The sequence below is a fragment of the Hyaena hyaena genome, unplaced genomic scaffold, assembly GCF_003009895.1.
Source record: "Hyaena hyaena isolate Hyena2069 unplaced genomic scaffold, ASM300989v1 scaffold_303, whole genome shotgun sequence".
In the NCBI taxonomy this organism is placed as follows: domain Eukaryota; kingdom Metazoa; phylum Chordata; class Mammalia; order Carnivora; family Hyaenidae; genus Hyaena; species Hyaena hyaena.
Window position 1 is genome coordinate 301,908 of NW_024080934.1, and position 132,907 is coordinate 434,814.

General features: G+C 39.1%; 2 protein-coding genes and 2 pseudogenes across 5 annotated transcripts in view; 1 reads left to right on the forward strand and 3 right to left on the reverse strand.

The window, feature by feature from the left end:
* Positions 1–1,511: 1,511 nt before the first annotated feature.
* On the reverse strand, positions 1,512–47,213 carry CAPRIN2 (caprin family member 2). 2 transcript variants are annotated; one of them, XM_039247679.1, is made up of 19 exons: positions 47,026–47,213; positions 45,656–45,921; positions 43,361–43,423; positions 33,644–33,730; positions 29,307–29,545; positions 27,954–28,036; positions 25,642–25,809; positions 24,340–24,383; positions 22,789–23,463; positions 19,718–19,840; positions 18,010–18,091; positions 16,929–16,984; positions 13,722–13,826; positions 11,431–11,577; positions 8,598–8,766; positions 7,036–7,218; positions 6,208–6,308; positions 3,583–3,646; positions 1,512–2,431 (listed from the first exon to the last, which is right to left on the reverse strand). In XM_039247679.1, exons 2-19 carry the CDS (start codon positions 45,905–45,907, stop codon positions 1,863–1,865), a joined length of 3,210 nt encoding a protein of 1,069 aa, XP_039103610.1. In that variant the 5' UTR covers positions 45,908–45,921; positions 47,026–47,213; the 3' UTR covers positions 1,512–1,862. The 2 variants fall into 2 exon arrangements, with proteins under 2 accessions (XP_039103610.1, XP_039103611.1); XM_039247680.1 differs by lacking the exons at positions 43,361–43,423; positions 45,656–45,921; positions 47,026–47,213 and adding an exon at positions 41,932–41,950.
* Positions 47,214–70,748: 23,535 nt separating this feature from the next.
* LOC120242164 lies at positions 70,749–70,972 on the reverse strand (annotated as a pseudogene).
* Positions 70,973–117,682: 46,710 nt separating this feature from the next.
* The window catches only part of LOC120242160 (SIN3-HDAC complex-associated factor), a 33,418-nt gene continuing 18,193 nt past the window's right edge, over positions 117,683–132,907 (reverse strand). For all 3 annotated transcript variants that reach the window (XM_039247697.1, XM_039247699.1, XM_039247696.1), the window contains exons 2-6: positions 132,441–132,588; positions 130,832–130,931; positions 128,736–128,862; positions 122,688–122,838; positions 117,683–119,786 (exon numbers count right to left, since the gene is read on the reverse strand). In XM_039247697.1, coding sequence (XP_039103628.1) covers positions 119,627–119,786; positions 122,688–122,838; positions 128,736–128,862; positions 130,832–130,931; positions 132,441–132,568 — 666 coding nt within the window. In that variant the 5' untranslated portion in view covers positions 132,569–132,588 and the 3' untranslated portion in view covers positions 117,683–119,626. The remainder of the gene's footprint in view (positions 119,787–122,687; positions 122,839–128,735; positions 128,863–130,831; positions 130,932–132,440; positions 132,589–132,907) is intronic.
* LOC120242169 lies at positions 127,290–127,432 on the forward strand (annotated as a pseudogene).

Here is a 132,907-nt window from a genome sequence, read left to right on the forward strand (position 1 = left end):
GGTTTAATTGATAAACCCATGTCCAGATTGAAAATATTGACTCTAGTGGCCCCTGGGTGGCTCAAGTCAGTTAAGCATCTGACTCTTGATTTCGGCTCGCGTCATGATCTCACGGTTCATGATTTCGAGGCCCACAACGACTTGTGGAACCTATGTGGGATTCTCTCCCTCCCTCGCTCTCTCTGCTCCTTCCTTGCTCACACTCTATCTCTCTCACTCTCTTAAATAAATTTAAAAAAATTTTTTCACATTTATTTTTGAGAGAGAGCAAGACAGAGTGTGAGTGGGGGAAGGGCAAAGAGAGAGAGGGGACACAGAATCTGAAGCAGGCTCCAGGCTCTGAGTTGTCAGCATAGAGCCCAACACAGGGCTCAAACTCATGGACCATGAGATCATGACCTGAGCCAAAATCGGACGCTTAACCAACTAAGCCACCCAGGCACCCCTAAATAAATACATTTTTAAAAAAATATTGACTATAATAAATTAATGCTCTTATACCATCTCCCTGAGATTACTTAACACCTCAGAGTGAGACATGTTAGAGAACTTTCAAAAGAAGATCAAAACCAGAAATTTCTGTCTTCGCAAGTAACTTGCCTTGGTTGCAGGTTAACTATGCCCTTCTCTAACCCTTCCTATATTCCCAAATACTGCAGTAAAAATGCTTACTTTTTAAAACTATGCTTTAATTAATAAAATTATTAAGCTCTTATTCACAAGAAATATATATATGCTTAAATTGTGAAGTGTGAGAATATATGTCTAAAATGGATACTAAATTCTGTCAGTGCCTGCTATACTAATACTACATAAGAAAATACACACACACACACACACACAGCCCTATAAGTTTTTGGAAGGGAAAAAAAATCATAGCACCTAACATTTATTAAATACTTATGTGCCAGGCACTGTGTTAAGTAAGTCTTTTAGATATATTCTTAGTTGAACTTCACATTTGCCCTATGAGGTTGTGAAAATGGTCTACTACAAAAAGAGAAAGAAAGAGGTATCTTAGAGGTAAAATAACTTGCCCAAAATCAGTACCTAGGTGGCAAAATCAGGACTCAAACACAGCATTGCCTGACCAAAAATCTTTGCTTTCTGATGAATAAACATTATGCCTTCTCAAATTGAGAATCTACTAGAAAGTACAAGATTTACTGATGGCAGACCAGTAATATTAGTTGTGTATCTACTATTGTATCTTGTATTATTATACAAGTAGTAGGTACTTAAAGATAGCTACGAACAGACAATGACATGTCCTACTGCAAAATAGCTTAAAGGACAAATGCTATTTAGCCAATGGAAAACAGCTGAAATCTTTTGATGATGGCATGTATAATATCAGAGAAAACTCTAAAAAGATCTACTATATAGTCTTACTTTAAAATAATAGTATGAACCCATGAATAAAGACTCATCCAAGTTATCAGTGACACATAGCAAAAAATTAAACATTTTACCTCTCTACTAAATGTTTAATCAAATAAGAACACTGAAGGTGCATATAACTTTTTTATTGAGGCACAACAAGGCATTATAACTTGCCTGAACTTGAGGCAGTCAGTTTAGTAAGCTGAACGTTAATACAGTTAAGGATTAAGTGCAAACAATATACATTCACAGCTTGACTAGCGAGGCTACATCACAATTTATAAAGTGCCAGATTAGTGCTAATTGTCATTCAGCTTGAAATTTTTCACCTTGGGGAGGAAAACAAAAAAAGTAAGGACCTCCACCTTCCTCTAAAAATGAAAACATTTTCCTAAACCAGTCACAAGAGCAAAGACTACTTCTCCTTTAACCCCACTAATTAGAACACCATTCTTTCACTGTTAATTCTGTACTGACTTTCAATCTTGATAAAGAAGATAGCCTGAAAATGTAGAGTATTTCCAACTACTTCCATAAATTGCTCCCCTGTGCAAACGTAACCATATCTGGTCTCCCTGGAAGAGCTGAAGAATTGCATGATTGCTAGCAGTTTCATGGTCTGGAGCACCATCATTGGCATAGGCAGATACCAAGACCTCTTCATTCTTCATGAGGTTGACATACAGTGGCACATTCACTGCCAGCTTTAGCATGTGAAAAATGAAAACATAAGTGCCATTCACCGGGCAATTAAATCTACCAAGCTGAAGATCAAAAGTTTCTCCCAAGTTGTTGAGAAGAAGATCAAACACAATAGGTTGGTCTAAAGTTCCAGGGGCGAGATTAGAGGTTCTGGCTGCTGAGAAGGCAACTCGCATCTGCTGAGGCAGGGGATAGACGTGTACTGGCAGTATGGTGGCTGCTGGATTTGTCACGGGCACATCCACAGGGGTCATGCTACGGGAGTCTCCTTGTCCAGAGTCACCACTGTTAAACGTTTCGTTGTCTCTTTCTGGGCTGCTCACCTGAGAAGAATCACTCCACCCTGCTGTTTTATTAGCAACAGTGAGTTTCTCATAATGAAGCAGTTAGCTTTGAACACAATATTTAACATTAGTCGGCTACTGAAATACAGATAAAAATACATTTTATAGTAAATTCTAAAACAAAAACAACAAAACACAGGTACAGTATACTTTTCTAAAGCTTTCTAGCAATGGGCTTTCATATTACTATTAAGCTAAAAAGGACCTAGATGTTCTTGTCTAGTGGCCTCATTTTTTTTTTTTTTTTTAGAAAATGAGGCTCTAGGAAATGCTAAGTTACTAATTTAGATTAGCAAAGTCTGAAACCCAGGTTTGAACACTCCTTTTATTTCCTGATTTCTCTTCTGTAATTCCCACTCAGTTCTTCATTCCTCAGTGATAAATCTACTCCAAGTATCTAATGTACAAGGACTCAAGACAACTGAGAGTACATAAAAGAACCAACTTTCAGAACTACTAGCCACTCAAAGATACTCTGTTATGATACGAAGCCCCATGATGAATGCTTCCTCTTCATTTCCAAGTTAATGTGATGTCACGAAATCTTAATGTTTTAAGTACTGCACAAAAACACAGCTCAGATACAAGGCCAAGGCAGTGTGAATACTGACTCTTTCTTAAAAGGAAAAGATTCTGTTTTCCTGTGATAAAGTTAGTTAATCTTCAGTAATTCTGGATTTTCTCAGGTATACTGAATCTCTTCTAGTAAAGGTTCTACTAAACCTTCACATTTTAAAAAGTATTATAATTATCTTCTGGAATTTCAAGTCATGGTGTCTTAATTGTTGCTTCTTTCTTTCAATGTGGTGACACGAAACTATCTAAAAAATGCCCATTACTACAAGAACCATCATCCTGAATCATCACATGAAACTATGTGAAGTATGCAAGAAATGTACATATCAAAGGCTGAATTATGCTGTGGTGTCAATCAAAGTGAAAAAGCACACACATACACTTTTAATTTAAATGGACAACTGATCCCCCTGCAGCCATTCCAACAGTCTAGTGTCTCCCTCAGGTCTTCAGTACTAAGCTTAAGCAAAATGAAAACTTTAAAAGCTAAATGGTGAAAACAATGTACTTTGGGGAGAACTTCACAGTAGATAAAGAAAGATCTAGAGGGATGTTTAACCCAGTTAATTATCCTTACCTCTTGAATTTGTCCGAGGACCACCAGATGTCCCTCCTCGCTTGTAACACTGCTGGAAATTATCCTGAAATGAACACATAATATTTAACCATGGCTACAAAAATGCAAGATAATAGTTCTTTCCCAGTGTTATTGGCTGGTAAATTTGTAAGATTAAAGTCCTCTTAACCTTTTCTCTAGCCTTCCCCAGCAGCTACAGAGGTTCAGATGTTTCCAAATACCAAGAAAAGTTAAAAGGGCAACAATAGCAATACTTGCTTCATTTATGAATTAACCTGACCAAGTAGGTATGCTAATTATTGCAAAGACAAGAAGGCATCCAAGAAACACTATGTAAAAGATACAATGTGAGGTAATGAGGGAAATTCAGAAATACAGCCTGGTCCTCTATCCCTTATCTCACGATAAAAGGAAATAGTAAAGCAAAAACATAGACTATTTCAATCTTGCTCTATTTATAAATCAAACTGTGAAGACAATTCTGAACTATGTCAGGATTTTGTTTTGTTTTACAGAGAGGTTGATAAGAATTATACCATATGAATGTATTTTTGCCTGAAAACATAATTTACTATCTTCAAGAAAAAAATGTTCAGGAGGCAACATTTCAAACAGACTCCCAGTTATGTTGAAAGTCAGCCTTCATACAACTTATGGAAAGAAAGATCAGTGGCATGACTAGATTAACATATGCAATAAAAAATTTTAACAGGACAAGAAGGCACACAATAATTAAGTCTGCTACCCCAAACTCCTAATCCTCTTCCCAATAGCAACCATTATAATTATCATATGTTTCCTCAGGAGGAAATATACTTTTCCTTCTTCTTTTTTTTTTTTATTTAATGTAAGCTCTAAGCCTAATGTGGGGTTGACCTCATGACCATGAGGATCAAAAGTCACATGCTCTACTGATTGAGCCAGCCAGGCACCCCAGCAAGAAATTTAAAGCAGCACACAGAAGTCCAGAATATTGGTGTTAAGAACAACTCCATTACAAGCACCTGGATGGCTCAGCAGGTTGAGCGCCCGACTTCAGTTCAGATCATGATCTCATGGTTCCTGAGTTTGAGCCCCACAGCAGGCTGGCTACTGTCAGCTTACCAGTGCAGAGCCTGCTTCAGATCCTCTGTCCTCCTCTCTCTTTGCCCCTTCCCTGCTTACACTCTCTCTTTAAAAAAATAAAACATTTTTACAAATTAAAAAAAAAAGGAGCTGTTCATTACTGTCTGGCATTATGGTGCTAAGCCTTTATGTATATTAATTCACTTAGTCCTCAGGATATCTTGTAGAGTAATCCTCACAATACTTCAGAGTAAGATGACTAACTCACAGCTGAGTCTTCATCTAACAGATAAGGAACCAGAGCTCAGAAAGTTTACTTAACATACCCAAGGTCACACAACAAAGGAAGTGATGAAATCAGGTATCAAACCCAAGTCATTTAGGTGATTTGGTATGTTCTTTGGGTGTGTTCTTAACCCCCTTTTCAATACTGTCTCTGTATAGACATCTACCTTATCTCATGTAACTAACTTTAAGCCTCTCAAAAATACTTTATCTCACCACAGAACTCAGTGGGAAACCACATATATACTTAAAGGCTTGTAAAACTTCAAAACTGAAAATTCTGATGTATACAGTAATATCCATAGATGACCAATGACAAGGAGGTCCCAAGGTTTGTTTAAGTGGAATGTCTAACCTCTTGTCAGTCTTTTATTATATGTAGTAAAGGAAATCTGCTGAGCTATTAAAATAAAAACAAAAATATTAAATTTATAAAAAAGGACTTTCTACACCAAATACATAGAAAAGTTAAATTGAAAGCAAAATAATAAAGCTGGGGTGCCTGGGTGGCTCAGTTCATTAAACGCCCAATTCTTGACTTTGGTTCAGGTCATGATCCTCAGAATCATGGAGGCTGAGCATGGAGCCTATGTGAGATTCTATCTCTCTCCAACTTGTGCGTATGCTCTCTCTCAAAAATAAATAAATAAATAAATAAATAATAAATAAATAAAGCAAAATAAAAAAGTTAAGCTCGTAGGGTCTGGAGTCAGGAAACATGCAATCTCATCTTCATTCTACCATTCAGTTGCTGAGTGACTTTAGATAAGTAATTTAACTTGTTTCTGAACCCTAGTTTCTCTCAAAAGTTGGAGGAGTGAATGAGTTAATGCAAACAACATGATAAGTAAAGTCCTTAAGACCTTCTAAGTTCTGTGTAACAGGCAATTGTCATCTTCTGTGGGTTACTGGAAAAGATTCCAAATCAACTCTCCATAGTACTGACAAGTAGTTCTAAAACAAAGAGTGCCTTGGGGCACCTGGGTGGCTCAGGTCATGGTCTCATGGTTTGTGGGTTCAAGCCCCAGTTAGGCTCTGTGCTGACAGCTAAGAGCCTGAAGCCTGCTTCGGATGTTGTCTCCGTTTCTCTCTGCCTCTCCCCTGCTCATATTCTGTCTCTCTCTCTCTCAAAAATAAACAAACATTTTAAAAAATTAAAAAAAAAAAGAAAACAAAGAGTGCCTTATACAAAATATACTATGACTTGGCTATAGTTTAATCACCAGCTTAACAGCAACAGCTATACTACTATTCAACTATGACAACTATTCTTACCCTTTGGGAATAAGGTGTTCCAGGATACTCTCTAGCTTGGAACTGTAGCTGGCTATAATTTCCATTGGTAATTGAAGGTGGTCCTCTATAAGTATCAAAACCTAATAAATAAACAACTTAAATAAAATTATGGGCAAAATTATACTAAACTTTTAAATAGTCTAATTCCATACCACTTTAAAAGTCAAACCGATCCTAAAATACCATCATTAGATTCATGCCTTTTTAAAACAAACTCTACTAATATTACTTCCATAGGAAAACACATATGGAAAAGTGCTTATAAAATACTGCTAACTTCAAATAAGCCAAGTACAGAGATACTACTGCCGTGATGGAGGTGGGGTTCAGAAAGGCACATGGTCAAGGCCTGTCTACTGCAATTCTACGATACCAAGCCAATACTTGTAACCATATTAAGATTTAAGAGAATAATCACTATAATAGTATCAAAATTTGTATTTTTATCTACAGTATCCTCCGATAGAAAAATAACTAGAAAACAGCCACTGATTATGACATATTTTGAACAGTCAAGTCAATTTTCTAAAAAAGTATTCAAATATGAAAACCCAAATTCATCTCTGGAAAAGCCAGATGCTCAACCTTTTGCTTCAGCAAGTCACAGGATCAATCCGCTTTTCATACAAAAAGTTCCTCTGTTATATAAGCAATAGGTATATTAGAAATACTGTATTTTACAGAAATAGGGACTTTTCTACCACAATATGGAGGGAAACTAAAAATGGAACAAGGTAAAGTAAAAATAGTTTAAGTAAATATATAAACAAAATAATTCAGTATAATTAAATTTTGTTCAGAGCATACCTTTATAACCACCAGGGGACCGATACGAATTGGTTAGTAATCTCCCACCACGAGTACATCCTCTAACAGATCCCCGGCTATTGACAAATGGTTGAGAGGGTCTGGGAAATACATTCGTCTGTGCTGGGTAAAAGGCAAGGCTACCATTGCTTACTTGAATAGTTCCATCAGGATAACTTGCTGCTTAAGGAAACAGTTTTAAGTCCAAGAGTTAAATGGTAACAAATATTTAATATTCTTTATAATTAAAAGTCACTGTATATCAAAACCTTTAATATAATTTTCTCCCTTTGAAAAAGGTGCTATATATATAGAGAGAGAGAGAAATCCTGGTATCTATACATATATAGATTTAGGTAATAGAATATTATTCAGCCTTAAAAAAGGTAAGAAATTCTGGCACATGCTATAACATGGATGAATCTTGAAGACATTATGCTGAATGAAAAGGCCTGTCACGAAAGGACAAATACTGTCTGTTTCCAGTTACTCTAGGTAAGTACCAAGAGTAGTCAAATTCATAGAGTAGAATGGTAGTTGCCATATGGGGCTGGAGGAAGAGAGGGGTGGAGAGTTAGTGTTAAATGGGTACAGAGTTTCAGTTGGGGAAGATGAAAAAGTCCTTAGAGATGAATGGTGGTGATGGCCTCACAACCACCTGGCTGTTCTTAATGCCACAGAACTGTACCCTTAAAAATGGTTAAAATATTAAATTTTGTTATGTATATTTTGCCACAATTAAAGGAAACAGAGGCTAAATACTCCAGATCAAGGAGTAAATGACAATGAATTTTAATTAATACTATACCTAAGAGGGCATAGGACAAACATCGCTTATATAAACCATCTGCAGTATGTTTTCACGGGGTACAGGTGAAAACACAATGAGGTCATTGGTGGCTAGATCCAAGGATTTACATTTAGTACCTCTTGTGAGTAATCAAATACCTAGAATGTTCAATTCATTTGCTCAGGCTTAAGTTTTAGAAAACTCAGTGGGGATCTGAAATACCAACACTAAAAATCTACAGGTGTTTATCAAATTAGGAAATAACTACAAAGTTGCCTATTCTTTCATGTATTAGAATACCATGAAAGAGCAAAACAGTTTCTCATCCCTAAGCAAACAATGGAATAAGCATACTAAGTTTTATCTTGGCATTAATCAATGCTTTATTGTAAGAGGGAAAAAGAGAGAAAAGGCCAGATAGCTATCTTCTGTGTAAAAGATTTAAGAGTCATTTCAAAGCCTTCATACAAACAGCTATATATAGTGCCCTATCTACTTCTATCACTGTCCATGTTAATCAATCAGATTTAAAAATATGAACCCACTTCAAGGTTTAATCAACCACCTAGATTCTTACCTCTACAAAAGTTAAAATTAACAGGTGAACTTAACTAAACAGAAGAAAGGCATTTATGTTTTTCTCAACACTTGAACTTGTGAGGAAATAATGCTTACTAGTCAAGAAAGAACCCTTAAAGCATCACTACTGAATTGCTTTCCATTCTACCAGCTATCATCTAAGTCTTCAAAATATCATATGCAAAGATCTTACCAGTCTCTTGAGAAAGGACAGTCTGTTCTACATGTATAGCTGGCAGTTGGCACTGGGGTGGTGTTTGTGTACTTGCTGTAGTAAAACTTTGATTGTAGCCAGGTGAATAAGGGGATTCTTTTATTTCTTGATCTTTCCGTGGAGGCAGAGGTGCATTAACATTAAATACCTTGAAAGACAAAGGGTACACTGGGTCATAGAAAAAGATTAAGGATGACATCCAACAAAATTCTGCAACATTCAAAAACTTCTATTTGTCAGGCAAAGGACCTGAATGGACATTTCTCCAAAGAAGAGAAATGGCCAATAAGCACATGAAAAGATGATCAACATCACAATCATTAGGGAAATACAAATCAAAAGCACAGTAATATACCACTTCATACTTATTAAGATGGCTGTTACCAAAAAAAAAAAAAAAAAAAAAAAGAGAGAGAGAGAAAATGTAAGTGTTGGCAAGGATGTGGTATAATTTGAGCCTTGTGCATTACTGCTAGGAATGCAAAATGGTGCAACCAACTGTAGAAAATAGTATGGTTGTTCCCCAAAAAGCTGAACATGGAATTACCATGTGATTCAGCAAATCCACTATAACATATACCCAAAATAACTGAAAGCAGAGGCTCAGGAACATCAATGTTCATAGCAGCATTATTCACAATAGGCAATAGGTGGAAACAATCCAAACGTCCAACAGCGGAATGGATAAACAAAATGTGGTGTATGCATACAACAGAATATTATTTAGCCATAAAAAAGAATGAAATTCTGATCCATACTACAACATATATTAACCTTGAAAATATTTTGCTAAATGAAATAAGTTTTACACAAAAGGACAAATATTATGATTTCACTTATATGAGTACTTAGGAGAAGTAATGAGGCAAAAAGTAGAAGATAGGTTACTAGAAGCTGGAGAGAGAGAGGAATAAAAAGCTAGTATTTAATGAGTACAGTTTAATGGTTTGGAATATTAAAAAGGTTTTGGAAACAGTGGAAATGGTTGTACAACACTGTGGATATACTGAATGCCACTGAATCATACACTTAAAAATGGTTAAAATGGTAAATTGGATGTCATGTGTATTTTACTATGGCAAAAATATTATTTGATTTCTAGCAGATATAAACTCAAATATAAAAATTAATCATCCTGCTATTATGATATAATAATGCTTACTGAGCATGAAAGCTACATAGGGCAAGAGGGCACTTTTTCAAAAATTGAAAGATGAATGAGAAAATCTGCCACCTACTAAATTTCTACCACATGGCAGGCAATGACCAATCCAGACTCTGGCCATTGTCTATAAAATAGCACTTCCATTACTCTCCAGCCCCCTTAACCTGCTCCATTTTTCCCCATGACACAGAACACTTGATGTGTGTGTGTGTATGCGTGTATGGTATATACACGTATGTACGTATAGTATATATACATGCATGTACTCATATGTGTATACATATACATGTACATATATGTATATTTTTCTCTCTAGTTCTCCCACCTCCATCATCAAATGTAAGCTTCTTTTTATTTGAAATCTTTTATTTATTTATTTTTTTTTTTACAAATAGTTTATTGTCAAATTAGTTTCCACATAACACTCAGTGCTCATCCCCACAGAAAAGTAAACTTCCTGAGCACAAAGACTTGTCTCTTCTTCACTGCCAAAACCCAACCCCAGTCATTAAGAACAGTATCTGATTTCATCACTACTTGTTTGTTGATTGAATGAATAAGGAACAAATGAGGACCAATTTGTATAGGACAGGATTCAAACAGGTAGAGAATACAAACTGGCATGAGCAAAAAAATCTACTGTGACAATCTACAAGGCAAGCACAGGGGACTAGCCCAGAAGGGTCTACCAAATTTCAAAAGTTATTAAGTGTTAAGCAAAGGACTCTGAATTTCATTCTGTAATGAACCACTGTTTGCTTTTAAATAGAAATGAGAAAAAAGTTAATAAAACCAATTTGGCAATACTGTTTGGGAGAGACTGGCAGGGAAAGAGGGAAAACGAAGAAACTAAGCAATTCTAAGCAGCCAAGCAGGAAGTGATAAAACTAGTGAATTCAGGTGTCTGAATTCACCAGCTTATCTCCCTGCATTGTACCTGCTTTCCATTGTAACTCCACTGGCCCCACCCTACCACCATCACTCAAAAGTATCTAGAATGGGGCATTAAGCTCCATCAGATACTGGCTAAGACTTTTTGGGTTTTTTCTAAAGAACTGTTTTATACTATCCTGTTTTAGAGAACTGTTTTATACTATCCTGTTTTAGAGTTATATTAAAAAATGTTTTAAACTTAAACAATTTGTAGAGGAATATGTAGCTCAGAATACCACACAAATCCAAACAATTATCCAAAAATCAGCATAAGATCAAGATGAAATCAAATGACGGTTTCAAGAATGACAGAACATCCAAGTATGTGTCCTGTATTTCAGGCTACTGATGCTATGGAACATCACTAGTGTGATATTAGTAATGATTAGTATTATTAAGCTGTTCATAGATAATTATGTTTCTCACCCACACATTTTATTTAATTAATATGAATCCTCAGCTTTGCCTGCTACTAATTTTCTGAGTGGGGAAAACGTTCTGATAAAATACCCATTCAAAATTCTCAAGGCTTTGGATTTAATACTCTTTCACCACAAACAATATTTCCATTGGACAAAAGCAAGTATCAACCCAAATAAGAGTAACACAAAAGGCAAAGTTTTTCACATAGTAAGTACCCAATAATAGATGTAAGAGAAACAATGGCTTAACAGGAACAATGAACTGCAATCACCATTCACGTTTCATACTCACTGTCTGCATGGCTTGAAAGGGCGCTGTGTTAATGGTTACTGAGCTACTACTTGCTGGAGGTGACTGGAAGCCCTGTTCAGAGCCCTTTGACATGGAAGGGTTTGAAGAAGCTAGTGAAGATGGTTGCTTGCTTGGGGGAACTGCTGCCTGGGAAGGAGAAATGCAGCATCAGCCAATCACCTGCCATATAACAAGCAGTTAACTTACACTAAACCCCAGACTGGCATAAGTCAGCAAGTTCTATAGGATGACATTTGGACACAGGAATGCAAAAGAATAGCTTTTGCTTACAATTTCAAATCACAACTGCTGAGGATGCACACTAGCATTTGCTTTGTACAGCTTGCTGACTAAGTGAAAGAGTCTTACTATTAATCAGTCTAACAGATGAGGTGCTGAACTTTTTATGAGTACCTAGTCCTTTTCAAACCCTGAAACGGTATTTTCCAGCTAAGAATCTAATATTATTCCAAACCTATACAGAAGAATTAAGAAAAATCTTGGGTTAGTTGCTTAGTCGATGTTAATTTTTCTTGATTTTAAAATCTGATTCCTCGATTTCTAAATCAGTTGCCTAAAAAAGAAAATCAAACCTGATCTAATTTAAATAATCCTTATCTATGGTAATAAGCAAGTCCTTGATATAACAGATTCCAAATCCAAAGATACCAAAAAACCAATCCTGATCAGATTATGGAGCGATCAGATTATGAAGCAGAGAGCTGTGACTCACTTGGTCAATCTTTCCTCTACTTAAAATGAGAAACCAAGTAATTTTAATTTAGACCAAGTATGCACCATAAAAGTCATGTGTATCTATATTTTCTATATCCTATAATGAATATATTCTCTTGTATAATAGTGAACCAAAAATAATAAAATCTAAGAGTTGCTAAATTAATCCAAAACATGTTATCTTGCTATATCTATTTGAAGGATTTGCTCAAACGTAGCAAAAAGTATCACTTTAGATTTCAAAACAAACATAATATAGTTGACCCTTGAAAAATGCAGAGGTTAGGAGTGCTGACCCCCACCCCGTCAAAAATTCACATATAACTTTTGACTCCCCAAAAACTTAACTACTAATAGCCTATAGTGATGGAAAGGAAGCCTTATCAATAATATAAACAGTTGATTAACATATTTTGTAAGGTATATGTACTATATATTGTGTTCTTACAATAAGTAACCTAGAGAAAAGACAATGTTTAGAAAAGCATACGGTCCAGTGTCCATGAATTGATGAATGGATTAAGATGTGATATGTGCATGTGTGTGTATAATGAAGTATTATTCAATGATAAAAAAAAGAACGAAAGCTTGCCATTTGCAACAACATGGATAAGCTAGAGAGTATAATGCTAAGCAAAATAAGTCAGCCAGAGAAAGACAATACCATAAGATTTCATTCATATGTGGAATTTAAGAAACAAAACAAACGAGCAAAGGGGAAAAGAGAGAGAAACCAAGAAACAAGACTCTTAAGTACAGAGAACCAACTGATGGTTACCAGAGGGAAGATGGGTCAAATGCATGATGAAGATTTAAGGAGTACATTTTTTGTGAGGTGATTTAAATCACAGGGGGATTTAAGGAAGTGTTGAATCACAATATTGTACACCTGAAACTAATTTTACACTGCATGTTAACTAAGTGGAATTAAAATTAAAACCTAATTTTATTTTTTTAAAGAAAAAAGGGATTTTATTGTTTACCCATCATATCTCTTAAGTATTTTTTTCTTAGTTTATTGTCAAGTTAAATTAAAACCTAATTTAAAAAAAAGAAAATCATAAGGAAAATAGATGTACATTACTGTAGTTATCAAAAAAAATATGTAAGTGGACCTTCACAGTTCAAGACTGTCAAAACGCTTTTGATAAAATTAGCCAGAAAGAAAACATAATTCATTCTTATGGAGGGAGTGCTAATATTGTCACTATAAATTTACTGACTCTTTAGTTATATAACTAGATTTTTCTGCTAAGAATCCCTTCAATATAATATACATAGTGAGAAACTTGACTTAATCCTACTGAGAACTTTTTGACATCACCAATTCAGACATCTTTATTGCATGTTGATAACGCAATACACTATTAAGTTTACTTATATGAAGTCACAGCAAAGTTACTTGTAATTCCAGGACCACAAAATCTACAGAAAGCAATACATTAGTCAAGTATAAATGTTAAATCATTCAACTGATCATGCCTATAATGCATAAGGTAAGCTGGTTCTGCTCTTCTTTTAGACAGAAAAGAAATTAAGACAATTGGCCTCATTACCTCAGGAGTCTCTGAAGCCATAAACTCTGTTTCAGATCCCGAAGAAGGCTGATCAGTAGTAACCAAGCAAGCATTTGAGCTACAAGTGACTGAAGCAGCAGCAGCCTAGACAGAGGAAGATAAAAAACATGGTAAAAGGCATATTTTGTTTCCTTTGTATTTCTTGAGTCCTGAGCTTCCTAACATGTAACTCTTACCAAGCACTCAGTAGTGCCAAATACTATGCTAAACTCTTTACACATATTCACATATTTAATCCTAACAATAACCCCATAAGGTAGATACAACCATCCCCATGACAACCCTGCCCATGACAATAAGGCATGGGCAAGGAAAAGTTAGGTAACGTACCCAACATAACACAAAAATTAAGTTAGTGCTGAGAGTCAAACCCAAACAGTCAGCTAAATTGCCTTTCTAGGCCTGGTCACCAAAGCTACATATCTAATCCCATCCTCATTTATCAAGATTCTTGGTCGGGAAACCGGGGGCCAGATTTTCCATCTGGCCCTCAACAGCAGTTCACTGGAAGCAGCTCAGGGCACATTGAACACTGTAGGCACAGCTCTGCCAGGGGTCATAGTAACTGTGCTTTGGCTCTCTATGCTCCCAGTGTCTTAAAGAGGTAGCAGAAGTACAAATAGAAATGATAAGCTCAGGGCGCCTGGGTGGCTCAGTCAGTTGAGCGTCCAACTTTGGTTCAGGTCATGATCTCACAACTCATGAGTTCAAGCCCTGCACTGGGCTCTGTGCTGACAGCTCAGAGCCTGGAGCCTGCTTTGGCTCCTGTCTCCCTCTCTCCCTGCCCCTCCCCCACTCATGCTTTGTCTCTCCTTTGAAAATAAATAAACATTAAAAAAAATTTTTTTAAATGATAAGCTCTACATAAATTACAGGGGCACCAAATTCTAACAAAAAGTTAAAGCTAATAACATTTATAAAACAAAAATTGAAAGAAAGCACAGAAGGAACTAAGACTGTGACAACTGTAATAAAAAACTAAGAAAGTAGCTGCAAAAGAATTCTATGGCACAAAGATATTAGAACATAACAGGGAGAAGTCTATAAAAATCTAAAAATCGCAAGGTCTGAAGTGTCCATGAATTTACTCCTTTTATCTCAATCTCACAAGCCCAAGTAATAAAATGGGTAAATTGGAAACTAATGAATGGCAACCAAATATCCAGAACAGTTAAGTTTCAGTGACCTTCTAGAAGGGGGTCATCATAATAGACCGCTTCTTGGGAAGGAGATGGGGACAAAGTTTAAAAATGTCGTAAGAGAAAAATTTTTAAATCCTTTTGAAATTTTATATACCTAAATAAATAGGTATAATTTAGATCCAACTAAAATATTAGAACTGTTACAATACTCTAGTATTTCTTTTTTTTTTTTTTTTTAATGTTTATTTATTTCTAGGAGACAGAGAGAGAGACAGCGTGAGCAGGGGAGGGTCAGAGAGGGAGTCACAGACTGAAACAGGCTCCAGGATCTGAACTGGCAGTCAGCACAGAACCAGAAGCGGGGCTCAAACCCAAGAACCAAGAGATCATGACCTAAGCGAAAGTCGGACGCTTAACCAACTAAGCCACCCAGGCACCCCAATACTATAGCATTTCTAAAACTAGGTCTTTCTTCTGGTCCTCTCCTTTAAAATAACGAGACAACTACCCAAAATAATTCGAACTGGGTATTGTGGGGACATAACTCTCCTGCTGTGGAAAGATTTACAAATGCTAAGATAAGACAACTCAGGACACTGGATACTTAAGCTTTTGAATTTAAGTTCAAAGGTTCACTTAACAACAACAAAAATAAAGAAATTCTTCACACTAGTATTTCTTTAAAAGTTATGACAATTCTTGCTTCCAAATTACTTTAAACAGACCAGCTGAATGTAGTTTTAGGTATTGGTGAGTAAACTGGGACCAGTGGTTCCCAAACAACGCATGTGCAGATTCACCCAGGAAGATTATAAATACAGATGATTAGATAACACCCCTGGAAATTCTGATCCAGTAGGTCTAAGGTGATATCTAGAAATATATATCTTTAGGGGTGCCTGGGTGGCTCAGTCAGTTAAGCCTCTGACTTCGGCTCAGGTTGTAATCTCCTGGTACATGAGTTCAAGAGTCTGCATCGGGCTCTGTGATGATGGTTCAGAGCCCGGAGCCTGCTTCCGTTATCTCCCTCTCTCTCTGCCCCTCCCCCACTTGTGCTCTGTCTCTCTCTCTCTCTCTCAAAAATAAACATTAAAAAAAAACCTTTAAAAAATATATATATTTACTAAAGTGATCCAGTGCTTTGGATGCACCCATCCACAGACCTGCCCCTGAGAACTACTAAACTAGACCATTAGCTTTTCAAAAAACTTTAACTTGTCCATTGAAAGCCTCATGTGGAATCCTAACAGCTAGAACAGATAAAATGAAACCCTTAAAAGTAGTGAGTGGGGTGAGGAACTCAGCTCAACAAATACATTTTGAAAACTGAGCCATACCTTATCAAACTAAATATAAACCACTATAAACAAATGGTATTTACTCAGAAGTTTTTGGACAGGAAAGCAACAACTGTTGAGCCATCTGGTCAAAATATTTAACCTGTTAGAGCTGCTACTGTTAAGAAAATTGCCATATGGAAAGGGGTCCTGAGAATTGTTTTTAAAGGTATCTTTAAACTATCAAATTTTGTACTTTTTTCTTGAACTTACTAGTGATAGAAGTGCAATGTGGCAACAGAGGTCTCAATGATCTGGTCCCTTTTTATCTCTAAGATGTTCTGTGAAAATCAGTTCCTCAGAATGTCAACTCTTATACGTGAAGGGAGGCAATAGATTAGCTCACCATGAGCTAAACAAAATTAGTATCTTTCTTTGGACTCTTGACTATGCTGCTCTACCAAATGACTTACGTAGCTACATGGCAAAGTAAGATTCCCAGACAAGGTATCTCCAAATTCTTCAGGTTTGCTCTTTGTTTATTAAAGTCTGCCAGACATCTATTTTAACAGATGTTTTCCCCATGATCATTAGGTAACCTTTTGAGGACCAGTGGTACTTACTCTAAAAAACTAGATCTCCTTAGAACACTTTCAATAATTTAGGTATATTAGAATCAGCAAGTCTGATCCTTCTTACCAAAGAATTTCTTCCTGGATTTAAAAAGAAAAAACAATCACAAAGAAAGATTACTTTGGAGAAGTTACCTGTAATGGCTCTTGAAGAAAATCACTTTGACTGGATAGATTTTGTTCTGTAGATGCTGCAGAGAGTGAAATCAATGGTAAACTATTGAGGGCGGAGAAAAGTTTATGCAGAGCAACTTGGTGGAAACCAAAAGTTTATACTTTACAAAATAAGCAGTAGCTAGAAAAACTAGGTCTCAAGCCCATCATGAATTTTCTGTTAGAGCTCTAAAGAGTCAGAGAAGATTTGGGAGAATAGGGTACTAGTACCATCTGTGATACATAATGATGTTTTAAGGATAAATGGGCAAAAGCAGCATTTCAAAGCTTCCAAAGAAACTATTACTTTAAAAAATAACTGGTAATAGTAATCTGGAAGATAAAATCTAAGCCATCATGAATAGAAATCAACTGATACACTCAAGTTCCAAGTTTCAAAAGAACTCTTAGCTGAGTCATACATCTTTTTCAGGTTTTCCCCCCCCTTTGGTCATGTATATTAATATACTCTTCAATTATATAGTTTGGTTTCTTCTTGTTAATGTCCATTACATTTGTTAATTGTTCTTTATTCTCCTTATTTCACCCAGGATTTCTATATCCATGTTCTAGTTGGTGTCTGCTCACTACAACTCGACTATGACTTCAATTACCTCATTCCTCCCTGGAGATAAATGAATGTAGAGCAAAAAGCCTAAAGTTTAAAAGTCAGGCCATATTCAATTCTAGGTTCTATCATTAGGCACTGTGTTAATCAATGTACTAAATATTATTGATGTAATTTCACTCATAATTGGGATCAAAAAGCTTCAGTACTAGATTTATAGAGTCAAAAGGACTCCAGTCACTTCAAAATTTGCAAAACCAGCTTGCACTTCTCCATTCAACCATCTGGAGACCTTCTCTAAAAGGCAAGTAGGTCAAGTGAGCATGCTAATGTCTTAATGGTAATTTACCCATATATAACTGATGACACACAGATACATTTAGAATAAACTGACACACGGACACAGTAACCCCTAAGATACCTAGAGTATAATTATTTGTACGAGGAAACAAATGTTAGACCTATGCATGTTTACTCTAGGTTATGATTACATACCTACTGGGCTACCTGGAGTAGTTGAAGGCGGCTGTGACGATGGAATTGCACTTGAAGGTTTGTCAAAATCCAGAATAGATTCCTAAAGACAAGGTTTTAAATCTTGAATAAATCATTAAACCTTAAATAATGAACAATAATTCATTTAAAAGCAATTACCATTGGGGTGCCTGGGTGGCTCAGTCTGTTGAGGGTTTGACTCTTGATATTGGTTCAGGCCATGATCTCACAGTTGGTGAGATCAAGTCCCATGTTGGGCTCTGTGTTGATGGCAAGAAGTTTGCTTGGATTTCTCTCTCATTCTCTCTGCCTTTCCTGTGCTCTCTCTCAAAAATAAATGAATAAACTTAAAAAATAAACTGTTTAAAAGCTATTACCATTGCATTACTCATGACACTGTTTATAGCTATTAGCTATAAGAATCTAGCTAATAACTATCTCAAAATGTTGATAGCTTAGTCTTTTTTTTTTTCCCCCCATGCTATCAGTGGAGCCTGATGCAGGGCTCAATCTCAAACTGTGAGATCATGATCTAAACTGAAATTAAGAATTGAATGCTTAACCAACTGAGCCACCCAGATGCCCCAATAACTTAGTCTTCATAAGAGAAAGAGTTAAGAGTTAAAAAAAAATCTGAAGTAACTGTCAAACCTTAAAATTATATTAAGTAATTCCAAGGCTTAACTCGGTTGGGGGGCAGGACCTCCTGCCTTGAGCTCTTAAACATAAGCATTAATCCTGTAACCTTGCTTTTATTATGCCCAAACAATGAGGGTTTAACAATCTCATCTCAACCACACAACACTAGCTCATTCATGCTCTTTGACCTTTCATAATGAGAAACCATTCTCTCTCCCATCTGCCTATCTTTGTTCTCAAATATTTCCAACATTTTGAATAATTAAGCTAGCCTTATAGTAATCACTTTTCATCTTCAAATAACCTAAAGGGGTAAGGAATTTCCTTATATTACAAGTAGAGAGTTACAGGTTATATAATTTGCCATAGATTTTATAGCTAGTAAATAGCAGAACCAGGATTTAAATGCAAGTCAAAAAAATTTTTTAAAAATAAAAATAAATTTAAAAAAATTTAAAAAAATAAAAAATTAATTAAAAAAAGAAAAAAAGAAAAAAGAAACACAAGTCAAATTCCAAAGCTCCAGATCATTTTACTACACAAAAAGATCTTGTCTACTTTCTTCCCTCAGTAATATCATACTATTCTGAAATTCTGTAAGACTCTGTATGACACAATTTAGCACTTACCTAACTGCCACAACAAAAGTTAAAACCTTTTACAAGTGGAATATAAACTCCCTGAAGGCAATAAATGTCTTATGATTTCCTACACACAATAGCACTTACCAGAATGTCAAGCACAGAGTAGGTTCTCATAGTCTGAGTGGAAACTACCAATGATCTACAGTAGAAAATATATTTGAGCACTTATACTTTTTACATGTTTAATTCATTTCATTACTCACAACAAACTTAGGAATAAGATTATCCTCATTTTTCAAAAAAGAACCAAGGCAAAGAGTGAAGTAAACTTGCCTGAACTGTGAGACCTAGGAAGTGGCAGATCTGGGATTCCCATGCATTCTGAACACCAGAACCTACGCTCTTAACAACTTCATTATAATGCTTCTGATTAGAAGCTAGTAGCCCCACGAATCATTTAAGATTCATTTAAGAATGACTCATACTTGCATAAAGTTACAAGTTCCTTGAATCTGTGTCATCAGATCCTGCAGTTTTTCTTTCCTCAATACTGGATCCTTTGGAAGGGTCGAGGAAGAACCTACAGGCTGATGCATAGGCTTAGGCACCTACAAAATAAACCCACAATGCATAAGAGTGAAATTCACATTCAACAGCCTAATTCAGGAAACTCAGCTTATCACTGCATCTTAATGAATGATGAACCAAAACACATAGCAAAGCCCATTTATCAGATATCTCTAAAGAATTTCCACAACAATACATTTTCTAAATAAGCAACTACTAAACACGTATTCCCTTTCACAACACCTTTAGTGGGTATCTTTCTAATACATCCTCTTTTTAAAGGGAAGACCCAGAGTAACAAAACTTCCTTGACAAGTTTTTTCATTACAATCAGCTTATGATATTCTTTATAAGATGCCACTAACTATAAGACACACAAATGATTTTTTCCCCCAGAGAAAAAATTACTATCACCACATTCCATTTTTAAATATATGCTTTCAGAAACATTAAGATGTAAAAATGTATACAAATACATCCTAGGATTGAAGAAATATACTACTGTATTTTGTTATCAAGTTAAGTATACTTTGGGGGACTAATGATGTTTATAAAGTGGTTAGTCCTCATGTTAAATTGCTTATGAATGCTGTATACCCTGAATTAGACCTAATGCTGATTTGGTTAACTTCTTACAGCTGTCAGTTTGTCTGTCTCTACCAGCTCCTCTTCTCCACCTTCTAATTCACTGGAAAGTCAACACATATAAGCTTGTTAAAAGTGCCACATAAAATAAGAGTTAATAAATCTTAAGTGAATATATAAAAGACTCTTTCAGGAGAAAAGTATGAGCTTTAGTGATTAATTTCATGTTATCTAGTCATTTAGCTTTGAACTCTATTTTGCCCTTGACTGTACTTAGTCATGTTCTAGACAGCTGAGACTGCAAGAGAGACAGTATACTGTACAGAGAAGTGTCCTCTCAGTCACTGAAAGGCCCTGCAAATTCAATATAATGCAGTCTGTACCATAAAGACAAATTAAATGAGTTTTGGTCTTTCCAACTAATTTTAAATACTATTGAACAAATAGCACAATATTCTGGTATGGTAGGGGCTAGGTACTGCTATACTCAATGGAATTTTAAATTGGGTTTCTTAAAACAGCTTTAGTGAAATATTAAATTGGTTTTTTTTTAACTTTTTAAAAATGTTTTATTTATTTCTGAGAGAAAGAGAGAGAGAGAGAGAGAGAGAGAGAAACAGTGTGAGCAGGGGAGGGTCAGAGAGAGAGGGAGATACAGAATCTTAAACTGGCTCCAGGCTCTGAGCTGGCTGTCAGCACAGAGCCTGACACGGGGCTTGAACCCACGAACTGTGAGATCATGACCTGAGCCAAAGTCAGACGCTTAACCGACTGAGCCACCCAGGTGCCCCTAAATTGGATTTTTTAAATAAGTTTCTCAAAATAGTTGTCATGTTACAATTATTGTTGTGCGATATCTGGTTAATGAAATAAGGCTATCAATCTTCAACAGGGTCAGAAGCTAAAATTGATATTAGCACTTGAAAAGAGGAAGAAAGGCAAGCAAAAGGAGACAAGTAACTTTAAAGTTCTCTTCCCATAAGGCAAAACTGAGGTAGGGGCAGTTTATTTATAAAAAGCAAAGCTTTGATTTCTCCAAGCAAATGTTTTTCACACTGTTAGGGGACCAAAGATTTGTCAGAGAGCCTCTAGCTAAAATAGAAGTACAGGGAACAGTACTAGACAGAGACGAAAAACACTGGGAAGATAGGTTCACATTTATTAGCAAACGAGGTAGTAACAAGTTTGTATTTAAATAGGAGTAGATAACTTGTAATTTAATAAACTTAATAGGAGTGTATCCAAGCTATATTCATTATAAGCCTTTCTATCTTCCTGAAATAGGTTATCATTAACAGAATGAGGTCTTCTATTTGCACTAAATCTCACACTCCAAACCTAGTTACAGAATATTTAAAGTCTATAGTTTCCACCTCCAGAAAATTCTCATTCTGAAACAGAAATAGAGAACTAATTCAGATCCTACCCCACCTCCTGGAATATCTGCAACCACCATATACCTTCTTCAAGGAAAACAGGCTAATCTGAGTGATTACAAAGAGCTAAAGAAACTCAAGAGAATAAGGAAAATGTAACTTCTGTCAGAAAAAGTCATCCATGTGCCAGAGGGAAGATGATAAATGACACAGAGTAAAACAAGCCCCTCATCTTGTGACATGCATTTACATTTCTCACATGTTCATACTATGGCCTTGTCTGAGCTATTCATTACTTTCGTGTCATATCATTAAAATTTTGGCATTCAAAGAATATTTTCTTTTTTTTTTTTAAATGTTTTATTTATTTCTAGGAGAGAGAGAGAGAGAGACAGCGTGAGCAGGGGAGGGTCAGAGAGAGAGGGAGATACAGACTCTGAAATAGGTCTGGCAGTCAGCACAGAGCCCGACACGGGGCTCGAACCCACCAACCGCGAGATCATGACCTAAGCGAAAGTCGGACGCTTAACCGACTAAGCCACCCAGGCGCCCCTCAAACAATATTTTCTAGCTGGAAATTTCACCTCAGCTTAGGCTTAAAGCACAGACTACGTCTACTTCCAATTTCAAGGGGAAAACCAACTATGTATTAAAGAGTTCACATACTTTATGCATAAATATAACATGGATTTCAGAGATTCTTTTTTTTTTTTTAATGTTTTCTTTTTTTATTTATTTCTAGGAGAGAGAATCAGCGTGAGCAGGGGAGGGTCAGAGAGAGAGGGAGTCACAGACTGAAACAGGCTCCAGGCTCTGAGCTGGCAGTCAGCACAGAGCCCGACGCGGGGCTCGAACCCACGAACCGCGAGATCATGACCCGAGCGAAAGTCGGAAAGTTGGACGCTTAACCGACTAAGCCACCCAGGCGCCCCCAGAGATTCTTTTTAAGAGGACTAAAAAGTTATGGTTACCACCAGTCCTTACTTATGCCTACGGTGACTAGAGCAGACTGATAAAAACAAACTCACATCTTTGGGTTCAGTATTAAACTTCCTGGGCGGTAGCTGGTCATTTGGTATGAGGCTTGCTGGGGCCATCCCCCAAGACTTTGGAGCCATCTGTGATTGTGGTGTTAAAGGGCGTTTTTGACTCTCAACATTATTTTCCCAGGATTTTGGAGTCTCTGGTTGTCTTGAATCCTGGTCTTCACACATGGGAGTGGTCCATGACTTGGTGATGTCCTGTTCATTCTGCACAGAAGGTGTCCAAGACTTTGGAGATTGCTTCTTTGGATCCTGTTCTTTCTGCAGCTGAACTGGCCAAGGCTTTGGTGTCTCCTGCTTCTTCTGTTCTTCTTGAGTATATCCTGCTTTGGATTTAGGAGTTTCTTGCTTCCACTGGCTAGGAGCTGGCTTAGGTTTAGAGACATCCTGCTTCTTCTGCTCTTCCTGCAGAGTAGACCTGAGTTTTGGATCTTGTTTCCTCTGCTCTAAGGAAATTGCAGGTTTTGATACCTCCTGGTGCTTAACAGAAGGCTCCCAGGACTTGAAGGATTCCTGTTTCTTCTCCTGACCATCGGGTTCAGTAAGCATATCCCAACATTTAGGGAGATTTGGTTTTCTAGCATAACCTGCTTCCCAAGATTGCTCTTCATCTTGTTTGCTTGAATAATCTACTTCTGTCATGTAACGTCTGTTAAGAAACTAGACCAGAGGAAAATATGTGCTTGAGTCACAAGATTTATAAAAGACCTTGAGAGACCTTGAGGGGAACACTGAACTCTATTAGTATTCCTATGTCCATTGGTCTGAGTCACTGTACTAACAGGAAATTTCTTATCCTACTTGAAAAGGCCATCCTATTTTTTATCCATTCCTTTTCCCTAAATTAACAGAAATACAACCTTTGATACCTCAGTGTATCCTTGACCCACCTAAAACTGGTAAGAACTGCACATCACTCTGCCACATTTGCTTGATTCAGGATCTTTGACCAAGGTTATTCTGCCTCTGCCAGCCTAAGGCTACTCTACCACCCGACTCCCTAAAATGCTAATGCAGAGGATATAGTTCAACTACACACATTTACACTATTTAACCTTAAGCCTTATGTTTCCTGAATTAGCAGCCTTTTCTTTATTTCTGTTATCAATCATACTGTGACTTTGACTCTTCCATTTTTTTCAGCTTCCATGAATTTCAATGTCACTTCAAAGAGAGAATACTCTATTACCAACATGAGTAAATTCTAATGACAGCAAAATCCTACCCATCTTTAAAGGCCCAAGCACAGTAGCTAACACTTGAGCAGTTATTGTGCACCAGGTGATTTAGAATTTAACTCCTTTCACCTTTTATCCTCACAAGAACATAAGGCAGGCATTACTATTATCCCCATTTTATACAGGAGGAGAGCAGACACAGCTGGGCTAGACATTGTAACCAAAGTCATTAAGCTCATAAGCTGCAAAACTAGGATTCAAGTTTATGAAATCTAGTTCCAAAGGGTCAGCTCCTAAATGCAACACTATACAGAAGTCTCAAAAAACAAAATCAAAAAATTACCTTTCAGAAACTCACCTCTTGTGGTTGTATCTCTGGCTGTGCAAGTTCCATAAGAGACTCTGAAAAGATAAAAGGAGTTTAAAAAAAATACATTTTTAGACTGATTTCAACTATAATTCATTCTAGTAACATATTTGAGGAAAAAAAAGAAAAGGGACAGTACAATGAAATATATTCATGGCAGGAGTAATTCTCACTATTCCTTGTTGGTCAAAAGCATGTGGCTTGAGACTAGCTGAAGCTACTAGTTATCCTTATATGACACATTTCTAAAATCAAGTTGCAGTTAAAAACTGCTGAAAATAAGGCTATCTCCTCTTATGCACAAATACAGCTTCTTTCAAGTTGAAATTATACCTCCAGTCCCATGGGGTAAAAATTAGTCATGTCAGCTTGAAACAAAGGCCTTAAAGGCCTCCTATAAGCCAGTTTAAGGTTGGAAGGTGGTAAGGGAAAGGAAACACTAAAGCATTAGACTAAGTGTTAAGAACTAATAGAAAGTAGACATAAGAAATGACTTGAATCATGTTAGTAGTGGCTACTGGAACTCTGCCTACTCTACCCCCATAGAAGTGATATTTTTTTAATAAATTGAGCCTCAACAGACAGGAGCAAAAGTGCCATTCACTCAAAATACTTCTTCCCTTAAGAAAGGTGGAATTTTGATAAGTATATTTACTGATTTTGGCAAATATTTTCCAAATGTTAACCTTAGATTATTGACATTCTCCTCCTACTACCATATTGGGTTCTACTATAAACATTTTAAGCAACCATTTAAAATGGAATTATCCTACTATCAATTTAGCAAAGAGGTTCATTCAAATTCCGTAAAGGCCTCATTTGAGCAATGTATTCTCTTGTGACAAAGAATAACCTTATGCTTCTGTTAAGGTTCCCTCTGTAAATCACAGTAATACAGCCCAGAGACATACTCTAAACCTAAGCTTATCCTGCCGCAAATAAAGATTTCATGCATGTAGAAATTAATAATTTTTTTTTTAATTTTTAATGTTTTATTTATTTCTGAGAGAGAAAGGCAGCATGAGCAGGGGAGGGTCAGAGAGAGAGGGAGATACAGAATCAGAAGCAGACTCCAGGCTCTGAGCTAGCTGTCAACACAGAGCCCGACGCAGGGCTCGAACCCACGAACCGTGAGATCATGACCTGAGCCGAAGTCGGACGCTTAACCGACTGAGCCACCCAGGCGCCCCAAAATTAACAAATTAAAATAAGGCAATCCTTTTACAATGAGTTTACTCATTTTGTGTATTAAAAATGCAACCACTGTAAAGAATTTCTGAGATCACAACAAACCTGACTCTTTGACAGATTCAGTTTTCAAAAATTGTTTTTTCTTCTCTGATTTTATTAGCATTTCTTCCTCCAATGGGACTTCTTTCTCCTTAGCATTTTTTGGGACTGGGATACTTTCAAAATAGCCTGAGTTCAGCAATTTAGACAGCAGATCTTTCATGTGTTTGTCTAAGAAAGAGTAAGACTTAGTTATCACATAACCTAACAGTTCATGGAAAATTATTTGGAATAAAAATCCTAATATGATTTTATCCTAGTTACAGTATGTCAATATCCCACCTTGGGGGGATTCAAAGAACTGGTCAGTACCATGAACAGTAAATGTGCAAGCCATCTTTCTGTCATGCTGAATCAATATAAATTTTAAAGATGAGAATCACATCTCTGGGCCTCCATTTCCACCATTTGAAAAATGGCTAAAATCAGAGGCCCTAATCAAAGGCTATATGTTACAAAAGCACACATCTGTTCCCTGAACTGACAGAAAAGCCATTTCTTCCATCTGTCCCAAAGACATCACAACTAGCAATTACTCTACCTTCCAAGTAATTAAGGCTTTATAGAAGTAAAAGTTTCTCAAACACAACCATTAAAAAACCCTATCTTGGACAACCTCTAAAGGGTTTTTAAACTCCAAAATCTCACGATAAAGATTTTACTCGTGAATTATGCTGTGACTCCTAGCACATCACTATTTGATGAACAAGAAAAATCTTAAAATGATGTTAAAGTAGCTGCACCATAAACAGAGCTAAAGTCCATTTCATTTTTAATTTCCCTTAAAAACATAATTCCCAAATTATGTTTGGGTGCCCATACTTAATCTGGGTCTATTATTCTTTTCATAGGAGTACTAGGACAGATTTTTAATTTTTTTTTAATGTTTACTTATTTTTGAGAGAGGCAGAGCACAAGTGGGGGAAGGGCAGAGAGAGAGGGAGACACAGAAACTGAAGGAGGCTCGGTTGCAGGCCTCGAACTTACAAGCCGTGAGATCATGACCTAAGATGAAGTCAGACACTTAACCAATTGAGCCAACCATCTGCCCTGTTTTGTTTCTTCAAATAAACTTTGAAGTATAATTTACAAACAACAAAGTTCAGTCATTTCAAGTGTACAGTTTTAGCAGATACACTGTCATGTTACTTCTACCAGGACCATAACATAAAACATTTTCATCAAAAGTTCTCTCATATCCCTTTTATATCAATCCCCTCTCCCCACTCCCTGGCAACCACTGACCTGCTATCATTCTAGTTATGTCTTTTCTAAAATTCCATACAAATGGGATCATACAGTAAGTATCCATTTTTTGGTCTGGCTTCTTTCACTCAGCATAATTATTTTGAGATTCATCCATGTTGTTGCATTTATCAACAGTTCATTCCTTTTTTATTCCTGAGTAGATTCTATTGTATGGACATATCACATTTTGTTTATCAATTATCAGTTGATGTACATCTAGATTGTTTTCAGTTTGGGGCTATCATGAATGAAGCTGGTATGAACATTCATGTCAAGTACTTATGTGACTGTATGTTTACAATTCTCTTGGGTACTGGCAGTGCAATTGCTTGGTCATTTAGTAAGTGTACACGTGTAAGAAACTGCCAAACTATATCCCAAAGTTATTTGTATCATTTTGTATTCTAACCAAGAAAAAACTTCTATAATTTAAACTTGAAAGGACTTAGAAAGTTTGAGATTGTTATACTACATACTTAGATATTTTTAAAAAGGAAGAATCACCAGTAACAAAAGTGTTTACCAGCTTCTAGTGTTTTCATTATCCTAAGGTATTACACAAAACTATGCACTTCATGTTCATCAGTACCTGGTCATTTGGCCAAAGTCTATTTAGAAAGTCAAAAAGACTCTTTCTCTTTCTCTCCATATCATTTCCAGATTGATAGACAACAATGCTTTGATAGACTACGTAGCCAAGCCATTCATATTTTCTTAGATCCGATAAATAACAATTGTGTGAACAGAACAGGTATGGTACTACTATGCAGAGAACTGAACCCCAAAATGGTCAAGCCAGTGTTGAAGCCAGCACCAGTCTTTAGCTCTTATTCCTAAATCATCGTGACTTGCCACTTAAAAACTCCCTAGATTCCATCCAGTGAGTACAATTATACAGTAGCTGCTTTTAACCGAACTAAACAGAGATCATTCTCCCAATGAATATAGTATTGCCAGACATGTAAGTTCTAATGAACTGACTCAGTTTTGGCCCTCAATATCATACTAAACTTCTAAACATAAAGTCTAGTATTTACTGCATTAAGTCCAGAGTAGAGAAAACTCACATGTTGTTCCTACCACTGCTTTTTCACTACCTTCCAAAAGGTCCCAAAAGTACAAGGATGACTGCTCCATCTGGTCTTCAACACTGACAAGGAAAAGCAGCAGCAGAACAAAATAGCTTTAGAGGTACATACATATATCCACAGGGAGCAGCACAACTTATACAGCAGAACTGGTCAGCAGGACATTCAATGTTAATCTTGTCTTTTTACTCTCTCAAAAAGTTAAAATTTCATAAAAGATGACTAAATGCCCATTTATGCATTTCAAATATAAGCATTTTCTCTTAAAACAACTAAAATATTGTACCAAACAGAACTATTAAGAAATCGACCAAAAAGAGTTTAAGGCTGTCAATGCAGTGTCATCAATTATCAAGTATATGTCCTAGAAGAAACAGCAGTGGAATGGCAATATTAAAAGCTGCATTTGACTGTAAAGAGAGCAGCTTATTTTTCAAATCATGTTTCACTTACACATATTAAAGTAAGGTACATACATTCCTTAAATCCATCAAAGTGAAGAGAAGGAAACAACCAAATAGGTGATGATGATGGACTACACTATCAGAATGGGAATCAAAGAAAAAATACATATGGCTATATAGAGGTAATTAAGAGTATTATTAGTTTTTTTCCTGATACAGGGCAGATTTCCGGTAACAGTTGAAATCTGACTCTGCTTTAGCACGGCCAAAGACACAACATTGGAAGGACTTGTATCTAACAAAGCAGAAGCACAGAGACCTTTTCATTTGCTGATGTCCTCCATCAAAGCAAAAACAGCAAACAGATAACTATTGGGGGAAAAACTGGGTAGCCTCAATTTGCTGGTTTTGTATTTTAAATCATCAGATTTGTTTCTCAGTATTTATTCACAGTATAAGAAGAGCACCAAATAATTCTCAGGTTGAAAGTTTAATGATGCTGTTCAAGTTAAATTTTATTAACCTCCATTTAAGTGTAGCAGTAGTAAGAAGACAAAGACTCTCAGGTAATACAATAGCCTGAGACAATGACAAAAAAAACCCCTTTAAGTATATACATAAAATTAATACTTATATAGGGGCAAAACTTGATGAGACATCATTTTGAAAATCAACGTTACAATAAAAAAAAGCACATTAATGAAATCATTTAAATTGATTTTCCTTCTAGACAGCCTATCAACTCTATCACAGTCTGGTCTGGCCAACATTTCCCATGGTGAATCACATTAATATTTTCTTAATTATTATATATGTATATTTGTGTGTGTGTGTGTGTGTGTGTGTAAATACTACAAATATATAAAACTAAAAAACTAGGCTAAAATGTTATATGTTCTCTTTCAGGAAAATATTTTCTTTGGCTTACCTCAGACTTTCATTTCTTTCAGGGCAGGTCAGTTTTGAAAATTTAATGAGGTAGTCAAGTTCTTTTAAAGGCAAATACACTGCACCATTCAAGCCCCCTTTGAAATCCTTCTGTACGTGTTCCTGTGTCAAGTTCTGTAATACATACTGAACTTGAAGTATAGTACGAAGTTTTTTCTTCTCAGCCTCGAGCTTTAGCATGTGCTCCCTTCTCTGGGCCTTCTTCTGCGCTTTAAGTAGCTGTTAAAAAAAAATGCTAATTAAAGTTGACAACTCTCTACCACCTCATATTAGGAATTCATAGTGCACAAAAATCTAAAGCCAAAAAGTTGAGATTAGATGATAAATCTTATATATGTATTTGTGTGTACATATATGATAAACCATATATATTTATATATATACACACACACATATATAAACACTATGAAATTGACAGGTTCATTTAACCCCTTTTCTTTTTCAGTTGAGGAAGGGACTGAGTAATAAACTAGTATGTCTCAGGTAACCAAAGCTGAGAAAGTCAAAATATAGGACTCTCAACTCCAGGCTATATCTAGTACCTTGGATATCACCATGATTAGAAATAAGTACCTATCACTGAAGCACACATTAGTCCCAAATTTTAACTTTTCCATATTTATGTATATAAGCCTTTTCAGGACAAAGATTTTAAGAAAATGCTCCAGTTAAGGTTTGAAGTTTTTCTTTTTTTAAAGTTTTTATTCCAGGGGAAGAATATTTAAACTAAAAAGGTCCATTTTCAACCAACCAAAGAATACTGGCTAAAGCACAAGGAATTGAAAACCAAACAGAAATAAAATGTCTTATAAATGTAATGCTAAAAGACATACACAGCAAATAGTTGTGAGGTTTTTTTAAGTAAAACTAAGAGATATTTTCCTAATAGTTTGTCAGTCTGGATGGAGCTGCATTTTTCAATATTTAGCTGACAAAATATACAGATAGTTAGCAAAACATAAATTTCCCCTAAATAACATGTGTGTAGATTGAGCAGCCTGAGTCTACTCTAGAGCTCAGAACTATAATACCTTAAAGTCTGATGTAACACATGGGTCCCAGAAGTGGATTCCCATTTATAAAATACCAATCAATAAAAACACCATCTACTTCCAGTAAGAAACCTAAAAGGTCTTTTCTCCCCATAGTTGTTTTCCTGATTGCAATGTTTCCATCACACTGGACATTTTCCAAGTATGAAGATTAAGAGAACAAAACAAAAACTTAAAAGATTTTTCCTACATGCAAATGAAAGCACTTTGATATACCATCATATTGAAGACTCTGCAAAAGACATGTTCATAAATCCTAATAGATTGAGATGGGAGGGAATCTCCAGTAAAGATTCATTATGGCACTATGAACTCCTTTCTAGGAGGTATGAAGGTCACTTAACAAATTTAATTTGTGCTACTATCAGGGACAAGAGACCATAGGTGAAGGTAAAATTTTGAGAATGAGAAATGGACTGCTTGGAGCTTATGGGGACAAGGATATTTTCAGGACGGCAAAGGCTCAGAATAACTTTTACCAAGACCTCAGTATGGACTTACACCAGTAACATTTACCAAAACTACAGTATTCTCAGTTTGAAGAGGAAGGAGAATAGAGGTGGCAATTCTAGCTCTCCAAGACAGTGGGATTCTCTTGGACAGTTTCATGATGGTACAGGGAAAAGCAACCAACACTGAGGGCATCTTCAAGTTTATATCCCAGGATTACCTCAGATCTCTCTTTAGCTATTCCCAAGGCTGGATTGAGTGTTCTTATGGACTTAAGACACACTGAACTTCCCCTATCAAAGTACCTACCACATTAAAAGATTATCTTTTTATTTATCTGCATCCCCATAGGTTTCAGCTTTGTGATGACTGTATCTCTGTTGTTTACTAACATATCACTAATGACCAGAATAAAGCCTGACATATGACTAGACCTCAAATATTTGTTGAATCAATCAAGTATCAAGTAAGAAAGTACACTGTCTCTAGATCAAAATCAGAAAATTATTTCTCCTTATTTATATAGAAACTAAGAAATCAGGTTACATTTTCTTCTGTTCTTCCAGTTGAGGACTGGTTTGTAAACCAGCAGAAGATATAGGTACCTGGGTGGCTCAGTCAGTTAAACATCTGACTTCAGCTCAGGTCATGATCTCACAGTTCATGAATTCAAGCCCTGCTTTGGGTAAGTTCAAGCCCCACTTCTCTCTCTCTCCCTCTCTCTCTGTGTATCACTCACTTGCACCCACTCTCTCTCTCTCTCTCTCAAAAAAAAACAAAAACAAAACAAAAAAAAAAAAAAACAGGCAGAAGACATGAAGTCAACCACTATCTACAAATCACATTGAATAATAAAATTTTCTGATCCCTGTGTTAGAATGATAAATCCCCACCAAGGGACAGAGCTTATGTCAGGAAGACAAAGAGAGGTATAACTGGGATGAACAGAAAGGCTTCCAATTTTAGTTTGAAAGGAAAGAAAATGCTACACACTATAAAACTGACTCTTATAAAACAGGTTTGACAAAAGAAAGGCTTTAGTAAAAGGAAAGTCAAGAAATCACTAGGCTGGAAGGTATTTGGCAAGCACCTTCAGGGTCTTTATTCATTAAGGCATGTTCCAAACTATCTTAACATCTCACCTAAAATGAAAGTAAATCCACAGTACAAATTAGAAAAAATAACCTCGTGGATAGCAACAAAATGTGGTGAACTGGTAACTACCTCCCGGCAACAGCAGTGGAAGAGCACGTAAAACTGACAGATACTATATCCTTGTATAAAGAACAGTTTTTAGAGGCAAAGAGTAATTAGGATCCTACCCTCACTCTACCTCTTACTGGCTATATGATTTTGAACAAGTTCCTCTTGTTCTGAGCATCGGATTCCTTATCTGTAAAATGGGGCATATACATCTATTTCCCAGATTGCTATAAAAATCAAGTGGACTTACAGAAGTAGCTGGCACATAGAAGGGGTTTTAAAAAAGATTTCAATCTAAAAAGAATAAAAAAATAAAACATACTTTGAAAAAATAAACACCTGAATGAAAAAACAAACTATCAAATAACTTTGAGTAAATAGGGTTAATAGAAAATTTTAAGTATTATAGAAGTGTACTTCCAAACAGCCAACCAGAAAGACATGAACTATCTTTTTATAGTAAAGTGAGTCAAAACTAAATAAATGTAACAAATGGGGGAGTGATTAATCATAAGAAAAAAATCAATTTAGAAGTATCTAAAATAGCCTAGAAATACTTAATAACTGTGGAATTCACAGAAAGTACTAAAATTAAGTGATAAATGAGTAACCATGAGTTAAAATATGCTATGGTTGACAAAAAGAGCTAATATCATCTTAGAGTTGTATCAACAGAATTATCTAGAAAGCAGAAGGTAATGGCTCTATAGTAGGTTATCTTAGATTTACACACTACCTTTTAAGAGTTAATTAAGTCAAACATCCAGAGAGAGCAACGATGTTATAAAAAGATGCTGGATGTCTTCAGCCTAGAAATGATGTGTTGGGTTTGTTTGTTGTTTGTTTGTTTTTTGGAAGTTTTTGATGCCAGAAAATGGAGAAGAGAATTTCAGTTCACCACACAAGAAGAAAATATCCAAAAAGTTGAAGAGACTATTTTATGAAGCATGCTCCCCATCCCAGAAATGAATTTACAAAAATATTTCTTAATTGTTAAAAGATGATCTTTAAAGGGCCTTCTAATACAATTCTAAAACAGAGAAGAATATATTAGTGAAGGCTTAAGGCTGCATATTAATTACTGACTAAATCTGTCAGAAACAAAAGTTTGGATTGCCAACAGAGACCCTAACAAGCTGTGATACCAGATTTAACTCTATTTAACATGAATCACAAATCTTCCTGGTAATAACTGTCATGGTCTCAAGAACAAGAATCTACCAATTCTGTCCCTTTATATGTTAAATAATGCTAACCTTACAAACCTGTGTTATACACATTTACAAGCCTATATTCTAAAATCTCTTTTGTAAAATGTATCCATCAAAATAGCTTTTATTCCCCTTCTCAATAATTTCTAAAACTCCACAGTGAATACACATCGGACAATGCTTTCTTCACAGTGTCTCATATTCAGATGCCATTTGTGCTCTCTTGAGACTCCGGAAATCTGAAAACACTAGTTCTTCAATAGTTATTGTCAACCCCTTACCCTCAATAAAATATCAGCAGGAATAAGATGGAGGTAACTGAAAACCATTAATGAACGCTAATATTTTCTTCAAAATCCACGGTTAAGTGTTTTCAGGAATAACAAAGAAAAGATACTCACATCTTGGCTCAGTCCAGAAAAGGTTTTCTGAAGTTCCTTGGCAAATTCTAAGTTATGTAATACTTCTTCATATTTCTCCACCGCTTCCTACCAAATAGGATAAGAAAACATCAATTCTGTTAACTACTTAATACAAATATGTCAAAAATAAGTGATCCTATGAAAAGAGTAGAGAAGACTTAAGACTTTATGAACTAGCCATATTCAAAAAAGTAGGGAGAGAGCATTTTTAGACATTATATAAAGTTAAATTTTAAGATTCCATTTTTATGCTACAACTCTGAGCCATAATAACAGACCTAACTATAAAGTGTAAGGTCAGAGAGACCTGTGGTGTTTGTTTTTTTTTAATGTTTATTTTTGAGAGAGAGAGAGAATGAGAGCAGGAAAGGGTCAGAGAGGGAGAAACAGAATCAGAAGCAGGCTCCAGGCTCTGAGCTGTCATCACAGAGTCTGACGCAGGGCTTAATGCCATGAGATCATGACCTGAGCTAAAGCTGGATGCTTAACCAACTAAGCCACCCAGGCACCCCAGACCTGTAGTTTTTAAGAGCAATGAGCCAATAGGATTCCTCTGTCAATATCCATTCACTACTCAAATATAGTATACAAGTAACAGAATGAGGATCACACAGATAAATAAGCAACTTTAGGAAATTTGTACTATGGTAGAAGAGACTTGTAAACAATTACCTATAACAGACAAAATAAAGTATAACAAAAATATTGTAACTTTTTTTAATGTTTATTTATTTTTGAGGGGGGAGCAGAGGGAGGGAGGAAGGGACAGAGAGAGAGGAAGACACAGAATCCAAAGCAGTCTCCAGGCTCTGATCTGTCAGCACAGAGCCCGATGTGGGACTCAAACCCAAGAGCAGCAAGTTCATAACCTGAGCCAAAGTGACTCTCAACAGCCTAAGCCACCCAGGTTCTCCCATATTGTAACTTTTTTTAAGTAGGTTCCATGCCCAACACAGGGCTTGAACTCATGACCCTAAGATCAAGACCTGAATTGATTGAGCCACCCAGGAACTCCCAAAATACTGTAAATTTAAGGGGCAAATTTTCTTAAGATTTCATAGATAAACAAAGTTTATCTAGGAAAGGCATAGATTTTTTTAATGAGACTTTAAATGGAAAAACAAAGGACTAATATGAAACAGAACAAGATGGGAAACTTGTCCAACCACATAAAGATATACAGTATTTTAAAGTCTCCATATTTAAAGTAATACAGGGGCGCCTGGGTGACTCAGTCGGTTAAGCATCCGACTTCAGCTCAGGTCATGATCTCACGGTTCGTGGATTCAAGACCCGCATCGGGCTCTGTGCTGACAACTAGCTCAGAGCCTGGAGCCTCCTTCAGATTCTATGTCTCCCTCTCTCTCTGACCCTCCCCTGCTCATGCTGTCTCTCTCTCTCTCTAAAAAATAAATATTTAAAAAAAAAACATAATACAGTATCCCACTTCTAGGTATCTACCCAAAAGAAATGAAAACATATATCCCTATAAGGACTTACATGCAAATTTGTATAGCAGCATATTCATTATGGCCCCAAATAAAAACAATCCAAATATCCAGCAACTGCTAAATAGATATACAAAATGTGGTATAACCATTCAAAGTAATACTCATCAGCAATAAAAAGGAATGAGTTAATGATATACACCACACCAAGGATGAACCTCAAAAACATAAATCATTACACAAATAAACCATATGGGAAAGACTATCTTATGTGACTTATCCAGAAAAGACAAACTTATAGAGATAGAAAGCAAATAAGCACACAAAAAGGAAGTTGGAAGGGTTACAGAAATGTTGGAAAACTAGATCGTCAAGGAAGCTGCATAACTCTACAAATTTACTATAAAGCATTGTCTTATATACTTAGAACGGGTTAATTTTATGATCTGAATATGGTACTTAAACTGTTTTAAAACAGTCTGATACGCTAAGTCTTTACAAAGGTATAGAGTATACCTATATACTATCATGTAACTACATATTACCAGTATTAGCATAAATTAGTACAATAATTTTGGAAAAGTTTGGCATTTTTACCTACGAAGTTAACTATGGGCATACTCTACAGTCCCTGACAGATAATTCTTCAGGTATACCCTGAAAAATTTCATACTTGTGTCTCAATAACACATATAAGATTGTTCAGAGTAGAACATCATCTACTTACAAACTACTACTAAGTAGAGAAAAGCAAATAAAATATAACTACTTTCATTAATATAAAAATCCTAAACATAGTGAGTGAAAAAGACAAACTGCAGAACACACAGTATGAAAACATTATAAGGTACAAAAAAGCAACTCTAACAGATTTAAGGGCAACAAACAAGTGCTATTAAAATAAAACAAAGAAATGGCAGTGGGGAGTTCAGAGTCAGGTTATAGTAAACAGAAAGTACTGGAAAGGAGCCTTGGTGGTGTTGGTAATGTATTATTAGAGTTGAGTGGTGGATTCTGATGCTTGCTTTATTATACAATATAACCGAGAAGCGACACTTTGTGGAACCATATTATTTCATAATAAAAAAAAGCAAATAGGTTTTCAAACCTTGCACAGATAACATAATGATAGTATACAGCCCTCAGAGGTATATACAACCAGAAGGGAATAACCCCTCACATTTACTCCCAAATGGTATTAACTTTAATTCAAGAAAAGCAGCATCAAATGGTAACTACCTTAACTTCCCATCATCCAATGTGATTCCATCCTTTCTTCCTCCCTCCCTTTTTTTGCTTCCTGGAGGAAATCTCCTTCTACCTGTGCCCTAGACCCTTTTCAATTATGCCTTCATAACAAATCTTACTCAATGATTCCCTTTTAAAAATCTCGAATTTCTCTCTCTCTGTTGACTCTAAAACCAATACTTAAAAAGTTCAAGTCTTGGAAGCCTGGGTGGCTCAGTTGTTAAGCATATGCCGCCTTTGGTTCAGGTCATGATCTCACAGTTCCTGAGTTCAAGTCCCACACTGGGTGAGCTCAAGCCCTGCTTCAGGTGAACACAGACCCTGCGTCAGGTAAAATACGAGCCCCAGGTGAACTCCACTTCTCTTTCTCACTCTCAGTCTCTTGTGGGATTCTCTGTCCCTCACTCACTCACACCCTCTCAAAAACATAAGTAAGTACAAGTAAATAAATAAATAAATAAATAAATAAATAAATAAATAAATAAAAGTTCAAGTCTTCTCCAACCTAAATAAGAAAAATAAAAAGTGCTTTTCTGGCAACCACCTCCTTTCAGTCTCAGACAAAATTTTAAAAATGTCTACACAGTCTCCATTTCCTCTTCAGCCCTTATCAACCTGGATTCTGTTTCCACCATTCCACCAGAATGATCCTGGCTAAAGTCAGCAATGTCAATACCGCCTTTTAAACCCATGGATCTTTTCTAATTCTCATTCTGGTTTACTTCTCTGAAGACTTCCACGTGAAGGCACCCTCTGGCTCTACAAACATGTTTTTAATAACACTAAACTTCCATTTTTCTCTCATTTCTCCAGCTTTTTATTTGCCAGTAATTTTTCCATAAACTTCTCTCACCCCGGTTTTTAGCACTTGCGAAATAAAAAGGACCTACATCACAGAGATGCTGGCCAATTCAAATCACTCAAAATGATACCAGACCCTAAAGTAACTTCACTATAAATATTTTTAGCCTTATTAATCAAACATTAAATGTCAAAGTTCCTCAGTACTCTGTCCTAGGCTTTTCTCGTTTCTATATTCTCACCCAAGATATGCTCATCTTTTCTTATGGTTTCAATTAGCAACCATGAAGTTATCTGTAGACTAAACTTCTTTGTGCTCCAGGTCTATAACTCAAATACTTATTAGATATTACCCACCCCTTAATATTTCACATTAATGTGAACATTAATATGAATTAATGTTTTAATTCACATTAAAAATCAATGGTCCTGGGGTACCTAGGTAGCTCAGTTAAGCGTCTGACTTCAGCTCAGGTCATGATTCCATGGCTCATGAGTTCAAGCCCCACATTGGACTCTGTGCTGACAGCCCTGAGCCCGGAGCCTGCTTCAGATTCTCTGTCTTCCTCTCTACCTGCCCCTCTCCCGCTCATGCTCTCACATGCTCTCTCTCAAAAATAAACATTAAAAAAAATTTTTTTAATCAATGGTTCAAAATTGAGCTTTTTATCCTCTCCTCCCAAAACCATCTTCTCCTCCAGAGTTTCCAAGCCTAATAAATGGTTCCGCCATCTATCCAAGTGTTCAAGCCAGAAACCTAGAACCCATTCTTGGCTCTTCCTTATACTACATCCCATCACCAAGCTATGTTGATTCTATCTCTTGAATCTACTTTACCCAAACTCCTTTGCTGCTACTTTAGTACCAGCAAGGTACCTATAACCTTTGATCTAGACTACAGCCAATCATTATCTAGTCTTCTTACACCCACACTTACCACCTCCAAACCATTATTCACCCTAAAAGGTGATTTTATTCATTACAAGTCTGGTTATTTTCTGCTTAAAACCTATCTGTATCATTTCTGATGACCCTAAGAAAAAACACAGTCTTTAAATGGGAAATAAAGATGTACCTGGGGCTTTCCCATTCCAACTACATCACTCCATCCATACTGGCTTTCTTTCCAGTTTCCTAGAAAGGCTCTTTGTAAAAACATTCTTTCCCTACTCAGGACTTTTACACATGCTAGCATCTTCCTAGCCTGCTCTTCTTTCTCCTTCCCCATTTTAACTTGCTAAGTCCTGCTCATTTTTTAGGTCTTAACTAAAGCACTTCTTTCTCAAGGAAGCTGTCCTCAATTCTCCAAACTAGGTTAAATTCCTCATTACAATCCATTATCACTCTGTACCTCACACCCTAACACCATTACATTTTTATTTACTTATTTCCTACCTCTCTTTCCCATCACACTATATCTGTGAGGGCAAGGATCATATTTTCCCTTACATTATAACCCTAGATTTTAAGCACAGACTCTCCCAGTGTAAGTACTTAATATATTATGGTTGGATTAATAAAACACAGTTTGCAACATAATTTTAGCCTCAAAAATGCTAAAGATTCTTGGGGTGCCTAGGTGGCTTAGTCAGTTAAGTGTCTGACTCTTGATTTTGGCTCAGGTCATGATCTCAAGTGAGATCAAGCCCCAAGTCAGGGTCTGTGCTGACAGTACTCTCTCCTGCTCTCTGGGCCCTCCCCTACTGGCATGCACATGCACATGCTCTTTCTCTCTCAAAATAAATACGGTTTTAGGGGCGCCTGGGTGGCTTAGTCGGTTAAGCGTCCGACTTTCGCTTAGGTCATGATCTCGCGGTTCGTGGGTTCGAGCCCCGCGTCGGGCTCTGTGTTGACTGCCAGCTCAGAGCCTGGAGCCTGTTTCAGTCTGTGACTCCCTCTCTCTCTGACCCTCCCCTGCTCACGCTGTCTCTCTCTCTGTCTCCTAGAAATAAATAAAAAAATAAAAAAAAATAAAAAATAAAAAAAAACAAAAAACAAAATAAATACGGTTTTAAAAAAAAAGTCTTAGGGAGTGCCTGGGTGGCTCAGTCAGTTAAGCGTCCGATTTCAGCTCAGGTCATGATCTCACAGTTTGTGAGTTTGAGCCTCGCGTCAGGCTCTGTGCTGACAGCTCAGAGCCTGGAGCCTGCTTCACATTGTGTCTCTCTCTCTTTGCCCCTCACCCACTTGTACTCTGTCTCTCTTAAAACTAAACATTAAAAAAATTTTTTTTAAGTTTTAAGAAAATATGCTAAAATTCTCAATAGAATTTTTAAACTTTTGAATAGAATCATATACTGAGATTTGTTTTAAAGAAAAGGGGGGGACTGGAGGGAGTAGGCTTGGTGGAGTGAAAAGGAAGGTCCCAAGACAAGGATATTAATTAGGAAGCCCGTGTAACATTTGAGTGGTTTGCCTTGACAAGGCCAAGTGCTGTAGGACTACAAAGCAGAAAAGATTTCATATTATTTAATGATTGTGCATTATGCATTAAATATAACATAGGGTCAGAGTTTAGCCACTAGAGATGGACACCAAATCTTAATTTTTTAAATAAAAATTTTACTGAAGCTCAAAGCTCAAACCCCTTTGCGTTTTGCTCAAGCACTCACTTGAATCACAGTTCTCCATTTTAAATCCAGATCTGAACCAAAATAAATATTAAAGTTATAAATGGGACTCTAAAAAACTTCACTAAACAATCTTCTTACTGTTTCAAAGGAAAAAAAATCTAGGTTTATGTTAGAAATCTCAATGAAATATCATTAGTCTTTAACTTAGTCTTGACAGGTTACTTTAGGTTACTATTAAAAGGATTACAATAGCCATGCAGATCATAGAAAGCTTTATTTACAATATTAAGAATATCTCTTGGGTTAAAGAAGATATACAAACTGAAATTACAAAATTTTTAACCAACAATATTGAAAATACAGTATCAAACTTATAGCTAAAGCAGTACTTGAAGGAAAATTCACAGCCTTAAATGCAAACCAATGGGAAAAAAAAGGAAACAAATTAAACACTTAATTCAAAGTTAGAAAGTGAAGCAAATAAAACAAAGGAAAGCAAAAAAAAGAGAAAAACTAAAATAAACCCAGAAGTTAACTTTAAAAAAAAACAAAACACTAGCTAACTTAATTAAAAGTAAACTGGGAAAATACAACCACACATAATTAAAAATAAACAGAAAGTGGGGCGCCTGGGTGGTTCAGTGGGTTGAGCATCCAACTCGTGATTTCAGCTCAGGTCATAATCTCAGCGTCTTACTTTGTAAGATAAGAATTGAACAGAGGAAGGACAAGGTGAAAGAAACACTGTGTCTTTTAAACAATTTCCTAATTTCTTAACTGTGTTAATTATTACCAACTTTAAAAACTAAACTTAGAACTTCTTAATTAAATACTACACTACTGATGACGGTTCTCAGAAGGATCAGATTACAGATTTTTTTTCTTCCAATTCATCTACATTTTCTAAATTTCTACCTTAAATACCTATTGCTTATATGAGGAGATGTTAGTTCCCAAAAGTAACAAACTAAGGGCACCTGTGTGGCTCAGTCAGTTAAGCATCCAACTCTTGATTTTGGCTCAGGTCATGATCTCACACTCATGTGACAGTACCCCGTATCAGGCTCTGTGCCGACAGTGCAGAGCCTGCTTGGGCTTTACTCTCTCTCTCTCTCTGGCCCTACCCTGCCTGTACTCTCTCTCTCTAAAATAAATTTTAAAGAACAAAAAAAAGTAGGGCACCTGCATGGCTCAGTCGGTTAAACATCCAACTTTAGCTCAGGTCATGATCTTGCGGTCCATGTGTTAGAACCCTGCATCGGGTTCTGTGCTGACGGCTCAGTCTGGAGCCTGTTTCAGATTCTGTGTCTCCCTCTCTCTTTACCCCTCCCCCACTCACACTTTGTCTGTCAAAAATGAATAAATGTTTTAAAAAAAAGTACAAAAAAATGTACCACAAACTTTACGCTTAATTTTACCTAAAATATAACATTCATTTTATACTTAGTAAATCCTTTCGTAATAAATATTTTACAGGTGTACTATATTCTCTCAACTATCCTAAGTACTAGGAAAACAGCAATGAACAGACAGAATCTCTACTTTAATGAAACTTACCTTTTAAGAGAAAGAGAAAAACTTTATAGTCTGTCAGAGAAGCACTACTAGTTTAAAAATTGAAGCAAGACAAAGAGCTAAGGAGTGTAGATGGAGAAATGGAGGTATAGTGTTGTCAGGACAAGCCTTACTGAGATGACCTTCAAATAAAAAGCTGAGGGAAGTGGGAAACTGAGCCATTTAGACACCTGGGGAAAAAGCATCCCAGGCAGGAGGAACAGCACAAAGTGCAAAAAGCCCCAAAGCAGAAGCGTGCCTGGGATGTTTGAGTAACAGCAAGAACAATGTAGCCAGAATGAAGTTGGAAAGGGATAAAAGAAGTGCAGGAAATGAAATAAAGATGTGAAAGGAAGTAGTGAGAATATTTTGTAGGACTGTGTAGGCCACAGTGAAGACATTCTGCCACAAGATGGGAACCAATGGAGAGTTGAACAGAGGAATGACCAACTGACTTGCATCCGAACAGGATGACTGAGGCTACCATGCTGAGAACAGGCTTGGGGACAGAGCAGAAATACAAAAACCTGTGAGGAAGCTCTCACAGTAATGTATATGAAAGATGATGTGGCTTAGACCCGGATGGCAGAGGCAGATTTGAGAAATGGCCAGTTTCCGGATTTACTTTGAAGGTAGAACTGACCTTGCTAATGGGCTAGATGTGTGGTATCAGGAAATAGATGAGAAAGTCTCCAAGGTTTTTGGCAACTCCATCCTTTTAGTTCCCCACGCCATTAACTGACATCACTAAGATTAGAGCAGGAACAGGTTTTGGGGGTGTGGAGATGCGAAATAAGCAAATGAACACAGACATCTCGAGTTCCAAGGGCTTATCTATTGGCAACATAAATTTGGCAGTAGTCAGCATTTAACTCGAGAAACAAAGTTAATACTACAGAAGCAACATGCAGTTATGAAAACAGCAATGAAATACTTAGACCACAGTTTACTGGCCAGATCTCTGAAATACATGTCCTTGACCTTTTCTAGAGAGCTACCATGAGAACCACCAACCTCCCTCCCCCTCACACCCATATTTCCCCAAAATCAAGAATACTACCATATCAGAACACTTCCTTCAAGGATATTTACACACACAAATACCATCACTTTAAAAGTTACTGAACATGCCACGACTACTTTGAGAACAAAGCTATGTTGAAATGCTGGATGCCCAGCTAAGTCCTCTCATCAGCTATGTGAGCACATCATTCTCAGAGCTCACACAATTCAAATCTGTGCCTCAGCAAAATTATATTTACTACATCACAAAAATTCTAGGTCAGTGAAGAGGAATCAACGTGGCAAGGGAAAAGATCTCAAATGGCAGTATCTATGACACACAACCAAAACTCTTAGTTGAAAAAGATGAGGATGATAGGCCTGCAGACTAGGTCAAATAACTTTTAATTCTGTCCCTTCTTAGCCAAGAGATACGATTAGACAAACGTGAAGCATTTTTTAATTTTCATATTCCAAAAACTTTCACATTTGATAAAACTTGCAGGTAACAGGTATACTACAGACAAGTTAAATGATATTTACAAGTTGCAAATACTCTTTCATACTAAGGTTAAAAAAAAAAAGAAAAAGGACAGGTATCAAGTCTGAGAGGTGACATGGCAATCTAGGATAGAAAAGTAGGGAGAAAACACAAAAGGATTAAGGAGAAGCAAAAGGAGAAAACCTAGGCAAGCTAGAATAAATACTCTTTTACATTTCAGAGCAGAAAGATGTCACATTTATATATACCAGTGAACAGTGGAAAGCTAGTCTTCCCTCCACCTCTTCAGTTCACCCTAAGAGAAGTTTAATTTAAATCCATATGTTTAGCGATAGTCTACATTTTCCCTCTTATGTAGCAACCCATACCTCCATCCATACCATCTGCTAGTGCAAAAGAAGTCTGTAAGACCTCATAAGTGAAGAAACCAAAGTCTTCTGAAAAATGCAGTGGATTCACTCTTCTTTATTGGCCTTATCAAATCTTTGCTCTCACCAAACCCATCTAGAGTTTTATTAAGAAAAAACAAAAAAACACAAGTGTGACCAAAGGATTATACACCACTCACCAACTGGTCTGGATTAAGTTGCTCTCCATTTTTCAGGCGATCCTTGTAGTCTTCCAGTTTGAGCTGCAAAAGAGAAACTTGTATCTACTGTAGTCTCATATAAAATTCTGAAAAACATAGGGGCGCCTGGGTGGCTCAGTCGGTTAAGGGTCCGACTTTGGCTCAGGTCACGATCTTGCGGTTCGTCGGTTCGAGCCACGCGTCGGACTCTGTGCTGACTGCCAACTCGGAGCCTGGAGCCTGTTTCAGTCTGTGACTCCCTCTCTCTCTGACCCTCCCCTGCTCGCTCACTCTCTCTCTCTCTCTCCCTCTCTCTCAGAAATAAATGAAGCATTTAAAAAAATAATAATAAATAAAAAATAAAAAATTCTGGAAAACATAAACTAAATACCGGACTGTTTCTTATGAACAAAATTCTTGAAGTGAGCTTTCAATCTGTAAGAATACCAGTTTACTACAAGGCAAGTAGCAACTATAAGAGAAGGTCCAGCCAGGGAAAAAAATATCACCATCAACATCAGTCTGGAATTAGAAAAATTAGGCAGTAATAAAAGTCTCTTCTCTTCACAGACTCTACTTATAATCAGACTACTTAATACACAGAGACTACTTAATCGTATGCCCCTACCCCAGTGGTGCTCAATCAGGGATAATTTTGAACCCCAGGGATCTTCTGGCAGTATATGAAGATATTCTTGGTTGTCACTACTTGGAGGATGGGAAGGAGATGGAGAGTGCTACAGGCATCTTATGAGTAGAACCCAAGGATGCTGCAATCATCCTACAATCCACAGGATAGCTCCCCATACACACACACCCTGTCTGCAACAAAGAATTATCTGGCACAAAAATGTCAATAGTGTTGAGGCTAAGAAATCCTGTTCTACCCTCATGCTTAAACTACTAGTTACCTGTTGAGTTATGTGGCGTTTGTCCAATAGCAAACTGCACGGAAGTGTAGAAATATGATATATTCCCTAGCTTTATAATAGCCTTATCTCAAAATTTTTCATATTGTTTCATATTTCAATAAATACGTGAGAAATTGCATTTATTGTCCCCAGAATAGTGACATGACCCACTACACTATTCTAAAAGCAACATTTAGGCTCCTTCCATATTGGCTTTATAGCTTTAAATTGCTTTTCCAGAAGCTTGAAACAAAAGCATTGGTACTGACCAGATAAGCATTCAAAATTAAAAAGGTACTATAGTTCAACTAGAGCGTAGAAGTATACACACATATGTAGTTCCTCCACCTGGGAAGAAGACATTAATGAGGCTACACCAATAGATCCTGCTTTGAATAGATCCTGCTTTGACCAGTTTCCCATAGTGGCAGGGAATTTGTGCTGACCCAGGCACACTCACCTTATCACACTTGTGATCAACTGCATGTATTCAAAAAACAACTGATGAAAGCTAGGGTTACAGAGAAGCTACTAGTAACTGGTCTTTCTTCCCTACCTTTGCTACCTTGGCAAGGGGGTGGAGGTGGGGGGGGGGGGGGGGGAGAGACAGAGTCAACCAGACTCTTCAAAATCTCTTCAAACTCCTCCATTAAAATCAACTTTCCAATGGTTGAACTAGATCCTGGAATAAAAATACGTTAAGTGTTCCCAGGTCCAGACAGTCAATCACTCACCTTACTATCACAAGCAAAAGAGAATCATGACACAACAAAGCAACGTGCAGCACTGTTTCACAGGCTACATGACTCAGGAAATAATGATTTGGATCTTTACATCAGCATTTACTGTAACGTGAGACTGATTATAACTTGTGTCTCTTTATAAGGCTTTCTACGATGTTCACCTACCAACCTTAAACTATCACCTAGCAACACAAAAATTAGTGCTAAAACATTTTCTGGCTCTCCTATCGCTGAAGCTTCCAATGACTGCAGCAGCTTTACTGCAATATCAACTGCTGCAGAAAGTCACAAGGAAAACAAGCTAAAAAAAAAAAATCAGGCTATTACTCATCTATGAAAAGAAACATTAATACTACACTCAAAGAATTAATCTGAGAGTTGCTGGCTCCTCAAGTATTTCAACAGCAGCACGCATAATCATTTTACTATGAAGAATATTTTTATTATGTTGAGAAATCAAACAGAAAATGCTTAATATACCCAATATTTAACCTGCTTGTATGTTTTGAGCCAGTTAAATCCCTAAGTTAGGTAAATCTTTTAGGAAAGAATACCTCTGAGCCCGAACAGAAAGCGAAAATGCCAGTTCCCAGCCCTTATTCAAGATGGTACATACACAGGATGGGAGGGGAAAAAGTTACCTTCTTTTTCTCGATGTTTCTAATTTTGTGTTTAAGGCATATGAGTCCATTATCAATATATGTCTCATATGCTTGGGAAGGAGAGGCAGCAGAACTGAGAGCAGACTGCAAAGGGCTCATGGCCCGCTGGCTTTCCCCATGCTGACTGTGGTTCACTTGGGGCTTGGCTGACTTCATATTCCCCTCTCTTCCCTCCTCTGAATGGCCTGAAGGTGACTGGTAACCAAAAGGAGATGAAGAGAGTTGCACCATTGAAACAGATGAAGCTGAAGGAAGGAAGAAAGGAAAAAAAAAGTTAAGTGTAAAAGTAAATTAAGACTATAGAGGGACATATGGAGACTTGAACTTCCCTGAAAACTCTAGACCCACTCCCTCAAAATTATCTTCCAAAGAAGTGAGCTCAAAACCCAGTGATGCTAGGTACTGTGTTTCCATCTTACTACTTTTAAGGAGATTAGTGCCAAGCACTAGCGCTTTTACATAGGCAAAATCTAACAATATGGGGGATGTTTCCAGAAACTCAACTTTCCACATAGGAAGAAGAACTACTAAATCAAGCAACGGCTTCGGAGCTCCTCTCTTCTTGTAAGGGCAATCCACATTCTGAATGATTTCTATGGTCACATGATGACACACAAAAAATAAGCTCTCCCCAATTAGGACCTTAAGGCAGCCTTTGGAACCTCTTTAAGTTACCCTCACCACTAGCCCCAAACCCAACCATAAGCAAAGCTATTTCAAAGAAAAATCCCGAACACACAATTCTTTTAGAGCCTCATTCACTAACTGAGAAGTAGCTTCTTGAACAAGACCCCTAACTTCCCTTTGATTGCTCTGGGGCCTACAGGGCAAGTCCGTCACCGCTGGACATTCGTAGCGAGGTACTTGCGAGCGCCCCGACTGATTTTCCGTTCTGTTTAGACTAACCCATAACCACTCACACCGCACCGCTGGAAAGGCTCATCCCCGCGAGCCTTAACACCGCCCTGGTCAGAGGTCCTCGCAACCCGCAACCTTCACCCCGGCGCATCCCCTTACAGAGCACCCCACAGCAAGGGCAGAACAGGCCCCGTGCACGCCAGCGCTGACCCTCAGTCCCCGCAGGGGCCCGCGCCAGAGTCGCCTCTATTGGGTGGTCACTTACGCGCCCCGAGGGCACCGACCCCCGCCCTTCCCGCAGCCTCCGGACGCCCAGGCACCAGGCTGCGGCCCCTTCTGCAGGTGCCTCTGAGGAGGCCGACCTGGAGGAAAACGCACGGGCCACCTGCCCTCGGCTGCCCCGCCCCGGGGATGCCAGGCTGCCCTTCCACCTCACCGCGGCGGGAGCCGCCCAGCCCTGCCCTCCCCACGCCGCCGCAGCTCGGCTTCACCTCCGCTGGCCGCCAAGGCCGCTGCCGCTGCCGCAGCCCGGGCCCGCCTTCGAAAGCAGGCGGGAGCCAGGAGAGCTGCGGAGGTGGACCGGCGCCACCCCGCACTTGCGTCTCCTCCTCCCGCCTCCCCCCGCTCCCCTCCCTGTCCTCGCGGGCGGCGTCTGCGGCGCCGGGCGCTCCGCCGACTCCGCCGCTCTCGCCCAGGCCCGCCCTTTCCGCTGCACGGGGCTTATATAGGCGCGCCCCGCCCCCATCCCCCCGCGCGCGCAGCCTCGGGCCGCCCGGCACCGCCTCCTTCCGGGGCCCCAGCCCCGCCGTCGCCGCCGCCGCCGCAGGTCGCCGGCCCCGGAGGGCGTTTGTTCCAGGCCGGGCTGCGGCGGGAAGTCGGTCGCGAGAGGGCGCGTTCTACCCGCGGTTGCGCAGATTGCAGGGTACCAGGTGGGCCCGGTGTGTCGCCGGAGCCAACGGGCGGTAGACCCAGCGGCCCTGCCTAACCCTGCTGATTGCATGCGGTAACTAGAGGATGTGCGACCTTGAGCAGGTGATTTCGATCTTCCGAATAGGGCGGCGCGCCCTTTGTGGAATTGCCGGTGAAATGAGCTTGAGTTTCTCTGGTCGTTTAGGTGGGCACTCTTGAAACGCTGGCGTGCTTTTGCCCGCCAGATCCCATCCTTCGTGGTAGGATGGGGAAAATCACTGTTCTTCCGAAAGGACTCAGCCTTTGAGAGCAGAATGTCCCGAATCAGCATTGCCATAAACACGGAGTGAGTGATTCCGCAGCCCTCAATGTAAGATTGTTTATTTAGGCTGTGTCATTTGTTGCTTTGAAGCAGATGGATTTGTTGGCACTCCGAGAAAAGGCTGATAAAAATCTAGGTAAGGTTGCATAAAATCAAGAGAAGAGGCTGGGAACCCATCAGTGTTTCTGAAGGAAGGCAAGGTGTTTAACAAACAAGAGAGGGGGGAAAAACACCCAGCAACGTCTGGGCCCCAACATGTGTGCAGCTATTACACGACATAGAATTGGTTTAGCTCCTGTCCCTGAGGCTCTGATACGATGTATTTAGACTGGCAAGAAAAGAATAGAGAAAACCCAGAAGTATAATCAAGGAAACAAAGGTCCAGTTTAAAAAGTGTTAGCCAAACCCACACCAAAATTATGATTTTTAACATGTCTTGATACAGTATTTTGCTACTATTATCTGTGTTCTTTTCAGTCCCTCCTGAAGTAATGTACCTTAATGTTGCATTTTAGCTTTGAATCTCTGAATCCCAGGTGTGACCTTGACGGTCAGACAAATATTACATTGTCCATTTGTTTCATTGTTTATAACTGGAGAGAACAGAAGCTGTTGAACATGAAGGGAAACAAAAAACTGGACACAGTTATAAAAAAAAAAAGTGAAGGACACACTTTTAGATCAATGAGAAGGCACAAAGTTACACCAGAGATTATGACTGGTGTAGCAACCATTGTAGCCTGAACTAATTAATACCTAAGAGTTTTATTTCAGTCATATTAATCATGAAATATTTGCCTTCTCACTGACCAGGAAAAAAACTAGCTCCTGGGTCAGATGGATCTGGCCATCGGCCCTAAATTAAATGGAATAATTTTGAATAAACCTGTTTGGATTTATTTCCCAAAATGGCTTCAGAAAGTGAACTGAAAAAGAATACAAAAACAAAAATAATTAAACTTCAAGTCCAGTAAGGTACAGTCTATAAAAGCATAACATAACATTTGTAGGAGATTGTATCTCAGTAGACAATGCTGCAGTAATGTCTTCTGAAAAAATTTAAAAAGTGATTCAGAAAAAAAAGCCTTTCCTGCTAGAGAAGATCTTTTAAGCCAATAAATCTGGCTTATTTTAGAAGGACATGCCCAGGGGCACCTGGGTGGCTCAGTCGGTTAAGTGTCTGACTCTTGATTTCAGCTCAGGTCATGATCTCATGGTTTGTGAGTTTTAGCCCCATATCAGGTTCTGTGCACTGATCATGTGGGTCTACTTGGGATTCTCTCTATGCCTCTCTCTCTATGCTCTTCCCCTTCTCTCTCTCAAACTGATAAAATTTTTCAAAAAAAAAGGACGTGCCCAAAGCACAAATTTATCATCTGTTTTCCTCTCCCCCACTCCCTGTTTTCTACAGCACCTTGATTTGTCTTGCCAGCTATGAAGCAGTATTTGTGGTAAGTCCCTCCAAGCTTAGCAAAAAAAATACCGTATTTAAAATGTGATAAAAAAAAAAAAGTGTTTCAAATCAATAGAGGAAGAACACATAGATTTATTCATTCAACAAGTATTTATCATTATATATCAGTTATATCTCAATAAGTAGGGGGTAGACAGAGGACATATTTATTGGGCATCTGCTATGTTTTGGGTGATAGAGATATAATGGTGAACAAGACAAATACAGCCCACACTCTCCTGGCACTAAGCAGGAATGCAGTAAAAGCTACAGGAATAAATAGCAAAAACAACTAAGTCAAGAAAATAGACAAAAATACTAAAGACTTATGATGGACAGTTTGATTTCTGTAAAAATAGCCAAATTTTACAACCCTTGAAAATGTAAAGGTTTTAAAGACTGTCTGGCAAATGTATGTTTCCTCCAGGGATGCTTACATTGTAGTCACTTAAAGTTAATGTAGCCTCATGTTTTTGAGACTGGAAAGATTCATTCACCAAAGGATGCTGAAGGTGCTGGCATGTGAGGGGAGATACAAGAAATGATCTTAGAAGTAATCTTAGATGTTTTGTTATAGGTGATAGAAATCTGCTTCCTAGTGGCTCTACAGGGCTTTGTAAAGTGTTAACGTGGAGGAAAAAAGGGAACCAAGAAAAATAATAAGAAGACTGAGAAAGATTCTCAAGGAACAGTTAACATAGTAAAATTGTTTCAAATATCACACATTTGGAGTGCCTGGGTGGCTCCATCGGTTGAGTGTCTGACTTACGATCTCAGTTCAGGGTCATGAATGCAAGCCCTGTGTTGGGCTCTGCGCTAGGCATGAGGCCTACTTAAAATAAGTAAAATGAAATAAATAAAATTAAATGAAAAATAAAAATTGCACCTTCACATGCTTGCAGATTCAGTAGGCGTCTTTTCAAGTATTTGAGGAGACAAACTTATAAAGGACTGGCCGATATAGACTTCAGGTAGGACAAAGAGTTGCCATAGTTTGAGGCATTTTTTGAGAGAATTCCTGCACCTTCTAAGGTGAATATTCTTGTGGGCTTTTTCTTTTTTACCCATAAAGTTATAGTACCGCATTCCCAGTGGTTTTGTTTATACTGTTTTTCTGGTATTGGAATTCATGCATGAGTAGTGCTTCACCATTAAGTCCCTTTGAAATAAAAATTCTCTGGGAGCCTGGTTGGCCCAGTCAGAGGAACACACAACAGCATGAAGCTACATTAACCTAACGTGACTAGCATAACCATCCCTAGAAGAACCATGAGTTCGAGCCTCACGCAGGGTGTAGAGATTGCTAAATAAATAAATAAATAAATAAATAAATTCTTAGGAAAGAAATGATTGGTGTAGAGTTTGTGAATGTGTGTGTGGTCAATAATATCAAGCCCATAAATATACAATTTCTGTCCAACTTCCAGATATTGTAAAGTGGTAACAGCCAAGACTTTGGAGCCACACAGAATTGGAGCTCATTCTAACATCTGCCAGGAGTGACCTAGTTGAGTGATCTTGGGCAAGTTACCCAAATTCTCTGGGCCTCCGATCCTTGAGCTGTAAGACAGAGATAATAATACTTGCTTAACAGTGTTTTTAAGGACTTTAGTTCATCTGTGAAAAAGCATATCTTGGGGCACCTGGCTGGCTCAGTTAGTGGAGCATGCAACTCTTGATCTCGGGGTTGTGGGTTCAAGCCCCATGATATAGGGATAGCTTAAAAATAAAATCTTTAGGGGCGCCTGGGTGCCTTAGTTGGTTAAGCGTCCGACTTTTGCTTGGGTCATGATCTCGTGTTTCGTGGGTTCAAGCCCCATGTCAGGCTCGAACTGACTGCCAGCTCAGAGCCTGGAGCCTGTTTCAGTCTGTGATTCCCTCTCTCTCTGACCCTCCCCTGCTCACGCTCTCTCTTTCTCTCTCTCTCCTAGAAATAAATAAAATATTTTTAAAAAGTAAATAAATAAAATCTTTAAGAAAAAGAAAAAGCATCTCTCTTGGTAAGGGACCATGAAAACATATCCTCCACTGAGATATCTTCATTTTGCTGACAGTACAGAGCCCCACATCTCCTGAGGGAGACATGACGTGGCCTGTCTGAGGAGCCTGAGGAGAACTAGAGAATTTTAGGGCTGTGAACCCCCTCCTTTATCTTAAAGATAAGGTAAGTAAAGCTTCTAGGCATTTGAGAGTTTTCTGAGAACCTAAAGAATCTAAGTCTCCTGCCTATGAGAGCAACAGTCATTCCAAGTCTTTCACCCCTTTCCCTTGCTACTTCCATAGAAAATACAGAAATTTTAGGCAATTACACTAGCATAATTGAAGCTAAAAAGAATAAATAATTCAATATTACTATGTCTTCAAAGGCATTCAATCCTGTGAATAAAACATCTTAAAACAGTCATGTCTTTTGACCCAATAGTCCTTATTTTAAGAACTTCACCTATGGAAATAATCAAGGATATAGACAAAAATTTAGTGATAAAAATGCTGATTACAGCATTTTTTTTAAGTTATTCATTTTTCTGTGTGTGAGAGAGAGCGTGGGGGAGGGGCAGACAGAGGAGAGAGAATCCCAAATAGGCTCCAAGCTGTCAGCACAGGGCCTGCTGTGGGGCTTGATCTTAAACCGTGAGATCATGACCTGAGCTGAATCAAGAGTCATAAGCTCAACTGAGTGAGTCACGCAGATGCCCCGTAAGTGATGAAAAATTGTAAACAGCAAATCAGGCATTCAGTGATAGAATATTAGCTAAACAAGTTGACTCTGATCCATGAATTATAATTCAGGCAGTACCAATAATCTTTTTTTTTAATTTAAAAAAAATTTTTTGAGAGTAAGAACAGGAGTAGGGGAGAGGCAGAGAGAGAGGGGGACAGAGAATTTGAAGCCAGCTCTGCTGACAGCAGAGAGCCCAATGTGGGACTCAAACCCATGAACCATGAGATCATGACCTGAGCTGAAGTCAGATGCTTAACCAACTGAGTCACCCACATGCCCCCAAATAATCTTTTTTTGGGAATATTCAAATAACATATTATGTGAAGTTTTATTTTTTAATGTTTTATTATTATTTTTGAGAGAGAGAGGCAGAGCATGAGTGGGAGAGAACAGAGAGAGAGGGAGACACAGAATCTGAAGCAGCTCCAGGCTTGGAGCTGTCAGCATAGAACCCAATGCTGAGCTTGAACGCACGAACCACAAGATCATGACCTGAGCTGAAGTCAGATGCTTAACCAACTGAGCCACCCAGGTGCCTCTGAAGTTTTTAAAAAGGCAGAATAATAACATGATATAAACATTATTTAGTACAATAGTGATTTTACAAAATGTTTAATTAAATATTCATAGAAAAAGCTAGAGGAGATTTCCCTCTCTTGTTTATAGCATGTATTTATTCTGTATAGCAAGTGAGATAGAAAGTTTCCCCAGACCTGAAAACTACTCTCTCTAAAGACAACCACTACTGGGGTGCCTGAGTGGCTCAGTCGGTTAAGCATCCGATTTCAGCTCAGGTCATGATCACATGATTTGTGGGTGTGAGGCCCACTTCCTTCTCTGTGCTGACAGCTAGCTCAGAGCCTGGAGGCTGCTTCAGATTCTGTATCTCCCCCTCTCTCTGACCCTTCCCTGCTCACACTGTCTCTCTCCCTCTCTCTTTCAGAAAAAAACTAAAAAAGAAAACTGTTAACAGTCAGGATCACAAGATCGTGACCTGAGCTGAAGTCGGATGCCTAACCGACTGAGACACCGAGGCACCCCCTAAATTGTAAGCTTTAAATGGGCGAATTGTATGGTGTTATAGGTTGATTTGTGTCCACACAAAGATCTGTTGAAGTCCTAACCCCTAATACCTGAGAGTGTGACTTTACGTGGAAATAAGGTCTTTGCAGATGTAATCAAGTTAAGTTAAGGTCATACTGGATGAAGTGAGCCCTAAATCCAATGATTGGTGCCCTTGTTAGAAGAGAGACATTTGAAGACACAGAGGATAAAGGGGGAAAGAAGGCCATATGAAGACAGACAGATTGAAACCCTGCAACTGCAACGCAAAGAACACCAAGGATTACCGACAGCCACCAGAACCTAGGAAGAGACTAGGAGGGATTCTTCCCCTGAACCTGTAGCGGGATCTTGGCCCTGCTGACACCATGGTTTTGGACTGTTAGACTCTGGAACTGTGAGAGAATACATTTCTGTTGATTGAAGCTACTTCGTTTGTGGGAATTGGTTATAGCAGCCCTAAAAAACTGACACATACAGTGTGTGGATTTTAGCCTAATAAAGTTGTTTGGGTTTATTTATTTATTTTTGAGAGAGAGTGCATGTGAGCGGGGGAGGGACAGAGAGAGAGAGAGAGAGAGAGAGAGAGGGAGAGAGAGAATCCTAAGCAGGCTTCACGTTGTCAGTGCAGAACCTGACGTGGGGCTCGATCCCACAAACCATGAGACGATCATGACCTGAGCCAAAATCAAGAGTCGGACGCTTAACTGACTGAGCCACTCAGGCATCCCTGTTTCATTTTTTGGTGCATGTGTGTGTATGTTTTCAGGACTCTGGTTTTAGTTTTGTCATAAGTGGAAATTTATATACTCTAATGGCAGAGAGCATTAGAAGTGTGGAAAGCAAAGCAAAGCCCTCACCATGGAGACTCCCCTGGGGAAGTGAACTGTTTCATGCATACAAACTCATAGCTGCCAGACAGTAGAATTCATTGGTTCCTGGGTCTTTTATTCTTTCTTATCTCAGGAACCCTTCTCCCACCTGGGTTTAATTCTGTCACTGGACCACAAACAAAGCAATCTTGTTGTCTCCATTTTTTTTTTTTACATCACTGATTTTCTCTGTTTATTTCAAATTCTCAAATTTCCTAGGGAGTGGTTAGACTCGAAAACAGTCTGAGATACTTTGCATTCTTCTAGGATGAAAAATTTGCCCCAAGTAAGGTCTATTATCCAAAATTAGATATTGTCTCATTTGTACCTTTGGGGTTTTAATTTACAGAGGTGACTGCATGACAACCCAGAGAGGTCAATGCCATTGAAAGAAGAACTGTGTTACTTACCATTTCCCAAGGGGAGGGTCCCTGTCACAACACACAGGGCCACATGGGATGCATCAGGTTTTGGTGAGGAGGCGGAAGCAGGAGTGAGGGGAAGGCATAAGGTCAGGTCCATAGCTGGGGCTTCTGCGGGAAAGACAAGGCAGAGTAAAGTAAATGTTTTAGGATTGGTTGGTCTGAATAATTTCAGCAGGCTTTGGGCTGCAGGTGGTGGTCTCTGGTTGCTGTGGGATGATTTAGGGCAGAGGAAATACTGGCTTACTCTGTGAGAGTGAGTATAAGAAGTGTGAGTTCCAGACAAGCTGACTTGCGGGAGATGGGTAAACAAACCCTGGCTGTGATTCACAAATGCCAAATAGACCTCCAGAATCTGAAAGCACAGAACAGATACGCCATTAATTATTACCTTCACACCAAGTCTCCCATCTACTCAGGTACACTGTCTGAGAGGTCAGCAGCTAAATAATCTTCCCTGTCATTTGGGAACCAAAGTTTCGTTCTTACTTTATTCAGTCATTACCTCTGCCCTGCATCCCACCTAACTGCCAGTGTGTCGTAACAGGTCTCATTGTGTCACTCCTCTGCCATCAGTCAGCGATCGAAACTTCAGTAGCTCCCTACTGCCCTCAAGATAAACTGTTCTTTGTAAATTATTTAAATTTTACTTTTGAATAGCTAATGCAGTGCAGCCACTCTGCAGAAGATGTCTTCCTTCGCTCTTGTCCTCACTTCCCTTTCTCCACGACACCCAGCTTCTCATGTATCTTTCTGTAGACTTTCATGCATATATGATAAGTACACACATATATTCTCCCACTACCAACTGTCTTTTTAAGCCAAATGTTTGCATACAAATACTGCTGCACCTTGGTCTTTTTTCTCCTGACAGAATATCTTTGCAGTCATTCCATATCCCTGTACAAGGAGCTTCCTCTTTCAAACCAACATAGTTTTGCATTGTTTAAATGTATCATTGCACCAGTTAAGTTAACCAGTCCTCTAGTGAAGAATCTTAAGGGCACTTCTAACCTTTTGCCATTACAAACAATGCTGTGATGAATAGTCTTATCCAAATAGCATTTTGCACATTTTTTAGTATCTGGCAGACAGAGCCTTAAAAGCAGAATTACTGAATCAGTTGTACTTCTGATAGGTGTTTCCAAATCAAATCAAACCCACCCCCAATAAAAGCAGTAACATCTAGATTCCCATCCGCAACATACAACGAATCCTGTTTATCTTCCCCCTCGTTAACATGGGTAGCATTTGCCATGTGCCCAGCTCTCATTCCAAAGACCTGTCAGTGTGATTTACAACTGTCAGCATCTGCACCCTTGTGCCCGAGGGCCCACCCTCCCCATCCCCAATTCCAGAAGGTGCTTTTTGGGACTGGGGGAAGGTCAGATGCACAGAAAATTACCCCACGGCTAATACACACAAACACACAGGGCAGCCCTCACCCATGACTTTCAGGTCCTTTGTCCCTCAAGTGGAGTAATTTTGGAGTGTATATGTTGCATTAACTCCCAGAGTTTCCCCCAGGTAGCTGGCTTAGTAACGTACCTTTCCTTAGCTGCCTTTTTCTATGTCACTTTCCTACTTGCCTTTCCGGTGTCCCTTCCCAGCTGTCCAGTTTGAAATGTCTTCCTTGGATTTTTGTTTGTTTGTTTGAAATCAAAATCAGGCAAAAGTGGGTGAGCTTACCCAAACTCCACCTCCCCAGAAGTGATTCAGCTACTTCCTGTTACTTGATGCGAATGTTCCTATATCTGTTTCATGCTCATCACAATGTGGATATTTTTCAGTCTATTGGAAACTAATCTCTTTAAAACCAGTCTGCTTTAATTGCTTTAATTAAAGCTTTAAAGCAGCTGTCTGTGCCAGAATAAACTCAGTGAATTACCTATTTTAAAATGTTTGTTTATTTATTTATTTTGAGAGAGAGAGAGCAGAGCAGGGTCAGAGAGAGAAGGAGAGACAATCACAAGCAGGCTCCATGTTGTCAGCACAGAGCCCTGACGTGGGGCTTGATCTCACAAGTTGTGAGAACATGGCCTTAGCCAAAATCAAGAGCCACCCAGGCGCCCCTTACCTATTTGAAAAATAAGAATATTTACCTTAATCTCGGGAAGAATCCTAAGAGAATGGATACTGTCTTCTGGTAGGCTGGGCAAAACAATGATTCCTGGGCCATGGGGAAGAAAGGGAAATAAATATGTTGATTTTAACAGGAAATTTTTTTGAAAGATATAGACTTTTAAAAACTTCCTTCTTTATGGGGTGCTTGGGTGGCTTAGTCGGTTAAGCGTCCGACTTTCGCTTAGGTCATGATCTCGCGGTTCGTGGGTTCAAGCCCCGTGTCGGGCTCTGTGCTGACTGCCAGCTCAGAGCCTGGAGCTTATTTCAGAGTCTGTGTCTCCCTCTCTCTCTCTGACCCTCCCCTGCTCACGCTGTCTCTCTCTCCTAGAAATAAATAAAAATATTTTAAAAAATTTAAAAAAATAAAAACTTCCTAATAGGGGGCCTCGGTAACTCAGTCGGTTAAGCATCCAACTTCACCTCAGGTCATGATCTCACCATCCATGAGTTCCAGCCCCATGTCAGGCTCTGGAGCCTGGAGCCTGCTTCAGATTCTGTGTCTCCCTCTCTGCCCCTTCCCCACTTGTGCTCTGTCTCTCTCTCAAAAATAAAATAAAATTTAAAAACATGAAAAAAATAAAAATAAAAAACTAAAAGCTTCCTAAGAGTTTTTTCAAAATGTCTAACAATTAACCAGTTAACCACACAGAAGGAGAAATGACTAAAGGAATTTCACTTAAATGTTTCTCCAGTGATGCAATTTCTTTTTTCTTTTTTAAATATATTTTTTAATGTTTATTTATTTTTTGAGAGAGAGAGAGAAAGAGAGAGCTGGGGAGGGGCAGAGAGAGAGGGAGAGAGAAATCCCAAGCAGGCTCCACCCTTTCAGCGCAGAGCCAGATGTGGGGCTAGAACTCATGAACCATAAGATCATGGCCTGAAGGTGCCTCGTTAGCGCAGTAGGTAGCGCGTCAGTCTCATAAGATCATGGCCTGAGCCGAAACCAAGAGTCAGACACTTAACCAACCAAGCCACCCAGGCGCCCTCAATAATTTCTTTTTTATAAGAAAGAGATTTACATTCAGACACAGGTAGGTAAGAGCATTAGCAAAGTGTAGGTCAGCTTGTTTCAACTTTAGTTTTATTACCTCTAAAATGGGATAAGAATTCACAAGGTTGTTTGGGGGTTAAATGAGCTGGTAGATCTACTTAACATATCGCTTGGCATGGAATAAAGACTCAATAATTGGTAGCTATTCCTCTGAAGACAGTTTCTACTCTGATGACCTTGTCTACTCTGGAAGACTAGTACGGAGTTAGAAGAACACATCCCATGACAGTTCTTGACCATGAGGACAGCCCAGGGAAAGGAAGCAGGGCACTACATAAAGCATTCATAAGACAAACCCCACATGTCAGGAGGGTGCACATCAAGAAGACAGCACGGAGTCTCTTTCCCACACTTTGCATTGCTCAGTCTGTCCAGACTTCCATAAATGTGTGGAAGGTGCATCACAAGAGCTGCTACATGTAAGAATCGACAGGTCTCTTTCCAGTACTGGAGTAGGCATATTCTCTTCTCTGAGGCTATTGCTTTTGCTATCCCCACTTACTACGAGCAATATTAATGTTACCAATACCAAAAACATCTTTTAAAGCTGCAGCATCACTGCCTCCCCTTCAAAGCAACCTGTGCTATGTCTGTCAAAAGCAAAATTTGGGGAGTGAGAGGTAGAAGATAAGAAATGGGAGTTGGTGAAGAGAAATATGTACTATATAAATGTGTACTATATATATTATATATACTATACTATGTGTAGTATAGTACACTTATAGTACACATATACTATACACATAGCATAGTACCGTACACATATAGTATACTATAGTATATATATATGGCATCTATAAGGGTGTAATGTCATAGTAGAAAAAGGCCTATCCTAAAAGCCAGACAGGCAGAGTTCTGATTCTGGGTCTTTCAACAATAGCATTTGTATACTTGGGTCAACCCAAGTATTTTGTTTGCCTGTAACAACCACACAGTAAGTCGTCAGGAAGAGCTATCAACTTTACCTCTAAGGTATATCTCCATTCTTTCCACTTCCTTCTAAAATATTCTACCACTTAAGCCAGGCTACCGTCATCTAGAATACAGCAAGAGCCTATCTGGAGTTCTTGCTTGCCTACTGGCCCCACTACGATCAACCCTAAACACTGAAGCAGAGAAATATTTAGGCATTTTTTAAAATGCCTATTTTGAAAAAGAGGTTCTACTCTCTCTAGAGTGCATGCATATGAGCGGGCTAAGGGCAGAGAGAGAGAGAGGGAGGTAAGAATCCCAAGCAGACTCAGTGCTGTCAGCACAGAGCCCCACACAGGGCTCGATCCCACAAACCATAAGACCATGACTTGAGAGGAACCAAGGGTCAGACACTTAATGGACGGAGTCACCCAGGTACCTCCTTTTTAGGCATTTCATTTATTTTTTAATTTTTTAATGTTTATTTTTGTGAGAGACAGAGAAAGAGCATGAGCAGGGGAAGGGCAGAGAGAGAGGGGGAGACACAGAATTGGAAGCAGGCTCCAAGCTGTCAGCACAGAGCCTGACGTGGGACTCGAATCCACAAACCATGAGATCATGACCTGAGCCCAAGTTGGATGCTTACCAGACTGAGCCACCCAGGCGTCCCTAGGCATTTTAAATCTGATATAATCCTCTGCTCAAAACTCTGAACAGTTTTCCACCCACTTAGAAAAAACTTCATACTTGCAGTAGCACTCATGATATTAACACGCCCCTAACCTCTCTAACCTTACTGTGGCTGCCACACACTAGGGTGGCCCCCGTGATCCCTGCCTTCTGGTATTCATGGCTTACATAATCCTCCTTGCTTGAGTGGTTGGGACCTGGACATATGTTTAACCAATAGAATACAACAAAGGTGATAGATGTCACTTCCCTGATAACATTGCATAACTTGTAAAACATCTGGCTAGGAGTCTCCCTTCCACTTGCGGGCTTTGAGAAAGCAAACACCCGTGATGGGAAGACCCACAGAGCGAGGAATTGAGGGCCATCTCCAGTGGACAGCAAGAGATGGAGGCCCTCAGTCCAACAGCCCACAAGGCACTGAATTCTTCCATAACTTCCTGAGCTTGGAAGTAAATCCTCAGATGAGCCTCGATAAGAGCTCAACCCTCAAAGATACCTTGATTATAGTTTTGCAGAAGACCCAGCTAAAGCTGTGCCTGGATACCTGATTCCTATCACCCAGCAGACTCCTTATCATGCTCTGCATCTACCTATACTGGGCCCCTTGCTGGTGTCCCTGTACATCAAGATTATTCCCTCCTCAGGGCCCTTACACTCGCCAAGACCTTTGCCTAGAAGGCTCTTAACCAAACTCTCCAGTTAGCTGACTTTTTCTTCTCATACAGGTCTTAACTCTAACGTCCACTCTCATCTATGTAATCTAAATAGCCACTCTGACATTAGCACATCATACTGTTTTAATTATGCATAGAGCTTTTTACTACCTGTAAAAATGTGTTTATTCAGTTTCCTCACACTACAAAGTGAGCTGTTTGAGATCAAAGACTGTCCATCTTGTTTCCTACTGTATGCTTAGAACCCAAAACAGTGCCTGGTACTAGAGTAACATTCAGTAAATACTTGTTATTATAAAATAAGCATTTGGGCAGTATTTAAGCTCTGTCCAGTGCTAAACTGATCTCAAGTCCATAAAGGGACACATGCAAAGACATTCATTACATCAATATTTGTGGAACAGTGAGTGGGAGATAATCTAGGTGCCCATCATTGGGAGAGTCAGTTAGTAGAATGTGATCGATGCACATGTAAAGGGCTGTGTAGCAATTAGAAGCAACGGGTCAGATGTACACTGAAACATGGCTGGACTGAAAGAGTAGTAACCACGACTAAGCTGTATAGATGCACATTTTTGGTAAACAAAAATCCATGTGCACACAAAACTACATATTTTGTAATAACAATACAGGGAAATAAAACCACATTAAATAGAAGAACACTTTGCTCTAGGAGAGGAAGGAGATGCAAGTGGCAAGTGAGGTTAAGAGAGAATAAATAAAACAAGAGAAGGAACTTGCACAGACCAATGATGATGATGGGCTAAGAACTGGGAAGTATAATTAATTCAGAATTCTGCATCTGAGAGCCAAACTGAAGGCCAAACAGAATTGTGTGATTCAGAACTCCTAGGAGACATCCTAAGGCAGCACCAGTATAAAGATAAGCAGGGCTGCGTTAAATACTAGAAGGTGACATACACTAAAATTCACACTATCGTGGATGACTCCACCTTTCCCTCCTTCTCCTTATGGACCCAGGCATCTGAATGCTTCCAACTGTTTTCTTAAATTAGTCTCCACCAGCCTTGGGTGTCCATCATGATCAGACGTAGGCTCAATGTTCTTGACACTGTGGTGCCGTGCTCTTCCCCTGGGAAGTATGTCGTGTCTGGTGATCTCTCTTTGTGTGATGCAGAGCTATTAATGAGCAATGCCAGAGTTTATGTCAAGGTCTCTTGAGTCATTTTGATTATCTGAGGCTAATTTTCTAGCATATTCTGTAGGTAGAGTTCATGGGAACAATATTCTCTGAGTCCATAAGAGTTTGTCTATAGCCTTTCTACTTGAAAATCAGCTTGATAGAATATAAATCCTTGGCTCACGTTTTCTTTTTTTAGCACATAATTTCAGACCTCTATGTTGCAGCTTATGCTTTTCTCCACCTGGAATGTCCTTCCTGCTTGTCATCTGTCAAACTCTATTGAGCCTTCCCAGACCAGTGGTGCCTCTCCACTCCTAGGAAGCCTTTCCTAGCTCCTCTGACTGAATTAAGCTCTACTTTCAATAGTGTTTTTTGTTTTGTTTAATTTTTTTAATGTTTATTTATTTTCGAGAGAGAGACAGAGTATGAGTAGGGGAAGGGCAGAGAGAAAGGGAGACACAGAATCCACTAAGCAGACTCCAGGCTCTGAGCTGTCACCACAGAGCCAGACATGGGACTCAAACCCATGAACCACGAGATCATGACCTGAGCTGAAGTTGGATGCTTAACTGACTGAGCCACCCAGGTGCCCCCCAGTAGTGTTTTTATGGAACTTTCTACATTTCTCTGTTGTACCACTTAGCACATTAATACAAAGCTCCAACATATTAAGCACGTACCGTGTGCCATGCACAGCTGAGCTATGTAGTAGACTAATTACATGTAGAGCACTGCAATTATATTTCTCTTCTTATACACATGTGTGTGCTAGCTTTGGAATTAAAATTGCCTCATGGTTTTGTTTGCCTAGATTTCACACACACACAAATATTTTTGAGTTTTACTTTTTCTTCGAGGACTTCATTAATTTTCAGTCACGATACCATCCCTAAGCTCTCACTCAGTTGTCTCTATGTCAATAAATGCCGAGATCTCCCTCTCAGAAATTTCCAGGTGCCTCCTGCGTGAAATGTTGGCTCCCTGGTGCTGCTATCTGAGATTTACCTTTACCATCATCTGGGGGTTCCCTTTGCCTCTTTTGTGCGCATGTGTGCGTGTGTGTGATGAATTTTCTATTTTCTGGATCTTATATTATCCCTTTTCTTGATTTCCTTTCCTGAACTTTTTGAAAAAGGGAACATGAAAGGTGAACTATTAGAGATGAAAACTTTATCAATTATATATCCTTTATGTGATTGATAAAGCACCTACTTTATAATTCCAGGTTGATAATATTTTTCAGTCAGAATATTGAAGACATTTCTATTGTCTTCTGGCTTTCAGTGTTACTATTGAACAGTCAATGCTATTATTATTTTGAATCCTTTATATTTGATTTTTTTCAACCTAGAAGATTTTTATTTAGTTTTTTTTATTATTTATTTTGAGAGACAGAGAGAGCAAGAGAGAGTCATGAGCAGGGGAAAGGCAGAGAGAGAGAGAGAGAGAGAGAGAGAGAGAGAGAGAGAATCCCAAGCAGGCTCCACACTGTCAGCACAGAGCCCAATGCAGGGCTTGAACTCACAAACCGTGAGATAACGTCCTGAACCAAAATCAAGAATCAGATGCTTTAACGACTGGGCCACCCAGGTGCCCCAACCTAGAAGCTTTGATAATCATCTTTTTATCCAAGGGTTCTAAAATTTCAAGATGAGGTGCCTTGGTGAACTCAGTGGGCCCTATCAATTTTTTAAAATAATTTCTCTAAGGAGAGCCTGTCTGGCTCAGTCAGAACAGTGTGTGACTTTTGATCTCAAGGTCATGATTTGAGCCACTGCGCTGGGTATAGAGATTATTTAAAATAAATTTTAAAAAGATTTTAATGTTTTATTTATTTCTGAGAGAGAGAGAGAGAAAGACAGCGTGAGAGCCTGACACGGGGCTCAAACCCACAAACCATGAGATCATGACCTGAACCAAAGTCAGATGCTTAACTGACTGAGCCACCCAGGTGCCCCAAATTTTTAAAAATAATAAAATAAAATAATTTCTCCAATAACTTCTTCTTTCCATCTATCTTATATATCTAGTCTTTTATTTGTTTATTTCTCTCCTCCTCTCTCCCATTATTCAGGTATTGTATCTCCTAGGTTGATTTTCTAGTTATATTTGCTTTCCTATTTTTCATCATTTTCTCTTTTTGTTCTACTTTTTGAGAGATTTCTTCACCTTTAATTTACAACTCTACTTTTTAAAAAACTTTTCAGTTACTTTTATATTTTTCAAAGTGAAATTATGGAAAGAAAACAAATACCAGCTCCTAGTTGTGTTCGACACATGGGAAAGGTACTAAATATAAAGCTTTTTATTTTTTTTAATTTTTTTAATGTTTTATTTATTTCTGAGAGAGGAGAGACAGCGTGAACAGGGGAGGGTCAGAGAGAGAGGGAGACACAGAATCGAAAATAGGCCCCAGGCTCTGAGCTGTCAGCACAGAGCCCGAGGCGGGGCTCGAACCCACAAACCATGAGATCATGACCTGAGCCGAGGTCGGACGCTTAACCGACTGAGCCACCCAGATGCCCCAATATATAGCTTTTTAAAATGAATGGGATTCAACCCCCAACCTGCCACTCTGCATGCCTTGTAGCCATGCTTCATAAAATTCAGGAAATCAAGGACTTTCTGCTCATAGCCAGATGGAAGGACACCAAATCTGTCAAGGTCAAAAAAAATAAGGGAAATATGGGGGCGCCTGGATGGCTCAGTCAGTTAAGCGTCCGACTTCGGCTCAGGTCGTGATCTCAGGGTTCGTGGGTTCGAGCCCTGCGTCGGGCTCTGTGCTGACACCTCAGAGCCTGGAGCCTGTCTTCGGATTCTGTGTCTCCCTTTCTCTCTCTGACCCTCCCCTGCTCATGCTGTCTCTCTCTCTCTCCCTCAAAAATAAATAAAATATTTAAAAAAATAAATAAGGAAAATATGAAGTTTAAAGTTTGGTACAACAGACACTTTTATACCTTGTTCATCACAAAGAGAAGACAGGGAAACTGAACCAATCCCTGACCAGGTTTAGTAATGAATGAGCTGAAATCCACACTGATTGGAACTATATTAAAAATTTTTTAATTCTTTAAAAAAAGAAAAAGTAAAACAGGAGACAGCAGGCTCCATCAATTTCCCATTGCTCTCTTTTCCTTAGAAATAATTACTCATTATTTAGTTTTAAAAGTACTTTTAAGGGGAGCCTGGGTGGCTCATTCAGTTGACTCTTGATTTCAGTTCAGGTCACGACCTCATGGTTTGTGGCATCAAACTCCAAGTCAGGTTCTTTGCTGACAGCCTGCAGCCTGCTTAGGATTTGCTCTCTCTCTCTCTCTCTCTTTCTCTCTCTCTCTCCTTCTCTCTCTCTCTCTGCCCTTTCCCCCTCCCCCACTCAAGTACCCACGCAGGCACGCGCACACGCTTTGTCTTTCAAAATAAATAAACTTAAAGTGGCACCTGGGTGACTCAGTAGGCTATGCTTTCAACTTCAGCTTAGGTCATGATCTCATGGTTCTGAGTTCGAGCCCCACATTGGGCTCTGTGCTGTTAGCACAGAGCCTGCTTTGGATCCTCTATCTCCCTCTCTCTCTGCCCCTCCCCTGGGCTCTCCCTGGCTCTCAAAAGATAAATAAACATTTGAAAAGAAATAGGGGCACCTGGGTGGCTCAGTGGGTTGAGCATCTATCTGACTTCAGGTCAGGTCATGATCTCACAGCTTGTGGGTTTGAGCCCTGCATCAGGCTCTATACTGACAGCTCAGAGTCTGGAGCCTGCTTCAGATTCTGTGTCTCCCTCTCACACTCTGTCTCTCTCTCTCTCTCAAAAATAAACGTTAAAAATTTTAATTCTAATATATAAATAAAATAAAAGAACTTTTGAGTTAATAACATGCTTTTCCATGTTGTTTATTTTTAAAAAATTTTTTAATGTTTATTTATTTTTGAGAAGCAGAAAGAGACAGAGCCCAAGCAGGGGAGGGGCAGAGAAAGAGAGAGACACAGAATCTGAAGCAGGCTCCAGGCTCTGAGCTGTCAGCACAGAGCCCCACGCAGGACTCGAACCCACAAACCGTAGGATCATGTCCCGAGCTGAAGTTGGATGCTGAACCGACTAAGCCACCCAGGCACCCCTCTAAGTTGTTTATATTGTATATATAGACTAATTTTTCTAAGAAACAAATGACTTAAAAGTAGCAATTATTCAAACAAGCTTATTTATGTGCTAAAACTAAACAACGAACTGATACCTGTTTTTGCATTAATATGGTAAAATAGTTGGGGCACCTGGGTGGCTCAGTCGGTTAAGCTAAGCGTCAAGAGTTCTGCTCAGGTCGTGATCTCACAGTTTGTGAGTTTGAGTCCCACATCAGTCTCTATGCTGACAGCTCAGAGCCTGGAGCCTGCTTCAGATTCTGTGTCTCCCTTTCTCTCTCTCTCTCAAAAATAAATAAACATTAAAAATTTTAAAAATATAGGGGTGCCTGGGTGGCTCAGTCAGTTAAGCGTCTGACTTCGGCTCAGGTCATGATCTCACGGTTCATGGGTTCGAGCCCTGCGTTGAGCTCTGTGCTGACAGCTCAGAGCCTGGAGCCTGCTTTGGATCCTGTGTCTCCCTCTCTCTCTGACCCTCCCTGCTCACGCTGCCTCTCTCTCTCTCTCTCAGAAATAAATAAGACATTTAAAAAAATTTTTTTAATTTAAAAATATATATGGAGGGCACTTGTGTGGATGAGCAGTGGGTGTTATATGGAAACCAACTTGACAATAAACTATTTAAAATAAAAATATATATATATGGATAAATAGCAGGTGAAAAAAATAATGTAATCATAGCTATGTGCTCATTTCATGTAATCTAATACTAGTGGCAAGTTAGTAACCATCGTTATCCCCGTTTTATAGGAAAGGAAGTCAAGACACAGGGAGGTTGATTAACATCCCCCAAACTCATACAACTAGTATGTGACATTGATTGATTTTTTTAAGTCAATTTCTATCCATTGATTTATCTTTATCATAATTTTTATTTTCAAGAGATTGCTTTTTGCTTTTAAATATGGCTTTTTAAGAAAATCTCATTTTTTCTTCACGAATGCAAGACTTCTTTTATTGCTCTGCCATCGTTACTTGTGTGTCTTAATTTTTCTGATTCCTCTACTGTCTTAGTTTCCTCCAAATTCTTTTCTGTTTCTCTCTATATTTTCATGCTTGTGGGCTTTCCTCAAATGTCTGGTAGTTCTTACCTACTCGTGTATAGTTAAGAGTGAGACACTCAAACCAAGAAGAAGAATCTGTGTGCGGAAGTGGTAGACTTCTTTGCATAATTATTCTCTCGGGACATTCCCTCAGGACGTTCCCTGGCAAATGTGTCAGCACATCTAGGTCCTTTTTTCCTGGAGTGCTCGTTTTCCCCAGCGAGAGGGTCTCCCTCTAGTTCTTTACCTTGAAGTCAAGTCAGGGCAAGTGGCTTTGGAATCTCACTTTGCAAGATGTTGATTTCCACGGAGTCCCCCTCTTTCCACAGAGCTCCCTGTTTTTCCACTCTGCCTTAACTTGGTTGGAGTCTCTTGGTTCAATGCCTTTCCCTTCTCTCAAGGGTGGGTTGCTTGGTTGCCTGTGGTGTGAAAAGGGATTTGAAACCTAACTGCTTCATTTATAGAATTTCACCCCATCTTTCCAGTTTCAGCCCTACCTCTCACCCCTGCCTTCAGAGATAAGTGGCACCACAATGCCTGAGATTTTCCAGGCTCCTAAAGCAGGATTTTGCTTCTTGGCTTCCTTCTCTGCAGGCAATATGGTTTCAGCTTTCTCTGGTCTGCTGGATCAGTTAGTAATTGCCCAGCTGGCTTTTTGGCTTCCAGATTGTGATTGACAGTTCTCAACTGTTCTTCTGCTGTCTCCCCTCGAGTTCTCTCCTTCCTCAGAGGTTTAAGTCTTTTTTAATCCCTTAAATATCATCTGGGTGGAGATCCAGGAAGGAGCGGAAGGGAATGCAAGTATCTCCAGTCTCCCAGATTTACAGGAAGCCTGTGCTTTTCACCTCTGTGTTATGCTGCATGTGTGTGTAGCCTCCATGCCTATCCTCCGCATAGATGATGATTTTCTTGGAGGCAGAGACCTGAAAATAAAGAAGTTCCCACACTCCTAGGGAAAGATTAAATGTTCTGTGGTTATGGCAACAAGTAACCACCAGAACCAGTTCTAAACTGGTTTCATGGATCAATGACAGCTTGCTTCAGTTTAATGAATCCATGGCAACTTGCCCAAGTGAACACACTTCTGAAAGTCAGCCAGAAATGGCCCCGTGCTTTTGAAACCCAGCCAGTTCACACCGTTCCCATCGAAACAAGCAGGTTTCCACAGCTGGCGTCAACCCACGGCTGCCTCTCAAAGTCCACCAATCCCTGGACTCCACACTTCCCAAACGCTATCTAGATCAGCTCCTTGCTTTGCTGGAGAAGGCTGTGCTTCAATCAGCATTAGATCTGGCTTTTTATTTAGGTATTTAGTGGTAGTCTTTTCCTTCGACAGACCTTAGCAATTACCACCTGTCTGGCACACAGGAAGTATTTGGTGGGCAGATAAGCAAAGGGGCCAACTGTGTCTGAAATAAAAGGGCCTGAGCTGTTTACCCTAGTTAGCCCAGGGCCAAGGTTAAAACAGTAATAACTGTATTCAGGCATGCCTTGGAGATATTGCAGGTTTGGTTCCAGACTACTATAATAAGGCAAATATCACAATAAAGCGAGTCAAATTCATTTTTTGGCTACCCAGTGCATGTGAAAGTTATGTTTACACTGTACTGTAGTCTACTAAGTATACAATAGTATTATGTCTAAAACACAAATGTGCATCCCTTAGTTTAAAAATACTTTATTGGAGCATCTGAGTGACTCGGTTGAGCATCCAACTCTTGATTTTGGCTCAGATCAGGATCTCATGGTTCACGGGACCGAGCCCCACATCAGTCTCTGTGCTGACAACGTGGAGCCTGCTTGGGATTCTCTCATTCCCTCTTTCTCTCTCTCTCTCTCTCTCTCTCTCTCAAAACTAAATAAACTTGGGGTGCCTGGGTGGCTCAGTTGGTGGAGCATCTGACTCCTGATTTCAGCTCAAGTCAGACTCAAGATTCATAGTTCAAGCCCTATGTCACACTCTGCACTGGCAGTTCAGTGCCTGCTTGGGATTCCCTCTTTCCCTCTCTCTCTGCCCCCTCCCCTGCTCATGCTCTCACTCTGAAAATAAATAAATTTTTAAAAAGCCCACTTTATTTAGTATTAAAAGTACTAGGAAAGGCTAACCATTATCTGAGCTTTCAGTGAGTTGTACACACTGATCACAGATCACCATAATAAATAGAATAACAATGAAAAAGTTTCAAATATTGTAAGAATTACCACAATGTGTCACAGGGACACAAAGTGAGCAAATGTTGTTTGAAAAATGGTGCCTATAGGCTTGCTTAAAGCACGGTTGCCTCAAACCTTCAATCTGTAGAATAGAATAGAATAGAATAGAATAGAATAGAATAGAATAGAATAGAACAAAACAGAATAGAATAGAATAGAATAGAATAGAATAGAATAGAATAGAATAGAATAGATGCAATATCTGTGAAGTGCAATAGAAGCACAATGAAACGAGGTATGCTGTTTATACATATTTATAAATGTTTATGTAAAATCATTCAGCATTCACTCATTGACCCAAATTTATAGGTACCAGAAGCAAGTATGTTTCCCTGTCATCTTTAATATAGTTAACTGTATGTAACCTGATCAATGAGTCGGATGCACTAATGAATGGGCTTTGTTTTTCTTACTACACTCTATTTTCACTATTTTACACTTTTTTTCTTTACCCTACATTAAAGAAGGGAGGGGGAATCTTCCCTCCACAGAGATCACATTTACAGTAGCAAAACTGATTCTAACAGATATACAAAAAATATCTTCTGGGGAACTTACTTTACTGTAGAGTGAAAGGTTCTCCAATAACGACTTAGCATTGGGAGAACATGTGCCCTCCCAACTCTTCTGAGAATCGGAGTTCACTCGCCTCCAGGATCCCGGACTAGATGCCGCAGAAGTTTCTCGCAGGAAGAAAAACAGGGCTGCAGGCTTAGAGGTGCAGACAGGAGACAACTACTAGCACAAGAACCTCCCACCTGCAAAAGAAATCTCAAGAGCGTGGGGCCAACGGGAAGGCAGAGACGTCACTCCAGCCACCGTTTCTGCCACCGCAGTCCTCAGGGCCTCCTTATCCCGGACTTTCCTGACACCCCTTTCTGCTCTGCCCTCGTTGGAGCGGCAGATGCCGGCTCCCGCCAGCGGCCCTTCCCTGGAGAGGCCACCAGCACGTCAGGCCAGCCGCACCCCCAAAACTGCATGCCCTTGCTCAGGCTTCCCAGGCACCCCAATGCTCCAGACGTGTAGCTTGGCACCTCGCTGTTGGCCCTTCCAATGGCGGCAGGTTTCGGAAGACTAGAAACTGCTAAGAGACCTCCAGTAGAAAGCAGTCTGGCCGGTTCTGTCGGAAAAAGCTGTGCCCCCTCCCTGTGTAGCCTTCACAAGGTCTCCCAAGCCCCAGATCGTGCCTTTGCCTACTAAGGTGAATATGCTTCTCGAAGAAGCTCCTGCCACCTTAGGTCAGTGAGGATGTTTGGAGGAGGAAGTAACAGGTTAATTTTGCGACATCAGGATCCCCTCTTCCTCTGTCCTTTTGACAGTTTTTCGGTAATGGAAGGACCTACGATGCTCTCCAGACCCAGAGGCTCCAATCACCATCTACATGGGGATAATTCGCAATGCTTTCTAAGCACAAATCCGTAACCTGACTCCAGACCCATAAATCCAAATGCCTGTTAAGCAGCTGCCACAAGGACCGCCCAAAGACCAACATGTCTAACTTCTGTACACACTCAACATTGCTCTCCTAGTAATTCTAGTAATTTCTGTCTCAGGGATGGGAAGCATCCCAGTCATCCTTGACTCCATCTTGATCAGCCACCACCACCCCCAACACACACGGGGTTGGAGGAGTCCCCAAACCTGCCTCTTTAATAGTCATTCAATACCATTCCTTTTTTTTTTCAACTTCCAGACTCACACAACATTAACTTAGGTCATCATCATCACCTCCTACCTACTTTATGGCAACACTCTCCAACTTTCCATTCTTGCCCCAACTTTCCTTCTCTTTCTTTCCTTATTTTTTAAATTTATTTGGGGGCACTTGGGCGGCTCAGTCGGTTAAGCGTCTGACTTCGGCTCAGGTCATGATCTCATTGTTCGTGGGTTCGAGCCCCACGTCAGGCTCTGTGCTGACAGTTAGCTCAGAGCCTGGAGCCTGTTTCAGATTCTGTATCAATTCCCTCTCTCTGACCCTGCCCTGCTCACGCTGTCTCTCTCTCTCTCTCTTTCTCTCTCTCAGAAATAAATTTAAAAAAACATTTAAAAAATTTTTTAAATAAATAAATTTATTTGTTAGTTGTTTATTTATCAAGACAAACTATTCCATAACCCAATATTCATGTTTCATAGTTCAGGAACACAGGCTGCTGACAAACTTTTATGGAACTCAACCCAAAGAAATTCTTTTCTTTTTCTTTTTCTTTTCTTTTTTTTTTTTAACTTTTTGATGTTTATTTATTTTTGAGAGAGAGAGAGAGAGACAAAGTATGAGAAGGGGAGGGGCAGAGAGAGAGGGACACAGAATCCAAAGCAGGTTCCAGGCTCAGAGCTGTCAGCACAGAACCCAACACGGGGCTCAAATCCACGAACCATGAGATCATGACCAGAGCTGAAGCAGACACTTAACCAGCTGAGCCACCCAGGTGCCCCTCAACCCTAAGAAATTCTTTACATTCCAAAATCACTTTGTACTCCGAAAGATACCAGCCTTCTTCATCTCCTCAAAATCTTTCCTGCAATCATAATTTTGTAGCAATCTGCATATGCCTTCTTTCTTTGTTCCGCCACAGCAAACTTATAAAAAGCTGCAACCCCCAGGGTCACAGCAAATCCTCCAACAATGTAAAATCCCAGACGCTTAGCCAGAAGGCCTCACATCTGAGGTTTTGGCAAAGGCACAGGAAGTCATGGTAGTCATTCTCCTCAACACTAACCTCAAACCCAATGTCCTTCCTAACTGATACAGAAATGGACCTGTTTTGCCCCATATTTCTTTTTTTTTTAATTTTTTTAATGTTTTATTTATTTCTAGGAGAGAGAGAGAGAGAAAGCGTGAGCAGGGGAGGGTCAGAGAGAGAGGGAGTCACAGACAGAAACAGACTCCAGGCTCTGAGCCGGCAGTCAGCACAGAGCCCGACGCGGGGCTCGAACCCATGAACCGCGAGATCATGACCTAAGCGAAAGTCAGACGCTTAACCCACTAAGCCACCCAGGCGCCCCTGTTTTGCCCCATATTTCATCTGAAACCTTTCAATGGCTCCTCATTGCTTATAGCCTAATGCCCCAAACTTATGAGAAAACTCACAGGACCCCTTCAGAGGGGGCCCCTCTACAATCCTGCTGGCTGCTACTTTCCCACTAGAACTAGAAGCCCTCCAACCATACTAACCCATTCCCTGGGGAATGCCTTTGCACACATGAGACCCCCTAGCCTGAAGGCTTCCCCCTCCTCTCTTTCTGTCTGGCTTATTCACAGTCAAGCTTAAGTCCCCTCTGAGGCATTACTTACTCTCCAAGAAGGGGTTCCAAAGAACCCCAAATTCACACTGGTCTTATCTCAATCCACTGCATGAAAAAAAAAAATTTCCCTGTCTGCTCACCAAACTGAGCTCCTTGATAGTAGAGACTATGTGTGAGTTAACATTTTAGTCCCCATGTTGGCTTAGTGCCTGAGTTACCTTAGACACTCGGTATATACTTGCCTAATTAATTGAATCCAGTAAAACTATGAATTTTTCTGATGAGAAATTTGAGGTCAGGCTTGAGATCAAAGGCACTGAGCAAGCTGATGGAATTAGAAACAAAGCCCAACACTTTGGTCCCATCAGCCAGCATTCCTTCTGTAACGCTAGCTGAGCAACTTGACTTCAGCTGCTCTCATGTGCCAAACAACTGCTTAGAAACTACTGCTTAGGAAGCAATGTATTTGGCTCAGATCTATATGTACACACACTAGATGAAGCCTGTTAACTGTGCTGAATTCTCAGAAAATTGATTTTTGGCAAATATGATGTGTCAGTCTCCAAAAGAGAGTATTTTTTTTTTTAACATTTATTTATTTTTGAGAGACAGACAGACTGTGAGTGGGGGAGGGGCAGAGAGGGAGACAGAATCCAGAACAGGCTCCAGGCTCTGAGCTGTCAGCACAGAGCCTGACATGGGGCTCAAACTCACGGACTGTGAGATCACGACCTGAGCCAAAGTCAGATCATGACCTGAGCCAAAGTCAGATGCTCAACGACTGAGCCACCCAGGCGCCCCCAAAAGAGAATATGTTTAAAATCTCATTCTAATTCTAAATTTGTCTATTTCTCCTTGTAGCTCCACCTACTTTTGATTTGTGTGTATCACAGATGTGTGGCTGGTTGCACATAACATGATATTTATTATATCTTTTTTGGACAGATATTCCTTTTATCACTATGAAATGTTTTTCTTGATCTCTTTTAATATTGTTTGCCTGCATTACTATTTTATTTTTTGCCTAATAAACATTTTTTAGATATGTCTTTTCCTAACTTTTGCATCACTTGAAATAGTAGTAATCTGGGGTGCCTGGGTGGATTAGTCGGTTAAGTGTCCGACTTCAGCTCAGGTCATGATCTCACATTCAGTGGGTTCGAGTCCTGCATTGGGCTCTGTGTGGACAACTCAGAGCCTGGAGCCTGCTTTAGATTCTGTGTCCATCTCTCTTTGCCCCTCCCAAACTTGTGCTCTGTCTCTCCCTCTCTCTCTCTTTCTCTCTCTCAAAAATAAACATTTTTTTTAATGTTTTATTTATTTCTAGGAGAGAGGGAGAGAGAGACAGCGTGAGCAGGGGAGGGTCAGAGAGAGAGGGAGTCACAGACTCTGAAACAGGCTCTAGGCTCTGAGCTGGCAGTCAGCACAGAGCCCTATGCGGGGCTCGAACCCACGAACCGCGAGATCATGACCTGAGTGAAAGTCGGACGCTTAACCGACTAAGCCACCCGGGCGCCCCAATAAACAAACATTTTTTAAAAATTTTTTAAATTAAAAATATATATTCTTCCCGGAGCACCTGGGTGGCTCAGTTGGTTAAGTGTCTGACTTCAGCTCAGGTCATGATCTCGTGGTCAGCAGGTTCGAGCCCCATGTCAGGATCTGTGCTGACAGCTGAGAACCTGGAATCTGCTTCAGATTCTGTGTCTCCTCCTGTCTCTGCCCCTCCCCTGCTCATGCTCTGTCTGTTTCTCTCTCTCTCTCAAAAATAAACATTAAAAAAATTTTTAATAGCAGTAATCGTTTTCTTCTTAGGCCTATTTTTCATTCTTTGTAATGGATAATGATAGAAAAAGTTTCAGAGCACCAAACTTTCAGAATACCAACACACAGAAACCAATTAAAAGGAATTTGTTCCCCCCTACTCTCAATCTTAATGCTAGAGATTCCTCAAAAAGTTATGTATAGAATTATCATATGACCCAGCAATTCCACTCCTAGGTATATCCTCAAGAGAAAGGAAAACATGTTCAAACAGAAACATGTGCACAGATGTTTATGGCAGCATTATTCATAACAGCCAAAAAGTAAAAACAACCCAAATGCCCACTGATGAATATATGCACAAATTTTCCTATATGCATACAATGGAATATAATTTAGTCATAAAAAGAAGTACTGGTACATGCTACAACTTGGATGAACCTGGAAAACATTATGCTAAGAAAGAAGCCAAACACAAAAGGCCACATAAGTGAATGATTCCTTTGTATGATATGTCCAGAACAGGCAAATCCACAGAGATAGAAAGCAGATTAGCGGTTACCAGTGGGGGGGCAGTGATCACTGAAGTGTGTAAGGTTAGTGTTTATGATGAAAAAGTCTTGAAACTAGAGAGAGGTGGCAGTCACACAACACTGTGCATACACTAAATGCCAGGGAATTGTACACTTTATAATGGTTAATTCTGTGACATGTGAGTTTCACCTCAATAAAAAATAAATACATAGGCCAACACTAGATATCGCCTTTTGCTGATGAGATGAATTACTTTTTGCAAATATGTAAGCAGTTCTGATATTTACTCATCTCGGCAATGAAATGGGGCTTATCTGCAATTTACAGCCAAAGCTGCGGCGTGTCCAAGTGCCTGCTTCAAAGGGGGAAAGGGTTGTCTTTTCATAACCTCTCTGGAGGCAACCATTATGGGCTGTGGTAACAATTCAGATGTAATTTAGTACTTGAGTTACGTAGAAGAGCACGCCTAATTGTCAGGCCCTTCTTTCATAGTGTCATTAAATAACAAAAATGAATAGCTTCTGAATAAAAAAAAAAGTGTCTTAAATATTTGGCTAGATTTACCCTGTCCCTATCTCATTTTCAAATATATATGATTTATCATCTGGAAGAAGGGACCACACACGTCTTCTTGGGAAAGATATTTCATGGCTCCTTTTTTGGGGCTCAGTGATCTTCAATTCTTCACAGGTGACTTTAGATACACAGTCACTGTCCCTCTGTCCCAAGCACTCCTCCTGCCCAACACGGAGCCCCCCAAAGAAACACTGCCCAGACCTATGAGGAGTGGAAGTTAGAGATATTTGCAAGGGCTTCCTGGTATATTTGTTAGCTTTGCTGCATCCCAAATCATTCCAAAGCCCAGCGGCTTAAAATAACATCCAGTTATTCAGCTCACAATTCTGTAGGTCAGCAATTTGGGCTGGGCTCAGTGGGCAGTCAGTTCTTCTATGGTCCTGTTCATGCATCTGTAGTCAGCTGCTGGATATGCAGCCAGTTGGCTGGTCTGCTGGGGTCTGGCTGGTCCTGAATGGCCTCACTTGCATGTCTGACAAGTGGCTGGCTATCAGCTGTGGCACCTTGGTCCTTCTCTGTGTGATCTCTCATCTTCCATCAGGCGAGCCAAGGCTTGTTCACATGGTAGCAGTGTTTGGAACTCACACAGTATTGCTTCCATCACATTCTTTTGGTCAAAGAAAGGCAGTCCAGTTTCAAGGGGTGGAGAAATAGATACTATCTCTTGGTGGGAGAGGTAGTGTGACCATTTTTGCAATCTATTGTACCTGAAGTCACTATTCCTGCTGTAGTAACCCTTTACTCCCCATACCAATTTCCCCCAGATCCCTTTCTGGTCTGACAGCCTCCAGGCAAGAGGCCCACTTGGTTACTGATCCTTTGAGATCATACTCTCTCTTACCGAAATCATGTTCTGGGTCCCTCTCACACCCGATTCCATGTGTATTCAGTCTCAGAACACTCTCTAATTTCTGATCCTCTGAGAACATCTTTCTTATATTTGAGCATGGCTGGGGTCACCTAAAGCTAGCATAACCATAGGATTTATCATTTCCACTGGGCCTTCTGAGGATGAAATGGGTCACCGTGAATAATTATGCTAGCACGCCAAGCATAAACTGGGATGTCCCTATTTAAAGCCGAATAGTTAGCACAGGCTCTTGGATCCACTTGCTTAGGTTTGAATACTGGGTCTGACAACTGTTTGCCAGTTACTTAAACTCTTAGTAATGTTTCCTTATCTATTAAATGGAGATTATAATAGTACCCACTTAATAGGGTGTTGGGAGCCATTCTGAACTCACTAGTTGAGAAAACTCCTTGTAAGATTAAGGCAAGTTTGCACAGTCTCTTGCCATCAGATGATACCCACCCGCACTCAATTGTTTCTGCTTGAGCACCCTGTTGATTGGCATCTGGGAGTGACTTATTCTGGCCCTGGTATGATGATTGCACCTTGTGAAGGAAATTGTTGTAGCTTGGAAAAATGCTAATGCTTAGTAATCTGGAAATAGTGATCAGGACTGAGTAATCGATGACACGAAAGGGTCAGCTATTGCCTTCGGGTTACATTAATAAAATAATAACTTTGGTAGAGACTGATCTACTATTCCTGGGCATGGATGATGTTATAGGAACTATAAGCCCTGTGGGTAATGTTTAGATGTTTTCTTTTGTGGTTATGGGAGCAAACATTGCGTTTCCTGGAAAACCTGTTTTTCTTAATACTTCCCATTAAGCGATAAACAGGCTATTGACCCCTGCTCACAAAGAACTAACTTTTGCCTTTACTATGCTAAAAACATTATCCTATTTGTATCTGAATACTAAAGATACCTTCCTTCCTCATATGATGAGCATGAGTACCCTTATCTAAATCATAACAATAAAGTTATGCATATCAATGTTCTGGAAAGTTTTTACTGACCAAAAAATGTATCATCAGGACTTCTGTGCCATCCCCCAAACACTTAATCATAAAATAAAGTTGAGTCTCAGACAGTGCGGAGATGCCTGGCTGGTGACAAGAAAGATTCTCAGGGCTCTCTCATCGCTCTCTCACAACACCATCCATCCTTCAGGGGCCCCTGAACCTGCTGGAGCTGGACTCTGGCAATAGGGACTCTTGTGAAGTTTGAATGAGCTAACTTATATAAAATACTTAGCCATTATTATTAAATTATTTCTAAGCTCTGCAGTGGATGGGGGAATTGCCCTCTTCATTTGTTATATTGCACATATGCTAAAGTTATTTCAGGGGCACCTGGGTGGCTCAGTTGGTTAAGCATGTGACTCGATTTAGGCTTATGTCATGATTTTGCAGTTCGTGGGATAGAGCCTCGTATAAGGCTCTGTGCTGGCAGCATGGAGCCTACTTGGCACTCTCTCTCTCTTTCTCTCTCCCTCTCTCTGCCTCTCTCCCTCTTTCTCAAATAAACTTTAAAAATTTTTTTAAAATTTAAAAGACTAAATTATTTCAAGATCTTTGTATCTATCACTTTCAATGGGTATTTATAATTTCCATGATTAAAGTTTCCATAACTCAGGGTGCCTGGGTGGCTCAGTCAGTTAGGCGTCCAACCTCAGCTCAGGTCATGATCTCACAGTTCGTGGGTTCGAGCCCCACATAGGGCTCTATGCTGACACCTCAGAGCCTGGAGCCTGCTTCAGATTTTGTGTCTCCCCCTCTCTCTGCCCCTCCCCTGCTTGCAGTCTGCCTCTCTCTCAAAAATAAACATTAAAAAAAATTTAAGTTCAATAATTTACCTTAAAACTCTACTGTTATTAAGTATTTAGATCATTTCCAAGCTTTTCTCTATTACAAATGATAAAACAACAAGCTTCAATGTGAATGTCTTTCATAATAAATTATTTCTTTACATTAGTTCTAGAAGTAAAAATGTTGGATTAAAGAATATGAATGTTTTACAGAGCTTGGCATATATTGCCAAGTTGCTTTCCCAGAGGATCACATTAATTAACACTTTCTTGAGGAAGTATTAATCTTATTTTTCTTTAAAGAATTTTAATCATTTTTTTCCCTTCAGGACATGTGGAATATTGAATATATTCCTTAAGACATTTTTGTCTTTTTTTTTTTTTAAGTGAACTCTATATTCAACAGGAACCCCAGGAAGTATTAACTTTAATAGAACCTCATTAATACTGTGCATTATCAGTAAAAAATAAAATTTGCCTGGGCGCCTGGGTGGCTCAGTCATTTGAGCGTCCAACTTCAGCTCAGGTCCTGATAAGTTGGAGGCCCTCATCGGGGCTTCTGTTACCAGGGTAGAGCCCACTTTGGATCCTCTGCCCCTCTTGCTTCTTGGCAACTCCCCTGCTCAGGCTCTCTGTCTGAAAAATAAACATTTAAAATAAATAAATAAATAAAATTTGCCAGTTTATTGTACTCACTTAAAACAATGACAAACTTGTTTTCTGGTTTTCCAGCCTGTGAAATTGAAAGTGAAAAATTAAAGGTAAAGAATATTGAAGAAGATGGGGTGCCTGGGTGGCTCAGTAGGTTAAGTGACCGACTTTGGCTCGGGTCATGATCTCGCGGTTTGTGGGCTTGAGCCTCACGTCAGGCTCTGTGCTGACAGTTAAGAGCCTGGAGCCTGATTCGGATTCTGTGTCTCCCTCTCTCTCTGACCCTCCCCTGCTCACGCTGTCTCTCTCTCTCTCAGAAATAAATAAAACAGGGGTGCCTGGGTGGCTCAGTAGGTTGAGTGACCGACTTTGGCTCGGGTCATGATCTCGCGGTTTGTGGGCTTGAGCCTCACGTCAGGCTCTGTGCTGACAGTTACCTCAGAGCCTGGATCTTGTTTCTGATTCTATGTCTCCCTCTCTCTCTGACCATCCCCTACTCACTCTGTCTCTCTCTCTCTCTCTCAGAAATAAATAAAGCATTAAAAATATTTTTTTTAAAGAAATAAATAAAACGTTAAAAAAAAGAATATTGAAAAAGATACTTGGGCATACCTGCTGATAGCTTGAGGGTAAGAGAAAAGACAAAAATAAAGAAATGTAAGAAAAAAATTCCTAGACACCTAGAATTATTTAACAGAGAAATAGGTCTTCAGTCTTCAATAGTCCATGATATTTCCATGATATTATTGTTTGTTGTAGGATAGGACAGTTAATTTTTATTATAATTACATGAGATGATAAAGAAGAATCCAGAATGTACTAAATTTGTTTAAGAATGATTTCCAGGGTGCCTGGGTGGCACAGTCAGTTAAGCTTCAGACTTGAGCTCAGGTCATGACCTCACCGTCTTTGGGTTCTGGCCCTGATCAGGCTCTGTGCTGACAGCTCAGAGCCTGGAGCCTATTTCAGAGTCTAGTTCTCTGTCTCCCTCTTCCCCTCCCCCATTTGTACTCTGTCTCTCATTCAAAAATAAATAAACATTAAAAAAAAAAAAGGAATGATTTCCATTAAAAAGTAAAAAGAAAACATTTATGCTGAAAGAGGACATCTATTTCTTTGCTTTATTTTATGTTTAGGCCTTGAGTTGCTGTAAAGAATTATACGGCTTTGTTAAAAGGTGGAGTGAGAAAATGGGGAAGGTAGGAGCTCCCTGCTCAGGAATAAAAACAAAGGATAAAAGACCAGGGGCCAGGACAGGAAGACTTTTCTAAATCTCAGAATTTCTGCCAATTTTCCAAATTGGTTATCATTTGTATCTCCTTCCTGTTTTCCTTGAAGACAAAAATGACTATCATCTTCCCAAGCAGCAAGGAAGCAGGAAGTTGAGGAGCCCAATTCCCTTCTGCACTTCTTCAGGTGTGCTAAGGGTGAAGAGGAGGGTAGAGCAGCTGGCTACGTACCCAGGGAGAAAAAGTAAGTCCTATTCCCTTAGCTCTGCAACAAAGAGAAATGCATCCATCTCAGTCCGGAGAAAAGGCCAGGATTCTCTAACTTTATCCATCAGTAAGTTGCCAGGAGAGCTTGTTAAAAACACAGGCTGTTCTCTGCAGAGTCTCTGACTTAGTAGGGTGGGACTTGAGAATTTGCATTTCTAACAAATTCCCAGGTGACACTGATGACACGGGTTCAGGGACCAGACTTTGACAACTTGTGCAGAAATGGGTCCTGGTCCTGACTGTCAGCATCACTTGGGGGAGGTTTAAAGCAAAAACAAAAACCAAAACATTCCCAGGATCCTCAGACCAGAACGTACCTATTAGAATCTTCAGAAATGACTGCAGGCTTCTGTTTATTTCATAAAGCTCTCCATTAGATCTCGGTGTTCCAAAGCTATGGTGTTTCACAGCTCCTGAGTACCCACAAGTATGCTAAGCACTTAGTCAGTGTTTAATAAAGCCTTCACTGATGGATTGATTTAAACCCAAGAACACTTTCAGCAGTTAAATATGAATCCTTTAGTATGCTAATTTTCTTTAATTCGTGATGATGATATTCTTTGGAGAATATCTGTATTGGCCTCTTAGCCACATAAAAATGAACACTTTTGTAAAGGAAATCTATTCTAATAGACAAATGAAAAAGCTCTGACACAGCCATGTAAATTATCAGACTATTTCCATGGTAACAACATGACTTTTTTTAATGTCCAAATGGAGCTATTGAGATTCTCTCAGATTTTTCCTTTAAAAAATAGTTGTCTTTTATCAGAATATCCTAACAATGTAACCAAATTGGTAGCTCACACACCAATCAAAATTCAGTAGGTTAGATTTTCCCAGGTAGCACTACTTCTTTCCTGATAATCTCTAAAGATTGGTTTTTACAACATATTTTTCTTGGTAACAGTCTAAATATTTAGCAGAACTTAAAAAAACAGAACAAATATTGTTCCCATTTTTAAGTCTTTTATTAAATAAGAATTGACTGTCACTTCAATGATCTTCTCCAACCATAAATCAGAGGTTGGAGAATGTTGGTCTGAACCGTAATCTCCTCTTTTCTTCATTTTTGTGATGACCTATCTTTGTTCTGGGTCAGACTTCTTGCTAATGAACATCTAAATTCTGTCCAACCTATTTAACTGAAGTAGATCATTAAGCTCTAGCTTCTTAAAGATAGGCAAAAATGTAGGAAAAGTGGCTTGTGAGCTTAATTCTGAATTGTGGTTAATTTGGAGAAGTTGGTTACTATGTAATTTGTAGATTGAGTATTGAACTCATCTCTGAAATGAGATAATAATGAGCTATTATTGACCCAAATGGAAAAATACACCCCATATTCATGAAAACTATGCAAAACAGAATTTTATCATTCTACATGTGATGACAAAGAACACAAAAGCAATGTGAAAATTAACTAAATTGGAAATATTGTAAAATTATTTTCAACATCATGTTAAATTAAGGAGTTGCTTTGATCACTAAGTAGATAATAGAGAAAACCAAAGTAGTGAGCCTGGTTAGAATTTGTGCAAATGCTTTACAAATTACTTGTTTTCTAGGACCATCACAACACTTAACAGTGGTCCATTTAATAGGAAAACCGTTCAAGTTGAAATTGATAGTTAAGTACATGATTTCAGGGAAGACTACAAGTTGTTCAAAAACTTCTCAAAATGATACATCTTTCCTATCCAGAGAGCTAAAAACTACATTCCCCAGGAAATAGTCCTTTCCCTTTGGCACAGAGTTGGCAATCGGTGTGTATCTGAGGAAGGAGTAAAGGAATAGCAGGGGAAAAGCTTTAAATCTATTTTGCCGATCTCCTGGGCTCCGGGGAAGTCTGGGTAGTAGAGAGAAACAGGAAATCAGCTGTGATTCTTATCCTAGGATTAATTAATTTCACCTTCCAAATCTCTTCTGCCAGCCCAGTCCTGTCCCAGGAAGTCCCGACAGATGTCAGCTCTTCCCCGATACCTCCATGTGAGGCAGTGCAGTGGACTATGTTCAAATGATCTACAGGAAGTGTAGATGAGCTCAGAGCCGTCCTTGAGCCTTGGGCTACCCCAAAACACAGGGATCTAACAGAAAGGGAGGGGCTGGCAAAAGGGACTGAGAAGCAGGGACCAGAGAAACAAGATGAGATACCACCACTCAGGGAACTCTGCAAAACTATCTGAACTTGAATAAACCCCCTGGGGTGGTGGTCAGTAGAGAACCCTAGACATGACTGAGATTAGGCTTCATACCTGGGCTGAATGAAGGCTCAGAGTCAGAAATTTTCCTGTGACAGAAAAATGTGTAAGTTAGAGTTCTTGCCTAGCTGATCTTAGGGAGTAAGATCCCTATTCACTACTTATAAAGTGATTACATGCAATTTTACATTTCCACAATTAACTAGATTATTTATGTGTTTATATAAATGTCACAAAATGTGTTCTGAAGGCAAAGAGAGGACCAGGAAAGCGAATGAGAAGGGCCTCACCTCAGATGCCACCTTTACAAAAAGAAAGCAATTCAAAAGCCTGAGATGTAGTTATCCCAAAGGGAGGAGGGAGGAATTCTTTGGCTGAAGGGTGAGAGAGCAGACATGAAGCTGTTGTAGGTTTGACAGCCCAATTCAAAGCTTGAGAAAATGCCCCCCCACCAAACCATTTCTGAAAAGGTTTGGGAGGAAACAAGGTATTTAGAGGAAAGAAGTAAATTACTTTTTGCTGGAAAAGTTTAAGAAAAAGTTAAGGATATGGGTAGACTGCACACTTTCTCAGCTGGAGTTCCTCATCTGAACCCATGAACATGATTGGAATAACTGTTTCCCGATTCTTACAGGAGAATCAGGAATGGGTGGCCCGGTGCTGATGTGTTGGGAAGAAGTTAAAGAATCTCATGCAACAGATGCCAGAGGGCACTGGGGCTTAACTGTTCATGGAATCTCTGCTGAGAACGACTCAAAAGACAGTAACAGTAACAGAAAACAAGAGTGAGACCTAATACTAAGAACAAAAACGAAGCTCTCACCTACTGGAATTTCAGGGCTCATGGAGCCGAAGCGGTGTGATTCCGGAACGGGATCCCTGACCCTGATATCCTGTTATTCTGGGTCTACAGCCAATATGCTCTCAGCTGCTCATTAAGGTAACTGCACCCACCTGGCTGATGGCAGCCGGGCTCAGGCACCTGGCCTCTATTATTTCAGGGACCCCCCCCCCCCATCCCCATTACTATTGATGAGCCCAGTTCTGGAACAGCATCTCCTACCATCAACCCTGGCCTTCAGAGCTCTGGAGAGTAGTTACAAGAGATATTAAGTGAGGGGAGGAATAAGATTGATGGAATTTAAGGGTACAAACGCATAAGGAGTAGCAAATAAGCCACAGGGACCTAATGGACACTATAATGAATATAGGTAATAATAGTGCACTATAATTATGTAACGTGATCAATATTGCTACAAGAGCACTCATATTATGATATAAATCATAAGAGTAACACACTGTACACCTTAAACTTACGCAATTATATGCCAAATTTTTTTAAATAAAAAAATAAAAATTTTTAAAAAGAACTTCTCACTGATACATTCTCGAGAGGCCATGTTTCGAAGAGGCAAATTTACAGTGTATTAGCGCCATCTCCTGGGGTCCCTGTCAATGTGTAAATCCTATACCAGGAAAGAATGCTCTCACATAACTCTCCGTCTCCAGATGTTACATTCTGGGCACCCTGGGGATCCAGTCTCAGACACACACCCCCACTTCTTGATTCCACGTGTGTACCAGGTCTTACAACTACTTCAGGGTATAGTCCTCTTCTCCCTTAGCAGGCCCTGCACTTCTCGGCCAGGTTGCGTTGTGACTTCACCCTCGTTAGGGGCCTGATGGCCAAGAGAGAAGATAGAGATGCATCCAGAGCAGGACACGGTTTTCTTGCAAGGTGAGGTCCTCTGCATCTTCTGCAAGTAAACAAGAGGCACCAGTCTTTAAACAGGAGGGAGTGGGTCATGTCTGAAGACCCAGATGGTCCAAGGGAACTGAGGATTCAAGATCTTTTAGTGCATCACCAGCACTATCGACAATAGCTAAATTATGGAAGGAGCCCAAATGTCAATCGACTGATGAATGGATAAAGAAGATGTGGCTTATATATACAATAGCATATTACTCAGTGATCAAAAAGAATGAAATCTTGCCATTTACAACAACGTGGATGGAACTAGGGTGTATTATGCTAAGCGAAATAAGTCAGTCAGAGAAACAGACACATCATCTGATTTCACTCATATGTGGAATTTAAGAAACAAAACAGATGAACATGGGGGAAGGAAAGCAAAAATAAGATAAAAACAGAGACGGAAACAAACCATAATAGACCCTTAAATACAGAGAACAAACTGAGGGTTGCTGGAGGGAGGTGGGTGGAAGGATCAGCTAAATGGGTGATGGGCATTAAGGAGGGCACTTGTTGGGATGAGCACTGGGTGTTATATGTAAGTGATGAATCACTGAATTCTACTCCTAAAACAAATATTGCACTATACGTTAACTAACTTGGATTTAAATTAAAAAAAAAAATTTAATTTTTTTAAAGGCAAAATTTTAATTTTTCTGGTGCATCAACCCAGATGTCCCCATCAAAACTCTCATTCATCCCAAATTAGGGCCCTGGCCTAACTACAGTCGAGAATTTCACATTCTCTGGAACTCTGCTACTCTTACCACTTATAAGCCTCCAGCTTTACTGCTCCCAGGCTACAGGAGATGGGAATGTATTCATATATAGCCAAAGAGCAGCCTGGCTTCACATTTCCCATTATATTGGTGAGTAATCATCCTCAGCCCTTCATTGTCCCTCTCCAATGCATCAATGGCACCAAGCAACAGTCATCTAATTCCAAAATTCTTACTTAATTTCCCCCTGAAACTCTCAAATCCCTGAGACATTGCACCTGCCGATGCCCCACCTCCCATCAGAAGCCCATCCTAGTTTTCACCTGGGGAAGTTTTAACACTTGCACAGGAACTGCTTGCCTGCGGCTGTGTTACTCTGCTACCAGCAACGGCATCTGTATAACATTCAGCCAGGTGCCGCCACAAAATCCCATTTTAGACCTAGTTCCTTAGGACCACATCCAGGACCAACTGCCACAGGTTAGATTCACTGGGAAACCGACTGAAGACACTCAAGTTTCCGTGCAGAAGTTACTGGAGAGTCCTTGCAGAAAGAGCCCCTGTGAGTGGTGAAGGAAGAAAGACCCAGCAGACAAAAAAGTTGAACTACAGCGCAGCTCAGGGGAGCTCTGAAGCGGGAATAACTCTACCAAGATACCCCAAATCAAGGCGGGGTGGACAAGTCTTTGTCCGTCGCAGGAACCAATCATCAGATATGCATAGTCTCAGGGTGAGGGCCGCGAAACCTTGGGTGAAGTGTGTTTCTTCAGCTGAGGACAATTCCAGAAAGCAGTCCAGCTGAGAGGCGGTGGCCAGTGACCCCCGACCCCGGAACCCGGAACTGGAAGAATGCGTACCTCAGCCCTGAATGGGAATCTGGGTGGCAAAGCACAGCAGCATCCACAGTGCTCTGCACACTGGGCATGTCACTTAACCTTGCTGCCACTGTCCCCTGACCTGCAAAACAAGGGATAACACCTACCTCATAGGATATCCAACAGAGCACATGAGAAAACGGTTTGCAAACTGTTAACAAGGTTATTCTGTAGCAGTCTCATCCCCATCTTTCCGTTGTGCCCCACACTCAATTCTCATCTCAAGAAACGTTGGTATTTCATTTTTCTGCCGAGATTTCCCTTTGAAGTCAATTTTATTACTTCTCTAAAAAGTTGCAGCTATGGTGTTGCCACAGAGCTAATTTATTATGTGTCTTTGGATTGCTTTTCACTATAAATTTTTTTCTAAAATAGGCCCTAGAGTAACAAAAAATACATTTATCTATTACCTGGGCTCTATAAAGAATATAATTCAATTCAAGAATATAATTATAATATAATTCAAGAATATAATTCAACTATAATTTGTAATTCTTAAAAATTGAAAACGGCTCTTCAAAAACTTTTACCAGTTCAGACAGAAAGAAACCAATTTAAAATAATTCTCACTAGAGGGAGCTAGTTACAAATAAATTTTCAAAGCCTCAATTTCTGAGCTTAAACATATTTCAGATTATTTGTAAACTAATTTCGGACATGTGTACACTAAATTCATCTGGTCAATGTGACCATGTTTTTAAAACTCAAAGATAATTTTAAATGAGGATAGAGGATTAGACCTTACATAGAATTCTAAAGTGAGCTTAATGAAACTCCTTACCTCTTTCCAAACATTTTGGGACAACTGAAATATGTGTGCAGTAATTCTAGAGCATTCACAGATATGATGTCATGTTAGTATTTAGGCAGTGAAAATCAACTCTGTGATCTGTAAGTTTCCCTCCAACCTTAACCTTCTATAACCTATAAAATGATCAAGTTTGGTATAGGAAGTATAGGAGGATGATTTATACAGGCAATATTTAGAAATATGTTACTTTAGAACAACTTTTTAAAATTATTTTCTATGTTTATTTTTTTACTTTGACACACAGAGAGAGAGAGAGAGAGAGAGAGAGAGAGAGCAGGGGAGGGGCAGAGAAACAGGGAGAAAGAATCCCAAGCAGGCTGCACACTGTCAGCATAGAGCCCAACACAGGGCTCGATCTCACAAACCATGAGATCATGACCTGACCAAGAGTCAGACACTTAATTGACTGAGGCACCCAGATACCTCTAGAGCTTTTGTAATGAATGGAACTACAACACAATGAACTGTATGAAATTTAGCATGTCTTGATTTGATTTGATTTGATTTATTAAAACAAGGTAATCTCTTGAGAACAGAAGTCACTTTATCAACACCACATGATTTATCCTACACATTTCGTGCCCTCTGAAGTATCATTAGCTATAGATAGCCCTTGCTTTCAAAAAGAAACTGGGAGGGGCGCATGGGTGGCTCAGTTGGTTGAGCGTCCAATTTCAGCTTAGGTCATGATCTCACAGTTCGTGGGTTCAAGCCCCACATCGGTGTCTGTGCTGACAGCTCAGAGCCTGGAGCCTGTTTCAGATTCTGTGTCTCCCTCTCTCTCTGCCCCTCCCTAGCTCACACTCTGCCTCTCTCTGTCTGAAAAATAAACATTAAAAATTAAAAACAAAAAACAAAAAGAAACTGGGAGTGAGGGGCAGGGTGGGGAGAACTAGTTCCCAAAATTTGCCGCGTGGAACTCTCAATTATTGCTGTTTGTCTGAACGATCTCAAACAGTTATATCAGTTGCTTTCCTTCTCCTCTTCCTCCTCCTTTTTAAGAACTGTATTGATGTCTAAAATCTGAACATTTTCTAAATTTGCTTAAATGCTTACTTATTTTTGAGAGAGAGAAGGAGACAAAGAATCCGAAGCAGAGTCTGAAGTCCAAAGTTTGAAATGTCAGCACAGGGCCCTACATAGGGCTCGAACCCATGAACCGTGAGATCACAACCTGAGCAGAAATCTGACGCTTAACCGACTGAGCCACCCAGGCGCCCCTAAAATCTGAACATTTTCTAATCTTTCTCACTTTAGTTCCTTGATTTGTAAAAACTTGGATGAAATAATCCAGAAGCAAGCAGGAAATGAGTTCATTGTAAATTGGTGCAAAGTAGAAGACTTTGGCTCTAAAGTCAGGTGAATGAGGATCTGAACTCAGTTACCCTGATAAGGAGCTGTGTGATCTGGGTAAATTACATAACCTCTGAGAGCTTCCCGTCCTCATGTGTAAAATGGAGAGAAGCATAAGGATTCTCGCAAGACTTCAGGGCATGTGAGTGTGTAAAGCAGTCAACATATTGCCTCACAAATGAAAAGCCTTTGACCATTGTGATTGTGAGAAAGACAATACCAGAGGGGTAGAAATGATGGAACCCCAGGCTGTGTTCTTGGACCAAACTCCTGAAAATCAAACCAAGGATTTTGGATCAGGAAAGAACCTCAAGATCATCAAACCAAATGCTCTTTTTCTTTTATCAAACGATGAAAACCAGGACCAGAAAGGCAATGTGGCTTTGAAAAGTTCTCACAATAATCTGTCCATAATAAGACAGACAGGGATAGATCTCAGGCTTCCTCACTTCCGCACTTACTCTGTAGAGGGGCTCTGAGTCCATGACCCAAACCTCTTCTACAAAGAGGGTGCTAGGCTGGGGCTCAGGAATACATGGATCACCAGAGGAAGGTAGGATTTTCCCTGGAGACTGTAAAGAAGTTAGAGGCTCGCTCACTTGTTGAAGCAACTAGCCCATCACTCTTTTCTCCACAGTGATTTCTTTAGGGGCTCATCTCCCTCTGGATTTGTATCAAGGACTCAGTAGGATCATGATAGAGCTCAGAGGACAGGATACAGGAGCTAAGAACTTAAGGGTGGAGATATTTTGTTTATTTTGCTACCTATTCCCTTAGTAGGGCAGTAATTTTTCCCAGTCCTAAAACCATGATGTAGCCACACAGAAAAGGAAGCAGAGCCCAGATTAATGATCTAGGCTGTGCCTCAGTCCCAAGGGGGCCAGAGTTCCCGTGATCCTCGTGAGCCTTCCCAGGCCACTGCAGTAACCAGCCACAATGGATCAGGAGGAAAAGCCCTGACCAGCAACAAGGGACATTCATCACCCAGCATGGCCACTGTGAAGGCCTGAGGGCTCAACGACTGGGGTCATGGCTCCTTCCTTCCTACCGGTTTTGTGTTCTAGAATCTTCGCCAGTATCTTTCCATTGTATGTGCTTCGTATTATGTGCTCTGGGCAAAAGAAACTGCTGAGTCAGTTACATTTCGGCCCTTGAATCATGGACCCAAGATATTAGCTGTGGCACAAATTAGCTGATGTCAAAATGATCCTTTGTCCCACGTCTTGCACTTTACACTCTTTGTTCAATTTGTTAAGTGACATAAAAGTTACATTACTAAAATTGGTTGGTTTAATCTACAGCCCGATAGATTATCAGATTACTACCCTGAAAGCGCCCGATCTCGTCTAAAATTGGTTGGTTTAATCTGGGACATATGGAAGTAGGATCAAATATGTAAGTTAAATGACCCAAATGCAGTGACTCCTGTTGGTTTTCCCAAAATTCTTCTCTGGCATAATTTTGAAAAACCATTTTTAGGGGGGAACAGGGCAAAAAAGAGTTGTCCCACTATTTAAGAAGGTAAAGAGAGAGGGAGCTGTGATCTGCATAGTTGGTGCTTCAGGTTTTTTTTTTTTTTTTAGTAAAATAATATTGAATCAAAAAGGAAAATAAATATTAAACAATCTGTAAAATAATGAAAATGAGAACAATACATAGAAAACTTAGTTTTGGAGTTGTAACCAAGCTATACTCAGTGGTAAATAATTTTAAACTTGAAATGCTTTCTTTCTTAAAAAACAAACAAACAAACAAACAACTAGGGGTGTCTGGGTGGCTCAGTTGCTTAAGAGTCCAACTCTTGATCCAATAGGTGTTTAGGGGAAAAGAAAAATAAAATAAACATTTCTTGTCAAATTCAAAACACACAAAGAGAAAAACCTAAACAAGGGGCACCTGGGTGGCTCAGTTGGTTGAGCATCCAACTTCGGCTAAGATCATGAACTGTCAATCCGTGGATTTGTGCTGACAGCTCAGAGCCTGGGACCCGCTTTGGATTCTGTGTGTGTATCTCTCTGCCTCTCCCCTGCTCATGCTCTCTCTCTCTCTCTCTCTCTCTCAAAAATAAATAAATGTTAAAAAAATTTTAAAAAACAACATAAATGAGCAATATACTGAAAATTTTCTATTACAAAATAAGATACATCAGTATATACAGATAAGCAGAAATCTCGGTATTAACTGAATACTGATTGATTAACAGAAAAATTGTAATGGCCAGAATTGCCTCAAATGGTGAAAAACCTGAAACTTATAATTGAAATATTGTTTAAATTACCAAAGAAATGTCAACAGAAGCTTTCCAAGCTCAGTTACTTTCGCAGTTGAATTTTACTTTCCATAGTTGGACAAACATGCACAAAAATATGAAAACTAATTTACTGGCCAAACTTTGCTTATGCAGCAGAACTCATTTAACATCCCTGGGTTTGAATCATATCATGATCTCTTTCTTCCATTTACTCATGGAAGTCTATGACTCTCACCCAGGCTGCTAAAACACTTGACTGTACTTTTCATTTCTGTGGGTCTTAGAATGTTAAAATGTTTTTTTTTCTGGCCAGCTCCACAGACCTATGATCTTATGAAATTTTGCCCTCTTTCATATTCTTAGGTGAAAAGCCACCCAGGTACTCTTTAACATTTTTGAATGTCATCAGATTGCACTGTGGAAAGCTCTGCAGCTTTGAGAAGCCATGAGGTTATACTTCGTAAGGTTATTCTACTCACTAGTCCTTCCAGTTACTAAAACACTATAAACCACAATAATTAAAACAATAAATAAACCAATTAAATGGTATTGACACAAGAAGAACTTTTCAGTGAAACAAGACAGAACAGAAACAGAGACTAGACTTTAAAAGAGCTTAATATGTAAAAATCAACAGGAAAGAGGAAAATTGTTCTATTTATTGCAGAGTGTTGTGGGGCACCTGGGTGGCTCAGTCAGTTAAATGCCTGATTTTGGGGACACCTGGGTGGCTCCGTTGGTTAAGCGTCTGACTTTGGCTTAGGTCATGATCTCACGGATAATGGGTTCGAGCCCCACATCAGGCTCTATGCTGGCAGCTCAGCGCCTTGAGCCTGCTTCAAATTCTGTGTCTCCCTCTATCTCTGCCCCTCCCCGACTCATGCTCTGTCTCTCTCTGTCTCAAGAATGAATAAAATACAAAAAAAAAAAATTTTAATGTCCGATTTTGGCTCAGGTCATGATCTCACAGTTCTTGGATACGAGCCCCGCATCAGGCTCTGTGCTGACAGTGTGGAGCCTGGAGCCTGCTTCAGATTTTGTGTTTCCCTCCCTCTCTGCCCCTTCCCTGCTTGTGCTCTCTCACTCTCTCTCTCTCTCTCTCTCAAAAATAAATAAACTTAGAAAAAAATGTTTAATAGTGTTGTAAAAATAGCTAGCTATTTGGTAATACAAACAAAAAAACAAAAAACAAAACACCTCCAATGAACTGAAGTTCCAAGTATCAAAAACCAAAAACATGAACTATAACATGAACATTTACCTTTTCTTTGAATAGGAAAGGACTTCCTACTTAAACACAAAAGAAAATATCACATTCATTCCATTTTTTAAAATTTTAAACATTTGTTTAAAATCATTAAACATACGAGGCACCTGGGGGGCTCAGTCGGTTAAGCGTCCGACTTGGGCTCAGGTCATGATCTCACAGTTTGTGGGTTCCAGCCCAGCGTCGGGCTCTGTGCTGACAGCTAGCTCAGAGCCTGGAGCCTGTTTCAGATTCTGTGTCTCCCTCTCCCTCTGACCCTCCCCTGCTCATGCTGTCTCTCTCTCTCTCAGAAATAAATAAAAACATTAAAAAAAAAATTTTAATAAATAAAATAAAATTATTAAACATAAAACATCATTAAACATAAAACTAAACAGCAGCAGTTGAAAAACTGCTAATAATTGATTAATATCTTTTATATATAAAGAGTTCATACAAATTACTAAGAAAAACACTAAGACCCTAATAGGATATGGAGCAAATTATATATTAAAGAGGTTTCCCAGAAAAGAAAACACAAATGGAAAAGAAATATGAAAAAATTAACCCAGCACACCACCAAGAATGACAGGGGACATATGGGAAATCTCTGCACCTTCCTCTCAATTTTGCTGTGAACCTAAAATTACTCCAAAAAATAGGCTAAAAAAAGACTATTAGAAAAAAATATTAATTCACTAGAGATCAAATAAAAGCAAAAATTTTAAGTGGCAAAATGCCCACTTTTTTCTATGTAATTAACAAAGATTACAAAACTGAACAGTCAGTGGTGATGAAGGTATTATTATATAAGGTATTATGTAAGATATTATTATATAAGCACTCTCACATACTTCTGATGGGAATTAATCAGTATGGCATCTCTGGAAAGCCATTTAACACTATCAAACATAAATGTTCTATCTTTTAATCCAGCATGAAGTATCCCCAAATTTAACATCTTATAACACAATAATATATTTATTGAGATACATTTTACATATAATATTGTGTACATTTACAGTGTATAATATGTAAATTGGATACATTTATAAATTGTGTGCTTTTTATATATGTGATTGCCATTGTGATCATTAGCACTTGTATCACGTTATATAATTATCATTTCTTTTTAGTGGTTAAAATAATTAACTTCTAGTCTCTTAGCAGGTTTGATGATTATATAAAATACAATATTATTGTCTATATTCACCGTAGACAATAACATTTATCTCACATAGTGTCTGTAGGTCAGGCATCTGGGAGTAGTTTGGGCTAGATGGTTTTGGCTCAGGATTCTTCTTCTTTTTTGTTGTTTTTGTTTTTCATATTTATTTTGAGAGAGAGAGAGAGAGAGAGAGAGACCACACAAGCAGGGGAGGGGCAGAAAGAGATGGAGACAGAATCTAAAGCAAGCTCCAGACTCTGAGCTGCCAGGACAGATGCGGGGCTAGAACTCACGAACCATGAGATCATGACCTGACCCAGAATCAGACACTTAACCGACCGAGCCACCCAGGTGCCCCAAGGGTTTTTCAACTGTTCACCAAGTCTTCAGTTATCTGAAGGCTTGACTGAAACTGGAAGCTCAGCTCCCGGGACAGCTCATTCACACAGCAGCTGGCAGGTGGCTTCAATCCCTTACCACAAGGACCTCTCCATGGAGATGCTACAGTATCTTCACAACATGTCAGCTGTCTGCTGCCAGAGTGAGTAAGCCCACAAAGAGAAATAAAAAGAATGACTTTTGCGGCCTAGCCTCAGAAGTCACCCTTCACCATGGTTTCAATATCCTATTGGTTAAACAAAAAAGCTCTGTTTAGTGTGGAGTTGGAGGGGGAGAAGACTTAGACAAGGGCACGAATATCAGAATGGGATCACTGCAGGTCGTATTGGAGGCTGGTCACCACGGTCTACTTGTAGGAAACCACTTTAATCAAATAATATGAAATGCAGAAAAGACTTTATGCATTAAGATATTCATCAAAATAATATTGATAATAGCAACAATTTGGAATCACAATATTCCAACAACAGAGCTGGTCAAGTAAATTATGGCCTATCCATCCAATGGAACCTGATACTCAATCATTCGTTCATAAAAATAAATGTTTTAAATGATTTTGGAAAATGTTTATGCCCCGGTGTGATGTGATAAAAATTATTAAACTGTAAGGATAATACTGAGTATTTATTATGCGCTGGGAACTGTTCTAAGTGTTAATGTGTATTAGTTAACTTAGTCCACACCATAGCCCTACAAAGTAGATAACTATTATTATTCCATATTATAGCTCAGGAAACTTGAGTTACAACTGATAATAAGCAAATTGCCCAGATTACCATAATTACAAAGTATAAGAGCCAGAATTCAAACCTAAATTCTCTGACAATGTTAACCCTTATACTATATTGCCTTAAAGTATCATAGTTTCATGTAAAATATATAATTTTCATATTTCTATATGTATTTATATGTGTAGAAAAAGAACAAGAAGAAAACACACTGAAGTATTAATGACTACTATTTCTGGATGATGGGATTATGAGTGATTATTTACTTTATTTTTTGGACTTTTCTTCATTTTCAAAATTTTCTAACATGGGGTATATTATGCGATCATCAGAAATAATACTTTGAACAACTACAAATAACTGCTGGAACACTGCACGTCGATGCTAGTGGCAAAAAGCACAATTTTTAAAACCTCACTGATCTGGGAAGAGCATTAACCAAATTATTTCATTTTTAGTCATTTTATGGAAGGTGGAATGTGTTAGTCTATGTGCATGTATTTTTTTTTTAAAAATTTTTATTATTTCTAGGAGAGAGAGAGAGAGAGACAGCGTGAGCAGGGGAGGGTCAGAGAGAGAGGGAGACACAGACTCTGAAACAGGCTCCAGGCTCTGAGCTGGCAGTCAGCACAGAGCCCGACGCGGGGCTCGAACCCACGAACCGCGAGATCATGACCTAAGCGAAAGTCGGACGCTTAACCGACTAAGCCACCCAGGCGCCCCAATGTGCATGTATTATGTACACAAAACAAAAGGAATGACAACAAGTATTTTTACAGCGTTTTGTGGAGTTTACAAAGCTCATTCACGTAGTTATTCACTTGATAAGCCAGCTTAATTCTGCAATTAACACCCTTTCCCGCTATTTATATCACTCTTGAGATGTTTGGAAAATGCCCTTTGTTAATTAGAACTAAACACAGCCAAATTCTTCTAGGGCATGTGGTTGTACAACATTCACTGAGGAAAGCAACTGATTGTATGTGAGCACACCCCAGGCAGAATTTGTTTAAGAGAACTAAAATATGTTTGAGTTGAATCTTTTCCTTCTCTGGCTAAGTGGTTATTTTAACTGTGTTCCTTTCAAAGCTTTATTACACAGCCATGAAAACACTGAGCTTTTAAGCCTGCTGATGGGAAGCAAGTAATCTCATTCTTTAAAGGTGCACTCACTCTTTCAGGTCAATAGGGTCACGTTGCAAGATCCTGAACATTAGTGCCCAGTTGAATTAGAAAGTTTATGGTTGAATTTGCCTAGATAAAGTATCTTAACAATTCAGTTGTCCCCAGCAGAACTTTGTTGAAGGGGAGGTATATTTTCATCACTTCTTGCCAAATTTTAAAGCATGGCATGTTTTATTGCAGAAACTAAGTAACTCTCCTGTGGGGGAACAACGTCCATAGCACATATATCGTTCAGTTTACTTATGTAAGGAAACATAAAAAGGTATTGCCGTGTGAGTAGAATGTTTTATTCTGAATCTAGATGATAAAGCAATCTTTTAGAGGGTGTATAATCAAGGAAAAGAAGGAAATTTGGGTATTTTCTGACAGTTGATGGAACGGTTATGTGCATAGGGATAAAGGAAAGAGGCAGTAATTTAAATTGCAGATCTAAAGTCTTCAAAACAAAGGGCACAGTTGACAAGGTATCTGGTTAATGTAATGAGAGAAAACCAATAATTCAGGTTTCAAAGGACTTTTTTTTTTATGCTTGAATTAGCTGGTCTTATTTAACTACAGCTTTTTCTTTTATGTTAAAAAGTGACCAGTATCATAGAATGGCAGGGAAAGCCCCATATAACCCATAATATATCCAGTTGGATTCCATTGGTGTAATCTTCTGACTAGCTGCAAACTGTCATATGCTGCACATTATGTTCAAACCATTGTAGTATAGAAGAAAAAAAGCAAAAGTGACTACACATTCTTTGCAGCAACTTCTATCAAGATGTTGATTCTAGGGGTGCCTGGGTGGCTCATCTGACTCTGGATTGCAGCTCAGGTCATGACCTCACAGTTCCTGAGATCAAGCCAGTGTCAGGCTCCACACTGAGCATGGAGTCTGCTTCGGATTCTGTCCCTCCCTCTCCCCCTCTCTCTGCCCTTCCCTTCTCTCACCCTCAAAAAATAAAAAATAATTAAAAAAAACAATTAAGATATTGATTCTATTCCCCCACCTCTTGAACTGGACTGGCCTTGTGACTTGCTTTGGAAAATGATGGGACATTAGCAAATGTAATGCAAAAAGCAACTTGAGAAACATTTATGCAGTGAGGCTGGTCCTTTCTTACTGTTTTTGGCAGTTGGTTTAATCTAAATATTTTTGATAAGAGATATTTATATTTACTCGACAAAGAACTATGCAAGATTTATGAAAGTCATGAAAATGAATACATCCCTATCCCTGTCCTAGAGAAAAATAAAGTAACTCAAAAAGAAATAAGGCAACAGTCCTAAAAATATTCAATAGGGTCCCAACTAACAAATAGGTTATATTGTAACAATTAATTATAAGTCAGTTGTCAGAATTTTAGAATATGTATCCATGCATCTATCACAGTGTCTGGCAAAGGGCTGGTGTTCAAGATATAGTTCTTGAATAAACGAATGAATGAATGCATGAATGCATGAATGAACACATGAATGAATGAACAAATGGAAAGTATAATTGGCTGTCATATTTCCTGACCTGTAGCAAGAAAGAAACTTGACGTGCTTTGTGATGGTTAATTTTATGTGTCAAATTGGCTTGGTCATAGTACTGAGTTATTCAACTTAACACTAATTGGGATGAAGGTATTTTTAAGATACAGTTAACATTTACAATTAGTTTACTTTAAGTTAAAGAGATTATCCTGAGAATCTGGGTGGGCCTCATCCAGTCAAAGTCCCTAGGAACAAAACTAAAAGAGAGAGATAGGGAGAGAAATATCAACAATTGGTGAATCCACATGAAGTTTATTATACTGTTATTGTAACTCACTGAAGTGAAAGTTTTTTCAGAATTAAAAATTTTTGTAAAGAGAAGAGGAAGGTAATAGGGGAGTAAAATTGTTCAAAGACCTCACACTATACAGTTAGTCGTAAAAGTACTCGCTTAAATTTTAATTACTCAAGGATTCATGTTATAATCTCTTGGGTAACCACTAAACGAATAGTAAATAATAATAATAATAATAACTAAAAGCTAATAGGGATGGGGTGGGCAGCAAGAAAAGAATAAAGAATAACTACTCCCAAAGAAAGAAGAAGTGAGAAGAAAAAAGATCATAGAACACATTGGATGAAATAGAAAACAAAGAGTAAGATGGTATTTTTAAATCCAAATGTATTAGTAATTACGTTAATTGTAAACAGACTACTCTAAGAGAATGGTTGTCAGGCTGGATTAAAAAAATCATTCTGTTTTTATAATAAAAGTAAGACATTACTTGTCTTTGTCACTCTGTTGACACTTGCACTGATGGTGGAAAAGGCAGTGGTGGGAAACCTGCCGGCCCCTTAGCCCAAGTCAAGGCGACGACACCAAACTGTACGAATGCCATTGTACTTTGCGCTGCCAGACACTCACCATAACAAAAAGTCCGTTTCACTTAAGAACTCCCTTGATGAAGCATTAAACATTATTCATTTTACAAATCCAATTCTCAAGTACAGTTCTTTTTAATTAGCAGTCTTTTCAGCTAGTTCTATTCTCATATACAAATCACCTCTTCGGGATTCTAATAAATGGTCAATTGGTTTGGGCTTCAATGCTGCCAAGGTGATAGGGCATGTGTTTCCGATAATAGTTTATTGAGCAGTCATCTATTCCTACTGTCACATCCCCAACTCGCCTCTTAGTACCTCCCCCCTCCCCCACTCCAGGGCACAGGTGCTCACTCCTCTGCAAAACAAACGGGTGCCCATGCCTTCTTTAACTCTGTTAGTTGCTGAAGGCAACATTTCAGCAACTTTGTAAAAGCCTGGAAAATACTTGGTTAACAAAGTTGGAGATTTCATAAACATTACGAAAAGATAATAACAAAAGAGCCAGGAATTTACCATGTTTAAGATAATCAAATCCACATTTTGTGGGTATATACATTTTATTTAACCTTATATTAAGCACATACAAGTTAAAACTATTAAGGCTCACTCCAAAATTTACAAACACACATATATTTGAATACACTCCCGAAATTTGTTTTCAGAAATATAATGTGCACATCACTAATGCTGCGAATTATGGGAACTACAATTAGACATACAACAGTAACTACCTTTAAGCTTTGGGTGCTGTGCCTTTCGTATAGACTCAAAGTAACTTTCACTCAGCCTGGTTTCACTAAAAAGTAAATTAACTTTGCTTTTCTGACCAGTAAGCACGCTGGCAAGGAAAAACTAGCATCATATAGAAAACTAAACAGAGCCAAGAATAAAACAATCGACCCTATTTAGATTGACAAAAAAATGTGAAAATGCCAACCATGTTTAATATGAGTCACAAAGACTCAAGGAGTCAAAATTGTTATCTGACAGTCTTTATGGTTATATTTTTGGAGAAAATATTTCTGACATTCCAACTAATTATCAAGGATGTTCAGGGCAAACACCAATCTATCCAACTTCTCTGATGGGTATTATTCATAAAGTGTGTGCTACCATCAAAAAGAGACAGACTCATGCACACATTCATGGCAAACAAGCATGCTTATTTGCATTGTTTAAATGCTGGATTTGCATGTTGGATTTACCAAAATACACACAAGATTTCTAAAATCTCTGATGGCCTGTTCCACTCATCAGTACACAGTAGGTACTTCTAATATGGAAAATGACTTCAAATAAATGGCCAATAAGCTTGGGAATGACAGAGAAATCTAACCAATCTAATCTCTTAGAAAAGGATAAAATCTGTAGAAGCCTAAATTTGGATTGAACAAACTAATGAAGACAATATTTCTGGAAAATATTTTGGGAAATAAAAATGCCTAGCTTTGCAAAAAAAAAAAACGGTGATAGATTTAAGCTACAAATTTGAGAATCTTCTTAAAAACCAGGACTTTTAAATGCTGACAAAGAATTCTTATGGGGCAGAGGAAGCAGGTGAGTGGTTAAGAGAATACAACATATAACATTTAAAAAATATTAAATAGGGGCCCCTATTTAATATTAGTTAAGCATTAGACTTGGGCTCAGGTTCGTCTCATGGTCCATGGGTTCGAGCCTCATATCAGGCTCTGTGCTGACAGCTCAGAGCCTGGAGCCTGCTTCAGATTCTGTGTCTCCCTCTCTCTCTGACCCTCTGCTCTCACACTCTGTCTCTCTCTCAAAAATAAACATTAAAAAAAATTTTAGCATATTAAATAAAATGTTCTGCCCTCATAGAATCTATTATGTTCACTTCATGCACATTTTATTCTCCTCCCTTTGTTCTATTGTCTTTAACTTTTTTGCCAAATGCTAGCCAATATTTAATGTTTTCCTTCACAAAGGAAACCAGACAAAAACTGTTATTAAAATAAAAATGTAATCAATATATATGCACTCATATTTACATACCAGTAGAAAAGGATGGTGAAAACCAAGTCAGGAATAAATGAGAAAACAGTGGTAACCAAAGCTAAGAACTCATTTTAAAAAATCAATCACATAATGCCAGTAATATTAAACATTTATTGAGAGCTTACTATGTGCCAGGCATCATCTAGCATCTGTCACGTACAATCTCAATTGGCTCACAACCAATCCGTGTGTCTGCTGGATCCTCTGAGAAGCAGATGGAGCTCAATTGGGGGACAAGGCCTGTAAAAGATTAAGAAGTAGTATTGGGCAGGCAGTCTTCAGATCCCACTGCCATCTGACATTTATTAAACGAAAGGGAGAAGCAGCAGGTTGGGTAAGGAGAGCCTCACTGAGACCTCACTGCAGTTTGACAAAGCCTTGGCCATCAGGAACTCCTGGAGCAACATTTGCCCACCAGAGGGGTCTCATCCTGGGCTGAAATGCCTGCACCCAATCCCCACTGAGCTCAGTCACTGGCTGGGGGCTACCCAGGAAGATCATGACTCGCCTCAAAATCTGAGGTGGCTCCTGAAGGTGCTGGAAGCTAAGGCATTCCTTCGAGCAGAATAGCAAGTCCCTTCCTGCAGGGAGATCTGAGCGAACCTCATAGCTGCCACCACCGTGAGGTGAGGTAGGTTTTATTACGATCCCTGTTTTTCAGAAAGAAAAGCAAAGCACAGAGGTTATGTAAATTTCCTGAAGTTACACAAGGAGTAAAGAGCTAATAAATATCTCCTCTGTTCCTTGCGGCTGAAAGTAAAAATCATTTTATAATTTATTGAAGTTTTTAGAAGTGTTCAACTTTCATCAGTAGGTCATTTAAAAATGCCTTTTCAAGGGGCACCTGGGTGCCTCAGTTGGTTGAGTGTCTGACTTCAGCTCAGGTCATGATCTCGCAGTTTGTGGGTATTTTTGGTCTCTGTGCTGACAGCTCAGAGCCTGGAGTCTGTTTCAGATTCTTGTCTCCCCCTCTCTCTGCCCCTTCCCTGCTCATGCTTTCTCTCTCTCAAATATAAATAAACATTTAAAAAAGTTTAAATGCCTTTTCAAAATATTAAATGTTTGATATTGTTTCTTTTTTAAATATTTTATTTATTTCTGAGAGAGAGAGAGTGTGATCAGGGGAGGGTCAGAGAGAGAGACACACAGAATCTCAAACAGGCTCCAAGCTCTGAGCTGGCTGTCGGCACAGAGCCCGGCGTGGGGCTCGAACCCATGAACTGTGAGATCATGACCTGAGCTGAAGTCAGACGATTAACTGACTGAGCCACCCAGGCACCCCTGTTTGATATTGTTTTTAAACCAGCTAAGTACACAAAAAGATTTCCATGTAGGGGTGCCTGGGTGGATCAGTCGGTTAAGCGTCCGACTTTGGCTCAGGTCATGATCTCACGGTTCATGGGTTCGAGCCCCGCGTCGGGCTCTGTGCTGACAGCGCAGAGCCTGGAGCCTGTTTCAGATTCTGTGTCTCCCTCTCTCTCTGACCCTCCCCTGTCACACTGTCTCTCTGTCTCAGAAATAAACAAAAAACATTTTAAAAAATTAACAAAAAAGCAAAAAAAAAACCCAAAAAGATTGCCATGTAAAAGTTTTCACTTAAAAAAAAGCAAAATGATGTGGGAGAATATATTCCAAACTCCAGAAATGTTTAGTCTTATTTTTCTTCTCTCCTCAGTCAAAAGGTGATGTTGTTTTTAACAATTAAAGCCCTGGGCTTCAGTCAAAGGTGCTAAGTTTCGATGTGGATGAAGAGTTTACAACATAGTCCTAAACATCTGAAAACGGGAAAGCAGGAAAGTGCTCAGGGAGCCGTCATCACAGTAGCACTCCCAGGTGCTGTCATTACGATTTTATTGCCAACACACTGGTCTCTTGTACCTCCTTCACTAGGGAGGTAGGAAGGGCAGAGGAAATAGTCAAGCAGCAGGCAGTGCAGCAGTTATAGGTACCATTTGCCTAGTGACATTTTCTAAGTCTATTTCTTTATTACCTAGAGACCCTTCTCCTTCCCCTTCAATTGTCAGGTTTTCCAGACTCTGAGGAAAACACTGCTCAGGGCAAGCTGGAGAGCCCAGGTGACGCAGGTCTTCCGAATTCCAGACTCTTCCACTCTTGCCCAATCTTTCACCAGAATCTGTCATGGGAAAGAAGAAGGGTAGAGGAAACCTGGGGAAGCAAATTTTAGATTTAGAGTTGGGATCACCTTTGCATGAAATATAATCCTGGCTCTTCTGTTTTATATTTAACATAACTTTTATTTTTTAAATAATTTTTTAAGTTATTTATTTATTTTCAGAGAGAAAGAGAGAGAGTGCAGAAGAGGGGCAGAGAGAGAGGGAGACAGAGAATCTCAAGCAGACTCCACACTGTCAGCGCAGAGCCCGGTGTGGGGCTTGAATTTACAAGCCATGAGATCATGACCTGAGCTGAAGTCAGATGCTTAACCCAACTGAGCCACCCAAGAGCCCCTATTTTTAACATAACATTTAAAAAACACAGCATAGGAGCATGTGGGTGGCTCAGATGGTTGTGTCTGACTCTTGATTTAGGCTCAGGTCTCAGTCTCAGCCCCATGTTGGTCTCCGTGCTGACAGTGCAGAGCCTGCTTGGGATTCTCTGTCTCCCTCTCTGCCCCTCCCCCACTCATTCTCTCTCTCTCTCTCTCTCTCTCTCTCTCTCTCTCTTTTTCTCACACACACACACACACACACACACACACACACACACATAAAAACAAAACAAACAACAACAAAAATACATCCTAAGTTTATCTGGGAAAATCAGAGAATACTAGGAGGTCCTGGGAAAATGAAGGAAGGAAGGAAGGAAGGTGGAGAGGGAAGGAAGGAAGGAAGGAAGGGAGGGAGGGAGGAAGGAAGGGAGGAAGGAAGGGAGGAAGAGAAAGAGAAATGAGGAAAGGAAGAAAGAGAAAAAGGAAAAGAAATAAAAAACCACTACCCAGAGCTATCGGACATGTTAGTGTATCCCTTTCCAGTCTCTCCCTCTTGTGTATTTTGTTGTTACTCCTTAAATGTTATTCTGTAACTAGCTCTTCATTACTCAATATCATAAACATCTTTTTACGTCAATAAATTAATTTCTACAAATTTGGACATATGGCTCTAGCACAATTTATTCAAAGAACATCCCTTCGTTGAACATTTAAAACTTTTTCTTTACTTTCCTTTTTGATATTAAAAGTAACTAGTGAAAAAAAGTAACTAGTGAACACCCTTGTAGCCAATTTTTCTTGCAAATGTTTTGAGACAAAACTCACACAAAAAAAGTACCATTATAACTATGTTAAGATGTACAATTCAGAGGTTGTTAGTACATTCATAAGATTGTGCAACCACACCCCAAAAAGAACCCCTGTACTACTCGCAATCCCTTCTGATTCCCCTCTTCCGCGCCACCCCCCCCACGACCACGAATCTACTTACTGTCTCTATGGGTTTACCCATCCTGGACATGTCATACAAATGGCATTGTGCTAAATGTAGCGCTTTGGGCCTGGCTTCTCTCACTTAGCAATGTGTTTCAAGATTCGTCCAAATCGTGGCACTTCAGCGGCGTAGGAATCAGTGCTTCATTCTTTTTTACGGCTGAATAGTATTTGGGTGACATTTCGGTTGTGCCGATAAAACCATAGGGGAAAAGCTCCTGTAACTCTTCTGCCATAAGCTCACGTGGAAAACGGCTTACTAACAGTGAACCGTGAACAGCCACTGGGAAAGACTAGGACTAGATCCTGCGCCCCGCAGCCAAGGACAAAGATGAGGCTATTGGAAACTGGGGGTTGAGAATGGAAAGTTGGATTGACAAGTGATTTTTTAGTTTGTTTTTTAAAATGTGGTTGGGGGGGCACATTGGTGGCTCAGTCAGTTAAGTGTCCCACCCTTGATCTCGACTCAAGTCATGAGATCGCAGTTCCTGAGATCAAGTTCCAGTCCGGCTCTAGGCTGACAGCATGGAGCCTGCTTGGGATCGATTCTCCCTCTCTCCAAATACATAAATATTGGGGGGGGGAGTAAAAATAGAAATGTTGTTCCATTATCTTTATAATGAGAATATATTTTTCTTTTTTGAATTTTTTAAAAATGTTAATGTTTTATTTATTTTTGAGAGAGAGAGACAGTGTGAGCAGGGGAGGGTCAGAGAGAGAGGGAGACACAGAATCCAAAGACAGGCTCCAGGCTNCACACACACACACACACACACACACACACACACACACATAAAAACAAAACAAACAACAACAAAAATACATCCTAAGTTTATCCTGGGAAAATCAGAGAATACTAGGAGGGAGGTGGAGAGGGAAGGAAGGAAGGAAGGAAGGGAGGGAGGGAGGAAGGAAGGGAGGAAGGAAGGGAGGAAGAGAAAGAGAAATGAGGAAAGGAAGAAAGAGAAAAAGGAAAAGAAATAAAAAACCACTACCCAGAGCTATCGGACATGTTAGTGTATCCCTTTCCAGTCTCTCCCTCTTGTGTATTTTGTTGTTACTCCTTAAATGTTATTCTGTAACTAGCTCTTCATTACTCAATATCATAAACATCTTTTTACGTCAATAAATTAATTTCTACAAATTTGGACATATGGCTCTAGCACAATTTATTCAAAGAACATCCCTTCGTTGAACATTTAAAACTTTTTCTTTACTTTCCTTTTTGATATTAAAAGTAACTAGTGAAAAAAAGTAACTAGTGAACACCCTTGTAGCCAATTTTTCTTGCAAATGTTTTGAGACAAAACTCACACAAAAAAAGTACCATTATAACTATGTTAAGATGTACAATTCAGAGGTTGTTAGTACATTCATAAGATTGTGCAACCACACCCCAAAAAGAACCCCTGTACTACTCGCAATCCCTTCTGATTCCCCTCTTCCGCGCCACCCCCCCCACGACCACGAATCTACTTACTGTCTCTATGGGTTTACCCATCCTGGACATGTCATACAAATGGCATTGTGCTAAATGTAGCGCTTTGGGCCTGGCTTCTCTCACTTAGCAATGTGTTTCAAGATTCGTCCAAATCGTGGCACTTCAGCGGCGTAGGAATCAGTGCTTCATTCTTTTTTACGGCTGAATAGTATTTGGGTGACATTTCGGTTGTGCCGATAAAACCATAGGGGAAAAGCTCCTGTAACTCTTCTGCCATAAGCTCACGTGGAAAACGGCTTACTAACAGTGAACCGTGAACAGCCACTGGGAAAGACTAGGACTAGATCCTGCGCCCCGCAGCCAAGGACAAAGATGAGGCTATTGGAAACTGGGGGTTGAGAATGGAAAGTTGGATTGACAAGTGATTTTTTAGTTTGTTTTTTAAAATGTGGTTGGGGGGGCACATTGGTGGCTCAGTCAGTTAAGTGTCCCACCCTTGATCTCGACTCAAGTCATGAGATCGCAGTTCCTGAGATCAAGTTCCAGTCCGGCTCTAGGCTGACAGCATGGAGCCTGCTTGGGATCGATTCTCCCTCTCTCCAAATACATAAATATTGGGGGGGGGAGTAAAAATAGAAATGTTGTTCCATTATCTTTATAATGAGAATATATTTTTCTTTTTTGAATTTTTTAAAAATGTTAATGTTTTATTTATTTTTGAGAGAGAGAGACAGTGTGAGCAGGGGAGGGTCAGAGAGAGAGGGAGACACAGAATCCAAAGACAGGCTCCAGGCTCTGAGCTGTCAGCACAGAGCCCAACGCAGGGCTCGAACCCACAAACCATGAGATCATGACCTGAGCCGAAGTTGGATGCTCAACCAACTGAGCCACCCAGACACCCCCCCTTTTTAAATTTTTTTTAATGTTTATTGATTTTTGAAGGAGAGAGAGACAAGAGTATGAACGGAGGAGGGGCAGAGAGAGAGGGAGACACAGAATCTGAAGCAGGTTCCAGGCTCTGAGCTGTCAGCACAGAGACGCTGGGTCGAACTCAGAAGCTGTGAGATCATGATCTGAGGTGAAGTCGGACGCTTACCTGACTGAACCACCCAGGCGCACCCCGAGAATATAATTTTCGAAGCCAGACAACCCAATTTTGTAGCTATGGTTATTTATCCAGGTGCAAGGAGAGTCATGTTCAATGCACCCATTGCACCCTACATAACCTGAAGATAATACCCGTGGTCAAGGAAAACAGTGTGAACTTATTCACTATATATACATATATATACACATATCTATTTTTAAATCAATAAAGTAGAAACCTATATCTAACCAAGTAATTGAATTCTCTCACAATGTAAAAAAATAAATAACTAAAATGTGGGCTTTAAATATAGTTACGGTCAGGGAGCCTGAGTGGCTCAGTTGGTTAAGCATCTGCCTTTGTCACAGGTCATGATCTCACGGTTCCTGAGTTACAGCCCCACATCGGGCTCTCTGCTCTCAGTGCAGAGCCCCTTTAGATTCTCTCTCTCCGCACCTCCTCCCCTCAAAAATAAATAAACATTTTTTTAAAGTTTTTAAAAAAACATAGTTAAGGGGTGCCTGGGTGGCTCAGTCGGTTGGGCATCCGACTTCAACTCAGGTCATGATCTCATGGTTCATGGGTTCGAGCCCCGCATCGGGCTCTGTGCTGACAGTTCAGAGCTTGGAGCCTGTTTCAGATTCTGTGTCTCCCTCTCTCTCTGACCCTCTCCTGCTTGGGCTCTGTCTCTCTCTTTGTCTCTCTCTCTCTCAGAAATAAATAAAACATTAAAAAAAAAAAAACACTGTTAAGATCTGAAAGCTGTCTTCCTCAGATGAGTAAAAAATCAAGCAGCTTGGCTGGTTCTCTAAGCCGTCTAGCATGGCTTATACTGGGAATATGTACACTAAGGGTCAAGCTGGCAGTATTTTCTGTACAGTACACTCTGCAGCTTCACTCCATACCCTTTAAATCCCAAGAAATGCTGCTTTCTGAGCTCCTTTGACTGGAGAGAGACCACTCCATATAATACTATTTTCTCTATACTTCCTATCAGTGGCAAGACTCCTTTTCCATTATATATAATGCCCATTTCACAGGATACCTTGTAGCAAAGATTTGTCAAAGAAGACTTAAAATCATTAACCATAGGCACGCCTGGGTGGCTTAGTCGGTTAAGCGTCCGACTTTCGCTTAGGTCATGATCTCACGGTTCGTGGGTTTGAGCCCCACGTCGGGCTCTGTGCTGACTGCCAGCTCAGAGCCTGGAGCCTATTTCGGAGTCTGTATCTCCCTCTCTCTCTGACTCTCCCCTGCTCACGCTGTCTCTAGAAATAAATAAATTTATATATATAAATTATATATAAAATTGTATATAAATAAATAAACTATTTTTTAAAAAAACCTTTACAAAAAAAAACCATTAACTATAAAAGAAAAAGGTGATATATTAGTTCATATTAAAGTGAAGATGATGATGGGGCACCTGGGTGGCTTAGTTGGCTAAGCGTTCGACTTTCGCTTAGGTCATGATCTCACAGTTCGTGGGTTCGAGCCCCGTATCGGGCTCTGTGCTGACTGCCAGCTCAGAGCCTGGAGCTTGTTTCAGAGTCTGTGACTCCCACTCTCTCTGACCCTCCCCTGCTCACGCTCTCTCTCTCTCTCTCTCTCCTAGAAATAAATAAAACATTAAAAAATAAAAAATAAAAAGAAAGTGAAGATGATCTATGTTAATCAATTGCGGAATACTTTCACTATATACATATCTATCTATCTATCTATCTATCTATCATCTATCTATCTATCTATCTATCTATCTATCTATCTATCTAAAACATTGTCTACTTTAAATATCTTACAATGTTACTTGTCACACCCTAGTTATGTATTTGAAAGAATTTGGAATTACTAAAAAAGTCAACAGGGGGCACCTGGGTGGCTCAGTGGTTTAAGTGTCCAACTTAGGCTCAGGTCATCATCTCAAGGTTCATGAGTTCGAGCCCCACATCGGGATCTGTGCTGACAGCTCAGAGCCTGGAGCCTGCTGCATATTGTGTCTCCCTCTCTACCTCTCCTCAACTCACACTCTGTCTCTCTCTGAAAAATAAACAAACATTTTTAAAAATCCTGAAAAAAAACCTCAACAGTTAAAAAAAAATACCAAAAACAACAAAACTCAACAGTTCTGGGGTACCTGAATGGCTTGGTCAGTTAAGGGTCCAACTCTTTGACTTTGGCTCAAGTCATGATCTCATGGTTCATGAGTTTGAGCCCCATGTTAGTGCAGAGCCTGTTTGGGATTCTGTCTCCCTCTGTCTCTGCCTCTCCCCCACTTGCTCTCTATCAAAATAAAAAGAAAATCTTAAAAAAGAAAAAAAAAGCTCAACAGTTCCCAGGTCTCAGTTCCTCTAAACCTAGAATTGACCAAGCCAGTCACACCTCCCTACACGAATTAAATTAAGAACATTTGAAAGATACCATTAAGAGATCTAAAAGGCAACATAGAGTGGGAGAAGATATTTGCTATATATATATATACACACATATATATATGTACACACACACACATAACTCTTAAAAATCAATTTATAAAAAGACAATCAAATAGAAAAAGAGAAGACATTGCAGATACGTCATTAGAGGATATATGAATGGGCAATAAACATCTGAAAATGTGCTCAACTCATCAATCATCAAGGACACGTGGATTAAAGCAAAAATGTGGGACGCTTGGCTGGCTCAGTTGGTTAAGTGTCCGACTTAGGCTCAGGTCATGATCTCATGGTTCGTGGGTTTGAGCCCCGTGTTGGGCTCTGTGCTGACAGCTCAGAGCTTGGTGTCTGCTTCCGATTCTGTGTCTCCCTCTCTCTCTCTGCCCCTCCCCACCTCAAGCTCTGTCTGTCTCTCTGTCTCAAAAATAAATAAACATTTAATAATAATAAAGCTAAAACGTGACCAGAGTGACTAAAATGGTGAGATGCTAAATATCAATTGTAGGCAAGGATATGGAACACATGGAATACTCATAGACTGTGGGTAGAGTGCAGAATGGCTCGAACTCAGGAAAAGCATTTGTCAGTATCTCTGAAAAGTGAACCTATGTATATCGTATGATACATTAATTCCACTCCTACTATATACCCAACAGAAGTGCACCTGTATGTTTACTAGAAGGCATGTACTGCATATGTTCATCAAAGCCACCCAAATATCCATGAAAGTCATGGTGCAGTCAGATGATGAAGTTTTTTACTGTAAGGAAAATGAGTGATCTAAGACTATCCGCAACAATATAGATGAATCTCACAAACAAGGTTTAGCAAAAAAAAAGTCAGATAGAAAAGAATACATGCTATCCAATTCCATTTATATAAAGTACAAAAACAGGCAAAGTTAAACTATATTGTTGGAAGTCAGGGGAAGGTAGTGACTAGGAAGGAGCACAGGGAGCTTCTGAAAAACTGGTAGTTACGTTTCTTAAACTGGAGACAAGTCATACAATGTGCTCAGTTATCAGTCATTGAGCTGTACATGAGACACTGCCCTTCTTTTCATGTATTCTACTTTCATGAAAAGTTTGAAAATAAATGTACCCAAGGAAGCTTAAATTTTTAGTGGCTGAAGTGTTTCTTTTCTCTGTAAATGTTTTTCAAATTATTTTTTAGTTTTTCATATTTCTACTTAACAGAACTTTCGTTCAGTATTGGCATCAAAATTGTTTCTTACCAATTGGCCTTTCTGAGCCTCTGTTTTCTCATCTGTAAAATGAGGACAACAGTAGAATTTAAAAGCCAATGTGGGGGCTCCTGGGTGGATCAGCTGGGTAAGTGTCTGACTTCAGCTCAGGGAATGATCTGAGTTCGTGAATTCAAGTCCCTCATCTAGCTCTGTGCCAATAGCTCAGAGCCTGAAGCCTGCTTCAGAATCTGTGTCTCCCTCTCTCTTCTGGCCCTCCCCTGCTTGTGCTCTGTCTCTCTCTCTCAAAAAGAAAAAAAAAAAAGACATTAAAAATAAAATAAGGGGTGCCTGGCTGGCTGGCTCAGTGGGAAGAGCACATAACTCTTGATCTCTGGGTCATGAGTTCAAGCCTCATGTTGGGTGTAGAGATTACTAAAAAGGATAAATCAACTTTAAAAAAGAAATAAAATCCGGTGTGATTTTTTTTTGTTTTTTTTTGTTTTTTTTTTTGAAAGTAATCTCTACACCACATGTGGGGCTCAAACTCACAACCCGTGATAGAGTCAGATGCTCCTCCCACTGAGCCAGCCAGGTGCCCCAGAGCCAGTGTGATTTTTTAAAGTGCTTAACACAGGGCCTGGCACAAAATGTTCAATGGTAACTTAATATTTTCCTCTAAACCAGCGGGACTGGTTTAGAAATGCTTCCCATATGGCTAATATAGCATCTTATACTAATCCCTGTCTTAATATTTCTTACTATTTTCCAAGACTTCGTGAGACACTTGAGAGCAAGAATAGTGTGTAGTACACAATATTCCCAGGGTCTAGTTCAGCATCTGGCATGGAATAAGAACTTATTATTTATTAAATAGATGACTGAATGTAAATTTCAGACACTTTGCAACATCTATTTTATTGCTTAATTACAGAATCACAGTTTCCTTGAAAGTGTTCTTGGTTTCTATCATCCACTAATAATTTCTCTCAAAATACTCTTACTTGATTCTATTCCAAGAGAACTTTCTACTATCCTCTCATATTCTCCATTACCTGTCACCTTAGGGCCACTGTAGAACTTCATTTTTACAACTGCTAAATCTAAATAACTTACTTCTACCCTTCACTCTCAACCTTCCTTAAAACACTTTGCCAAGTAATAATTTTTTTTCTGTTCTGGCCTAAAAGAATGAATAAGCCAGTTTGGTCATTTCTACTAATTCCTTCAATGTTTCAACATGACTAAGAAAAAACTAATCTGGGGATAAGAATTGTAGGTATCCAGCTGAATGGCAAAGGAAGAAACTAGAAGTCCCCAGGTAAAGCCAGGCTTTTGTTTCCTTTCCACTGATGACATGGAATGCTTAGTAACTTTACTCATGCAGGATGTCCCATTCTGAAAAGCACATGACTCTATATGATAAAAGCAAGTGAGAAGAAACAACCATTTGATAAGCAGGTAATATAAAACAGTTCTGGCAACTGTCATTCCTCCTTCCTCAAATCTAGGAAAGGTCCATAAACCTACTTTCATCAAAATTATCTCTTGGACTTGAAAGTAAACAGCCCTCAGCCCCAACCTTCCATGGCTCTGTGGTTTCCAGAGCACTGATCTTCAAATACTTTTAAACTTCTTATTGATATGTAATACACATACAGAGAATCACACAACTCTCTAAGACTTTCTAATCATTTTACTTTTCATTAGCAAAACAATGAGTATATGTTCCTCTGTTCCTTTTTTACATATTATGCACATGTAGCACTGTGCTGATATTATGTATACTATAAAACATAAAACAGATCTTAAAATTTATTGTAAGAAAAAAATCCTTTAACTATGAAGGGTGACAGATGTTACCTAGACCTACTGTGGTGATCATTTTGCAATCTTTATAAATATCAAATCCTTCTGTTGTACACCTGAAATTAATACATTGCATGTCCATTATATGTCAATACAAAAGAGAAAAAAGAATGAGAAAAAATAAACAGAAATTGCAGGCTTCTGGGATAAAGACATTTAGAGAAGAACACTTTCTTTCTCCCTTATAATAATTTAAAATTGCAGAAAACAGTTAAGGGCTGGCTTTGAGTTCTTATTAAGGATTAAAATTGTCTTGTGGGGGTGCCTGGGTGACTCAGTCAGTTAAGTGTTAAGTGTCCAACTTGGCTCAGGTCAAGATCTCATGTTTCCTGAGATTGCATCTCGGGATAGGGTTCCACAGAGCTCTAACAGCACAGAGCCTACTTGGGATTCTCTCTCTGCCCCTTTCCACCCCCCTCTCTCAAAATAAACATTTTTTTAATTGTCTTGGTCAAAAGGTAACTAGAAATAGATTCTCGAAACATTTTGAATGTTACTAAGGCTTTAAGCTAAATGACCACTTAGCTATGAATGAAAGTAATGGATTAGCTCCAGTGTTAGCTCAACAACTACCTAGGTGACCATGAGGCAAATTTCTTTTTTTCTTTTTTTAACAATGTTTATTTATTTTTGAAAGAGAGAGAGAGTGAGCACAAGTGCAGGCAGAGTACAGGCAGAGAGAGAGGGAGACATGGAATCTGATGCAGGATTGAGGCTCCGAGCTGGCAGCACAGAGCCCGACATAGGGCGACATAGGGCGGGAACCAACAAACTGTGAGATCGGGATCTGAGCCTAAGTCAGACACTCAACAGACTGAGCCACCCAGGTGCCCCAGGCAAACGTCTTCATTTGTAAAATGGGCCTAGGAAACCAGATGGTCCTAAAACATTCTGAGAGTATTATGTGTGACTAGCACCACCCCGTGGACATTCATATAGAAACATATGATAAGGGAAGTACATGGCCAGGGTAGAAAAGCTGGTTAAAACAGTAAAAGGGGGCGCTTGGGTGGCTCAGTCAGTTGAGCAGTCGGACTTCAGCTCAGGTCATAATGTCACGGTTTATGAGTTCGAGCCCTACATCGGGCTCTGTGCTGACAGCTGAGCTTGGAGCCTGCTTTAGATTCTGTCTCCCTCTCTCTCTGCCCCTCCCATGACCATGCTCTGTCTCTGTCTCTCAATGATAAATAAACATTTAAAAAAAGAAAATTAAAAAAAAATAGTAGTAACGGGCTTAGTTCTTCCTGGCAGTTCTATATGGCAGCCTCCTCAATAATTCATAATTTAGTAGGGATATAGAAAATGTCTTTTAGTTCTTCAGAAAAAAAAAGAAAACTAGAACAGATTTCTTCCTTCTACCAACTGACAGACTGACATCCCCAGGATGCTCTAGAAATAGCCAAACACATCCCTGCTGCCTTCCTCCCTCATCACTGGCTTATTTGGAAAAGAAAGAAAACATTACAAAGAAACCTGACATCTGTCTACTGCAGAGTTTAAGAAGCAGAGTCCGGAGCTGCAGGAGCCTGAAGGAGGCCTGAAATTCTGCACTTTCAGTGCCATGGTCTTTGGCACCAGAGTAAGGGGGTGGGGGTGGGGGTGGGGGTAGTATTTTGGTTACAATGTGAATGGTGCTCCCTTGGAATGGTTCCAGGCTAGGCTGGTGGAAGCAGGCAGTTCAGAGATTTGGGCCTCGAGGCTAAGAGGTATGCCGTCTTATTTCAGCATGTTTTATGAATTGGTTCCACTGTTACAGCGCAGCCAAATTTTACCCTTCAAAAATCATCCCGAGCGCCTATCTTGGCCACTCCCTGCATTTCAGCACACTTTTGCACAGCATAATTACTGTGTATCTGGCACCACTTCATGCCCTTTGTACACTTTCCCAATCCTGGGATTCATGTGCTGCCAAAGCATAATAATCTTGTAGCGAATACATTTTCTCCTTTAAGTACTGAAACTTAAGAAAGCCTTAGAGATTTTTTTTTTCTTTAAGGGGTAGGTGTCCTGATGTAGGATGTTTAAGACCTTTCCTGTGTTCACCATAACTATAGATAATAAAAAAGTTTTCATTCTTATTGTATCCACTTAGACCTCAAAGATTAAAATAACAAATGATGGCACAAAACTTTCACGGTACACCTATTTTAGGCCAGGCCTTTTATGATGCATTCTCTCATTTTATTCTTACCACAATTCTGCTATATTTCCTCCAATTTAGAGAGGACAAAAGGAGTTCAGAGAAATGATCTGAGATCATATAGCCAGAAAGTACCAAAATCAAAATTTGAATTCAAGTCTTCAAATTCCATTGTTTACTCATTTATCCCCTGGTGATATTTACTAATAAGTTCCTGTGCCAAACATAATCCCTACACACTATCCACATCTTTACTTCTCAATGAAAACCACAGAAAAATCAAGAAAATTAAATACAATTAAAGGGCAAAAGATAAACACAACACCCTCAGTGAGCTAAGATCCTCGAAGGACTTAAGGGTTGCATGATTTCTCAAGTGTAAGGAGCCATTTAGGATATTTAATAGGGGCTTGGGACGTAGGTGCTCAATGAATACTTGAAAGGTCTTTAAAAAGTCTCTGGGTGCCTGGGTGGCTCAGTTGGTTAGGCAGCTGACCATGGTTTTGGCTCACGTCACAATCTAATGGTTCTGGGGATCCGAGCCCCTGTGTTACGCTCTGTGCTGGTGGCACGGAGCCTGCTTGGGATTCTCTCTCTGCTTCTCCCCAACTAGCACTTTCTGTCTCTCTCAAAAATAAACTTCAGTTGATTAAATGTCAAGATTTCTGCTCAGGTCATGGCCTCATGGCTCATGTGGTCGAGCCTCACATGAGGCTCTCTGCTGTCAGCGCAGGGTCCACTTTGAATCCTGTCTCCCTCTCTCTGCCCCTTCCCCACTAGCAGCACGTACTCTCTCGGAAATAAACTTTAAATTAAAAACCTCACAGTACCACCCTATAGACTGTTCATTTACAAAAGGAAAAACATGTACTTTAAAACGAAAAGATCTGGCAGTCATCTTCTTAACCAAATGACCTTAGCATCACCAAACAGTGCACAACTTAACACTGTGTACGTCTTCATGTGATACAGTAAAAGATGAACCACAAAGCTTATTGTATTCTTACCAAAAAATATAATCCAAATCTACTAAGAAAGCCAGAAGAAAAATCTAGGACATGGGACATTGTACAAGTGACTTGAACACTTCAAAATGTTCAATGTCATGGGGAGGAAAAAAAGGTAAGGAGGACTTTCCAGATTAAAATGTAGGCAAGGGGCGCCTGGGTGGCTCAGTCGGTTAAGCGTCCGACTTCGGCTCAGGCCATGATCTCACAGTTCATGGGTTCAAACTCCACGTCGGGCTCTGTGCTGACAGCTAGCTCAGAAGCTGGAGTCTGCTTCAGATTCTATATCTCCCTCTCTCTCTGGCCCTCCCCTGCTCATGCTGTTTCTCTCTCAGACATAAATAAAAATGTTAAAAAAAATTTTTTAAATAAATAAAATGTGAAAAAATCATCATTGGTTAGATCCTGGATGAGAAAAGTTTATTAAGACATTTTGGAACATTAGGGGCAATTTATCTCATACAAATATATTAGAGGGGCGCCTGGGTGGCTCAGTAGGTTAAGCGTCCGACTTCGGCTCAGGTCATTATCTCACGGTTCGTGGGTTTGAGCCCCACGTCAGGCTCTGTGCTGACAGCTCAGAGCCTCGAGCCTGTATAGGATTCTGTGTCTCCCTCTCTCTGACCCTCCCCTGCTCACGTTGTCTCTCTCTCTCTCTGAAATAAATAAAATTTAAAAAAATCTATTAGATGTTAGAGTTAATTGTCTCAGGTGTGGCAACAACATTGCGGTTTTATGTAGAAAATTCTTATTCCAAGGAAATGAATGCTGAGGTATACATACAGGGATGAGGTGCCGTTTCGTCACAAATCACTTTCAAATGATTCAGCAAGACAAATTAGGAAAAGTACATGTGGTAAAATGTTAACAGCTGATGGACCTAGAGGTAGGTTACACACTTGTACTTCCCTTTCAACTTTTAAATATCTTAATTCTTGAAATTCTTCAAGATCAACTGCATAAATTCAACTCTTCTAAGAACAACTTGCAAAACTACAAAATTATGATCAATAAACACGTATGGTGCTTCGGTTATGTTAGTAATCACTGTGCTAGACTCTGAGATGTGGTGAGCAAAGACATGGTTCCAGCTTTCATGGAAACCACTTAACATCTGTGAGCGTGATTGGGGGGAGGGGATGGGGTGCAGGGATTGTTCTGGATGGCTCCCCCAAGTGAGGACACCTGAAGCATAAGCAGGTGATGCCTAACTAGAAGATGGTAGAGAAACGGGTCAGCGGGAACAAGAGTATTTGTGAAGGAACTAATGATGGAGTCAGTCAACCTGGGAAGTGACAGGAACATTTATTCCTGCTTTCCACAATCTCCCACCCTTTCTACGTGGCCCATCTCTCGGTTCCATTAACCACTCCTCCCCCTGCACCTTTCAGACCTAATGGTGGTAACAGCCCCCAATATTCCAAGTCCCAGTTCTACTGAGAACTGCACTCTCCCCTGGGATTTCCTTACCCTGTGTACAGTTTTGTAAAGTCCCTTTATTAAACTTTCCTTAAATTATCCAATTCCAGTTAAGTCATCTATGTCCTGCCAGCACCTGATTGATAAAAAGCTCTGGAGATAAACTTGGAAGATGCCTGCATATTTTACATAGTATTTGGGATTGCAGGAATGGAGATGGTCTGGTAAAAGGGCCGAAGATGACCCTGGCCAAGTGAGCATCCGAGCTAGGAAAATGTAGAAGCTGTAGTTATCAGCCAAGAATGTTTTAAGAAAGAAACTATCCAGGGGCGCCTGGGTGGCTCAGTCTGTTGAGTGTCCGACTTCGGCTCAGGTCATGATCTCACGGTTTATGGGTTTGAGCCCCGCATCAGGCTCTGTGCTGACAGCTAGCTCGGAGCCTGGACACTGTTTCGGATTCTGTGTCTCCCTCTCTCTCTGACCTTCCCCTGTTCACGCTGTCTCTCTCTCTCTCTCTCTCTCTCTCTCTCAGAAATAAATAAAACATGAAGGAAGGGAAAGGGAAAGGGAAAGGGAAAGGGAAAGGGAAAGGGAAAGGGAAAGGGAAAGGGAAGGAACTATCCATTAAATCAAGTGCTGTTGAGAGGCTTGGATGAAAACATTGAGGGATTTGGAGAATTCCCCATGAAAAGGCCATCAGTGATTCCTAGAGTGGTGGGGACAGAACCAACTTATAAAGGTAGTTGTAGGTAAAAAATACACTTGTTACCTCAAAGGGTGGGGGGGTGCATAATTGTTCAGGCTCCTATTTTAACTATACCAATGATTTACTGAGATATCTTGAGATTTTTGAGTCTTAATTTTTGAGACTTAAAACCATCACTCATGGGGCACCTGGGTGGCTCAGTTAGTTAACCACCCCTCTCAGTTTCAGCTCAGGTCATGATCTCACAGTTTAGTGGGTTCAAGCCCTGTGTCAGGCTCTGAGCAGTGTGCGGCCTACTTGGGATTCCTGCTCTCTCTTCTTCTCTCTCCCTGCCCCTCCCCCACTCATGCTGTCTCTCTCAAAGTAAATAAACTTAGGAAAAAAATTTTTAGGGGCACCTGTGTGGCTCAGTCGGTTGAGTGTCCGACTTTAGCTCAGGTCACGATCTTGCAGTTTGTGAATTCCAGCCCTGCATCAGGCTCTGTGCGGACAGCTCCGATCCTGGAACTGGCTTCAGATTCTGTTTCCCTCCATCTCTGACCCTCCCCTGCTCACACTCTGTCTATCTCTCTCTCTCTCAAAATTTAACATTAAAAAAAATTTTTAATACAATAAAAAAATTTAAAAAAAATTTTTTTAAACCCACCATTCTTTCCTGTCATTACAAAAATGCAGAAGCAAAAATCCTGGACAATGTTAAAGCTAGTAAGCCCTAAGTATAGAGAACTGAGGTTCTACAATGGAGTAAATGATTTTTTTCCCTTTCAAGCACTGAGACAAAGGACAGGCTTTGCCAAAATCTGTTCAGTTCTCTAAACTGAAAGATTAGGCTCTTTCACACGGAAGCCTGCAACTATGTATGTCCAAGACCCCCTAACCAAGCATACAGTAACAAGCAGTTTCTAACCAGGGTGCAAGATATCTGAAACCTAAAGCATTCTCATGATCACAATGAGTAACCAAACCCCAAAGCTCGAGAAACTGTTAGAGCCCTCAGATCCCTTTGAGAACATGAGTCTGTGAAATTATCTTTGATCCAATTTGGCTTTTTCCTCCTTTCCCAGTTCACTGAACATCACAGAAAAATGACTGCCAGAGTACCACAATGCTAAATCTGGAGCATTAGGAAACTGTTACAGGGACGCTGGATCAAGAGGCTCCCTGGGTATCTTCCATTCATCACTGCAGAGCAAGCAGTTAGCTCTGGACACCTTCATTTATTTTTAGAATATCCAGTTGTTTCACTAAACTGCCTGAAGACTATTTTCTACACAAAAAGACAGTGTATTAATAGGTACAACATCAAAATTAAGAAACAAAACTTGAACAACTGATTTAGACAGAGTTTAACAGTTAACCCCTCAGCAAAAGTAAAACTTGCCTCTCATTTTCATCCTTCAAGAGAGCAAGGTGACCACCTCCAGATTCATGACAGCCATCACTGCTAAAGCAGGGACAGGGGCTGATGCACAGAGCAAAGGCTTGGGAATCAGGAAAGTTGGTTTTATTTAAGTTACACAACCTCCTTGCACCTCCACTTACTCACCTGTGAACAGGTTTGTTGTTGTTTTTAAACTCTGCAAAGCTGTTTAAACAATGTTTAAAAGTGCCTGACCCACGGTAGGGGAACTTTTTTTTTTTTTTTGTACTTGCTACAGAAAGCACTTGTAATGTAGGGCAAAGAGGCCCAATTTCAAGTTAGAAAAGAAAATCAGGTGCTGTGGCAGACAGCACTCTAAGATGTCCCTCATGGGCCCCACACACCACCTTGTGGTGTTCGTTGTGTAACCCTCTTCATTTGAATGTGGCCAGGACCTGAGGACATTCAGTCTCACCAGCAAACTGGCTCTGGAGACCTGCTGGCTCGATGCATGAAGCGGCCATGTCAGGAGAAGCCACATGGTAATGAGCCAAAGGGCCCTATAGTCAATAAGGAATCTGAACTCCCCATCCTAAGGCCACAGGAAATGGATTCTGCCAACAACCTGAGCTTAACTTCAGGTTAACTTGGTAACTTCATAGTAACTAGATGAGAATCTGACAAATCATCTGCACTAACCCAAAGCAAATTTAAACCCTAAGAACAGTACAGAAAGTTTGGCCCACAGGATTCACCTTTCCCAACTAATAATCTGTTTTTAAAATTTTCATGTGGATTACATCCCTTTAGATTCTCCATAATTCTATAAAGTAAATAATTCTGTAAATTATCTTACAGAAGTTTGGAAGCTCACAAAGGCAAAGCGACTCAAATGGCTAATAAAGGGGCAGAGCCAGATATTAGAGACCAAGTCTGAACCCAACGCCCAAATCCAAGTTTCCCTCTAACCAATTTTTACAATTTCTTTTAAAGTCTCAATGACGATTCCCACAGATAGTAATAATAAAACCGAAACATAAACCTTGAACCCTGGAGACATTTAAAAAGTAATAAAATTAAGTTAAAATAAACTAGAAAAGAAGTAAATCAACCAACCATTGAAAAGATTGTCATTCACTGTTAAAATCATCTTACCTACAAGGTCAATTATTGGGCAGGTCAGTTAAAACATCTTTATTTTAAAGTATCTCTCGGTAAAGAGGCCTTTTTTCTTTCATGGCTTGTTATAATACTAAGGGGTTAAACTGAATATCTGTGAAGGTCAAAAACATTATTCTTACCTAAGAACATCTTTTCAACAAAGCCACAAAACAGCTTCTTTTATTTTCTAGTAAGACTAAATTTATTCAATACCCTAGTAAAAGTTTTGATTATAAGTATCCAACAGTATAAAAAGTACAAAACAGATTTGTAGATTTCTAATATATTAATACAAAGTGCATGACTACATACAGTACATCCTACAGGCAAAGAGGTGGAAGGGGGAAAAAGAAGGCTGTGGTTGAGGTCTAGTAATAAATAAATAAATACAGAAGTAGAGATGATCCATATTATAGTATATTCTACCACCAATACTGTAGCCAAAATGTACAAAAAAAAAAAAAAACCATTTCAAAACAACAGGAGGAAGATGATAATGGCTGGGACTCTTGTAATTCACCTCAGAGGCTATGGGAGAGCCAACCCAACTCACGGTGTAGTCTGTGCATATGGTGGCTTGTAGATTTTGCCATAAGGAAGAAATATAAAATTTTAAGCTTAGATTAAGAACTATAAAACTATATGGTGCCCATAAAAAGTGGCTCACTCCTTACTGTTATTTATACTATCTATTTTTTTAAGATCCAGTTTTAAAAATAAGCACTGAGTCATGTTTTTATCAGGTAGGCAAATGATCCTCCTGAATTATGAAAAGTCTGAACTGGTGACAGGTTATTCCTGAATGTTTAGAAAAGAGGCAATGAGAGTACTTTGGTTTGGGTTCAAGTAAAAAGCCTTCAAATGAAGATTTTCGAACTGAAGAGCTCCGTGTTCAGGATGCATCATCTAACATCTCAATACTCACAAACCCTGACTAAAAGGAAGCCAAACCTAAACCAACCCACTCAACATTAACACACACCTCTTTTCTTTTAGTAGAATTTTACTTTAATATAGACTGAAGAAGGGAAAAAAACACCCCAAACCCTAATAGGTTAAAACAAGTCAAACAACCACTCTACACAGATAAAACCTTCACAAAGGTCAACTGAAGTAATCCAGGGCTAAAACTGAATTGTGCAGATTTTCAGTGAAGTCACCAGTCATGTAACACAAACAAAAGTCCATTATTTACACACTAGGCAAGCCCTCTAAGAAATGTGCCCCAAGAAGCATTAACCTTTGTTTTTTTTGTGTGTGCCATCCTGAAGACTTGCACATTTTTTTTTTTAGATAATTTAACATTTTTAATAGAATGTGATCTCTACCATGCGGTAATGCTTTGGTACTCTTCATTTAGGATTGTTCATCCTAAAACTTAACATTTCCCTAGAGGAGCTTTGATTTTGCTTTAGAAATTTCAATATAGATTAAAATCTTTATCAAAAATCATTATGGAGGGAGGTGACAGAGGATGCAACATATACACTCAGGTTACCTCTCTGTATATTTAGAATTTACTCCTTCAAGGTATTTGCACCGGAGAGCTTAGTCTGTCCTGCTTAATATTCAGTAGTACAGGTTTGATTCATCAGAACCTTGGCAAGACCTTAAATAATTAACTACCTCTAGGGGCAAGTCCATGTTACTGAGTTATGACAAATTTATTATCATGAAGGAAAACAAGTATAGCCAGCCATCTTAAAAAATGCCCCAACCACTGCTTCTCAATATAGAAAGACTAAAACTACATACGTTTATCATACAACAAATCCCATCTCTGTCCCCTGAAATTCCCCTAGTTTCATTCATTAGAAGGGGATTTAAAAAAAAAAAAAAAAAAAAAAAAAGACTTAAAGAGCACTTTACAGCAGCATTCAGCTTTCCTATGAAATACTCAGCATCTTAAATATTATGTACACTTTTTTTCTTTTAGTCAGCTAGACACGGGCTTCAGAGTTTGCGGAACTGGAGGAGAAATAACAACCCATTCAAAACTATTCTAGAAAGTGTCTTTTGGCAGAATAGCAGGTGTCCAAGTGAAAATAGGAGGGTTTTGTTGCTTTGTTTTCTTCCCAAATTAAAATCATTTTTTGTTCCCCTTCTACCTAAACCTCAGTCACCACTCCTGAGTGGAGATGGGCAGAGGCTCTGGGCCCTGCTCCTCCGGCTTCTCAGCAGCTGCTTTCTTATTGCTGCAGCAAGGCTTGAATAGGTGTGTGTCAATGAGGACTTCTCCAAAACGGCCTTTATAGATAATCCCACAACATATTTTCTGTCTAAAAGAAAAAAAAATGGGAGAAGTAGATTAATAAGGTAAAAAACTAGTAATACAAAAATAAGAAACAAGAAAAATTCTACATAATTATAACTAGTACAACATGATCAGAAGGTTCTACTTCTACGGTCTTATCACATCCCAACCGAAAGGCTCCTAGAGAAACCCTAATTAACTAGGAATTACCAAGGTAATGGGAACTGCCCAGGTCCCTTAAATTCCACACTGGAACCTCATCAAAAATTAAGATGTGGGGGTCATTCTGAGAGGCAGCAGTTTCAGAGGCTGCTCCTGAAGTTCTGTTTCAAATATACACACAGGCATTAAAAAATGACTACAAAACACCTGTGGATCACATACTCTGAGGGAAAGTCATTTCCTGTGAAGTCCCCCTGTATGGCCCTCTCCAGTCCCACCCTGCCCATTCTCTGTGCCTTTTTTCTTTATACTTCACAGTTTTAACACAAGTCTACATATCTACATATATTGCTCAACTATCTCCTATTTAAAAAAAACACATATATGAAATCATACTCTACTGCTGCAATTTTCCTCAACTTTCAGGTTCAAACCTATTGTCAGAGCTTTATTTCATTTTAATTTATGTACAGTATTGCACCATGTGAATATACCACAATTTATCTACTCTCCTTTCGATGGGACAACTTTTGCTCCGCCAAACATTCTGTACACAGCAATGCACATCTAAACATCTTTTTTCTAGGTTACGTTGCTGGTATATAGAAGCTGAAACATATTCATGCCAATTATTTATCATTGTGGTTCCTTCTATTCATATTTACTAAAGGTTTTATTTTAAATTTGAAGAAACATTTAAAAATATCAAACATCTTCAAAGTACTGCTAAGATGACAGGCATTTTTTCCCTTTCTTTACAAACTATCACTGTAGCAAATTCCATCAGTTGACTTTAATGTCTAAAGCAATCTTACATCCCTAGAATAAATCCAATCTGGTTATGATATACTCTTTTGGTATCAAAGTTATATGTTAGCCTCATAGAATGCTTAGGGCCTATGCCCTTTTATTCATAATCTGAAAAAACCAATACAAGATCAGAATCATGTGTTTCTAGAATGTTTGGGAGAATTTGTCTAAAATGGGCCTGGGATTTTTGGAGGGAAGCCTTTGGGCACTGAATCAACTTCTCTATTATAAGACTATACAGGTTTTCTATTTTGTCTTGAGACAGTTTTGGAAACTGTATTTTCCTACTAGTGTATCATCCACTTCACCGGTATGTTCACTGTACAGCATACAGTGGTTATAATGTCCTATGGTCTTTTAAATTTGTCTTGTTTGGGGCGCCTGGGTGGCTTAGTTGGTTAAGCGTCCGACTTTCGCTTGGGTCATGATCTCGCGGTTCGTGGGTTCGAGCCCCACGTCGGGCTCTGTGCTGACTGCCAGCTCAGAGCCTGGAGCCTGTTTCGGAGTCTGGGATTCCCTCTCTCTCTGACCCTCCCCTGCTCACGCTGTCTCTCTCTCTCTCCTAGAAAGAAATAAAACATTTAAAAAAAATTTTTTTTAAATAAAAAAAAAAAAAAGCATTAATTTTTCCTCCAATTCTTTTAACTTCACAGCATGTTCTGATTTGTGGTATTTTTCAGGTTTTTTTTAGTTAATTTTTATTCTACTTTCTTCTTGGACCAATGGTTTCTATTATCATTTTGTTTTATTAGATATATTTTTAAATTTTCTGCCCCTCCCTTCTTGACTCAGGTTTTCACTGTTTTTTTTTAATCAAGCCCCAAAGTCATATTTATTTTTAACAATGCAAAGCATGTTAGGATACCTTAACTCCTATCCTTTTTATTACCTTGATTTATGTGTTATCGTTGTCTTGTAATTCGTTCTTTTTTTTACCCCCACAACTATTATTATTGTAAGCAGTGTTTGTTCATATTTACCTAAATATGTGCTACTTTATCTATCCTTCTTAAAATTTTAATCTAGATCTCTTTTTCTGCCTGTAGAACTTTGCTATTTACGGTGAGCTTGGCAGCAAATTCTCAACTTTTTTCCTAGTCAAAAAGTCTTATGCCCTTGTTCATAAATGATATTTTTAAGTTTGTTTCTTTAAGTAATCTCTATACCCAATGTGGGGCTCAAATTCTCACCCCAAGATCAAGAGTCACATGGTCTTCCCACTGAGCCAGCTACACACAAAGTATTTTTTTGCTACATATATATAACTAGGTTGAGACTTATTATCTCTTGGCCCATTGAAGATATTAGTCTATTATTTTCTGACTTCCTCTGTCCATATTGAGAACTCAGCTTTGAGTGTTGTTCCTTTGAAAATAGTGTCTTTATTTTCTCACTGCTATTTTGTCTTTCATGTTCCATAGTTCCATATAATCATCTATGTGTGAATTCTATCATAAGATAAATGCTTGTTATCTCACGTTTAATGTGTTAGTCTTCTCAAATCTGTGAAATAGAAAACAAAATCCTTAACTGCTTTCTTTTCGAATGTTCTCCCTTTACTTATCTATTATCTCTTTTCGACTTTGGGGTTACTTAGCATTTGGTCTCTGATTATTTCTTACTAATTTATTCACTTACCAATGCTACTTTTAAAGACTTAAAATTTGTATTTCCAGCTTTTACTTTCTTCAGTGAAAGAGCTGGTCAGAGAGAATACCTAGTCTACTCCATTATAGGAAATGTAGGTTCCCTAACATGATTTTTACTTTAAATCCATTTTAATAGGAAAAGCACATAAATCACAACTCTCGGCTCAATTCTTGCTTAATCCACCTCCAACCATGTGTGCTACCAGCTGTGTGCCAAATGCCATTTAATTGCTAAGGAAGTGGGAAACCATTGCCTGTAATTAAGAAGGTTTGCTGGTTAAAAAGAGATTTTCTGTTGCTTTTACCTTTTCCAGTATGTGAGATCTAAAAAGGAAAAAACTGGCGTTCTGTTAGAGCCAGAAGCCATCTCTGTATCTGAGCCATCATCTGACTGGTTACTATAACAAGGAGACTGAGCTGGGGAGGCACTTGAGGTGGTACTATGAGCATCAGAATCTGCAATAAAGAGGGAAAAAAATGTATAATTTAATTACATTATACGTAAAACTAAGACTAGGCATAAAAAACTAAATGAGTTAGAGAAAAAAAGAATTTATTTTTTATGCAGTACTGATATCTGAAGATATTTGTACTAGGGTTTCTTTCTTTCTTTCTTTTTTATTTTTGTACTAGAGTTTCTAAAAAGAAAATGAGGTCGTAAGCTTCCAGGAAGGTATGAGTAGACATACCTTTCCCCATTCCTCCTGCTAGTAAGTAAGTACAACAAAAAACCCTGGATAGTCCATATAAAACAAACCTAGTGACTCTGAAAGTTGGCAACAGCTAGAGAGCTTGACCCAAGGAAGGACACAGTAGTATGTTCTAATTTTTACGGGTTTTCTTTTTTGCCTCATAAATCCAGTCTTGGAGCTGGAGAAGCCAGAAACACAGAAATAACAATGGGTATAGACCCATCATCATCATCATCATCAATTAAATTAAATTAAATTAAAATACAACAAAACCTTGCTCTCACTAGCCAAAGGACCAGGAAAGTAGCAGCCTAAACAAGACAGGAAACTTTTATTAGACAATAATCACTCAACTCCAGCCAAACACCACAGAAAACAGAGGCCCCAACCCCACCCATCCCAGCACAGGCCAAGTGGAGACCTAAGATTTCCATTGTCATAAGACTGTTACACAGCACCAACACCTCCACCAGGGTGTCAGAGGAAGCCTGTTGAGGAGTCAGCACTTTAGACATGGCCCACCACAAATGAGTACCCCCACCATGTGGGAACTTCAACTCCCACCCCCGTCCCACAACAATGAGGAGCTCCTCCCACCTCAGGTGTCAATAGAGGTTGACTGGGAAACCTTTCAACAACACCACACAGTGACACAGTGATGCCCTTCTCTCACTGCCCCTACTAAAAGGGTGTCCAAATAAAGCCAGTAAAACCAAAGGTTTAAAGAAGATTCATAACATAATTTTTAAATGTCCAAGTTTCAACTTAAAAAATCCCTCAAATCCAGAACAAAAATCTAAAACTGAGTGAAAAGGGAAGTAGATGTTAACACCAAGATAACAGAGATGTTAGAAGGATGTGATAAAGACTTTAACATAATCATGACAAAAATGCTTCAGTGAGCCAACATGAACATGCCGGAAACAAAAATAATATCAGTGAATAGGTCTCAATTTGAAAAATAAATAAAAGTTATAAAGAAGAACCAAGTGGAACTGAAATTTGACCTGCCAAAAAAGAAAAAAAAAGAAATGAGATAAAAAGCTCAGTGGAGGGGCTCAACAGCAGAATGGAGCGGACAGAGGAAACAATCAGTGAACTGGAAGAAAGAACAACAGAAATTACCCAACCTGAACAACACAGAGAAAACAAATGAATACAGCCTTAGAGACCTCTGGGGCTGTGACAAAAAAAAATCTACACTTGTGTCATTGCAGTCCGGGAATGATAAAGAGCGTGGAGGTGAAAATGGTACTCAAGGAAATATAATGGCTGAAAACTTGCCAAATTTGGCAAGAGACAAACCTATAGAGATATTCAAGAAGCTGAGCAAACCCCAAACAGGATATACTCAAAGAAATCAATGCCGAGATACATCAATAATTAAATTTCTAAAAATGAAGATAAAGGAAAAAATCTTAAAAGGAACCAAAAAAAAAAAAAAAAAAAAAACCAACAACCACACCCTACCTATAAAGGGAAAACCGATCCTGATTTAATAAGAAATAAAGTCAATTCATTAGATACTAGCTAAACATGATTTAGTATTTTTTGCCCTTAGAAGACTCCATATAAATTTACTAGCCAGAAAATCAATCTTTCGGTAGATGGTCACCATGCTCTAAGGCTATCATACAGCTACTCTACAGTGACAACAATATCACAAATAGGGGTGAGATCACCACACCTCCCCCCCCCAACATAGGTGGATAGAACAATCCTCCAATTCAAAGAAGCGATTAAGTATTTATTAAGTACATATCTGCTAGACATCAAACCCCATGTCATACCCTATATGGGAAGAAATCGACTAAAGAAAACGTGTGAATAGGGCTTAGAGTGCTTTGTATTAACAAAAGTTTACATGCAAAATCCTCAAGAATAGCAGGCTTTGAAGAAATAAGTCCACCGGAATGTTTAAAAGGCTTCCCAAACAATTAGCAGCAGCAGCAGCAGTCAGCTCTATGCTGGAGAAGAAAACTCACTATCCAAGAAGTGCTTAATATCTACGAAACAGTTGAAGCGGCAGTTATTAGACCATTTCCTATCTATAAAAATGGCAATTTCTTATGGTTTAATCTAACACTTGAGATACTAGAATACAACTATATAAAAATGCAGTTAGGAAGAACACTCTTCTGGAATGCAGGCCTGGAAATTCTTCAAAGAACTACAATTTTTAAAATCTTAAAAATTGTGGGATTTGAAAAGGCACAAAGGAGTAATTAGCTAAGCATGGGGTAGTCAAGGACAATGGCAAAGTAGTAGAAGCAGAACACACTGCACAGGAAGGGAACGGACTCAGCCCAAATATTCTTTGCCTAAAATAGGACCTCCAAAGACTCACTAGGGATTTTCAGCTTTATTCCATAGCAACCAGAATTCATTGTAGATTTTAGGAAGGATGACAAAAAGAATAACGAATATTCATACAGGAATTTGTTTTGATTTGTTTTACAAAATCCTTTTTAGTTCATTATCTTATCAGGTAAGAAAATTATGATTCGATGTTAAGTGGCACTAGGGTCATATATTTTTTAAATTTCATCAACAGTAACTCAAATCCTGATCTTCAAGCTCCAGGTCTAATGGCTTTCCAGTACCACACAAAGAAAAGAATATCTCAGAAAGAGAAAAAAAGGTCAGGTACATGCAGGGTGCAGGAAGCAAATATGTAACAAGAGGCAAGGACACCATTTAGTGGGTGACGTATAAAAATTCAAGTACCTCAAAACTGTTGTGTTGCACACAGGTGCTAGCAATTCATAATGCACATGGGAAAACCCTGTTGCAGTCTAAGCCTCCAAAGCCCACACACCTTTTTCAAAGGGATTTACTTTCAGTCTCTAACCCCTCCCTCCACAACACAGCTTTATAATAAAAATCTAAAATTACACTGGACATATTCCCTTAGGTAAGGCAAAATTTAGTCAGGTATCACTTTTCCCATAATTAAAGGGAGGAGCTAAGAACATACATATAAATAATCAATTCCTCTAACCTTCAAGTGGTAGAAGAAAATTACTATTTCCCAAATGTTCATTAAAACGCTCAGTGAGAATGGAGGGTTGACTTAGTCTTTTTCTTTTCCCCTGGTGATAGCTGGTTAAAAAAGGAACATGTATAAACAAATAATCCAGTTCCAAAATGGGTAGTGGACCTTAACAGACATTTATGCAAAAAAGAAAAAAAGACACGAAACAAGTGTTGCCAAGGATGTCGAGAAAAAGGAACCATCCTGCACTGTTGGTGGGAATACGTTTAAACTGGTGTAGCCACTGTAGAAAACAGTATGGAGGTTCCTCAGAAAATTAAAAATAGAATGATTATGTGATCCAGTAATTCCACTACTGCGTATTTACCCAAAGAAAATGAAAACCCAAATTTTTTGAAAAGATGTATGCACCCCTGTATTTACTGCTGTGTTATTTACAGCAGCCAAGATATGGAAGCAACCCGAATGTCTATCTATATAGATGAATGGATAAAGATGCAAAGTGTGTATCTGTGTGTGTGTGTGTGTGTGTGTGTGTGTGTGTGTGTGTCTAGACTGGAATACTATACAGCCATAAAAAAGGAGATTGAAAAAGAAAGGTTTCCAACGAAGTAGATGGAACTAGAGAAAATTATGCTAAATGAAAGAAGTCAGAGAAAGACAAATAACATGTAATTTCACTCGTGTGGAATTTAAGAAACGGAATAGATGGGGCGCCTGGGTGGCTTAGTCGGTTAAGCGTCCGACTTTCACTTAGGTCATGATCTCACAGTTCGTGGGTTCAAGCCCCGCGTCGGGCTCTGTGCTGACTGCCAGCTCAGAGCCTGGAGGCTGTTTCAGAGTCTGTGACTCCCTCTCTCTCTGACCCTCCCCTGCTCACTCTGTCTTGTCTCTCTTTCTCTCTCCTAGAAATAAATAAAAAACATAAAAAAAAAAAAAGAAACGGAATAGATGAACATAGGGCAAATAAAAAGAGATTCTTAACTATAGAGGACAGACTGAGGGTTAATGGATGGAAGTTTGGTGGGGGATGGGTTAAATGGGTGATGGGTATTAAGGAGGGCACTTGTGATGAGCAGTGGGTATTGTAGGTAAATGATCAACCACTAAATTCTCCACATGAAACTATTATTACACTGTATGTTAAAGAATTTTTTTAAAGACTTGAAAAGCATTTTTAAAGAAAAGAACATGTATAATTAAAATACACACATATTTCAATCGCTTCTCGGCCTTTTGGCTAAGATCAAGTGTAAAATACACACATATTTCATGTTACCTAAATATTTTACTATCAAATATTAAGGTATCTTAGCCAAAGATTAAATATATCATCAGAGTAACTATGGCCTGGTAACACCTACTTAAAAGAACAGAAAGCTAGCTGATGTGCAAAGACTTCAGAGTCGTGGGCACTGGTCATACTACCCCGGGGAGCAGGATGGTATTGCAGAAAGAGCAAACAGCTTTGAAGTTAGACAAACCCGAGGTCAAACTCATCTCTACCATCTTTACTAAGTGACCGGGGTCAAGGTTAAATCACCACTCTACTTCCTATCCTAATCTCTAAAACAAATGGCTAAGATAAGTATGTAGGTAAAGTGCTTGGTGCATCTACCAAAATGCCCAAGAGAGGACGGTTCTCCTTTCCTCACTCTACCTTATCAGTATATTTAACTCTCTTACCATTATTCTAAAATAAGCACTGACTGATAATATTTCATTTAACAGGGTCCTACAAATTGTTTTTATAATCCTGAAAACTCTGTCCAGTTCACACCTCATCTACAGTTTTGAAAAAGCTCTGAGAACAGAAAGTCTCTTCCTAACCCATTTGGCCACAAAATCTGGCCTGAACTATAAAATTAGGGTAGCCAAACCTGACTAGCCCGTGCAAGTTTTATTTATTCCACCTTTGTGAATACGCCTACATTTCTGGGGCAAAAATACTAATGTGTCTGATTTCAATAGTGCTGACTCAGAAACCCTCCCTCACTGATATTAATGTTACATATAAGAATATTATATGCACTGTATCTCCTTTTCAAAAGCTGAAAATCTAAATTCCAAAATACAGAAGTAGCACTACAGGTGCCCTCCCCCTCAAAAACTTCCTTTAAGAATAGATAAACCCGTTATTAATTTGTCATTCCTTTCGCATTCCATCACTCCACACCACACACACTGTCCCAAAAACCTGAAAAGTCCTGAGGCCAGCTTTACTGCAATATGTATGTTATGAATTCTAACATTACTTTCCAGAAAACCTGGGTTTCAGTCTCAGACGGTCCGCTAGTATTATTTACATACCTTTCCTGCACATCTCCAGACCTCAATTTCCTTATGCGTTAAAAATCAAGTAAACAAGCTTGAAAAATTCATCTTCTAGAACAATTTAAGACGTCAATAAACAGATCTGAGCGGTCAGAGCAATCTCCACACAATGTGAAGAAATGGTTAGCTAGTCAAAGTACTTTTATGACATCAAAGCCAAAGGCAAGAGTTTCAAGATCTCATAGAAATATCTCTACCACGTTGACAATGCCTTTCAACACTTTTTTAAAGAAAGTAATTTAAAAAATTTATACATACCATATGCCATCCCCAGACAAAAATAAAAACCAAACAACTATTCTTAAGTACTCATATTTCAACATCAAACTTACTGTGACGTTTAAATTCCTTCTGTAGTTTACTGATCTGGTTGCTTTTTATCCTGTTTCCAGATAGAGTTTTCACTTTCTTTGGTTTCAATGTTGTCTTCAGACTGGGTCCTGCCCTTGCATCTACCACCTGGAAGAAAATACTGAATATTTAATACCATTTAAAAAAAATGACACCTCTTCTATTCCTTTAGTTCAGACAAATGCCTATTCGATGGAGCCTAAACTGAGAACCAATTTTCTACCTAGAGTGTTTGAGAGCCCATGTGCACTTTTAACCATCACATGGTATTAAAGAATAATTATCTCGTGGGTTTTTTTTCTTTGAAGCAGGCAATAGTAACAGGGTGCTGTACAAAAAATTTAAATAGATTTATATATGGTAAGAATGACCCAAAAGGCTACAGAAAATCAAACCTTACAACTAACATTTCTACCAGATGGTGTTTTACAGTTTACAAAAAGCTTTCAAACCTTTTTTTTTTTAAATAGAGAATAAACATGTATACATGGGAGGGGCAGAGAGAAAGAATCCCAAGCAGGCTCCTCACTGTCATACTGTCAGCACTGTGGGGGGTGGGGCTCGAACCCACAAATGGTGAGATCATGACCGGAGTCAAAACCAGGAGTCAGATGCTTAACCGACTAAGCCACCCAGGCTCCCCTTTCATATACACTTTTGTTTTTACCTTCACTACAAAGCAGTAAGGGGACTATTCTTACTACTCCAATTTAGGGTGAAAGAAAACAAAAGAGAAATTATCTTTTGCCTTATTTCTCAAAGCTAGTAAACGGGCAAGAATGGGTAGAGAGGGATACAAGACTCAAATTAAGGTTTTCACACCTATGCTTTATGCTCTTTTTAACATACACTTTCATCCCTGGGGTCATTTATATGATGGCAATGGTGTGTTCTCCCACAGTCTAGCATGGCCATTGGTCTAGCCCTATGTGGTACCTTTCTCACAAACTCATTCACATTTAGTATTTGCAGATTTCCACCTTAAAAAGGCTGCCATCACTTTTAAAATCACAATTTGCATCTTCTCTAGATAAACTGTTAAAACTCATTTTTTAAATAAATTAACAGACCCACAGAAATCAATCATAATAATGTAACACAGTCACCAAAGGACAATGTAAGGTTCAGACTAGTGTTAGGGGGAAAAAAGATAAAGAATAAATGTGCACCGGCTTAAAAACAAGTATTTTGCATAAATGCTGTTTTAAAAGCTAGCATAAGAAAAAAAAAAATTAAAAGCTAGCATAAGACTTAACAATGTTGTTCTGGTCACTAAAAACCGGTAACAAAGAGTAAACAGAACACACATTTACATACTGCCATGATCTCAACTAAATTTAAATGTAGAGAGTAAGAACAGATTCTACATAACTGATTACTATGTGTTAAACTTTATATATAAATCTCATTCAGTTCTCACAACAGCTCTGTGAGATGGCTATTATGTTTCCACTTTATAAGTAAATGTAACTTGCCTAAAGTTTGCAACTAGTAAGCAGTAAAGGCAGGATTCAAATCCAGTTCTGGTGCTAAACTCTAAGTGCTCATTATACTACCTCTAGGAGTTAGGATAAATGTTATCCGAAGAGATGAAAAAAGGATCCATGTCTAATTAAATTTAGGAATTTCTGCTTTAAACTAAAAATATGTGAAATGTACACTGTGAATCTCCAAAATGGGGTTATTGGATACAGCGTCAGGGAAATGCTACACCACGCAAAATTTTGCTTCTAAACACACCAAAATGTTAAGTAATTGTATCTGAGCAGCAACTTGTGTTTTTCTTTATTCTTTTTACTTTTCCATCTGAGAAATGTACTACTTCCTAAAATAGGAGAAAACTAATGTTACTATAAATGTAACAGAGGTATCTGGGCAGCCAGGTGGCTCAGTCAGTTAAGCGCCAACTCTTGATTTCGGTTCAGGTCATGATCTCACCGTTCATGGATCGAACACTGCATCTGTTAGCGCAAAGCCTCCTTGGGATTCTCCTTCTCCCTCTCTCTCAAAATAAATAAACTTTAGAAATAAATAAATGTAACAGAGGTATAATTGAGAAAGCAAAAGATGAACTAACATGATTCCAGTTTTTTTTTGATCCTGCTGGCAATTTCTTCCATCTTTTCACAAGCAGGACACAGGCATTACAGATGTCTCCTGAACGAGTCTCATGCAACCTGATAAGAAAACAATCAAATCTTTATTAGTCTCATTTCCATTCAAGAATTCATGCAAGTCTATTTCTTTTAGAAAAAAAAATCCAATTACAGTTTATAGACGCTATTTCTAATTGTCCTGGATGATCCAGTTCCACAGTTTCTGTAGCACATTTTAGAAACATAATTAACTCCTAGATCCAATTAACCAATTCTAGGTACTGCAATTTGGTCATTTTAAAATAATGTTTTTAAAATAAAATAATAAAATTTAAGACCCAGGGGTGATCCTGGTCACCATGGTTTAAAACAATGTTGCCCAATTAACCTTTTTTGAAGTGTGTAGATACTTCCATAAGCAACAAAACGCCACTCTTTACATAAAATAACCTGTCATGATATTCTAATTTTACAAACACACAAAACCACTGCAATTTTAAAAAAATGATTACATCTGCATAAGGGGAAAAAAACTATAACACAAATCAACAAAGCTCTTTATAAATTATCTTTGAGGAGCTTTCATTTACTACACTTTTCCTGTATTACAAATATGTACAGAAAAACACTGGTAACTTTTATCGTGTACACCATTGGGAATGAAGACATTCAGTGAAAAATGTAATTTAAACAGGCAAAGTGGGCAGAAACTTTTTGACAACCTTCAAAATAAGTACAAAATCCAGGATTAGCAATAAATAATCAACAAGTATTTTGATACAAGAAAAATTGGTAAAAATAACTTCTAACATGAGAAATGGTTCAACATGAACTATTCTATTTTACCCAGGTTATTTGTTGGAAAGTAAATTCCACTTTATTAAGCAGGTTTATTGTCAAAAGATAATTCTGAAGAACAAAATTATGAAATGGAACGTACCCTGACAGGTTTCAGGGCAGAACATTATTAAGTCTTATTATTATCCTCAGCGGGTTGGGTTAAAATACATTTCTGTAATTTAGAAAAACAACGCAAACAGGGGCGCCTGGGTGGCTTAGTCGGTTAAGCATCCGACTTTCGCTTGGGTCATGATCTCGCGGTTCGTGGGTTCGAGCCCCGCGTCGGGCTCTGTGCTGACTGCCAGCTCAGAGCCTGGAGCCTGATTCAGTCTGTGACTCCCTCTCTCTCTGACCCTCTCCTGCTCACGCTGTCTCTCTCTCTCTCTCTTCTAGAAATAAATAAAACATTAAAAAAAAAAAAAGAAAAAAGAAAAACAATGCAAACAATAGAAAACTACTGGAGGACAACTAGTATAGGAGAGAATAAGAGTAATTTCTTAAAAGTCTCTTGATGTTATAAACAAAATAGTTTGGTTGTAACTACAAGGAGCTTCACAGTTTAGTAGTTCCTTATAATCCGGAAAATATTGATTTGTTTTAAAAGCAAAAACCTTAAAATAGCCTAGATGAGAATGTAAGTGATTTTAATTTATTAGCACATTGCTCCAACTGCCTGCCTCACCTGGAAATATTTCCAAAAGCTATGATCTTTTTCACTCTAAGACTGGTAAAAACATCAGATGATCTTACCCGAAACAGCTCTGGAAGTCCTTTTCGTAGCGTTTACTGTCAGTGAATCGAGAACTGGAGGACTTAGCTCTGCAAATACAGCAGCCCTCTATACTTCGGTACATCTTTGGCTTGTGAAAACCAAACATCTTTTCTTCTGGGCAATAGTCTGTAAAGCCAGGGGAATTGACACAGCTTTGTTGAGGGCTATAACAAGGAACCATTAAAAGAGCGTTGTCTGCTCCGCCCCACCCCTGGCAACTTGTATTACATGACCCAGCCAGCCGGGGAAGTCCACCTGGATCTCCCCCCACTCTTTGCACCACCCCTGCAAGTGCACAAAACAAACACCTCAGATTTTTAACAAGGCCTCTATCACACCTTCTACCCTCCTGGCAATACTCATTCTAAAACTGAGGGGAGTGAAGCATTTTTTTTTTTTTTAATTCATCTTTTTTTTTTTTTTTTAATGTTTTATTTATTTCTAG

What these genes read in the sequence shown, in the direction of transcription:
- CAPRIN2 (XM_039247679.1), bottom strand. Translation starts at nt 45,907, where the DNA reads ATGGTGCAACTCTCTTCATCTCCTTTTGGTTACCAGTCACCTTCAGGC. An exon ending in CAGAGATACAACCACAAGAG is followed by an intron (nt 23,464 to 24,339) that starts GTGAGTTTCTGA and finishes CCTCTGGTCTAG; the next exon opens with TTTCTTAACAGACGTTACAT. An exon ending in GAACACCTTATTCCCAAAGG is followed by an intron (nt 3,647 to 6,207) that starts GTAAGAATAGTT and finishes TGTTCATTTCAG; the next exon opens with GATAATTTCCAGCAGTGTTA.